The 144,179-nt window shown below is 37.4% G+C and overlaps 4 protein-coding genes and 1 pseudogene across 5 annotated transcripts in view; 3 read left to right on the forward strand and 2 right to left on the reverse strand.

Moving 5' to 3' along the window:
• Positions 1 to 25,320: 25,320 nt before the first annotated feature.
• LOC149016118 (uncharacterized) lies at positions 25,321 to 25,833 on the reverse strand. Its single transcript, XM_089156678.1, has one exon. The coding sequence runs from the start codon at positions 25,831 to 25,833 to the stop codon at positions 25,321 to 25,323; it is 513 nt and encodes a 170-aa protein (XP_089012804.1).
• A 15,402-nt stretch (positions 25,834 to 41,235) lies between these two features.
• Positions 41,236 to 42,264, forward strand: LOC149016119 (cytosolic sulfotransferase 5 pseudogene; annotated as a pseudogene).
• LOC149016120 (mitogen-activated protein kinase kinase kinase 1-like) lies at positions 42,099 to 102,557 on the reverse strand. Its single transcript, XM_089157245.1, has 9 exons — positions 101,438 to 102,557; positions 95,251 to 95,326; positions 95,073 to 95,135; positions 77,090 to 77,244; positions 73,089 to 73,161; positions 72,941 to 73,000; positions 69,130 to 69,240; positions 44,518 to 44,764; positions 42,099 to 43,597 (listed from the first exon to the last, which is right to left on the reverse strand). Exons 1-8 carry the CDS (start codon positions 102,505 to 102,507, stop codon positions 44,549 to 44,551), a joined length of 1,824 nt encoding a protein of 607 aa, XP_089013371.1. The 5' UTR covers positions 102,508 to 102,557; the 3' UTR covers positions 42,099 to 43,597; positions 44,518 to 44,548.
• A 22,157-nt stretch (positions 102,558 to 124,714) lies between these two features.
• On the forward strand, positions 124,715 to 136,961 carry LOC149016121 (uncharacterized). 2 transcript variants are annotated; one of them, XM_089157248.1, is made up of 5 exons: positions 124,715 to 126,087; positions 126,330 to 126,974; positions 127,053 to 127,142; positions 135,008 to 135,835; positions 135,982 to 136,961. In XM_089157248.1, the coding sequence occupies exons 1-5, from the start codon at positions 126,049 to 126,051 to the stop codon at positions 136,090 to 136,092; spliced, it is 1,713 nt and encodes a 570-aa protein (XP_089013374.1). In that variant the 5' UTR covers positions 124,715 to 126,048; the 3' UTR covers positions 136,093 to 136,961. The 2 variants fall into 2 exon arrangements, with proteins under 2 accessions (XP_089013374.1, XP_089013373.1); XM_089157247.1 differs by having other exon boundaries at positions 126,190 to 126,974; positions 135,982 to 136,956.
• A 5,163-nt stretch (positions 136,962 to 142,124) lies between these two features.
• LOC149016122 (WRKY transcription factor 72A-like) overlaps positions 142,125 to 144,179 on the forward strand; it is a 2,575-nt gene continuing 520 nt past the window's right edge. The window contains exons 1-5 of the mRNA XM_089155969.1: positions 142,125 to 142,460; positions 142,562 to 142,699; positions 142,808 to 143,143; positions 143,245 to 143,358; positions 143,601 to 144,179. The exon at positions 143,601 to 144,179 is cut by the window's right edge and continues 520 nt beyond it. Of these exons, the coding sequence (XP_089012095.1) occupies positions 142,242 to 142,460; positions 142,562 to 142,699; positions 142,808 to 143,143; positions 143,245 to 143,358; positions 143,601 to 144,179 (1,386 nt within the window). The 5' untranslated portion in view covers positions 142,125 to 142,241. The remainder of the gene's footprint in view (positions 142,461 to 142,561; positions 142,700 to 142,807; positions 143,144 to 143,244; positions 143,359 to 143,600) is intronic.

Here is a 144,179-nt window from a genome sequence, read left to right on the forward strand (position 1 = left end):
TTAAATTTCCACTTCTACTTTTCGATTTTTTAAATTTTCATCTCTAGCCTTCGTTTCATTTGTGAACTGCCAATACTTAACTTTCCAATTAGAGAAATTTTTAATAGTAAAGATAATGTGAAGAAAAGTCATTGTGGTCTATATAAAACATCAACATTTGAACCCCTGATATTTTCTCATTTTTAATATCTAGTTCAAAAATACTAATTTGGAATAGAAATATAACCATAAAAGATCTGATTAACTCAGTCTACACCAATTTGTTTAAATGAAGGCTGCCCACTGAAAGAATGAATGAGTGAATGAAACGTGGCCTCTCAACTAAGTCAATTACTGAAAGAAAAAGACATCTGGTTTGATGGTCTCTATCTCACTTCTCTTATTTATCAATTTTGTACAGATCACTTATCATTAAATAAAATTTATTTATTTTTCTTATTTTTCCCCTTATCATTATTTTATTTTTCAATTCCTAATGTCTTTTATTTTGTTCTTTTATTATTTTTTTCACACTTTAAGTATCATCTTCTATCAAACCCACACTTGGAGAACCAGATTTTAATATGTGTCATCGACTCAATTATAAATGTAATTTTGATCTATACTATTTTGGAGAATGATAAAACTCGCCAGTTGGAATCTCGTCAATGTGTGATTCTTTTTCGTTTATAGGAGTAGAATGCAATCATTATTGTCTCCCTGCCTTTGATAACAATCAGCAATTAGTGTCATTGTATACCTTTAACTTGTTCCAATGTGTAGAGTATGAAGAGCAAAAAAAATTTATATGCCAACAAATTCCTGATCAGTAAGAATTTTGTCATTATTGTTACTGTTCGAGGATGAGATCCAAGCATAATCGTCAACTCAATAGTTCCCTCAACAGGAGTTGATTCTCCAGAGAAACCAAATAATCTAGTTCCACATGGCTTTATTTTCACGGAATCCAGTTTCATAATATTCATTAAGGAGCCTATGTCAACCAAAACTCTGTGAACATCACAATTTTCTACTTCAGTGATCACCAAGATTGCATCGTCATGTGGTTTATGAATCCCAACATCTCTTCCTCTGTAAAGATTCTCTCCTTCATTCTAATTCACTTTGGGATTGTATGAGACTCTATAGAGTGAACAAACCTCGCATGAACCTTCAATTTTGCAATTTAGTTTAGGTCCATGCTTCCCAATATCGTCGACTAGTGATTGCTTTTGTTGAGGTTTTTTACCTTTTTGATCCTCAGGTGGAGAATCGGATTGCTAGTCTTTTGTTTGCTTGTTCTTCTCTCTCTGATCCTCTATTATTCAATTTCTTTGATTATTCATCATTTCTTTTTTGTCCTTCATTCCTTCTCTGAACATACCGATCTAGGTGTGGCCAAGATTATTATTATTAATCACGTCAATATTCAATTCTATCACAAAAGAAAAACCACCAAACACAAAATTTGGCCTAATAAGAGTAAAAGGGACAGATGAACCAAGTGCAGCCTATCTCCACAAATCACCAAATGTATACGTTAATTTATGGGTAATTTTCATCTGGACCCCCTGAGGTTTGGTTTAGGTCACTTTTAGTCCAGTTTAAGTTTTCTTTTGCATATGGCTCCCCTTGTGGTTTTAAGAAATGATTAAATAAGGACACAATTACCAAAAATAGTTGGTTTAATAAATTTTGTGACAAAAATACCCTTGTGTCTTTTGGACTTCTTATCTATTAAAATAAATAAATAAAAAGCTTTACCAAACTAATTCCTCACAATTAAAAAATAAATAACAATTGCTATGCAACTTCATAACCAAAGGAGGAAGACAATTTAAAACTTTTGTTCCCTTTCATTTTTGTAGCAATGGGGAATCATGGCATATTGATTTCACACCGCCATTTCTAGAGGTCGATCTTAAAAGCAACTTGAGTTTCTCTTCTGATGATTTTGGGATTTAGGTCCTTAAGTTCCTCAAGCCTCACCTGCTCTAAACTACAACAACTTCGTTGTGCAGAACGCTTACAACAAGATATTGAATCAAGCCAACAGTCTCAGTGTCAAACCTAACAAGAGAATGAATGATGATGGTTTAACAGTTCCTCAAATCAGCCTCCGTCCTCCAAGAGGTTGAAGTCTTACCATCCCTTTTGTTAATCCTTAAATCCGACTAAAACTCTCTTGTGTGTTTCTATCCTATCCCATCCATTTGGTTTCACCGTTCTTGTTTTGTTCACCCAAACAGAGATCCCAGTAGTTGCAGGATTCTTACTTGTTAGGATGGCAAAGCGTTCATGGAAAGAAAATCAAAGTGGGAACTGGGAAGGCAAATGACAAGATTCCATTAATGACCTATTGGCCATGAATCCATGAAGAAACCCAAAGTCACTTAGTGATAAAAGAGTCAATTCCAGATGTCTTTAGTTTTTACAACAAATCTACTCCAGAATGGAATGTATGATGTATCATGGTTAGAATTTCGGAGAGTTCGTCTCTGGACTTAGAACCAGAGTTTTCTGATTTCTGAGCTCAAGAAATGGAAATTATGGAATCTTTGTTCGGATTCTCGCTTTAACACTAAATTGTAAATGTGCACTTGATCTCAGTCATTCTAAAACAATTTTTACAGATTTTCCGATGCCAAAGATCAAAGAATTTGAATATCGATCAATCCAAATATCTGATAAACTCCTCTTGTTATTATTAGATCTTAAAAGGAAAATCAGTGATTACATCATCGACACTAAATGAGAACCATGAGGTTTTCGCTTCAATTTTATAAGGGCCTGTTTGGTTACGCGAATCCAGAGATTTGAAATCTCTGGATTCACAAATGGGAGATTTCGTTTGGTTGTGGAACTCTAGATTCATGAAATCTAGAGATTACATTTTACACTAAAACGTGAATCGAGATTTATGGGAGAGGTGAAACCGGAGATTTCACCCATACTATCAAGCGTTAAAGATTTGAACCATAATTCAATAAATCTTTTTAGGATAATCTAGAATTTCATTCCAAAATTCAAACTACCAACGTTATTTTCGACCTGACTCGGTTTGGTCGGTTTGAAATCTCTTTTTGTCTGGCTCGTCCCGGCCCTAACAAAATCTGTATTCTAAGCATGCAAGATGAAAACTTGTATTGAAGAGACACATGATGGATTTAAAGCAGACCATTTGTCTTCTTCCAGTTGTGAAGTTGCATAGCAATGTTCTTCTGCAACTGTTCTTTGTTTTCAAACTCCATTGTTTTTGTGAGGAATTAGTTTGGTAAAGTTATTTATTTATTTATTTTGATGGATTCTATTTTAATAAATTAAAATAATAAAAATAAGTCCAAAGGGCACAAGGGTATTTTTGTCACAATATTTATTAAACTAACTATTTTTGTTAAGTGTGTCCTTATTTAATTTTTTTTTAAAACCACAGGGAGCCATATGCAAAAGAAAACTTAAATTGGATTAAAAGTGATTTGGACCAAACCTCAAGGGGTCCAGATGAAAATTACCCTTAATTTATTAGGTAAGTTTTAAGAAAATGATAGAGGAAACACAAAACAAAGAGAATTGCTAAGTTTACTCCAACATCTCATATCTGAGGGGGGGGGAAATTCTACCTTTCATCAGATATACAATAATTGATCAAAATAAAAAATTATTCTTATTAAAAGACATCTGCATGCACGGTATTTCTTGGCAAGAACTTGAAGTTTCTACAAATACATGAAAAACCAATGTTCATGCAAATCTTCTTGTTCGTGCTTTTTATTTTAGTTTTTTTTCTTTCTCAGAGAATGTGTCTTCACGCCAATTGCATTATGGGTAAGACATGCTAAATAACGCTACTGAATATAGTAGTCCTTTTAACGTTCATTAATTTATATTGATGACATCCAAGAGATTAATTGGAGATTGAATAAGTAATTAATGCTCTAAAAACCATGTTCAGATCTCGGAGTATGAGGTTCCTCCAATACATTATACAATCGCTAATACTAACTTAATTTGTAGTAGATCAAATACAGCCTATAGTCCTAGTTTACTTTTAAATCTATGGGTTAACAGGTTGGCCAAAGTAGAACTCTAATGAAAAACCAAACATTTCAAAATTGATTGAAAATACAGAAAATTTTTTTTGGCAAAATTGTTTTGTATAATCATACATAGTGTATGCTATTGTTTTCTACCGTTGGATTGATATAAGAAACTATGTTCTCTATAACATCATGTCCATTCAATAGGTGAAAGTATTGTACTAAAACATTTCCTTTAAAATACAAGGAAAAAAACCATCATATGGACCTAACCAGTGGCGGAGCCACGTTGGGACCGGAGGGGGCCATGGCCCCCCCGGATTTTTTGAAATTGTGAACATCCTTGTGTTTTTCCTTATCTCTCTATCTTTAAATGTGAAATACCATTATTTGGCCCCCCTCCAAAAATTAAAAATAAAAATTTAAGATAAAGATGATGGGTACAAATGTCAATCATAATCTTTATCTAATGGTTATCATTAAATCCCTAGTTTTAAGGAATAAAAAGTTAAATTCTAATTAAAAACTAACTCACGATCCATGAATTTCTCCTTATATATTCTCTCCTATTTTCATTTCTATTTATTCTCTCATGAATCTCCTCTTTTATTCCTATTTTTTCTCTTTTTTTTTCTCACATGTTTCACAAAATATTGAAGTAGTTAGCAAATTTTGAAATTTTCCTAAATCTTCTCCCCATCAGGTATTCACTCTTTTTCTCAAATTATTCCTTTATCTCTCTCTCACTCACGAATTTTCTATTAATTTACCTAATTTTTAATGTAAACACCACATTAAAATATAATAATATATTCTGATATGGGACCTACGGTGGGTCCCACATTGGCCCACATACATTCGGCCCCCCCCAGGTTCAATCCTGACTCCGCCCCTGGACCTAACTTGCATGGTAGGTTTTGTTGTGGCCAGAGTCTTCTTCTTTTAGTGATAAATTTGACAAATATATCCAATAAAAATCAAATTTTAGGGTCTATGTGCTTTTTTAACATAAAGTGGGGTGTCCATGCTTTAAGGCCTCCATTTTGAGGTGCCAGTACAATTTTCTCTAATATTTTTATTATATTCATTTGATATCTTGTGAGGGTATCTATCACTGGGCTCATTCATACCCTTACCTTAATTAGGTGAAATTTGAGTTCAATGATGCATACAGAATACTTCTTACAAAAAGTTGAGCATTTATTTAATAAATATCATGTTCATCTAAATCTTATTGCTCATGGTTTTCCCCCACATAGAAGGTATGTCTTCATAGAGTTCACTCAGGTTGCATTATACGTTAAAAAAATACTAAACTATGCCACAAAAAATGCTAATTACATGATTCTTGCCCAAAACAACTTGATATACAAGATTGTGGAAGTAATACAAGCTGTCAAAAACAATTTTTAGAACTCAATCATGAAGTATAAAATTTCAGTCTAAATGTAACATAATCATTGACACAAATTTCAGTGAGGTGGATAAAAAGCGTTGACAGCATGGGATCCATAGTCCTTGTTTAACATATAATGGGTTGAACAAAGCAAATCTCTAAAAGTCCAAGATACATTTCAAAAGTGATTGGAACACGAAGGAATACTTTTGAGAAAAACAAATAAATATTTTTGAGAAAAAGGTTTTGCATGTGGTAATCTGAAATGTATGATTGCATTTTCAAGTTTCAACCATTTAATGAAAATGAGAATAGTCATGCATTTGCGTAATATCATGTGCATCCAAAGGTTGAAAATATGAGGAAAACACCACCATTTACTCATGTTGGCTTCTAATGTTGATTACATGAATGTGATGCGGATTAATCTACAAGTGGTTGGTTTGGTGGTTGTTTTTTTATTTGGCCATGATTCCTAATCAAACTCTGTAACAAAAGCAAATCAAGGCGGTAATATTATTTTCTAGAAACCCAAAAAGGAAAAATAAAAAGTGGGGGACAGCCTAATGTCAACTAGGAAACATGGTACTTGATTTTTATAAGGGTAAAATGAGTTTTCATTATGCATTTTAAAATGAGGGTAGTATTGTTTTTTGACTTCTGAGTTCTAATGAAGGACTAAATAGAAATTATATATTCAATCTTAATAGCCACTTAATACTGTTAGATGTGAAGGGGACAACAATATTTTCATAAAACATGAGATTTAATAAATAATGAAGCTATAATATAGGAGACAATATTAATTATTTCTATTTTTTTAAATAGGGCACAAATAATTATATTAATTGAAAGAAGAGTATTTTCAATCAACCCAAGGAGGACTAATTAACGCATTAGTCATATGAAGAATATAGAGAAAATCCACGCAAACTTCAAAATCCTAAAATTTCATCTCCTCATTGCTTCATTAAAACTGCAGCGAATACCTTTAAAATTTGCATGAAATTACACTATATCTTCCATGGCAACAGCAATAACAAAGATAACTTGACCCTCCAATCTCTGCCAATCATACCAATCCATCAATTTTCACATACAACACTTATATCTAGTGGAATCCAAAAGTGAGTTGTCTTCTAACATGATGAATGTTTTTAACAGCAGTCACTTTCAATTCTTCCCTAGTAAACAGATCATTAAATTCTATATTTGGCCTAATGAAGGTAAAGGGATGGATAACCCAAATATAAGACTTTTAGGCAAGTAATTAAATGTATATGATGTATATAGGATTAACTAAGAATGAGGAAACGGCGTTTCGAATTCTTAAACCTTGAAAAATCTATGTCTTTAGTTTACTCCAACATCCCAAATAACCTTTGGAAGAACAAAATTCTAGTTCTCATCTTATATATGATAATATGAATCAAGTGAACTATACTTATTTAAAAATAAATGTGTGCAAAGTACTTCATATGATATCTCGAGAATCAATACTAAATATATGAAAACGCAATGTTCATGTAAATCGTGTTACTCATGTTTTTTTTTTTTTTTTTTTGAGAACAATCTCTTCACATAAAATACATTATCGGTAAAGAAACGCTAACACTACTCTGCCGCGGATATAATAACCATACTATACAGTATTGCAAAAGTAAATGCATATTCTTAAAATGATTTTTAGAACTCTATATGTTTGGTCATAGAGTTTGAAATTTTCATCAAAACATAATACAATCATTGACACAGACTTAGGCTCTTTTTTGTACAATTATTCTCAATTATGAAAATTTTTTTATTATTTTAAATTGTTTGACATCTATTTTCAGTTTTATTTTTATTTAAAATAATAAAAAAAACCTTTAAAATCCATAATAGATTTTTTGTCTAATATAGATTATGGTGAGAATTTCAATCTCTTCTTTTATGCCCAAGTTTACTTAAAATTTGATAATTAAGATTAAAATAAAATAATCAATATACATTATTTTATAAAAACCACATTTTTTCCTTCTTTTCTCACTTGCTCACTCTCATTTTATAACAATTTTTTATTTAGATGTACTAAACTTTTTTTTCATCTCATAATTTATTTTTGACAAAATTCAACAAACTATTTTTTATTCTTGACCAATAATGAATTATTGTACTTATTTCTTTTAAATGGGCACAATAGAAAATGAGAATTGATACAAAAAAGGGCCTTAATCTAATGTAGAAAAAATGTTTTGAAGAGATAGAACAGGGCTCATAGCCCTTGTTTACATTTTAGTTTAAACGTTAATGGGCTAGTCAAAGTTTTCTAACCGTACATTAAATTAAGCAGAAATGTGCCTTCAAAAGTGACTGAAAACAAAGAAACATTTTAGGAAAAATGCTTTTATTTTTTATTTATTATTTATTTATCTGAGGTTCACCTAGGCCAACTTAGCGCACTTTGCTATGTCCTCAACTTTGACCCATGTCTCCTACTTATCTTCATTTGTGCTTAATTTTTATTAATGTTATTTCTCTTAGCTCTTTTATTTTAGCCTTATGGATCAATATAGCCAACCCATTGAATTGGGATAAGGTTATGATTATTGTTGTATTTAAAAGAGATGGTTATATATATAATTATTTGAAATTAAATAGGGCTTATCTATAAATATATTTTGAAGTTACGGTACTGGATAACTCACAGGATTCCTTATATTAGGAGAACACGAGGGGGCACAAAATACAATGGCAACCCTCTCTCTTGATGTTTCTCTCCCTCTTTGTTTCTCGGAGTTTTGCGGATACACTTGTTAGGTTTTCTATTAAAATCTATATTATCTATATATTAAGTTTCAAAATTAGTTTTTGCATTTCTTTTATTTAATTATTTTGTTAGTATGTGGGACCCATGAGGTAAGGGTGGTAATGAGGCATCATGAGTAAAGGAGGCCCTTCATGACCTTGGTTATGAGGCTCTTCATGAGATTGGTCATGGGTCTTAATGGTCTTGATCATGGTGGTGTGGTGGGGTTATTTGAAGGGTGGAATTTACTTCAATTCTAACTCTTGACCATCATTTCTCATTTCAACTTCATGACCATTCATGGCCATTACCATGAGTGGGGTTGAGGTTATTGAATGGATTAAATCTAATTCATTGCCTTAAGAATCCTAAGGGGTGTAAGGTGAGGTTTGGGCCTATATAAACCCAACCCTTCCTTTCATGTGGTGTGCAATTGAAACACTTCTCACTCTCACATTATTTGTGTTACAAAGTTAATTTCTTTATTTGAATTTGTCTAAAGTGTTGTGCTCTAGCTTTTGGCTCCTTGAAGGGACTAGAAGAACTACCTTATCTTCTAGTTGGAGGTTGCTTTATCATTGGAGGTGGTGGTGCGAAGAACCCTTGGTAGTAGGGTGCATCAATTACCTTAAAGACAACACTCAAGGTGTGCTCAACCTCATTGATCGGTGGTTCGTTCGGTTGCAACTTCAAGCTCTCCGGATTGTCTAAAGATCTTCATCTCTCAATTGTATTGCAATTTCATTTTTGTATGTTTGAAGAATTTGTAATACAATTACCCCCAACAAGCTCATATGTGATGGATCAAGAAATTAGTTTTATACATTACTAGACTTCGAGAGGACCTTGTGTAACTTTGTAAAGGAAGAGACATTCTCTAGACGAGGAGCAACACTTGAAGCTCTTCCTATATGCCTATTTTCTTATCAAAATATAAGTATCACTATCTCTAATTGATCAATGGAAATGTTTCCAAATTGATCTTTTTGGCTTTGCATTTGGATCAGGGGATGTGGTTTAGGGTAATATATTATTATTCCTTAGAGGACATCCTTGATACCTAGGTCACCCCCTAGATCCTTAAGTGAATAATCAAATTCATTTGTTCTAAACAAAATCGGGTTGCCTTTGGGGTCAAACCCAACACCTAGATTAGTAATCTGTTGATCTTTCTTTTGAATCCATTACTAAACAGTGGATCTTGGTGCACCATGAGGGGAAATGGGGAAGTAACTAATGTTGACACATCGACTAGGTGCTATACTTTCAAATGATTCATTCACCTTGTGCCTTTGCACCCTTAACTTATCTATGCAATTTGTGGATTTTGGGGCAGATGTGGTGAACACTAAGTAAAGCAATGCAATTTAGGCCTAATTACAGGTGCACCCAGAAAGCATAGCATAGAGTTCATAAAAACCTGCCGATTGTGGTTTCTCATTTGACTATATATGATTCAGCTTCCGCAGCCATGTTCTTTTCTTCTTTTCCAAATCTTCTCCTTCGTCTTTCAATTTCTGGCTATTTTTGCCAGAATCTGACCATTTTTCAAACTCAAGTTCCTTTTTTACAGCTTAAGTTTCTATTTTCTCCAAGGTTTGCCTTTCCTTGAATGATCCACCAAGCGTTGAGTTCCTAAGGTTTTCTGTAGAGCTAGAATGGTTATCTTTTTCTATCTAGTTAGTTTTCTGTTTCTATGACTGTGGTAGATCTTGGTATATGATGGGTGAATTTTAATACAGTTCCAAAGTTGTTTTCTGTTTGTGGTTATCTTGTGGAGTTAATGGCTATTGTTCTATAATGTAGCTTATATATGTTTTGGATTTGGAAATAAAATTGGAAAGGTAGAGAGATATCGAAGTGACTTGAACAGATTTTCATCGGTCATGTTGACTCGCAATGTGCTATGAGTCTTGACGATTTTGATCTTTTCTCGACGAGTCAAGGCCTTACCGTTTAGGAGGGTAGGGAGAGGTGGTGGTGGCACGACGATGATGGCTGGAGGATTAGGGAGAGTTCGAGCTAGAAGGGAGAAGAAACTAGGGTTTGAGAAATTGGGCGATTTAAGATTTACAAGAAATGAGGGTTTGGTTTTTCTAATTTTTTAAACTTTAAATCCATAAAATGTAAAAATAATAAATAATATTTACAAATAAACCTCTGTCATTTAATTTTCAACCGTTTCCATCTTATTTTGATTACATGGCACGATCATGAGCATTGGAAGCAGCAAGCAGCGACTGTTAATCCCTAAAAGTAAGTCCAATAGATTAAGTTGGAATTAGTTAAGATCGGTTATTGACCTTATTAACCTTATTGTAACATGAATTGTGAAAATATAGATTTGAAGCACCATTGCCTTCTTAAAAAAAAATTTGGCTCCACAAAGTTCCATTGCTACTGTTCTTCCTCCAACCTAAAATCCTGTTTATCGAAGAAGAAAAAAAATTAATATCCCAATTTGTACTGTGTTGGGTAAAAAATTGACCCTAATGGCATAAAAACATAAACCCTCATTTCTTGTAAATGAGAAAAAAGAATAAACCAAAAGTATCAAAAGTATCAGGTAGAGATTAGTTAGTAACCATTATGTGCGTTCTATATTATTTGTTCAAGAAAAAATAAAGCCGTGAATGAGTTGTGTGTCGGGTTATGAAAAACCCACCGAATAGAACAATCAGCAAATAAGAGAAAAGAAGAACACAAGAATATATGGGCAAGAGAGAAAACTCAACTATAAATAAATAAATATCCAAAAGAGAAGATATTTTGGATGCTTAAAGAAAGAGGAGGCTTTCTTTTATGGCCTCCTCCTCTCCACATATTCCCACATCAGTCGATGTAGGACTAATATTACAACAATCTCCCACTTGGAGATTAGATTGAGAACCAATCAATCTCCACACCAGTCTCTATCTTACCACCATCATGCTGTCTACGTCTCTGTCAAGCCATACAAGGATCTGCACCAAATGAACTTGCCAGTGTTGATTGCTTTTGTCAATGCATCTGCTAGGTTCTCTTTCGTGTGGATTTTCTGTGTATCCACCCTTCCGTCTTCCACCACTTCACAAACAAAATGATATTGGACTTCTATGTGTTTTGTTCTAGAATGAAAAGCTGGATTTCTTGCAATGTGCAAGGCACTCTGACTGTCACAATATTTGTGCCCAAGTTCTTCCATGAATCTTCTTATCCAGATTGCTTCTTTACAAGCTTGTGTAGCTGCCATATACTCAGCCTCTGTTGTAGACAGTGCTACAACTGTTTGTAGTTTAGATATCCAGCTCACATCTCCTCCTGTAATTGTAAACACGTAGCCAATAGTGGATTTCCTTTTATCAAGATCCCCTGCAAAATCAGAATCAACATATCCTCTGACAGTAAATTCAGATCCTCCATAACATAAAGCAGCATCCAAGGTTCCTTTAGTGTATCTTAGGATCCTCTTCACTATAATCCAATGCTCTTGTCCTGGATTCGCCATATCTTCACTATAATCACTCCCACTGCATGTGCAATATCCGGTCTTGTACATATCATAGCGAACATCAGACTTCCCATTGCTGATGCATACGGTACTCGAGACATCTCCATCCTCTCTGCTTCATTGCTAGGACACATACTTGAGGATAACTTGAAATTAATAGGAAGAGGAGTAGAAATTGGCTTACAGTCTTGCATATTGAAGCGGCGCAAGACTTTCCTTAAGTAACTCTTCTGAGATAGCCAAATCTTCCTGTTATTTCTGTCTCGGTGAATTTGCATCCCTAGAATCTTGTTTGCGGGTCCCAGATCCTTCATTTCAAATTCCCTAGCCAACTGAGCCTTTAATTCTACGATCCGATCTTTGTTGGGGCCTAACACCAACATATCATCGACATACAACAGTAAAATGATGAAATCATTATCACCAAACCTCTTGTAATATGCACAAGGGTCTGAAGCAAATCTGTTGTATCCAAGGTTCAATATGAAGGAATCAAATCTCTTATACCAACATCTTGGCGCCTATTTTAAGCCATATAGAGATTTGTTCAACCTGCAAACAAAGTTCCCCTTTTCTGGTTCTTGAAAACCTTCTGGTTGGAGCATATAGATTTCTTCTTCAAGATCTCCATGAAGAAATGCAGTTTTTACATCTAACTGCTCAAGATGTAGATCAAACGTAGCACAAAGTGCTAGAACTATCCGGACAGTAGTAAGTTGAACCACTAGAGAAAAGATTTATGTGAAATCGACACCTTCTTTCTGAGCATATCCTTTGATCACCATTCTTGCACAATACCGCTCTACTTGATCATCACTGCTTCGTTTGATCTTGTAAACCCATTTGTTACCAATGGACTTCCTTCCGTGCAGTAAAGGTACAAGCTCCCACGTCTTATTCTTATGAAGAGCTTCTAGTTCTTCCTACATAGCTGCCATCCAAAGTGACACTTCTGAGCTATCAATCACTTCTTTGAATGTTGATGGCTCCCCATCTTCTGTTAGAAGACAGTATGCAACGTTGCTTTCCATAATATAATCAGACTGCCAGGTTGGTGTATGTCTTTCACGAGGTGACCGTCGAACTTCTACGATTGTAGACTCAATCGGTACTTGTTCCTCATTTTCTGATTCTGCTCCAGAAGAAATTTCTGGATTGGACTTCTCTTCCTCCTGAACTGTTGTACTCTCCGGAATTTCTATTGAAATGCTACTCACATCTTCCTTTTGTAGCTTATCTTCTGCAAAAATGATATCTCTGCTAATAACGACCTTGTGGGCAGTGGGATCCCATAGTCGATACCCCTTGACTCCATCAGCATTTCCCAAGAATCTGCATTTTCTGGATTTTGGATCCAATTTCGAAATTTCTTGGGGATGATACATCACGTACACAGAACTCCCAAATGTGTCCAGGCATGAATAATCAACTGGCTTGCTAGTCCACATCTCCACAAGGTGTCTTCAGATCAATCAATCTTGTTGGTGATCGATTAATCACGTAGCAGGCAGTGTTTACGGCTTCTGCCCAAAAGGACTTAGCCATACTTGCAGTTCTTAACATGGCTCTCATTCTTTCGAGTAGAGTTCTATTCAACCGCTCCGCTACTCCATTCTGTTGAGGAGTGTAAGCCACCATGAGTTGTCTCTTGATGCCTTCTTGATTACAAAACTCAAAGAAGTCATCCACTATATATTCACCGCCATTGTCCGTCCTGATGCACTTGATTTTCTTCTCAGTTTCTCATTCAACTTGCACTTTGAATGTTTTGAAAACTGAAAACACATCTGACTTCTTCTTGATAGGAAACACCCAACATCTTCTGGAATAATCATCAATGAAAGATACATAGTACCTTGCTCCTCCCAGAGATGTAACCGGTGTTTGCCATACATCAGAGTGAACTAATTCCATAATACTTTTACTCCTGGAATCAGATGCATTGAACTTCATTCTATGCTGCTTGCTTGTACCACAGTGCTCACAAAAGGGTAATGAAACCTTTGTGAGACCCGAGAGTAATTTTTGTTCTGCGAGAACCTTCAACCCTTTCTCTGACATGTGATCCAAATAAATCTCCCGGGCAAACCAAAGAAACTAATAAATATAATATCAAGAATATCTTCAATCAACCCGAGGACTAATTAACGCATTAGTCATATGAAGAATATAGAGAATCCACACAAACTTCAAAATCCTAAAATTTCATCTCCTCCTTGCTTCAATAACACTGCAACGAATACCTCTAAATTTGCATGAAATTACATTATATCTTCCATGGCAATAGCAACAACAAAGATAACTTGACCCTCCAATCTCTGCCAATCGTAACATATCCCCTTCTATCGTCAAGACCAATCCATCAATTTTCACATACCACACTTATATCTAGTGGAATCCAAAAGTGAGTTGTCTTCTAAAATGATGAATGTTTTTAACAGCAATCACTTTCAATTCTTCCCCAGTGAAAAGATCATTAAACTCTATACTTGGCCTAATCAAGGTAAAGAGGCAAGTAATTAAATATATATGATTTATATATGATTAACTAAGAATGAGGAATTACCAAAAAAAAAAAAACTAAGAATGAGGAAATGCCGTTTGGAATTCTTAAACCCTGAAAAATCTATGTCTTTAGTTTTCCAACATCCAAATAACCTCTGGAAGAACAAAATTCCAGCTTCTCATCTTATATATGATAATATGAATCAAGTAAACAACTACTATACTTATTTAAAAATAAATGTGTGCAAAATACATATCATACGATATCTCGAGAATCAATACTAAGTATATAAAAAACACAATGTTCATGTAAATCGTGTTGCTCATGTTTTTTTTTTTTTTTTCTCTTCTTTTTGGGAACAATCTCTTCACATAAAATACATTATCGGTTAAGAAATGCTAACACTACGTTATCGCCGAATATGATAACCCTCTAGTGGTGGAGACATGTTGGGGCCGGGGCCAGGGCCGCTGGATTTTTTGAAATTTTAAACTATCCTTATATTTTTTGTTATTTCTCTCACTTTACATGTGAAATATCACTATTTGGCCCCCTTCAAAAAATTAAAAATAAAAATTTAAGATAAAGATAATGGGTAAGAATGTCATTCTTAATCATTATTTAATGGTTATCATTAAATCCATAGTTTTAAGGAATAAAATGTTAAATTCTAATTAAAAGCTAATTCACGATCCATGAATTTCTTCCTATATATTCTTTCATCTTTTGGTTCCTATTTATTCTCCTATGAATCTCCTCTTTTATTCCTATATTTTCTCTCTTTTTTTTTCTCACACGTCTCACAAAATAGTGTAATATTTAGTAGACATTAGAATTTTCCTAAATCTTCTCCTCAGTTATCCGATATTCACTCTCTCTTTCTCAACTTATTCCTCTCTTTCTCACACACTCATGATTTTTCTAGTATTCTTTTCATAAAGCATAATTTTATTTTTTTATTTTGTTGTTCTTTCTTTCTCCTAAATTTTTTAATTCTCAATTTAAATTTTGTTAGAATTCAACCATTGATTTTATCAGATCTAATCATAATCATTGATTTTATTTTTTTAATCTTCAAATTTTCTCCTAAAATTTCATTTCCTATTAATGGAAATTGAAATCTCGTTTAGGATTTCAACCATCAATTTTATCATATCGAATCATAATCATTTAATTTTATTTTTGAATCCCTAAACTTTCTCATAAAGTTTCGATTCTAACAGCAATTTAAATTTTAAGTTTTATTAGTTGGATGTTTAAATTTCTACCAATAATATTATTATATCTAATCATAATCATTGATTTTTTAAATTAATTTATGATAAATTTAGTGTTTATCCCATATTTAGTTAATAAACTTTAAATCTATCTTTTTTTTTTTCTATAATTTCTCCCCAAAATTTCTTTTTCACATTTGTTTTTCATGATTTTTTAAAGTTTTTCTCCCACAATTTTAGCCTTTACTTTATTTTAATATATTTTTTATAATTTATTATCAGCCGAGTCAACAGTAACCTAAGTAACCTAAGCCAAAAAGGTGGACGGAGATGGTGACAAAGCCGAATCCCTGACACAGGTGGGTAGGTAGAGAATACCTAGGGGCGCGAGACAATTCTCTCTAAGGAACTCGGCAAAATAGCCCCGTAACCTCGGGAAAAGGGGTGCCTCCTCACAAAGGGGGTCGCAGTGACCAGGACCGGGCCACTTTTACCAAAAACACAGGTCTCCGCAAAGTCGTAAGCGACTGTTTACCAAAAACACAGGTCTCTCGCAAAGTCGTAAGACCATGTATGGGGGCTAACGCCTGCCCAGTGCCGAAAGGTCAAGGATGTTGGTGACCTGATGACAGGGGAGCCGGCGACTAGAACCAAGTAGTGTGATTTGGGGATCTTTTGTTTGCTCCGCAAGGTAGCCAAAGCCAACCAGTTTTTAATTAAAAAGGCATGATCGTCTTCAACTGCCGAAAAGTAGTGCGGAGAAATAGTAAGAATTGTACCTGCCATCCAATTCGTTACGCATGGTAGAGTAATCTATATTTTAGTCCTCTTATTAATTTACCTAAATTTTTAATGTGGATGCCCACGTTAGAATATAATAAAATATTCTAAGATGAGATCCACAGTGAGTCCCGCATTGGCCCACTTATATTCGCCCCCAAATAGTCAATCCTGGCTCCGCCCCTGCTAGCATTCACTTGATATATATATATATATATATATATATATATATATATATATATATATATATATATATATATATATATATATATATATATAGTATTGCAAAATTAAATGCAGATTTTTAAAATGATTTTTATAACTTTATATGTTTGGTCATAGAGTTTGAAGTTTTCATCAAAACATAATACAATCATTGACACAAACTTAAACTCTTTTTGGTATCAATTTTTCTCAATTATGATAATTTTTTATTATTTTAAATTGTTTGACATCTAGTTTCAATTTTATTTTTAATTAAAATAATAAAAAAAACCTCTAAAATCCATAATAAATTTTTTGTCTAATCTGGATTATGATGAGGATTTCATTCTCTTCATTTATGCCCAAGTTTACTTAAAACTTTATAGTTAAGATGAGAATAAAATAATCAATATACATTCTTTTATAAACCATATTTTTCCCCCCTCATTTCTCACTTGCTCACTATCATTTTCTAACAATTTTTTATTTTGATGTACCAAACTTTTTTTTCATTTCATATTTTATTTTTGACAAAATTAAGCAAACCATTTTTCATTCTTGACCAATAATGAATTCTTGTACTTATTTCTTTTAAATGGGCACAATAGAAAATGAGAATTGATTACCAAAACAAGCCTTAATCTAATGTATCAAAAAATATTTTGAAGAGAACAGGACCCATAGCCCTTGTTTACATTTTAGTTTATAGGTTAATGGGCTTGTCAAAGTTTTCTAAAAGTCCATTAAACTAAGCGGAAATATACCTTTAAAAATGACTGGAAAAAAAAGAAATATTTTAGGAAAAATGCTTTTATTTTATTATTTTTATTTATTTATCTGAGGTTCACCTAGGCCAACTTATGCGGACTTTACTATGTCCTCAACTTTGACCATGTCTCCTACTTATCTTCATTTGTGCTTAATTTTTATTAATGTTATTTCTCTTAGCTCTTTTATTTTAGTCTTATGGATCAATGTAGCCAACCTATTAAATTGGGATAAGGTTATGATTATTGTTGTATTTAAAAGAGATGGGTTATATATATAATTATTTGAAATTAAATAGGGCTTTATCTATAAATATATTTTGAAGTTACACTGCTGGATAACTCACGGGATTCCTTATATTAGGAGAACACGAGGGGGCACAAAATACAATGGCAACCCTCTCTCTTGATGTTTCTCTCCCTCTTTGTTTCTTGGAGTTTTGCGGATACACCTCATATGTGATGGATCAATAAATTAGTTTTATACACTAATAGACTTCGAGAGGACCTTGTGTAACTCTGTAAAGGAAGAGACATTCTCTAGACGAGGAGCAACACTTGAAGCTCTTCCTATATGCCTATTTTCTTATCAAAATGTAAGTATCACTATCTCTAATTGATCAATGGAAATGTTTCCAAATTGATCTTTTTGGCTTTGCATTTGGATCAGGGGATGTGGTTTAGGGTAATATATTATTATTCCTTAGAGGACATCCTTGATACCTGGGTCACCCCCTAGATCCTTAAGTGGGTAATCAAATTCATTTGTTCTAAACAAAATAGGGTTGCCTTTGGGGTCAAACCCAACACCTAGATTAGTAATCTGTTGATCTTTCTTTTGAATCCATTACTAAACAGTCGATTTTGGTGCACCATGAGGGGAAATGGGGAAGTAACTAATGTTGACACATCGACTAGGTGCTATACTTTCAAATGATTCATTCACCTTGTGCCTTTGCACCCTTAACTTATCTATGCAATTTGTGGATTTTGGGCCTGATGTGGTGAACACTAAGTAAAGCAATGCAATTTAGGCCTAATTACAGGTGCACCCAGAAAGCATAGCATAGAGTTCATAAAAACCTGCCGATTGTGGTTTCTCATTTGACTATATATGATTCAGCTTCCGCAGCCATGTTCTTTTCTTCTTTTCCAAATCTTCTCCTTCGTCTTTCAATTTCCGGCTATTTTTGCCAGAATCTGACCATTTTTCAACCTCAAGTTCCTTTTTTACAGCTTAAGTTTCTATTTTCTCCAAGGTTTGCTTTTCCTTGAATGATCTACTAAGGGTTGAGTTCCTAAGGTTTTCGGTAGAGTTAGAATGGATATTTTTTCTATCTAGTTAGTTTTCTGTTTCTGTGACTCTGGTAAATCTTTGATATATGATGGGTGAATTTTAATACAGTTCCAAAATTGTTTTCTGTTTGAGGTTATCTTGTGGAGTTAATGGCTATTGTTCTTTAATGTAGCTTATATATGTTTTGGATTTGGAAATAAAATTGGAAAGGTGGGGAGACATTGAAGTGACTTGAACAGGGTTTCATCAGGCATGTTCACTCGCAATGTTCTGTGAGTCTTGACGATTATGATCTCTCGGCCTCTCGACAAGGGTGGTGGTGGCACGAAGATGATAGAGGTAGAAGGGAGAAGCAATTAGGGTTTGGAAATTGGGCGATTTAAGATTTGAAGTCGGGTAAATGAGGATTTGATTTTTCTAAATTAGTAAACTTTAAATCTATAAAATGTAAAAATAAAAAAATAATATATATTTACAAATAAACCTCTGTCATTTAATTCTCAACCGTTTATATTTTGATTACATGACACGATCATGAGCGTTGGTAACAGTCGCTGCTAATCCCTAAAAGTAAATCCAATAGTTTTAGTTGGAATTAGTTAAAGTCGGTAAAATCCACTTTTTATGCTTCTACGCTGAAGTGGACAAATTTGGCACAGAATCTATACTGAAATCTTGTATGATTGGACACAGATTGGCACATTTCTCTGGCTCATCTTGGCACAGAATCTTGTATAGTATGTATGACTTCTATGCCAAAATTGGTACATTTTTATAATAAAATTGTTAAAAAGATAAATATAAAATATGATTGTATGATTGGACACAGATGGTCACATTTCTCTGGCCCATCTTGGCACAAAATCTTGTATGGTATATGTACGACTTCTGTGCCAAAATGGGCACATTTTTTTAATAAAATATTAAAAAAGATAAATATAAAATAATATATAATTAAAAATACGTAAATATGATGGTTCAATTCATATATAGGTGCTCACATAAAATCAAATGAGATTATAATGTTTTCAAGTGATTAGTGGGAGTCTCGCTCTTACTGCCAATTCATTTGCAATTGTCTTCTTTTGCTCTTCCATTTGTCTTACTTCTGCTTAGTTGTTTTCAAGGGAAATATAAGGGTCCGATATTACTTCTTCAGGAATCCAATGCGGTTCTCCGAAAAGTTCAAACTTTTTCTCGGCAACTTGCTCATCGCGGATGAAGTTATGAATAGTACAAGAAGCAATGACTATTTTGGCTTGAGTACATAATGTAAACCCGTGACACATTTCACTCAAAATTGAGAACTTACTCTTCAAGCATCCAAAACACCTTTCTATAAAATTCCTTACGGAAGAGTACCTATGATTGAAAAGTTCAACAGCAGTCCTTGGCCCTCGACCTCTCCCCCTGAAATCTCGCAAATGATACTTATTACCCTTGAATGGTGTCATGAATCCAGTCATAGTCAGGTATTCAGAGTCAACCACATAATACTTATCTATGACAATTTAAGATAATAAAAGTTAGTCCCATCAGTTTAGATCCGATGAAGGGTTAAAAAAATTGATGTAAGTAGTTGTATTAAATTTACCTGGAAGAGGATGAGGAAAATTTTAAAGCAAGGTCTGTAATCGCTTGTATAAAAACTTTGCAATCATTTGCAAGAACCTTGCCACCATAATAGGCAAACGTGAATTTCATGTCAGAGAAACACGCACACGTGACATTTTGTGTGGTAATTCATTTCCTTCCACGATATGATACTTGTTTTTCAGCCGGTACCATTACATGCACATGATTAGACACAGATGGGCACGTTTCTTTGGCAAAATTGGCACAAAATCTTGTATGATATCTAAAAAATTGGCACATTTTTTTTTTAATAAAACCAAGTACAAAACTTATAAATAAATTTATTTCAATTTAAACAAATTACATTCAGTGTGGTTAGATCCTAATTTATCACCTTTTTTTTTAACCCTAGTTCATCATTGAATCAAAAGAACCTTGGTGGATTTGAACCACCATCTCTTGAAACATGCTCATGTTCCAAGTGCTCTACCAATTGAGCTAAAGACCCACAAAATAAAGTTGTCAATTAAAGATGTAATAAGATTACAAGAATGTCTTTCCGCCAAGGACAAGGGCATGGAATAACAAACATCATTTCTCTCACATCAAGAAAGTTTAGTATTTCTAACATCATAACGAATATAACATTGATAGGACACCACCAAACTCTTGTATTTAGGGAGTTCAAGTTACAAATTATAAGTTGGCAACACCTTAGAATCAACATATTTGAATAACAGCCACTCTTCTTCATGATTAGAATCACCAGATGATTAAAGAACAATTAATACAGCACCACTGAGAAGGTACAATCTGAAACTAGGATATAAGTGGAAAGCCGAATAAGTTCCAGGTGAGTGGCACCAAGCAGGCAAGAGTAGTCAAACACATATTACCTGCTGGTTTAGACCAGGCCCCTTACCAAGATCAAAACATGCAAATATAAAATTAGATCCTGTTGGTAACCAGAAATAACTCCCTTTTTATTCCTTACAGGTTTAGGTGGGGTAAACCTAAAAGCATTATTGGATGATGCAATCATCTGCTTTGAACTATTCTAGTCCAAGAAACAGGTTTGCTCCATTTTTCAAATCAAGTTAAAATCACAACCAAATCCTCAGTTAGATGCCTTTATGTATCTTTCACTTGTGTGGAATGAAAGTTTCTTATGATTTTTATGAAGGAGTTAAATCTTAAAGAATATTTCTATGAAGCATTGAAGAAAAACACCCAAACAGTAACTTTTTCATGGAGGCTCCATGTTTGCTCATTGTTATTATACAAATTATTAGACTAATCTACTTTTTGTTTAGTACTGATGCTTATGCTATCTATATTATTGTTCCTTTCAGTTAGTGCCTTCTTGTTACATGCAACTTCAACTCCTTTCTATCTCTGTTCTTCCAATATTAGAGAAGGTACATAAGAGAAACATGTGTTTGCTGTATGATCATAGCCTAAATACTTCCATCTATCTCTCTATACTCTACTTGGGTCTTGGCTTTTGTTGATCATCCTCCCTTATTCTATCAACCCAATCCCAAACTTCAGGTTAAATTTGCAAGTTTCCTTTGGAAGATAATTATCATCTACTCTGCTTTTGTAGGGTCTTCTGTTTCACTGGAAATGTCTCATACAGTAGTCAATCTTAGATTATCCACTTGATACAACATTATGTGCTACAAACTAATTTGAGTGAGTCCAAGCTTCCCCTTTTCAGTATTTCAGAACATTACACTTATTGATTCAACTACGAACCATAGCTACAAAACAATCTGTACAATGTGATAAGTTGATTTCATGCATATTATTTTATACGATAATTAATTTCCATGTATTTACAATTGTTTTATATCAATTTATCCTAATATGATATGAAAATGAATATGTTGCACCCTTTCCTTTAATTTCTATAATTTTGATGATTTTACATATTTCCTAAGGGTCTGTTTGGTTACATGAATCCAAAGATTTCAAATCTTTGGATTCATGAATCTGAGAATTATACCTGTTTGGTTGTAAGAATCTCTAGATTCATGAAATCTAGAGATTCACATTTTTACACTAAAAACGTGAATATGTAGATTTATGGGTAAGGGGTGAAATCCAGAGATTTCAAAAAAGCTATACATTTGCACATTCACAAAAATCACGTCGATCATATAGTTTCTTAGGATGAATCCACAGATTTCATTCCACAACCAAACATTTAATTTTATAAATTATAACTCCATAGATTTGAAATCTCTAGACATTTGAAATCTCTAGACTCATGTAACCAAATAGGCCCTAACAAATTCTAATTAAGATTTATTACTTTTACGTGTAGGAAATTATCAATCAAATTTGGGTATTATTGCAAGAGTCCTATCTCAAGTCAAAAACATAGAGAGAATGAGTCCTTGCATGCTTCTAGGTTTTATTTCTTATTTAGGATTTGATTAAAGAAGGGAAAAGAGGAAAAAGACTCAAATTCAAATAAAGAAGACTCAAAAATCCAGTTTTTGAGTGTCTCTGACCAGTTTTGATCAAGCCCTTCATCGGATGGTCATCCGGTGTCTGATCAAGCCGAATTTTGGAGGAGAGCTTCATGACTTCTTTATTTGGTGGGATTATGCATTGGAGATCTCTAAGTTAGTCCGATTCGTATGTCAAAAGACTCCCTGGTTAAGTTAGATATGAACTCTGAGTTTAATTAATCTATAAAAGGATAGCAAACTTCAGGTGGAAGAGCGGAGAGAACCTTCTTGGAGCTTTGGAGGAGCGGAGAGATCGAACCAGGAGACGTTGGTTGGCTTTGGAGATTTGAAGTTTGGGAATAAGTTTTTCTTCATCTTCTTTCAATGTTCACGAACTATTCTGTAATGTTTTTGATTTCTAGTATGAACTAATTTAATTTTTCTAAGCGTCAAATATAGCCTATCTTTGAATTCCCACTCTTGAATTCATCAATAGAATTTTGAATATTGTTTTTTTTATTGGGTTTTTACTTCTATCCTTTTATAGATTAATTAAACTTAGAGTTTGAATCAAACTCAGAGTTCCTATCTAACTTAACCAAGGAGTCTTTTGACGTACGAATCGGACTAACTTAGAGATTCCAATGCATAATCCCACCAAATAAATAAGTCATGAAGCTCTCCTCCAAAATTCGGCTCAATCAAACACCAAATGACCATCCGATGAAGGGCTTGATCAAGACTGGACAGAGACACTCAAAAACGAGATTTTTGAGTCTTCTTTATTTGAATTGGATTCTTTTTCCTCTTTTCCCTTCTTTGATCAAATCCTAAATAGGAAATAAAACATAGAAGCATGCAAGGACTCATTCTCTCTATGTTTTTGACTTGAGGTAGGACTCTTGCAATAATACCCATATTTGATTGATAATTTCCTACACGTAAAACCAATAAATCTTAATTAGAATTTGTTAGGAAATATATAAAATCACCAAAATTATAGAAATTAAAGGAAAGAGTGCAACATATTCATTTTCATATCATATTAGGATAAATTGATATAAAACTATTGTAAATACATGGAAATATAGTAAATTAATCGTATAAAATAATATGCATGAAATAAACTTATCAAATTACCCCCAACTTTAACATTTGCTAGTCCTCGAGCAAACATCAGGATCATACAAACTCTCATTTTGATTACATATTCAATCTTAGTCAAGTTCAACAATAATTCAAAGGAATGTATAAAATAAGCTAAATAAGAGATGAGTAGATAGATCACAAAATCAAAACTTTGACCCGTGTGTGTGTGTATACCTTAACCAATCAAGTGCATGCATGTTTAAGATCCCAAATTCAACTGACAACTCCCTAGTTTCAAGGTCAATTCTTATATGTCTAGCCTATCATCCCTCTCTCCACTAATGAAGAGCAATCACTTATCCAAGGTCAAGATGACTTGTGAAGGTGGAAGAAATGTAGACTAGAGCTGAAATACATATATGGAGATGATAACATTGAAGCACCAATTTTCTTTTCTTTTCTTTTCTTCCTTTTGCAAAAAAAAAATAGCAATTTCATACTTCTTTTTTTCTTCCCTTAAGGTGATAATACATCTCCCAAGAAGCAGTCCAAGACATATCCTACACCTGTAACATGGCTCTCAAATAACTATCTATCCAAGCGTTGCGGTGGCCTTTGTCCCTAAGCCCCAATTGTGCAATGTTAACCCAGTGAGAATCCAAAAGGCTCACTCAGTGGCATTCACTACGGAGACCCGCAACTACAAAGAAGATCTACTCACAATGCTTTTAACCCTCACCATGCTTTTAACAATCCATATCACCTTCGGTCTATTCAAGGGATCACACGACTTGGAAGAGTCACCAATGAGATACTAACATATAAACCATATGCATCTCCACAAAGTGAAACATGGTATAGTAGAAGTGGAACAGATTAGAAGAGAATATATATATTTTCAAAAATTTAAATGAAAGAAGAATGGCCTCTATCATATCCCTAAACAAGTGGCACTCATGAATTTCGCATCAATAGGAAATCTTGGTGGATTCTAATATGTTGACTGAACAAGAAAATTGCAGTCTCATTTGAGAATCCCTAAATACAATAACTCAATAGAAAAGTTTAGTGCTCAATGGGTGTGTCACATAATCAAGGTTAAAGTGATTCACATACTCATCTGATATTTAGCAAACTCATCATTTTCAAAGAATTATAGATGAACACAACTAAAACATGAAATACTAAATAAGATCTAGAGATTTAATGTCATAACTTCCTTCTATTTTACTCTACTAACTAGACAAATAAGCTTCAATCACTGATAAAAAGTTTTGAAATGATTTGAAAAATTCTGGTTTTGAAAAAAATTCAGCATAGTGAGTCTTATCCCATAGAAAGGAATCTTAGACATTCACCCCCAACTTTATAATGAGCATTGTCCTCAATGCAGCGAAAAAATGAAAATATTAAATGCATGCAATGGGAAATAAATGTAACAAGATGTGAAGTAAGGTGAAGGAGACTCCCTTGATTCATAGCTTTAAGAGTGATGTAATCCAAATCCACCCTCTTCTTTTCATTCTCATAAAAAAAAATTATGGAAAAAGAAACAAAAAACATCGAATCTAAAAAAATTAACAATTGAAAAATAAGAGAAGTAGTAAAGAAAAATTTTGGGTTGCCTCCCAAACAGCGCTTGCATCATAGTTCGCAACCGAACTACCCCCAACTTTAGGTCAAAGATAAGAATGACTTCTGGGGGTCGAAGCCACTTCCAAAGGAGTGATTAGTTACTAGCCATGGTCCTCAATAGGAGATTTGTCAACAGATATAGGTGATAAAGCTTCTAACTGCATCTCACATTCAAAAATTCCTTTATTTTCTGCATTTGTCACACCTACCAAACAAATCTCAACTGGATCAACTGGATAGCTTATTTGAAATACCTCCTTTGTACATCTCTCAATAGAATCAATTCTGAAACAGTTATCTGATTCATTTGGAAACTTGATGGCCTTGAATACATTGAATGTGATCTTTTCATCTTGTACTCTCATAGTAAGTTCACCTGTTTGAAGATCAATCGGCCGCGCCAAGAATGGCCTACCAAGAATAATGGGTTTGTCCTGGTCTTCTTCTATATCTAATACTAAGAAATCTGCTGGAAATATAAACTTATCCACTTTAACCAAGATGTCTTCAATGATTCCCCTCGGATATTTAATAGACCTATCAGCCATTTGAAGTGACACTGTGGTAGGTTTAGCTTCTCCAAGGCCAAGTTTCCTGAAAATAGATAGAGGCATTAAATTAATACTAGCACCAATATCACATAAAGCCTTATAAAAATGAAAATTTCCTATAGTGCATGGTATTGTGAAACTCCCTGGATCCTTTAGCTTAGGAGAGGAATGATCTGTAAACAACAAATTAACTTAGTAAACAAAAAATGAGTTTAGGAGACGAATGATCTGTAAACAACAAATTTTCAATGATAAAAAATCTTTAAAAAATCCCAATAGCCTCTGAACACAGGACTAATACAACCAGCAACTACCTAGAATATGCATAAAGAAGCGGAAAATAACTTGAATCAGAAGCAACTGAACAAAGATGAAGAAGTGGGTTGCAGACACACGGCTTCAATTGAAGAGAGATCGGTTGCAGAGATAGGGCTTCGCTTGCACAGAGAGGGCTTCTGCTTCTGGTAGAGAGATTGGTTGCAGATGCTTCCAAACAAACTAGAGACACAAGACTACAGAGATTTTTGAGTAGATTTTGCTTTCGAGAGACTCGTTTTGGAGTCGAAATTACCTTGAGAGAAACCAGAGAGTGTTGAGAGAGTTGAGAGAGACGAGAGAGAGTCGAGAGAGTTTAGAGAGTTGAGACTTGAGAGAGACCAGAGAGAGATGAGAGACGAGAGTGCAGAGAGAACGACGAGTGCAAATCGAGACACATTAGGTTTTAATGGAAAATGACATCGATATCCTGATCACCGTCAACGAGAGGTTGTACCCGCACGTTTTCCACAGAAGCAATTCTAACACAAGGAATTTCAAGGCCAAACGTCTGGTTCAACACAGTTTTGTTGAACTAGCACACAAAAGTTGAACCGATTTATCATACATGTTTGAAAGGGTGTCAATACGATACGATATCGGTAATTCAATACGGTACCGTACCGTACCGCATTTCAAACCGTTATACCAAAACCGTATCATATCGAATTTATACGGTACGGTACGAAAACGTTATTTTAAAAACTGTTCGGTACGATTTCGGTATGAAATTAGTATTGACAAAAACGGAACGGTTCAGTATATGGTACGATATGATTTCAGTATAAAATCGGTACGACAAAAACTTACTTAAACAAAGAAATGCTTGGAAATTTGCAAATCTTTTTATTATAATTCAGCTAGAATATCAACAATTTAAACACCCCCTTGAAATGGTGCAATCTTCTTATTATAATTCAGCTAGAATATCAAGAATTTAGGCCTAAGTTAATATGCTAATGTCCATGGGGTAAGCATCAGATGGAGATGCAACAATGTATTATCTCCTTCCAATGATCGCATTCGCAGCATCAGTTGGATGAAATGCATCCAAGAAGGTATACTCATTCCTATTTGGACATGGAGTTTGAAGATGAAGACACGTAATCTAACCATTATTTCTCCCAATGCCACAACACCCTCTATTTGTAACAGTAAGACTTGAAAATCAAACAGACCAGCAAACAAGAAATTCGAATTCTTTAATTACAAAGTTCAAAGAGAATATATTAATGGATCGACAAAGATGATCTATATTAAGTTACAATAAGATGAAGCTCTATACAAGATATCATTGAATCCCATAAGCATTTTATGCAGATAAATTTTGCGCATGGTAAGTTGTTGTTGAAGTCATCAACAAGAGATATTAGCTTGTCATTGAACATTCGATTATAAAACCAGTGACTCTGTTCAACTCATTTTGAACTGAACCTGAGGTTGAAGATTGTAAGCACTTTACAGGAGCATTAAATTCAGGTGCAAGGAACCATGGTACCAAAGTAGAAGAATAAGTCAGAATCATCTATGCATACGCACACAAACATTAAGCTTTGGAACCAATGTAAAACTGAAATCATGTGGAACTGGGTACAAGAGCAACTTCCTCAAGATCCATTGTTAAGTTGATTAATAGAAATGAGTTATTGGAATGAAGTTGCAAGAACCCAGCAATAGGCTAACAAGTTCATAACATTGAGATTTTACACTCAAAGCTCTGACCTACTACCTAATAAGAAACAGTACTGCTTATATAAAAAACAAGATAGCTTTTAAAAAAAGATAGAATGAAAAGAGACGGGGGAGGGACTGAATTCAGTATCGAAAACCTACTGTCAAGCATCCATTCTTTTAGTTATTGGGTGAAGATTTCTGGCTTTCCATGTAGCAGTATGAGACAAGCAATTCACATTCGAACAAGTGCTCAAGAAAGGCACCTAAGAGTAGCAAAGGTATAAAAGTTGAAAATGAGTTGAACAGAGTCACTGGTTTCATAGTTAATTCTGCATTTACCAACTGTTGCCCGATTTCATCTCTTATTCTAGCTGCTGCAGAGAGGAACAAAAGTGTAAGACAAAGGGATTTTGGGACTTAGGGTTATTAACATATTAGGGTTTAAAGTAAAATTACAAAATTAACCTTCAATACTGTATGAAAACGGTACAAAAATTCGGTACGGTATGGGTATTCGGTAATTCGGTACGGTAGACAGTATGTACTGACAGTATACTGTCCGAGACCAAAACCATACCATACCAAATTCCAGAAAACGGTTTTGGTACATACCGTACCGAATTTGAATCGGTACAGTACGATGCAGTTTTAAATGGCATGGTTCGGTACGGTTAAACGGTTTCGGTATCGTATTGAAACTCTTAAATGTTTGTGCTGACTTCTGTACCAAAATGAGCAAATGGCACGAATTAGGGCTGATGGCGGTTTGCGATTAGTGTTTGTCCACACTCCCTTTCTTCTACGTTGTTTCTTTTATTTTCTCTGGCTTTACTGTTCCTCCTCTCATTTGAAAATGGTTATTGATTTCTTCCTCCTCAAGTGGCACTAAAATTCACCTACAAGTTGGTTTTAGATAAGTTTTCTGGATTTTATTTAGCATCAGAAAACATTCTAGCTAATTCATTACATCCTATTCTCATTTCTATGAAATTTGCATCTCACTATGAAAGCAATATTATAATTCATAATAGCACAACCACCTCAAGTGTGGAAATGAAATATTATTAGACCAAAATTGAGAGTCTTCAACTTTGGCAATTGTGACAAGGTTAAAGGATTAGAGGTTTATTGTTCTTCACAATACTGCATGAGTTCTGCCTTAAAAGAGTTTCCAGAAATCCTCAGGGTTAAAAGGCATCAATATATCTGAATAAGAAAAGAAAAGAAAAAAATCTATTCAGACATTAAATTATCGAGGTGTTTTAATTTGGATACACAGAATGGTATGTCACCATGGAACGAACTGATTTCAGATAAATCCTTGTTCGAAACCCACGTTACCACGGAAATGAAGGTCATAACTATACTCGGGTAGAGAACTTAAAGAGATATTTCAAAGAGAGAAGAAATGATGTGGAGGAAGAAGGGTATCTCAAACGTGATAGAAGTCAGTCTCCAATTTTTTATGCTGAATAAAACGATGATGTCTCAACTTTAGCACTCTGTTCATATCGACCGTCCGTTTCAAAAGTGTGAAAACACACTTTTCGAAAATGGACAATTCGAGATCGAAATCTTGGTTGAGATCTCGATCTCCAGCATTCGCCGCAAGTATTGTGCATTAATTATGCAACACCCAAGCAATTTCCGATTTGGTAAGGGAAGTCGTTGGACTGGAGAAAGTGGTTGAGCTGGGTTTTTAAAAATGGATAGGAATAGACCAAATGGGTCTCAAAACTCGGTGGTTTTCACTTAAAATCAATCTTTTAATCTTGGTCTTCTATTTAGCATATTCTACGTGTAACACTCTTGTAGTGCAACATGGTTTAAGATATTCTCACTATGCCTTATAATGAAAACAATTTTATTCAAAAATTGGACAAAAATTGAATAATAGAAAACAAAGCCATAAATCATAAGATTGCATTGGATACAATTTATTTATTTTTTAAACCATTTTTAAGATTTTTTTTTCTAATATTTTGATTACATAAAGATTCCTCTCTAAAGTCAAATGTTGGAGTTTCAAAAAACTGTTTTGTGCATTGTTTAGTCTTGGCATATGCACATTATTCGTCTACAGGTTCCTTGTGTCATTCCTGGTCTTGTTTAGGCCACTCTTAATTTTAATGTTGTACCTGATACAAGACTACTTTGGGATGACATAAGGTCACAATGATACTCTTTTCAGAACAAGGCCAATGCTCTCTTCTCCTCGGGTAGAGGGCTTCAAATTCATTTTGTTCATTCCATGAGAAGTGGGGATCAAACACAAAAATCTCTATACAATGTTTTTTCCACTGTCAATGAAAAACTAAAAAAAAAAAAAAAAAAAGACATTATCCACTGAATTAACTCTTTCATTATAGGTTAAAATTTTAACTTTGAAAATGATAGTATGCTTCAAGTTAAGAGTCTGAAGTTAAATTGTCAAAATAAATGTATAAAATCACAAAACAAAGAGAAAGCTTTAGTGATAACTTTTAGTTGTAATAAAAGAAAGAATTTTTATAATTTGTTCACCTAGTAAAAATCTTTGAATAAAAAAGAAACTTTTGACATCACAATTAACAAAATACCCAAATTCCAAAAGACTTTCTTTTTCCTTCAGTTACTCAATCCTCAAAATGTGAAAACAAATATGCAAACTCATTATATTGTATAAACTATGAACTCAGATCATATATGGTGTGGGGGCGGCACCATCATAGAGAAAGATGAATCAAAATCATGAATTATCACCCCAAATTTCAAACAAAAAATGTAAAAAGCCAAATACAAAAGTACATAATCAAGGCAAAATATAGGAATCATAAATAAAATCGACATCTTGGAACAAATCAGACTTACATCACATAAATGAAGATAAAAATGAGGAACATTTCATTATTAGTTTACTCCAACATCTCAGATCTGAGTAGAAAAACTCCAGCTTCTCCATCACACAAATAATAATGAAATCATTTGTTATTATTTGGAAGATAAGTTCATTCACATCATTTCCTGCAAAACATTAATCATTTGTTATAAGAATATGTGAAAAGCCGATGTTCATACAAATGTTATTGCTATTGGTATTTCATGGAGAATGTATGTTAACACATAAACAGAAGTGGAGGTTTCAGAGAGCTGGGGTCACCCAGCCTAGTTTTTTCTTTTCTTCTTTCTTCTTCTTTTTATTTTTATTTTAAAAAAATTTTAATGATAAACACATGAGAGTTAGTCACATTCAAAGGTTGAGGTAAGATTTAGAAGATTTAAATTTTTTTATTTTTAATTTAATCTGAATCTTTGAATTTGACTAATGGACATGTGTCTTTCATCCAAAGGGAAATGAATGATCTGCACCTGATAAAATTCTATGAAATATTAGCATTTGATCCCTCTCCCTATTTTTTTAAAAATTTTCGCTTCCTCTTTCCGATTTTTAAAAATTTCATCTCTAGCCCTCTTTTCATTTGTGAAATGTCAATACTTAACTTCTCGATTAGAGAAAATTTTTAATCGTAAAGATAATGAGAAGAAAAGTCATTGTGCTATGTGTAAAACATCAACACTTGAACCGCTGATGTTAAATCCTAACCCCTGAAATTTTCTCATTTTTAATTTTGATCAATACTATTTTGGAGAATGATAAAACTCACATCTTGGATATAAATAATGATTCTATAATAATTTAACTTGTACTATATATCCGTTATCAAGATTATCATGACGATTTTTATTATTTATTTATTTCTTTAATTGACGTTGGTTCGGCCAGTTTACATATACCTCAACTACATACTCAAGCGGTAGCTTTATCTATCTATAACTAATTGAATATATGACGTTGGCCTTGGCCAAAAGCAGATTTGAATCTACCTCATACTATGAGTCATTGGACTTTGCCAACTTAAACAACCCCCTTTAAGGTTTGATTTTTGATTTTTTTTTTTTTTTGGAACTTAGGTTCACCCAAGTCAGCTTATGTGCACACCTTAATTACTTAATTAAATCTTTAGAGGGGTAGTTATTACATAAAATTTAAATATAAGGTGGGTTTTCGCCCATAACCGGAAAATGATTCTAATAATTTACCTCATATTATGAGGGGTTGGTCTTTTACCAAGATTTTTGAAATTTAATTTGACTCGAGCAAATTGTCTTTAAAACTTAGTTTGCCTCAGCTTATGTGCACACCTTAATTACATCTTTAGAGGGGGTAGTTATTACATAAAATTTAAATATAAGGCTGGGTTTCGCCCATTACCCGAAATGATTCTAATAATTTACCTCATATTATGAGGGGTTGGTCTTTTACCAAGATTTTTGAAATTTAATTTGACTAGAGCGAATTGTCCGTTCAAAACTTAGTTTGCCGAATATGATTGAACCTAATAAAAGTCACGTTTTTCAACAATAATTATTATCTCCAAATGAAGAAAATATCATAAAACAAAACAAATAAAAAAAAAACCCCATGTGCTCTCTCTCTCTCTCACTCTCACACACACCAAGGAAAATCAAGGATCTTTTGTGGTGTTACAAGCATTAATGGAGAAGCATTGTTAGGAAATGAAACAAGAATGATGGGGAGGGGTTTCCTACTTTTAAAGAGAAGTGGAAGAAATGAGGTAAGAAAAAAAGTCCCCTTCACAATAGAGAGAGCCCCTATTTATTAGCAATGATGGCTTTGAAATTCCAAATTTGAAATTTGGAACAATGCTCCTTCAAGACTCCAAAGATCTGTCATTGTAGATGAATAGAAGATCTTGTTGGGCAATGTAACTGATCGTAAAAAGCTATTGACTTGATATTGATGTGACAACGGTTACTGTTGACAAATAGTAACATGCTCGGTACTGTGGCCGAAAATAGCACTACTCTCTACAGTCCGATTAGGAGATCAAATCTTGACCCTAGATCAATGATTTGATTTTACCTTGTTTGAATCTTGGTCTTTGGTTTGCATTGTTGAGAAAATCTTTGGTTTGCACCGTTGGATTGTTGATGATTGATGATGAATCTTAGCCTTAATGAATCTTGGCCTTTGATTAGCAATGTTGAGAAAATCTTTAGTTTGCACCGTAAGATTGTTAATGATTAATGATGAACCATTCCAAAGCATTCCATGTGTAAAGGACATTGTTTTTCCTTTTGATTAGGTTCGTAATTAACAGAATTTGGCTGAGTTAGATATTGGTTGAATTGGTTTAATCCCCTATTTGACCAACCTGGATTTTGGTTGAACCGTTCTTAAACCAGAATGATGAACATGTTGTCTTTTTGCTGATAGAACTCATTAGACTATTCATTGCCGAATAATAATGGTAACCCATATCTTACACTGGGTAATAAGGTGCCAATATTGCCGTCATAGCTTACGGGTCATTCTTTCATATCGTCATGGCCGACGATTTCCTATCTTCAAGTCCTGGGAACTGGAGATATTTTTGTTTGTGCTCTTTCAAAAGAATGATGAAAGTGTTGTATCTATAAGGTCAATGCTTGGAAAAGAAGATGATCCTCTATGGTCCAGCTATTTTTGGCAAGTAATCTTCGTAGTTGCTGGGATATCTTTTTGATGATGTTCTCATAAACACGAGTCATTTCACGAAGAAAAAGGGGTGTTGACATTGTGGGAATTGGTAGGAAATGAAGCAATGGTTGTTTAAGCAATGGCTTGCTCGATTTGTTAGTGACCTTGGATATATAGACGTGTATTAACATCAAGATCAATGGTTGCATTGATGAGCCATGCTCTGTCAGCTTGAAAAAGGGTAATTCTATCTTTTAGGATGATGTCCTGAATGATTTCTCTATTGCGTAGCCTTTGGGTCCAAATAGCTTTCATATTCCTCCTATGCATTGTGAAGAACTTCATGATCAAAGGGGTGGAATGCTAAGATAATGGTCAACCAGTTATTAGGCTAAATGGCAGCCAATAGAGGTGAGAGAATGATATTGACAAGTTAAAATCCTTGTAAGAATTCACGGGGTTAAAAAGTCAATGATAGAATTGGATTCGCCTTTGATATGCTCAATGTCAAATGAAAATTGGATAATAATGCTTGCCAGCGGGCAAAATCTGTTTTGAAGCAATATTTTGAACATCCTTTTTCAATACTTGTTTTGCAGCGCTGCAATTAAGTACAAAAAACTTTTGATTGAATAAATCTTATTGAAATTTTTGAATGCACGAAACAATGGATAAAATCTATTGATTCTGTTGTAATTCTTTTGAGTCGCATCCAAACTTCAAAGGTGTATTGGACAAATATTTATTTTCTTTGATCTATTTGTTTGAGGATGCCTCCATAACTGTGTTCAAAAGCATCGGTTTCAACAATTTTGGGAAGATCATGATTGGCAAGGTTAAGACACGGGATGGTCTTGACAAGGTGTTTGATAGTTTGGACAGCCTTGGTGTGGTGTTGTTACCATGTTGTGGTATTTTTCTAAAATAACTAATCCATTATTTTCATGATTTGATGGAATTTGTGTAAATGTTTGATATGTTCTTCAATAGATTTGGAATATACGAAGACGTCATTGATGTAAACCAAAGTGAAGTGTTGGTAGGGATTGAGGATATTGTTCATAGTATTTTGGAATTCAGTTGGAGTAGTTTTTAGGCTAAAGGACATTACATTTTATTTGTAATGTCCAAAGGGAACAGTAAAAGCGGCTATGTACCGATTCTATTCATGAACCTGGATTTGCCAAAAATCCAGACTTCATATCAAATTTGAAGTGGATTGTTGCTTGATGTATTTTTTGAAGGAGTTTCTTTTTGTTTGGAATAGAGTACCAGATCCATTTGAGCGTCTCATTTAAAGGTTGATAATTGATAACAAGACGAGGGATACCTCTTTCTTGTTCAGCTTGTCCGTTGACATAAATGCTGCATAGCTCCAGTTCTACAAGTTTCCTACAATTCTTGAGTCACTTGAATAACCAAGCCTTTGTTGGCATTTGAGTTTCAAAAAATCCGTTGATTTAAGATAGCCTTACAATGTGTTGTTTTCGATGCCAAAAGGCATTGAGAAATTCAAAACATAGTTCATTCTTAAAGAAAACTTTGAAGTGTTGGATATGTGTTTGGATATTTGACAGACGTTCTTCTATGCATTTGTAAGTGATTTCATTTTGTAAAACTTGGAGTTTGTGTTCTTTGGATTGTATATGGTATATTTGGTTTATTTTGTGAGTTTGAGATTCTCCTAAGAATGCAAAGAAAATCTGTTTTCCTCATATATTGGTTGAAATCCCTTCATTAGTCATAGTGAAGGATTTGATCAACTCAAGGAATGGTTACCTAAGAGGACATTGGTGATGATATCTTTGACAAGGATAAAGCCCTGCGCATATTTGATTGTTGCAAATGTTGACATTTGATAACTTGTAATTGACTCCTAGACTTTGGCCATTGGCACTAGAGAGTCTATGGTTGGGTTTTTCATAATATTGGGCAAGGACAAGTCCTTCCTTAATACAATTTGAGGTTGTACCTATGTCAAATAAGGTCATGGTTGAAAGTTTAAATGATTTATAGATGATGAGATTAACATGAACATACCATTGTTAGGAATGGATGCTATTGATAGGATGGTCCAGGTTAGGGACAAAAGGATCAATGGATTGTTTAGTAACACTAGTAATGCTAGGAAGTTATTTCTTAAGGAGGACTAGCTCCCTCTTTAGCTGTTTAACTTCTCTCCTGAGATTATTAGTTGTTGTTTGCAATATTTGATCTTTCAAATCCTGGGTAGGTTGGGTTTGGAGAGGTTTAGGTGTTGGGGTTGTAAAGCTATGAAGTTGTTTGGTGGGAAAAGGTTTAATATCTTCGCTTTGAATCATATTGACGGTATTTTCTAAGACTTTGATAGTTGATGCCACAGTGTTAGGGTATTGTTCCTCATGGTATTGTTGTATTTATTGTAGGGTGTAAAGAACTTGTGTCGTTCCTTATACTTGTCTTTATGTCTACAATATTTATTTTTAATTAGACATGGACACATATCATTAATTAACCATGGTTTTCATCAAGAATGGTTAACATATAATTAAAAATTTTGTCATATTAAGATGGGTAATAAACATCAATTACTACAGATTCCAGCAGCAGTGTGGCTACTGTTAATTGTCTTTTGCTATCCATCAACACGGTTTTAAGTCAAGTGTGGGTAAAGATTTTCAATTACTATGTTTTTCCCTAAATGTACCTAATCTTAATTGTTTTTTGTGGGAAAAACTTTCTATGTTGTACATAGCAGTGCACTTATATGCCAAACAAAAATGACTAAGAAAACTTAAAAGTTCAAAAAGTATAAAATATTTTAAATTTAAAATTAAACATTTAATCACAGTTTTTTTTTTTTTTGAATAAGGTTCATCCGGGCCAACTTATGCGTACCACGATTACATCCTCAAGGGAGATTTTGTTATATTATTTTTAATATAATAAAATATGTTTCATTTTATTGGATCTGTAAGTGCGGAAAACTTTCCTTTTGGTTTTTTTAGGAAAGTGTATTATTATATGTCCCACATTGGAAACCGGGTGGGCCGGGTTAATTATGGTCCACCTATCTCTACTTATATATGGACCGGGGGGGGGGTCCGCCCCGGGGCGTGGCGCCGCCCCCCCGCTGCGAGGCCCCTCCCCCCGCGTCTGCGCGGGGCCCTCTGCCTTACGTCCAGATCGGTCTTCGCGTGCCGGTCGTTGGGGTTCGCGCCGGGGGGGGTCGCTGGCGGTTATACTCAGGTTCCGCTCATTGGGATCCCGGTCTTCTCGTTCTTGTTTGCGGTGCTCGCCTCGGTCAACTCGTTGGGCTCTTTGTTCCGGGAGGGGCTCCTCTGCCCGGGGGCCTCGCGCGTTACCCGTCCCCGTCATTTTTCCATTTCTTTAGTTTTATATATAATTAATCACAGTATTTTATTTGACATATAAGTACACAGCAGAGGATTTCTTTCCCTTTTGTGAGGACCGGGGTAATGAATTACCACAGTTTATTGAAATTGTGACAAAAGTTATTTCTTCTTTATAATATTTTATTAAAACCATGGGAGTAATGGTCTATCATTTACTAGGGTTTTGGTCAAGTGGAAAGCAAGATACTTACTATTTACCATTGTTTACAAAACCGTAGGTAAAGATCATCTATTACTATTGTTTTTTAAAGTGTGGCGAAAAAATAAACACGTTTACTTATTATTGGCAACAGTTTACAAAAATTGCAGGTAAAAAGCATAAATTACCATGGATTTTTTTCTGCCAGTGCGAGAAAACCTCCAGAAAAGTGGGTTGTAGTGGATTTTGTCAATTCTGATTCTTAATCAATTAATTCCAAGAAATCTAATGCTGGAAAAAGTCCCTTATAGATCCTACTTAAATTCAATAATATAATGGCGGTCATGTTATTGAAGTAATCATTAGTCATAAATGAACCTTTAAGTTACAAAGTAATATTTGTCAATTTAGGCCATTTGCTTGACATGCCAAGGAGTTAAGAGGATTATGTTCCCCATATCCTTTCATCACATGTTTAAAAGAGAATTTACCTCTGACTATTCATGGTCTATTTTATCAATGCTCAGAAGTAAACTCCATTTTACATATATAATTGAAAAATATGAGGAAACACAAATGAGGATCCCAAGTCCACATTGCCAAGTGCCTTCGGATAAATGTGATTTTTTCATGTATTTATTTTGTTCTAAACCATTCATATTCTTCTCATTATTACTGATTTTCACATATTTATTCTAATATTTAAAAACCCAATCCGAAGTCTTATCAGTTTAACAACATCAAATCAACCAAATTTGTTTTTTTTTTACTGAATCAATACAGAAAATTGGATTTTCCACCTGTACTTCAGTAGACACTCATTCATAGATCATATCTAATTGGATCTAACCATTATGAATACTTAATATGATACCGTTGTTTTTTTTTCCTCGGTTGTTTAAATTAAAATTTTTTTTTTAGAAGCCAAGGTCAAATTTGGTCCTTCAATCATGACCACATCTTTTGAGTGGCAAATCTATCTTGATGGTCCAAATTGATCGATGAACAAATACATTACCTAGGCTATGTAATCAAAAATAAAATGGTGTGTGCCAACATCTTTTATCAAGGTAAGGCTGAATTCAAATGTTTTCACTATATTGTATCAACCCAATCCAAAGTCAAATTGTTTGTACACGGGAGTAATCACAAAAAGCCTATTATTCTTAAATACAAGATAATCGTATAAAAATCGCACTCCTACATCGACTAGGTCATCTTCAACAGTGCAACAAACGGTAGTTTCTTACTGTAATTCCATGCCCTAATCATGCTGATCACCATGTCATCACTCAATCCCCAACAATATTTCAGATTACAAAGAAAAACCTACATAAGAAAACCCAATTAATATTACATATCAAACACAAAACAACACAGTATATATAGTGTGTAGGTGCACCTTACACTTGCTGACAGTGGTAATAACCATGACATTAGCTTACTCAGTGAGCTCAACAAAATCAGCAAAAAGGCAAAATATACACAAGCATAGGCAGTGATGTCATAGTAGCGAAAACAACTTCCATAGGCAATATATCTCTCATCATCTTTGCATCTATGCATCTCGTGGAAGCTAGAATGGTCAAGAGGAATTCTGGGAACGATCAGATTTTGTATTTCAGATATAGGTAGATCCTAAATCATTAATTTCTCTATTTACAAGCAAGAGTATCACAATGACAACCAGGAAAACTCACGGAAAGAAAGGAGACTGTCCCATTGTTAACAAATCAAGAATAACATAACAGTAATCAGAATCCATTAACAGACTCAATCTTTCTCCAGAAAAACTGGCAAGGGCCATGTATGTGTTTGTTACAGAGAGATAAGACTCTGCTAAAAATATCTGAAAATAATCTTGCTATAGTAAATTGGTAGTTTAGTTTATTAGTGATTTATATAATAATGGTTTAGTTTTTTTGCTCAATCTAAAAGACAACACTGATAATGTTAGTACCCTGACGTTAGGGTTTCTTTTAACTCTAAAATACTTGAAACCAAAAAGACATGATTTTTATATTTTGGTGGGTGACTCAAATGCCCTATTTTTGGATATTTGTGGTTGAAGTAGAAGCCCATAACCCACCATTGATCTCGATTTGTGGAGGGGGTGCGGGGGCGGAACTCCCGTGGAGTCTACTTGTTTATCTGATTGGAGTGGAATCTATGTATATATATCTTATGTTTGTCTATCACATTATAGAGAAGATTTGGAATTTTTCAATTAAGGCTTTGAGTGAGAGTTCTTGTAACATCATTCTTAGCAATTGGTTGTGAAATCTCACCTTGTCTTCTTCTTCACGGTGAAAAAAACTCTTCTTCTTCGCCTGTGAATATAGCATACCGCTTTGATTTTGTGTGTTTTTGTTTTGTTTCTATTTTAATTTGTTATTTTAATTTGTTATTTCGTAGTGTTTGTTTTAACAAGTGATTAAAAAGTTCAAAAATGAACAGATTCTTTTCATGGCAATTGTAACACTTCTCAACAATCAGTTCAGAGAAAAGTCTATATTAACAAAACTTGTATCCACTTCCACATTCCATCTGTTCAATGAAATCACCAATAATCCGGAAGGATAAATGGACAGATGAGCCAAAACCAACTATTATTCAAGGTTTTCATCAAATTTAATAATTTAAAAACTCTACCTTATATAATATGTTGTCACATTAAATTATATCCACTAAAATCACTGATAATCTTAAAGGAACTGAAAAGCCAAAACCAATTATCATTCATATCACTCACCATTCTCGCCACATTTAACCATTGAGATGAAACATACTTCATTTAGTTTACTCCAATATCTCATATGCAATTGAAAAAATCCACATTTTCATTATGATAATAAGAAAAAAATAATAAACTAATTCATATTACTGCCTATGTGAGCCATTGTCTTAAAAATATGTGATAAACTGATATTCATGCAATTATACCTGCTCATGGTTTTTCACTGAGAATGTGTGATATCACACCAATTGCATTATATATATTACAAAATGCTAAAACTACTACATAGATGATAGTCCTCATAGAGTCATAGTACGAAAATTGAGAATCACACTACATGTTCTCAAACCATTTGTGGACCTTTATGTTCGGTTATAGAAATACATCATTAATATTATGATTAAATTAAATAAAGAGGCCATTGATTAGTTCATATTTTAGGCTTTAATGTAATAGGTCAGAGAAAAGTAAGACTTTGAAGTAGTAAAAGAAGAAAAACCTTATCTTTCACAAGTGATTAGGAACAAAAGAGTGGTTGACATATATGGTAAAATCTGATTCTAAAATTTGATAACTTGTAAATCTTAAAATTTTCATTTATTTAACATCCAAAGCTATTACATTGGTTTTTTATATAGACTCCTTCTATACCCTCCCTTTTTAGACTAACTTTTACGTCATCAAAATTTTCTTTGAAGGTATATATTTTCATATTTGACTACTCTTTTTGGAGAGAATCTCTCAGTGAGAGTGAGTGCTTAAGGAGTTGTAGAATTATGTCATGTATAATATTATAAACTAAGGACACTCATTAGATTTATCCTAGTCCTTGAATTAGAATATTACACATGACTAAATCCTACAATGCTTATTAGGTACTCACTGGAGAGTCTCTCTAGAAGAGGATCAAAATCCGAGATCCGCCACTACACTGGATTAATTCTACAATAAGGTTTTACATTTTTTTCTCTCTTTTGGGTCTATAAAATAGATTTAAGTAATATGCTTAAAATAGAGAATAAAGAAAAGAAGACTGAGTCCAAATTATTCACCTATATGCATAAAAGAAAATTTCCAACTCCCACCCCTAATTCCATGACAATTGTATTCATCTTGGTTGTTCTTTGAGTTCTTTTTTCTTTTCTAGGTCTGAGATTTGTCCAAAGCAACTTACATACACCTCAACTACATCTCCGAAGATAGTGTCCGAAGATAGTGTTATATATAATTTAAATATAAGAAGACTTCAATTCATCCACTGATTCCAAGAAAATCAATTTATTAATTTCATATTAAGACAATTGTTCAAATGTTGATAGAACAAACAATGGGATTAAATTAGTGTACTTAAAGCAAAACGTTTTTGAAAGCAGAAAAAACTACTTGAAAGTAATTTAGTCCCCATCCCATAGTAACAAGATTCAAAGACACCGAGAAAGTAACAAATTACAGCAATGCAAAGTTATAAATCAAAGCTAAATCACTGACAACACTAACTTGAATCGAAATAAATTCACGACGTATGATTTTTTTTATAATTGGGCTGTCAGAAACTTGGATGAAGCAGGTGCTAAATTAATTCCAGTATTTACAGTAATCACTTACCCATCGTTTCTCACCAGCACAGAAGCAAGAGTTTGGAGCTAGCAACGACCAATTTGCTTTGTTCTTTCGTTTGGTGTTCATGGCTGACGATATTTCTTACAAAAGATGTTTCGTTCCTAAGGAGAAGAAGATGATAGAATCTACAGGAGACTCAGAGAAGCTGCTGCAACCCTTCCCCACAGTAAAACGTTCTTCAGGTAGTAAACCCATGTTCCAATATCAAGGCTTCTGATATGGTCCAGAAATTGTTGGTAGTGTTGGACCATTGGCAGTGCAAGATCAGTTCAAAGCATGTCCTAGTGACATTCTTATTGCCTCTTACCCCAAATCTGGAACAACTTGGTTAAAATCACTAGCATTTGCCATAGTGAATCGTATATCCTATCCTCCTTCAGATCACCAGCACCCTTTGAGCAAATTCAACTCTCATGATCTTATCCCAACATTGGAAACAAGGTTATACAATGACAATGCAATGTTAATGGCAGCCGGTTTCCTAACCTCGACATCCTTTTGTCACCTAGATTAACTTGCTACCCACATGCCTTACACATCACTTCCGCAGTCGGTAATGGATTCCGGTTGCTGGGTAGTTTATATTTGCAGGAACACTAATGATACATTAGTGTCACTTTGGCATTTTACTAACAAATTGTGGCAAAAAAACAGTGGGTTTGTAACATTGGAAGAAACCTTTGAGCGTTTCTGCAAAGGGACATCAGGATTTGAACCATTTTGGGATCATGTGTTGGGTTACTGGAGAGCAGGTTTAGAAAGGCCTCAAAATGTGCTTTTCCTCAAGTATGAAGAGATGCAGGTGGAACCAGCTCTTCACTTGAAAAGAATGGCAGAGTTTATGGGCTGCCCTTTCTCATCAATGGAGGAGAAGGAAGGGGTGATTGACCAAATAATAAAACTATGTAGTTTCCAGAATTTGAGCAATTTAGCAGTGAATAAGACTGCAACAAATCATATTGGGGTTACATATGAGGCTTACTTCAGGCAAGGTAAGGTTGGTGATTCATCGAGTTACCTGACATCTGAGATGCAGCAGCAGCTCGATTGCATCACAAAACAGAAATTTCAAGGTTCAGGCTTAACACTCTAAAAATTACTCTGCACCTTGGTCCACCCATTGCAGATTGATCATTTCACCATCCATGTTTCCACTTTCTGTATTTCTTGTGTGAATTTAGTTTTAGGTTATGGAATGCCTCATTCAGTCACTCAAATATTAGTATACTGAAGTCTGAAGTAAATAAATGTGTTGGTTTTGAAGGTTGGGGCATCTTGTATTCTGCTCTGGTTTATAAGCTCTAGTCATTCAAGCATTTCACTTATAAGTGGTACCAATTCGTAGCAACTACTACATTTGAATGATCTGGAAATTGCAGAAACTTCTTTCTCAATTGAAAAAACTGGGTTTCTGTTGCCTTGCATCTATTGATGCTTATAGCATGTTGATTGTACAGCTTTAACATGCAAAATAAGACATGAATACATTCACAATTAAAGGAGTGCCAAGGACTTCTGCACAAGAAGACTTCAGGGGCAATTTTCCCACGCAGTCTTGTCCCAGCAATTTTTGCTGAGAAACTGCTTCAATATACAATACATTCACAATTGATGCATAAATTTCCACATTTATCACTGTACTCACCAGGCAGGCGATCGAATCCCTCCATCCAAGCAGACAGTAATAAACTACTCATTCAGAGGCTGCTACTTCTGCTTGCTCCATAAACTGAACTCACATGACAAACATTCTTGAAGTAAGGTGTTCAGTTCCAACTATCTGAAATAGCCATGCAACCATGACTTCATTCTTCTAACTAGAGACCCATCCTCTTGGATCTGAGCTGCTGGTCTTCCATTCTCTGGAATATATATTAGATTCAAGATAACCCCAAGGAGAGATTGTATTTGAGCATCACCATATAACCCCAAACCTATTTTTTAATTTATCTGTTACCTTACTCCTACAAGAATAATCCAATGAATATAGTTTTGCTTTATGTCATATATAGCGAACATAACACATGAAACATTCAAAAGCAAAACCAACAAAACTTTCAATATATGAGACTATTTGAAGATACATGGAGAAAGATAATTACATTTGATACACTTGGGAAATATACAGCCTAATATTCAATTTTACAGGTGGAAAATAAAAACAAAAATTTCCCTTTTCCCCACTCATCTGCTGGGAGAAAAGGATTGCATGCTAAACAATCTAAGAAATCAATGTCCCACCAAGAAAAAATGAAAGGGACTATGAAAATACAGATCATTCTACAATGAAGAAATTCTATCATCTAGGGAAAATGGAATATACAGACAAATGCATGACTTTCTGGGGCTCGAGTTCACAGTTGAAATGAACCTTGGTGTGCTGCATGGAGGGATTAAGGCTTTCAGCAGCGTGATCACCCAGTTGACTATATATAAGACATGTAAGAAAAGTTAAAACTATGCAAATCCAGCAATAGACCATTAAATTAAAAGATATTTACAGAAGTGGCAGAAAGAAATGTGAAAGGTAGAATCTGTTCTACAGCTGCAATGACAGATGAAAATGAAGCAGCAAATTACCATTCTACCTCGAGTAGCACGAACAATATAAGCACTCATTAACACTGGCATCTTAACACAATTGGCTATGTACCATGGTCCAAGTAAGAAAGCCCAGCATAATCATCTTAATGGTCAAATTTAACTAGAAACTAACTAAAATAATGGTTAATAAGTGGAGGCAAATAATTTTATTGCAAAGCGAGGGGCCCAGAGGTTGAGAGAAAGGAGCATATGCACTGAGTGAAAGCACAGAGGGGCATTGAAATGACTGTTCCACCAACACAAAAGGCCAAAATACCACCTGTATCAATGCTTCCACACGCGCCTTCAGTACCCCCCCCCCCTTTTTCAACATGCAGGCACGATGTGCCACCCCAGGGTAAACACTTCCCCTCAAAAGTATATCTAACATTCTGTAAGTTACAAAACAAGGATCCCATTTCAGTGTGACAAATAGTGGCATACATTTTTAAAAAGTTAAAACTGACTTTACATCATACATCATTAGCATCACTTGTTTGTAGCTGAAGCTGCCTAATAAGATGTGCGGGATCCTCTGTCAGATGGACAAATCACACTAAGAAGTCAAACCTCAGTCCCATCTGGATAACACACTGTATACCTACAGAGTATCCATGAGGGATTTCACAGCCTAAGGTATCCAAGGGGTATCAAAAGCCATGCATCCCATAACTCAACATGGGAACTTCAAGTGTATAAATAGGTTCTGCAGATGGCAGCAACTCTAATTTTTCAATTCTTGGAATATTAGAAAAAATATTACCTCATATTTTGAAATTGATGCAAGACAAACTTTAAGACCGTCCACTGTTATGATGTGAAGGAGATCCTGAGACTAATGAACCCGGCAGTGGGGGCTGCACAAATGGATTGTTCAAGAGCTGAACAGCACTTGGCCGGTTTTCTGGGTTAACCTGCAAGCATTGGGAGATGAAATCCCGAGCATCTCTTGATAGGTCATCAGGAATCGTAGGTAGTATTCCCTGGCCAATCCTAAATACTGCTTGCATCTGCCAAGCCAAGGAGATAAAGAGGGTAAATCTCCTAACAAAACTGATACTTGTAAGTTGTAACAACCACGTCTGTATAATATATGGACGAACAGTGAGGCAAGATATTCAGTAAATTATTGGAAAGAAAACACAGAAATGGGTTTATTTCTTGTAATAGTCGTATATAGCTATGCATACAGCAATTTAAGTGATGGTGTACACAGAAGAATAAAATAAAAAAGATGGCAATAATGAAAATTGAGAGTCAGAAAACTAGTTTGAGCAGTAACCATCTTGAGTCACAGATATTTATGAAAAAACAGAAACATAACCTCAATAGATTTGAACGCTGAAAGGTCCAATCTTTCAATTGGTATATTATTGATTACACATTTAACATAATGGGGCTCATACTTAGCATCAAAAGCAGAAAGAATAGTTAAATATTTCTTTTATTTTCTTTTCTTTTTTGTGGGTAATAGAATAGCTAAATAATTAAGAACACAGTTTATACAAATTTCTGTCCAAAGCACACACAATGGAACAGTCAAGAATCATGTGAAATCCAGTAAGGAATAATTTGATCTACGGATAGCATTATTGTGGAAAACTTTGATCAAGAAATTACAGATAATGCTCCCAGAGTTCCATATATTATGTTTCGGATCCCAAAACCAAGCTAACACTAATCTAATCAATCAATTTTTTTCCTTTTTCTCATTTTTACCATTATATATCAAATCAAATCCAGACCCCACTTGCCCAGAATTAAGAAAAAATAGATGAATATCTAGCACTTGCAACCTTTAAATCTCCAATTAAAATGTACAAAGATAAAAGAGATCAATAAGGCTCAAACAAATGTAATCATGTAATCATGTAACAGATGTGTTTGAAGCTTGAAAAGGAAATTGAAAGAAAAAGAAAAATACTGAAAATACAGCCACATACAGGTGGAAAGGGTTAACTGAGTCAACTGGGATCCCCTCTTGGGTTTTCATGAATTGGGCTGAGTCAACTCATGTAAAAAATGCATCGAGGTTCCACTGGCGGGTAAGAAACCAATTATTCATAATGAAGCAATTTTAGACCAATCACATTGGAGCAAGAATATACAGTGTATGCAATTTAATAAATTAATAGAGAACTTCAATTTGCTTGATAAGCATACATCAAGAACTCGAACTTGAGGCCCAACTCGCTACCTCAGAAAACTGAATTGGGGTGAGATCCTGGCAAAATCACAAGGAGTTGTCGCTTTTTCTTTTGGGCATCTAGGGGAGGTTTTTTATGGGGGATGGGGGCTGAAACCTGGCACGTAGCATATTTCAATCCATTTGAACATGACTGCACTAGCACATTCTTCAAAAAATAAGTCCAACATTGGAGTAGGACTTGGCGGCAAAGCTAAACTGTTAGATTTTGTTTTCAAAATATTGGTTTGTAAGTTTCTAAAAGTAGAAGAACCCTATCTCCCACGTAATAAATTTTCCAGAAATTTTTTTTGGCAAACCTATGTATAAAAGGTATTTTAACTTACCTTATTTAATTTAGTCCCATACTTGTATATAAGTATTAATTGCCCCTGTTCGGACACCATGTGAAGGTGTAGGGGCGGGGGTACTTTAGGTTATCAAAATAACTCACAGGGGAGGATCACGTGGAAAGGGAGTTCGTTTGGCCTTTGGGGGCTGAATATTGGGAGTTTGTAAAGGGAAAAGAAAACCCCCCCGGGGGGGGGGGGGGAATGAGTTCAGTTTTGGGGGGCAAGCTTGGCTTGCAGTGACTGGACTGGGGTGAGTTCACTGTAGAGTGACAGTAGCAGCAGTAGAGTTTTCGAAAGGGAGTTTTACAGTTTGATAGAGAAATTCAATTGCCATTGCTTGTTCAATTCTATTCTGAAATTCGAGTGTGGAATTACATCGGTGAGAGGGGAATTAATGGTGGCAATTACGAAGGGGCAGCAGGTGGTTGCTGGAGATCACAAGGATGATTCAGGGTCTTATCAACATGGTATCAGAGCAGTTCTGATCCCAGGGAATGGAAAAAGGGAAGAATGGAGAGCAGAATTGACGAGTTGGTGTTAAAGAAAATTGAAAAAGGATCACAGTGTTTGAGCTGGAACTTCTAGGCGCGTTACAACGTCGCTTTCCTTAAAACGTAATTCGCCCTCACATCAAGGTGCTATGAGGTATTGCGAACCGTCTCCCAGGATACAAAGAAGCCCAACTTCGAGTTGAATCTCTTGAGTTTTGCTAAGCACTCGCAAAACTCAAGAACAGAGAAGACTTCGGGATTTTCTCTCTTGTACTGCTGTTGTGAAGCTAGACGTATATATAGGCATTGAGGTGCCTCTACTGAACAGTTCATGACTCTGTTCGTATGGGTACACCTCTCTGTAGGGATACGAATGCTGACGTTCAGATATGAGCCGTCGGATCGTTCGGCCGCACGATCTAACGGTCCATATTGAACCATCAAAACAATATTTATGGATCTACTTCCATCGCCCTAGATCTACCGTTGATCATAACACACGGTTTAGATCTGATCTCGCTCGAAGCAATGCAAGCGTGCAAAGTGCTAAGTGCGTGCGCCACAAACGCCCACGCCGCGCGTGCGCGTGCGCGCTTGGACGGTATACCGTCCTCACTCATACACTGCACACACACTGGCGTGTCTCATTATTATAAGTTAAAGTTAATAGGTGGTACCTATTAATTAACCTGGATTCCGACACCTCGGTTTCCAATGTGGGACTATATAATAATACACTTTCCTAAAATAAATAAAGGAAAGTTTTCCGCACTTACAGATCCAATAAAATGAAACATATTTTATTATATTAAAAATAATACAACATTCCCCCACTATTTTCAATATAATGAAAATAAATACACAACAACAACTGGGAACCAAATGCTTAAATGGTAGGTGTACTTAGACTTGAACCTCCACTTAGTGAAATCCATCAAAGCTAATCAGAAGTATACAGTAGACAAGTCTTTGAACTGATAATTCTATGATGACAAGCTGGACGTATCTCACACACTTGAATTCTTCTCTGAATACTCTCCAAAAACAGACACTGATAAGGCCATGTGTCTCTATCCCGGTATCATGAGTGCCTTAGAGTCTAAGCCCAAACTCAACAGAAGCGGCCCTCACTTCATGCACTCACTTAGGTAGATCTATCAGAAGTGTCCTGTAATAAACACCTCAACAAGAACTGTTATAGATCTATTAAGAGCATATAGCTCATCCTCCATCTACATTACAGGAATCAAGCACTCCTTTATGGGATGGTATATTATTAGTGCTTGTAGACCACTCCATACAGAGTACTTTACTCATTGAACTCAAATTTGATATCTCAAGTATTGAGACGAGTTTCCTCTGTTGGTGATCTTAGGAAATGGGCTTAAGACCCATCCCTCTTGCAGTATTTTTGACCAAATCCCTTGTAAGACCTTTTGTCAATGGATCTGCCAAATTTTGACTTGATCTTACAAAATCGATGGTAATTACTCCATCAACTATCAACTGCCTTACTAAACAGAGTGTCAAGACAGTGAATTGCAAATATGACCTTTGCAACAGTAGTCATCAGTCTCCCACTTCAGCCTGTTTCGCGTTTCTGCGACCATTTCATTCTCCTTCTCTTCTGGTTTGGGTGTCGTCAGTACATACACCACACTTAATTGACTCAACAGAAATGCATCTTCTTCTTGCCAGCGCTTGAAGTTAGTTCCATCAAAACGATCCAACTTGATGATATCCATCGCAAGTTGCTTCAGTGACTGTGCCATCTCAAACAAGGAATTATATTTTAAGATTGTTAAAGAAAATTGAAAAAGGATCACAGTGTTTAAGCTGGAACTTCTAGGCGCGTTACAACGTCGCTTTCCTTAAAACGTAATTCGCCCTCACATCAAGGTGCTATGAGGTATTGCGAACCATCTCCCAGGATACAAAGAAGCCCAACTTCGAGTTGAATCTCTTGAGTTTTGCTAAGCACTCGCAAAACTCAAGAACTGAGAAGACTTCGGGATTTTCTCTCTTGTACCTCTGTTGTGAAGCTAGACATATATATAGGCATTGAGGTGCCTCTACTAAACAGTTCATGACTCTGTTCGTATGGGTGCACCTCTCTGTAGGGATACGAACGCTGACGTTCAGATATGAGCCGTCGGATCGTTCGGCCGCACGATCTAACGGTCCATATTGAACCATCAAAACAATATTTATGGATCTACTTCCATCGCCCTAGATCTATCGTTGATCATAACACACGGTTTAGATCTGATCTCGCTCGAAGCGATGCAAGCGTGCAAAGTGCTAAGTGTGTGCGCCACAAACGCCCACAGCCCACGCCGCGCGTGCGCGTGCGCGCTCGGACGGTATACCGTCCTCACTCATACACTGCACACACACTGGCGTGTCTCATTATTATAAGTTAAAGTTAATAGGTGGTACCTATTAATTAACCTGGATTCCGACACCTCGGTTTCCAATGTGGGACTATATAATAATACACTTTCCTAAAATAAATAAAGGAAAGTTTTCCGCACTTACAGATCCAATAAAATGAAACATATTTTATTATATTAAAAATAATACAACAGTTGGAGACCGCCATAAAAGGGATGCAAGGACTGATGTCCGCCCCTGATTCCAGGCTGGAATCGATGGTTCATCTGAGGGAGAAAAAAGAACAGATCAATGGAGCATTCATGGAAGAAATTAAGACTTACCTGCAATGCAGTAAAGCTATTGATCTTAACTCACCGGTGGACATAACAGAAGAAAGGACGGCAATGGCTCCCCAAGCTTCGTCGGGCAACAATCTGCAGATGGAAGGCAGAGGCAAATCACTTTGACAGGAGACCGAATATCAAAGGGAAAATTTCCCTCGGTATCTTGAAATGCCCATAGTCTTTGGTGAATATCCAATTGGATGGACAGCAAGGGCCGAGAGGTATTTTGCGCTGCCCAAACTTACAGAGAAGAAAGGATGAAGGCAATGGAGCTGTGATTTGAGGAAGCAGCGTTATCGTGGCTTTGGTTTAGAGAACTACAACAGCCTCTGAGTTCTATGACTGATTTGAAGGATGCAATGATGCACAAGTTTCTGTTTGCCACAATCCAAATCACCACAAGACCTCATGATCAGCCTCCAGCAGGGGAGGTTACATCGTGGAATACGGGGGCAGTTTGAGAGTCTCACTATGACTGCCAGAGCCAAGGATGAGTAGCGGTTATGCGGGGATTTTATGTCTGGGTTGATGAAGGAGTTACGGTTCGAGATCCACCCGTTCGCACCAACGAGATGGATCTGGCATGGGCCAAGGGAATCCAGCAACCACCAGCCCAAGTATGCCTAGTCCTACTGTAGCCCAATGCTTTTTCAATTTAAGTTCTGTAATTTCAAGTGGGCCGAACCCAATACAGCAGCAATGAACTTAATTGGAGCTGGGTCACTGGGCCAGTCAAATGCAGCCTATTCGTGCATCAATTAGTCCCTTCGTCTTCCCCAACTGCTTCTCAGGCAATGGCAGCTTCTAATAGGCAAAATCAACGCTCACGGTTGTTGTCGTCGGAGGAAATTAAGTCGAAGATGGACAAGGGCCTGTGTTTCCATTGTGATGTGCCTTATTCCAAGACCCATCAGTGTCCCTACAAGCAACTTAAGATTCTGACTGTACATGAGGGGAAGACGTTATTGCAACAGTGGCAGGCAACAGGTGTGGTGCAGTGACATTGTCCTTTGATGGAGGCTCGTGTTCACCTTGAGGGAAAAGGTGAAACTTTAGGAGGGGAGTATTGTTAAGGCACCATGTGAAGGTGTAGGGGCAGGGATAGTTTTGGTTATCCAAATAACCCACGTGGGAGGTTCACATGGGAAGGGAGTCCGTTGGGTCTTTCTTTCTTTCTTTTTCTTTTTCTATTTTCTATTTTCTTTTTTTTTTTTTTTTTTTTTTTTTTTGGCGGGGGGGGGGGGCACTATACAACACGAGTTTGTAAAGGGAAAAGGGGGGAATGAGTCCAGTTTTGGGCAAGCTTGGCTTGCAGTGAATGGACTGGGGTGAGTTCACTTGTAGAGTGACAGTAGTAGCTGTAGAGTTTTTGTAAGGGATTTCTACAATTTGACAGAGAAATTCAATTGCAATTGCATGTTCTTTCTTTGCTTGTTCAATTCCATTATGCAATTCCAGTGTGATATTACATCGGTGAGAGGGGAATTAACGGCGGGAATTACCAAAGAGGCAGCATGTGGTTGCCAGAGATCACAGAGACAATTTAGGGTCTTATCAACTCCTAAGTGGGATGTTGCTGGAAAGGAGGTGAGTATGGACTAAACAAGGTCCATGTGAATGGTCCAGTCCAGTCCAGTCCAAGTGCAGGTGCGAGTCAAAGGCCAGCTCAAATTTTTATTAGTAGTTGGTTTATGATTTGACACCTCTTTTCCAAATCCATACATCTCTTCATGGACAGACAAAACCTAGTGTCTATACAGATTCACCCAAGAGGTGGGATTGGTTCCTTGCAAGCACAAATGTCTTGTTCATTGTTTTATTCGTTCATGTTCTTTAAACTAAAATTTTCATTTTTGTTTTCGTTCCTTCCCGGTTGTTGTATAGGATTTCTTGTGTGAGTAGTGTTATGTTGGAGTACTAGTCTTTAGAACATAGTGAGTTGTATGTTGAAGGTGAGGACACAAGGTTAACCCCCCCCCCCAATAGGGGGTGTTCAAACACCTTAAGGATAGTGCACTTGTGTACACCTCAACTCTCATGTTCCGGTTTTCTTGTTGCCATGGTCGTCAAAGCATCTGCCTAGGCGCAGTAGGCGGCCGCCTAGGAGTCTTTGCTTATTTTTGGGTCAAGGTGACACCTTGTCGCCTTGCTTGGTGTCGCATTGGTTTACATTGCCCTCTATCGCCTCGCCTTGTCGCCTTGCCAACCATACTTCTTGTTGTTTCTAGATCACATGTCATGCCACCCACGAAAAAATGACTCTAACTTTGATTACTTTTCTGTTGTACATCTCTTTCCCTATTATACTTTTTTATGTGCTTGTTGTTATCCCTATCTTATATGGTGTTGTAATATTTTAAATATAATGGATATACATATTTCTTGGGTTTTGGAATTCATTAAATGAAGTGCCTTTTATTTATATATAAAGAAAATATTTACATTTAGTCCCACATCAGATACCGAGGAGTCGGAATCCAAGTTAATTAATAGGTACTTCCTATTAATCTCACTTTATGAATCTATGATAAGAGGGCACGCTATTGTGTGGGTGCGGTGTATGAGTGAGGACGGTTAACCGTCTTGCGCACGCACAATGTGGTCAGTGAGCTTTTTAGGTGCACGCACTTAGCACTTTGCACGCTTGCATCGCTTAGAGCAAGATTTGATCTAGATCGTTTGTTTTGATCAACGGTCAGTCAAAGTTCGTGGAGGTTGACCCATCATAATCCACAAAGATCCAACAGTTAGATTAACATCAATAATCTACCCGTTATAAAGGTATATCTTCATCAATACATCTAATCAATCTGAACCATCAAATCGCGAGGTTGAACGATTCGACAGCTCAAAATTGACCATGTATGTATGTACCTATACAAGGAGGTACCTACCTGTATAAAGTCATTAACTTATAGAATAGGTACAAAGGTACCCCTTGATTCAAAAAATGAGCTGATATTTCTCTATAAATACTCTGTGTTCAGGTTCGTGAATGCATAGCAAATTTTGATATCAACATTTTTGTTGGGCATTCTTGCATCTTGGGAGACTATTTGTTGTAACCTAATTGCACACAGTGGTGAGGGCGAATATAGTCTTAAGGAAAGCAATGTTGTGACACGCTTGAAAGTGCCAATGTCAATTTTCCTTTGTGTTGTTTCGAGCATTCTTTTGTAACAATCTTAAGACTATATTCTTCACGAAATGGCATAATCACTCAAGCAACTTGCTACGGACATAATCAAATTACAACATTTTGATGGTAGCAACCTCAAGCATTGACAGAAGAAGTAGCACTTCCTTTTGAGTCAATTGAATGTGGTGTACATATTGACGACAACCCAACCAGAAGAAGAGGATGAAACCCTCGCAGAAGCAAGGATCCAACAAAAATGGGAGCAGGATGATTATTGTTGCAAAGGTCACATCTGTAACTCTCTGTTTGACGCCCTCTTTGACATGCACCATGAAAAGCCGTCTACGAAGGACATTTGAGATGCTCTGCATAACACTTATCTCATAGAAGATGCAACTAGTAAGAAGTTCTTAGCAAGTAAGTTCTTCTGCTATACTATGGCTGGCACTAGAAAAGTATTGGAGCAATTTTATGAGATCAAACAGATAGTTAACCAATTTTTCCAGTATAATATGACTATGGAAGAGAGCATTATCTTCTCAGCTATAATAGATAAATTGCTTCTCTCGTGGAAAGACTATAGGAAGAGTCTGAAACACAAAAAGGAGGATGTCACTCTTGCAAAATTAGAAACTAACATGCAGATTGAAGAAGAGTATAGGACCCGTGAGGGTATAAATGTTTCAAAGGTTATGATCATCGATGAAGGCAAAGACCCAAAAGAGAAGAAGAATTCTGACAAGGCTAAAAAGAAGAAAAAGGGGAACTCAAACATTGACTCAAACAGGAGACAGAAATTTATGCCTAAAAAGAAGGGACCTTGCTATCATTGTGGAAAGATGGGTCACCTTAAGAAAGAATGTTGCTTTCCAAAGAAGAAATCTGATAACAAGGATAATCAAAAGGAGAATCTTGTAGCAATGATTTCAAAATCCAATCTCCTTAGATCTAATTCATACTAGTGAGTTGATTCAGGTGCTACTAGACATGTCTGTAATTATAGAAGCCTGTTTTTTTACTATAAGCCAAAAGAGGATGGAAGCTTTTTATACATGAGAAATGCTTCTACTGCTGCAGTGAAGGGCAAAGGAAAAGTGCATCTGAAATTTACTTCTAGAAAAACACTTACTCTAACTAATGTTTATCATGTTCCAAAAGTTAGGAAGAATCTTATCTCTTTGAGTCTTTTAAATAAGTTTGTGTTCAAACTTGTATTTGAGTCAGATAAGTTTATTCTGACTAAGGGTGGTTTCTTTGTGGGAGAAGGGTATCTATATCAGGGAATGTTCAAACTAAATGTAGCTCCTGTTTCTCTGAATAAAGTAAGTAGTTTTGCTTATATGATTGGCTCCTTTTCTCTGTGGCATAATAGATTAGGACATGTGAAGTTTCATAAAATGAATGATATGGTTAAGTATGTATTGATTCCTAATATTAACCATGATATTGATAAATGTAAGACATGCACGCTGACTAAAATAACTAGGAAGCTCGTTCCTAAAGTGGATAGGGCTTCAAATATTTTGGATTTGGTGTATAATGATGTTTATGACTGATGCGTCCAAAATCTGCTCAGCCCTTAGATCTCCTCGTGATGACCTGCAAAACGAAAGCGTCAGACGTGGCCCGACCGTGGGGGTCGGGAGTCCACCTCCGAAGGCTAAGTCAGTTGATGAACTTAATCACAAATGGCTCTGCTAGAAGCACAGAGCTAAGGAATGAAGAACTGGGAAAGTGATCTAGATCGTAAGCCTCTGATAGTTTACGTCTACCAGTCTGTATATGAATCTAAGTCCCTCACCTCGTATGGCAATGAGGTTTATATAGAGTGTACCTTCGAATCTCCTTCATTGGATGCACTTGAGCCTTCATCGGGTAGTCGTTGGATCTTAACAGTTAGATCCGTTGAGCGATAGACTTCTACTAGTTTGGACTAGTAGAGGACTCCTGAGATAACCTCCACGTTATGCGATGATTATCCCTTCGATAATGATTAGCAACAGCCATCAATTTGAGTCTGCCATCATTAGGGTAATTAACCTAATCCATAAGTCGGATTAGGGCGTGCTTGTAGCTGAATAAGTTTTCTTCCTCAGCAAGCCATCTTACGGATCCGGTTCGCTCGGGAGCGAGTCGATTCCTTCTGTCTCGACCGGGGTCGAGGATCAAACCAAGTATGAACCCGGTTCGATCATATTTTCTCCATATTAATGACCTTCATAGTACACCAACCATAGGAGGAAAAAATATTCCATAACCTTTATTGATGACTATTCTAAGTTCTATTATGTCTATCTGTCAAATGCCAAAGATGAAGTTTTGAAGTTTTTTAAAATTTTCAAAAGTGAACCTGAAAATTTGTGTGAGACAACTATTAAATAATGAGAAGTTATAAAGGGGGCATGAATACTATGACCCTAAATACTGCACCTTATTCACCACAACAAAATGGGGAGGCAGAAAGAAAAATAGGACTTTGATGCAAATAGTGAACATCGTGCTGTCTAACTCTGGTTTAAGTAGTAGTTTTCCGGGTGAAGCATTACTGAAAGCTTGCCATATTTTAAATAGAGTTCCTTTCAAATAGAGCTCTAAGGTCCCATACGAAACTTGGAAGAAACAAAAACCAAACATGGCATACCTTAGGGTCTAGGGCTGAAGAGCCATTGTGAGTTCTAGAACTGAAAAGAAAGAAACCAGGAGAGAGAGGTGTTGAGTGCATCTTCCTAGGATATGCTTTCCATAGCAAGGCATAGAGGTTCATGGTTGTTGTAACTAATGACTAAGTAGAGTTAAATACAATTATTGAGTCAAGAGATGCCATTTTTTATAAAACAAAGTTTCCTTCCATTCCTAGAACCACAGATTCCATAGTTGCAAAGAGACATTAATGAAGAAGCTCAAACATCTAGTGCAAAACCTGGAAAGAGCATAAGGAAAAGGACTGAAAAGACCTTTGGCTTAGATTTCTTTATGTACTTAGTTGAAGGTATTAGAGAAAACCAAAGTAGACAAACTTTACTTGCTTTGAATGTAGAGACAAACCCTAAAACATATGAGGAAGCTATGAAGTCTGAGGACGCTACTTTTGGAAAGAGGCCATCAATGATCAAATGCATTCCATCATAGGAAAAAATACAAGAAAATTGGTTGATTTACCCCCTAGTTTTAAAACCATAGGGCGTAAATGGATCTTCACGAAAATTGAAGGTTGATATGACCATTGATAAGTTCAAAGCAAGGTTAGTGGCAAAAGGTTTCACACAAAATGAAAGGATAGACTATTTTGATACTTATGCTTTAGTAGCTAGGATTACTACTATTAGGGTGTTAATTGCATTGATTTCCATATACAAATTTGTCGTTCACCGAATGGATGTTAAAACAACATCTCTAAATGGTGAATTGGATGAAGAAATTTATATGCAATAACTTGAAGGATTTATCATGAAAGGACAAGAGCATAAAGTTTGCAAGTTGGTGAAGTCCTTATATGAACTTAAACAAGCACCAAAATAGTGGCATGAGAAGTTTGATAGAGTTGGTTAGTCAAATGGTTTTAAAATTCACAAGTCAGATAAGTAAGTGTGTAGCAAGTTTTCTGAAGGAAAATGTGCGATAATATGTTTATATGTTGATGCATGCTTATATTTGGTGCTAATTTATAACAAATAGAAATTACTAAAAAGTATTTATATACTAGTTTTGATACGAAATATATAGGTGAAGCTGATGTCATTTTGAGCATTAAAATAGCTAGAAATGGGGATACTTTAATGTTAACACAATTTAACTATATTGAAAAAATATTAAGGAAATCTAACCATTGGGATTCTTCACCTATGAGTACACCCCTATTGACTCTAGCATCAACTTAGTACCACATAATGGAAGAGCAATGTCACAAACATAGTATGTTAGTGACATAGGTTGTCTCATGTATGCCATAAAATGTACAAGACCAGGCATAACATTTTTTGTGAGGAAATTAGTAGGTATACAGGTAACTAGTAATTTACATTGGAAAGCAATTTTCAAGGTTTTGAGATACCTTAAGTGGACAGTGAACTATGGCATAGGTTGTACTAATTATGCTACTTATCTGGAAGGCTTCATAGATGCTAGTTGGATGGCAAAGAGCAAGGACCACTCACCCACAAGTGGTTGGATATTCACTCTTAGTGGGGGGTGTAATACCTTGGGGCTCTAAACAACAGACTTGTATTGTTGATTCCATTATGGCAGCAGAGTTAGTAACGTTGGCTTCTAGTGGTAAAGAAGCGGAGTGGCTCAGGAATTTGTTAATAGAAATTTCAATATGGCCAAGACCTATGTAACCAATGTTGATACTTTGTGACAATAAAGCCAAATTGGCTAGACCATATAATCAGATCTATAATGGAAAGTCTAGACAGATTGGACTAATACATAGTTATATGAGACAGTTAATTACTGATGGAGTGATTACCATCGATTTCGTGAGATCAAGCCAAAATTTGGCAGATCCACTAACAAAAGGTCTTGCTAGTTATTTGGTACACAATACTGCTGGAGGGATGGGTCTCAAACACATGTTCTAAGATCATCAATGGGTAAAACTCGTCCCAATACTTGAAATATCAAATTATGTTCAAAGAGTAAAGTACCTTATATGAAGTGGTCTGCAAGGACTAGATATTGTAACCATCCCAAGGGTAAGTGCTTGGTTCTTGTAATTTGTTGAGGTAGAGAGTGAGTTGTTACTCTTAATAGACTTATAACAATTTATGTTAAGGTGTTGTGTTACAAGGCATCTTTGATAAGTCTACCTAAGTGAGTGCGTGAAGCAAGGCCGCTTTTGTGGAGTGTTGGAGTTTGGAGAAATAATTGCTCAGAAGGTTATTTTCATTCATAGGCCTCAATGGGGTATTTATAGTTACAATCTGAGTAAATCCTACTATGAGTAGGATAAGGAAATACAAAGCAAATAGAATAGAAGCATAACTAAAAGAGGAGTCTACTCCAATTAGGAAACCTTAATCATACTTCCAACACTCCCCCTCAAGTTGAGGCATGGATATCACACATGCCCAACTTGACCAGAAGAGTATAAAACATCTGTCCAGGTAAACATCTACAATTTGATCTTCAAACTTCATTAATAGCGTATAGATTATGTCTGCTTTATAGACTTCCATTTGCTTTGTCCTCATCTTTATTACAACTTTATGTCTGCGCAAATCTGAGGGAAAATATATTTTTGGGGTAACAATTGCTAGGGTAAAACAGCCAAAGTGAAAGTTTTGATTTGTATCAATGTTAGATCTTTAAAGGGAAAGTTTGCCAAGGGACAATCTCCAAAGGTAGGGGAAAATTTGTCAAGATAAGTGACAATCTCCAAAGTTAATAGAGATCAAGTTCTGCAAAGGTCAAACGACAAATCTTTTGCAAGGTTAGATCTCCGAAGGGAAGATGTCAAGTTAAGGGGCAAATCCCCAAGGTTAACAGAGATCAAGTTCCTCACAGTAAAAAAGATAGCATAGCTCTATAGCAATGTTAGATCTCCAAAGTGGAAGATTGCAAAGGTACGGGACAAACTCTCAAAGGTAACAAAGATCAAATTCTACATAAGGAAGTCTACATGAAAGGCATTGAATTGTAGACATCTTCAATCTCCCCCTCACGTGCAGCTTTACACGTGGAAGAACAATAACAAAGGAAATTCCAATGGGGAAACTTGGAAATGAAGAAATTGTAATGGTAAGATGAAAGTATCATGAAAAGGTATGGATAAAAAAAAAGGTAAAGAAAAAAATCATTACCATGGAAATATGATAATTCACAATTAACTCCCTATAAATATTCAAATTCTCAATAAAGCCCCCAAGAGATATTCAAATTTACAAAATGACTCTCTAAAAGGAAAAAAAATAGAATTTGAGGAGATAATGTGTTATTTCAAGTTACAAAAGGATAAGGAAAAAAATAGAAATCATAGGACTTAAAGGTTCAGATTGGGTTGGAGCGATGGGTTCATCGGTTCAATGGTTCAATGGTTTTATTTCACTTGGTTCAGGATGGTTCAAGGGTTTATAACAGGTTTTTTTTTCTTTTTTTTTTTTTTTTTTTTTTTTTTTTTTGAGTTCTCATTTCAAAAGAAGAAAAGGAGGCGGAACCAGAAAAAAAGATGGAAGAGAAGAGCAAAGATGAGTCTTGGATAAGGAATGAGTTTTTGATGAGTCTTGGGATGGATTTGCGATGGGCTTACGATGGTTCTACGATAGTTACAGAAGTTGCAGAAAATTCTGCAATGGTTGCAGAAAAAAAAACTGTCGATGGTTTCAGAAGAGAGAAAAAAAGAAAAAAGAATCAGAAGAATAAGAAATAAAAAGAAATTCTGCGATGGTGCGAATTTCACAAAAAGAAGAAGAAAGGAGGTTCGATGGTTCTAGATGGAGGAAGAAGGCGATGGGTTAGGTTGCAAGTTGAAGAGGCGATGTGGTTTTTAGATATCTGGTTTTCAGGTTATGCTATCACGGGGTTTTCAGAGGTCTTTAATGGTAAGGAAGAAGAAGAACTTATCTGAGTATATAAATCTGCCAAGCATGTCAATAGATTCTCTTCTGCATCTCCCTGGTTTTTGCTGCTTGCATAGTACTCTAGCAATTGTTCACGGAAAGGAACACAGAAATAAAGCGCCTGCAAAATGATATTACAATAGCAAGTGTTGCCGATTGAGGTGGTCTAGCATGTGGATTCTGCTTCTGGAAGGCAGCTTGATCCTACGATTCCTAAAAAAAAGCAAAGGTCCGGCTGCTCTTGCAATTCCAAAAGAAGCGATTGCAAGAATAGGAAAGAAAAAAACTTGCTGCTCTTGCGATTCCAAAAAGACCTGCTGCTGGAAGGCGATGGGAATGGGAAAAAAAGGCCAACAGCTGGAAGCGATGGATGCTGAGTTGAAGATCAGCGGTAGCGGCAGCGAGTGAAATCAAGAGATCAGTAGCGGCAGCGGCGGAGAGGATATTGGCAGCGGCAGCGAGGGAAATCAAGAGAAAGAAAGTTTCTCTAGTTCCCTCTTCTTCCCTCATCAAATATTAGGCTTTGATGCCATGTTGGAGTTTGGAGAAATAATTGCTCAGAAGGTTATTTTCATTCATAGGCCCCAATGGGGTATTTATAGTTACAATCTGAGTAAATCCTACTCTGAGCAGGATAAGGAAATACAAAGCAAATAGAATAGAAGCATAACTAAAAGAGGAGTCTACTCCAATTAGGAAACCTTAATCATACTTCAAACATGGAGACTTTGGGCTTAAGCTCTAAGGCACTCATGATACCGGGATGTAGACACATGACCTTTATACGAGTCGGCTTATTAGAGTACTTATTGAGAAGAAGTCAAGTGTGTGAGATGCACCCGGCTTGTCACCAATGGATACACAGTCCAAGGATTTATCTATTGGGTACTTCTAATTGGTTTGATGAGTTTCACTAAGTGAAGGTTCAAGTCTAAAGACACCTTTCATTTATGCATTTGATTTCTAAGGCTGCTTTGTGAGAGCTCCATTATATTCAAAATGGTGGGAGATTGTTCAAATATTTTTAAATATAATGGATATACATATTTCATGGGTTTTGAAATTAATTAAATGAAGTGCCTTTTATTCTTATATTAACTATTTATGTTTAGTCCCACATCAGATACCAAGGAGTTCGATTCTGAGTTAATTAATAGGTATTTCCTATTATCCTAGTTTATGATAATAGGACATGTTTATGCGTGTGTGCGGTGTACAAGCAACAATGGTTAACCGTCCAAGCGCACACGCGCAACGTGGGCAATAGGTTGTTTAGGCGCTTTTGGCACACGCACTTGCACATTGCACACTTACATTGCTTCAAGCGAGATCTAATCTAGACCATTTATTTTAGTCAACAGTCAATCAAGGTTGGTAGAGGTTGACCCACTGGAATCTAAAATCCAACTGTTGAGCAACAAAAATCTACCCATTCTCAAGGTGTATCCTTATCAAAACATCTTATCAATCTGGACCATCGGATCGTGTGGCTGAACGATCTGACAGCTCAAAATTGGCCGTGACGGATATGTTTATACAAGGAGGTACCTATCTGTATAGAGTCATGAACTTATAGAATAGGTACCATTCTGACGAATGGGTACCCCCTAATTCACAAAACAAACAGATATTTCTCTATAAATACTCTATGTTCAAATTTGGCAATGCATAACAAATTCTGATATCAACATTCTTGTTGGGCTTTCTTGTATCCTGAGAGACTATTCGTTGTAATCTAAATGCACACAATGGTGAGGGCGAATATAGTCTCAAGGAAAGCGACGTTGTAACGCGTTTGAAAGTGCCAACAACTGATTTCCTTTATGTTGTTTCGAGCATTCTTTTGTACCGCACGGTGCCAACTGTTTGGTTGTCATAACAAAGACAAACATTTATTTAGGGCTAACACATTTTAGTAAATGTTTTTGTATTTGTATTTTATTAACTTACACATTATCCATATATAAGCAAATAACTACCTATTTGGATCGTATATACCTAATTACCTATGCTTCGATAAGCATTATAAGTTCCTACGAAAAATAATATGATAGACCTGCTTGAGTCAAATGCAGGTTGGCTATCTTCATCAAACTAACAAGGCTTATAATCGATGGTGAGTGGTGACCAGGGCTCAAATTTTAGTAAACAATTGCATCCTACTGTACTTGATGTGAACATAGAGACCCTCCTATTTTGGGCCCAAAATCCAGATCCAAAAGGGCCAAACCAAGCTGGCTGAATACCCCCCCCCCCCCAAGCGTATTTTGGTCATTTTCCAGCCCCTTTTAAGGGGTCAATATGGGTATGGATAGATTCCCCTCGATCCAAGGGTTATGGATCTATGCTTGTTTTTCTATTTGAGTTAGTAGTTTGACAGTTAAATTCCATTTTAAGATGAGTTTAGTTAGTTGTGGATAGATAAGATTCTTTATCCAAAGGGGATCTTATCTTTTAGGAGTTTATTTTGCTTAAGAGTTCTATTTTGTTTGTTTGAGTCCCAAGTTAAGTGTCTGTAAGAGATTCCAAACTAAGGGTTGCAATCTCATAGTAATTGCATTCCCTTTAAAGAGTTTTGGTCTAGAGTTGGAATCCTTATTCTTAAGAAACCCCAAGCCAAGTCATTTTTTTTTTGTTTTATGCTATACATAGCCTTTTATGCAATGTTATTTTTCAGATTTGATGAATTAAGAAACTGTTTGTGAATTGCCTAAGTGAAAGGGTTCCTTTGAGGGGGACCCTGCAGTTATTTTTTAGAGAGCTCTTAAGTTAATCCCAGCATTCAAGCAAGTATACATTCAAGTTGTGAAGCTTCCATCATCAAGTCCAGCAAGCCAAGTAAGTCACAGACCATTCCCCACCTCCCCCTCTTGTCCACAGCCTTCTTCTTCCCCTCCCCTGCCTTGTGCACCCTTCCCCTATTACTGCTGCCTCATTCCAGCAGCCGCCTCGAGGTCCTTCGACTTCCCTAGGGCCTTCCCCTATCCCTCACAACTACCCAGCCCCTCCCCTACCTCCCCCTCACACCTACAAGCTCCCCTACCCCAAGGCATCCAAATCCCCACCCCATTAGGAAACTGTTATTCCCTGCTTTATTTTATTTGATTCTCCCATCATTAGAGTTGTAGGGCCCTCTAGACCCCATCCCTACTCTTAGTTTTTCAAATAGCCCTATTTTCTGGATTTTAAAATTTTCTGCACTTAATCCTTTTCAAGTGAATCTGAAGAATTTTGAGAAATTGCAGAAAACCCTAAAACACCCAACCTCAGCCCCTACATCTCCGAAACAGTTTCTGAACTGCAGAATAGTAACATCAGTAGTTCTGATCTGCAGGATAGCAACCCATTCCCCAATCCTAACCCTAGCCAAATCAGTGCTAACCCTAATTCTGAGTTTGAGTTCAAAATTCAAATCTGAACTTCAGACTTCAAAGAATTCGGATCTAAAATTCATCTTCAGCAGGTTCAGAGTGCTTTGGAAACCCTAAATGCCCACTACTTTTAGCTGGAATTTCCTGGGCAGCCACAAATCTAGGGAAATTACAGTTTTACCCTTAACCCTTGATCCATGGTTACATCAGTGCTACTTGAACATAGTTGTATATTGGGAGTAGCAAACCACTACATTGGTTGGACGAGCTAAACTGGTAGTGAAACCATTCTCTCAACCAGATTTCTTTCTCCGATGAGTTTAGAGGGGAAAGTTTGTAAGGAAGATGAGAGGTGGGAGATAAGGGCATGATGTAACCAGTCAGAGACAGCCCAAAGGGACCAAAAGAGGGCCCAAGCCCACCAGTGTTTGCTGCAAACCCACGGGGGCCAAACAAACAGAAGGTAATTTTTGTCATCACCCACCACATGCATTGAGTCCTGTTTAGCTGGAATTAGTCCAACTATTTTGTTTGGACTTTGGAGCCCTTTTCTACTTTTATTCTGTTAATTAGAGTTCCAGTTTAAATGTTATTTGAGAGTTTTAGTTTGAGTGGTAAGTTAGTTAATTACTTAATGGTCAAGTAATTGAAGTTAGTTGGGTTTCTATTAGTTAATTAGTTAGTAGTCAAGTAATTAGAAGTAGTTGGTTTTCTTTAGAAGAGTTCATGTAGGAGTCTTAGCCCCTTTCTATACATTACAATTGAGTCATGTAATGCAGTCAGTTTTTCTATGAATAAAATTTATGATTGAAAGAATAGACTTGAGAAGAGTCGTGGGTCCCAAAGTGGAGGCCTGCGGCTGGAATTGAGCCCCTGCTCCAGCAATTTCAGAAGTCTCATCTTCCCCAAAGCCGTGCGATCCTAGATAAGTCACATTCCTGCCCTCCACCAACCCTATCGTAGCCCATCCTTCCCTTCCTCTCTGACCTGTGATCCCTCTCCCTGCATTGCAGCAACCCAAAAATCCCCAAATTCCCATCGTCCCCTGTTCTGTGAGTTGCAGAATTCTGCAGCTCTCTTCTACTGCGAGTTCACTAAACAGAGACCGGAAGGACAGAAAATAAAAATCAGAAGAGTAGACAGCTAGAGCAAGATGAAAATTGAGGAAAAGATCCTGGAGGAACTAATCCAGACATTGGGTTACATTAGGGCAGGAGAAATGAAAATAAGATGTGGGAGATGGAGCAGGAACAAGGGAAGCAAGCTGAGAAGTGGTGAGAACAGTGAATGTGGGGTTGACAGGCGGGAGACATGGAATCGGGGGAGATGGGGACAGAAGATGGGGAGTAGAGGAAGATAAGAGGTGGGAGACTGGAAGGGACCGTGCCCCATTTTTTTCCCAGAAAATTTTGGGTGAGCAAGGATTCTGCATGTGAGAGATCAACTGGGAAGTCAAGTACATTTCAATAAGGTGAATCCGGTGCCAATGGCTTCTGCACAAGCAGAATCGCGGTTGGGGGGGCAATTTTCCCAACAATTTTTGCTGGGAGGCTGTTTTGATGCCTTGACCTCGCCATCAATTGTAGTCCACCAACCATTGCGCCAAGGCCCGCCAAGTTAAGTACACTTTGATACATAAGGGTAAAACTGGGAATAAAAGAAACATCTTGATTTAGGTATCCCAAACATATTTCAAGAAATGTTGGGAATATTGGCTGTACGCCTGTAATTTCTTGAAATATCAGGTACCTTAGATGTCGCCTGTTAATCGATTTACTGAAAAAAAAAGGAGAAATAGCTACACAAACCAGGCATCTTTGGAAGACTAAGGACATGATCCAAAAACCAATATAAAACCCAACAACTAGAAGTACAGGGATAACAAATCCCCAAGCACATCAAGAATAAAAAACAAGAAGAGAATTAACTCTGGCAAAAGAATCAGTTTGATGTAATAGTACTTTCTCAATCCATTGGATTGACTTCCTAAAAAGGGATCCTGTCAGAGAGCAACCCCCTTGAAATATCATCTCTGCAGCAGTCAACATTTGCTTAGATATCCCTAAGAATGCAAGCACTATCTTCAACTAAATCTGATAGAAAGTTTCTCTCCTACTGAATACGTGCAATCATTGCAAAAAATGCACCCGAATATGTGCAATCGTTGCACAAGATGCCACCTGAATATGTACAATTGATTCACAAAATGCCATCTTCGTAATTTTCCTGATTGAAATCCCCCCTTGAACATCTTGCTGACCCACCTAGCTTCTAAAAGGATACCAGTTCCAGGCCTTCAAGAAGGAGAGCACAAACTCTAAATTCTAAATCTCTCCATATTTTTTTTGTGAATAAGCACTCAAAAATTAATCCCTCAACCTTGGCACGAGAGAAGATATATATAGTGCAAAGACCTTGCATTTTCTTAACTGGTCCTTCATGGGGAGATTATCTACTAACAATGTCAAGCAGTCACCATATGTCTAGGAATACTAACAAGAAAGCATACTGACTCAGCCTAATCACTTCTACAGAGGGTGTTCTTACAATGTTTCAGACAGATTGTGTACAGGAGGACCTAGTTGACAAGGCCATCCACTTGATATATATTCTCCCATCATTATGTCATTGAGTTCCACCAGAGCAGTCCCAAAGCCAGACCAAGAAGGTCCAGGGGAGTGGGGGGGCTAGGTTTCCAATTACCAACAACCAAAATGCCAATCTTGTAGATCCAACGTCATATCTGATGGGGTGTCCATATCTATTAAGAAGGATACCTACAGGACGCCACAGGTAAAGCCACAGAGAAGAGAGCCCATTTCCAATTAAATGTTGAACAAAAAGAGCTATATTGTCACTGCATTTGAACATCTTTTGCAAACCCAGAAGCCATTCTCTAATTTCTGTGTTGAATCAATTTCGCCCAGAGAGTTTGGAATCCACCCACCAAATCTGCCTGAAAATCCCAATGACATTTCCTCAATATACTGTGCCCCTAAGCAACCCTCCTTTTTGGTTTGCAGATTTTATCCCAGAAATGTAATAAGTTTTCCTATCCCAGGGCAGCTCCGACCACAAAAAATTAAAGGACATCAATTCCAATATTTTTTATCAGATGGCCTGGCAGACCAAATAATCAGGAACAGTAGATGTAATTCCTTGGAGGAGGGAAAGGGTAAGCTGAAGACACCCAGCAAAAGAAAGAAATCTTGATTTCAAGCCTCCTAACCTATTTCCCTGAAATCACTGGGGATCCAAGATTCTTCAGTTCCTCAGTCATGGAATTTACCCCTCCAATAGTACTTGAATACTTGGCATACTTAACCTTAAGTCCAGAGGCTGAGGAAAATGTAGTCAAGACTCAAAGAGTCTCCATCACTGCTGTCATAGAAGCAATGTCTGCCTACTAAACACCATAAAAATCATCAACAAATACTAGATGAAAAAGCAAGAGAAGCAAAGCCTATGCTAGTAAACACCATCATATCACCTACGAACACTAGATGAGAAATAAAGATGGGCTTGCATCTAGAAACAAGATGCACCCTCCGTCTCCCACTTCCTGTTTCAACAGCATGGATAGGGTTTTCATTGTTAGGGTGAAAAGTTAGCTGGGAAAGAGGGTCATCTTGGGTAATTACCCTCCTTCATTGTTAGGGTGAAAAGTTAGCTAGGAAAGAGGGTCTCCTTTCCTAATTACCCTCTTACTAGAAAAGTATCTTGAAGGGTTTCCACTAAGAAGAATAAAACATAGGGGTCATCAAACATTGTTTCACCCACCCAAAAATCTGTTGGGAAATTGCATAGCCTCCACCTTGTGGAAAAGATAACTTCATCTAAGCGATTTGTGTAAATAAATCTTAGGTACGGTCAAAGGGAGAGAATTCTTACAAGATAGTCCTCCAACAACCATGGCAAACCAGAATGTTATCAGCAACGTATCTTCCTTAAATAAAGGCAGATTGATTCAGAGGCAAAACAAGACCACCAATGTAGTAGTTCATATCCACTAAAACCCCCAATATTATCAGATTTGAGGATAAGAGAAATAAAGGCAGAGTTCACTAAACTGGTAAGTAAACTGCACAATGCAGTAGTCCATATCCACTAAAACCCCCAATATTATCAGATTTGAGGATAAGAGATATAAAGGCAGAGTTCACTAAACTGGTAAGTAAACTGCACAATGCAGTAGTCCATATCCACTAAAACCCCCAATATTATCAGATTTGAGGATAAGAGATAAAGGCAGAGTTCACTAGCAGGGGCATGTATGAGTTAAAGAACCACTGCATGGCTGTAACATGATCTTGACTCTGTATATACAATGTTCCATGTGCTCTTGAAGAAGAAAGCACTGTAACCATCAGGGCCAGAAAGGATAATAGGGGATCATGTCACCTTTTATAATAGTAGGTCTTGAGAAGTCAAATCATCTCTTCTCACAAACTCTTAAATATGACAGAAATTCACCTTACAAACTGAAAGCTTTATGGAAGAACCCCTTATCGTGGTCTCCCAATCTTAACCACTAATCAATCCTACATATTAAAATATGCCTCCTTCCATGTAGTTAACCTTAATCACAAGCCAATTGCTCACTAAGAGGATGTACAATTGACTCTGAATTAAGAGAAATCCAAATGAATTGCAACTTTTCTTTTAAGTTTTAACCCTAGAATGAACATTCCTCACCACCTCCTTATTCCAAGATATATGCATCCCCTTAACATTCTTCAGCTGCCCTGTGAAACTAGATAAGGGATTTGGCATTCTTATATACACTTCTCTCGAACCTAGACGCAAGAAAATCACTCCTTGCCACCCAAGACTCAAGAGCTAATTCGAAAGGTTCAACATGGAGTAAGGTTTGGTGCAGCACAGCCTTGGACCAGTCCAAACCCATTTGGGTATGCAGATGGAGATGAACCAGCTGCAATTAAATTTAAAATTAATAGGATATTTAATTTTTTTTTTAGGTATATTCATCAAGTTCATTTTGTAATTCTTATTTTAGAATACTGTTTTGGTTTTTATAAAGGATCTGAGTTATTTTGAAGCAAGAGTTACCTGGAAGCGGAGAAACCAGTGGAAGATCAATTGGGACCAAGATCAATACAATAATGAATACAAAATTAAATAATTGGAATCTTTATTTTTTTCCTTTTCCATTCTCTTTATATATATGAAAGAGAAACACAGAAAATGATAAGAAGAAGGGAGCTAGGGGAATGGGCTATCTTAGCCCTGGGTCTCTCACCCACAGCTACCTCAACTGTTGAATATGGATTTTACTCCATAATTGGCTACTCGGCCACAGACCAATCAATTTCTCCAAATATTTTCCCTATCATTCCAATGAAAGGGCCTCTCTATAGCACTGGCTAAAGCTTACACTAGGTAACTAGTGACAATAGAATCTTATGAAAAATAGAAACTAACTAGAAATAGAAAGTACTAGGTTGTATATTAAGGCACATATATAACTAAGAAACCAAACTAAGCTCCTAAATTACCCAAGAATAAAATCTTCTGTAATATAATCCTGGGCCCCGCAAATCCTCTATGAATATTACCACTGTGCTAAATAAGGGCTACGACACTGTCCACGTGAAGTCGAGAACAGTGTCATCAACAGTGTTTTGGGACTTTTTTCCTCCATAATTCATGCTCCATTGAACCAACAAAAACTTGCCACATCATCAGACAAGGCTGCTTCTCACAGCAGTTGCATCACACAATCTTGCCAAGCTGAATTTGGGGCTTCTTCCTAAGGGTACTATGGGCTTTTGATCTATATCATACTAGGATTAGGAGTCTCCTAATTAATCTTTAAATACTCGTGTAATTATCATTTAGTTGCATGGAATAGAGAAGAATGAAATAAGTTTTTGAGCTCCCCCCCAACCCAACCCAACCCTCTTCCTTTTCTTCCAATTCATTTCTCTTCCCTCCTTCCTGCAATTCTGTTTCTTCCCATCTGCCCTTCGTCCTCGGTTATCCTCCTCCAACTTTTCTGTCCCCTATTAAGTTTTATCAGCCAACTCAAGGTTATCTGGAATTAGAAACTTTGGAAACGCCACAAAATCTAGCCTAATGGTCTTCTCAGTCCGGGTTTGGGTACTGCTTGACAACCGATAATTGTGCTATTCCATATTCCATATTCACTGACAGGCTTTTTGGGCTTTATTGGCGCTATACCAAAGAGGAGTTTGAGCACGGAGTTGGTTTCAATTTATGTCAAAATGATACAGCCACTTCCTTACCACATCAAAAAGATCTAGACCCAAGAAAGGTAATTGAGCAGTGTATGAGATTTATCAATTTATTGGAGTTGATCAGCACTTTCAGGGGTTTCAATATCCATCCGATTGCACTTTTCCTATTTTGTCATTTTTTCCTGTATCATTTCCTCCGCTCTTCAGAATAAGTGATTATTGCATGCGTAATTTATGGACCAATAAGTCAAAATAAGGGCAGACAGAAATAAAAAGCAAAAAAAAAAGGATAAAACTTAAATAGGGAGATAACATGGAACATAAAAGAGATCCTCCCGCACCGGCTCTAAAGGAGAATAAGGTGGCACACGTGTAAGCATCTCTAGGACAGTGCAACCAAGGCTCCATATATCGGCCGCAATTCCATAGCCATGCATCTTCCGATTAATAACCTGCATTTGCACACTTGACATAAGGAACATAGCACACAAAATGTGTGAACTTCAAGCATTTCACTCAACTGCTCCAGCAAGATCAGCTGGCAAGTGATAATGCTTATTACAGAGGGACCCAGGGCCCGATTCCCACCAGCATTCAACAAATGTATACTCCCAGTGGCCCACATTCTATCCAGAGTATAAACAAAGTTTATAGAAGATTTTAAAAAAATATTAAATGCAAACTGATGTTGATGGAGCTTCCTTCAGGGAAACATGACCACTAAAAAAGAGGGGGGGGGAATCAAGAAGGTTCATGGTTCTGAACTTTTTGCAGTGTCAAATTTTGGCTTCCTACTCTGCTGGAAGGTAAAATGAAAGTTACACATTATATAAAATGAAAGGATGATAATTAAGATACCACAGTGAGTCGCTGCGCAATGAGAATTGAGGTTCATTTCAACGGTTTAAGTTTTTCTTTTTCGTTCATGTGCACATGACAGGGGGAGGTTGGGGGAATGTGGCTTTTGTTGGGGAAATGGTTGTTGAGAATTAGCAAAGACAGAGGGATAACAGAAAAAGGAGACAGCTGCTACATATGAGGTTCTGAAAAGAATATGAGATCAGATAGCTCAACTGAAGCATCCAGCAGGGAAGCGTGAAAAAGGATGTGCATAAAATTCATCACATTCCAGGGGAAAAGGTGAGATTTTTGGCTTAAGATGAAAGCAATTGGAGTTTTGCATGACGAATAAAGTGGAGATTGACCTTACAAGGAGCTCTCCTAGTTTATTTTTGATACCTCGAAATCAGGATCATCTGATAGAATATTTATCGAAAATAGGTAGTGAAGGAGAATTCAGAAGAAAAAAATTGAATGATTGAGAGGCAAGCGAGTACTGCAGTTAATGCCAGTGTTGGACACTGCAAACATAAAAAATGGGTTTTGACTTGCGAGCATGGTTAACAAATTTGGATTTAGAATTAACAAAAACAAAAATTGGAGTTCAATTTGTTTCACCAACTTATAATTTCAGAGAAATTTTGGCCCCAAATAGAGAATTGATTACAAGAGAAGGTAGGAATTAGATTAATCCAAGAAATTGTTTTTCTACATTAAATATTCAGAACACAAGAGTAGACTCTTTTCTTGAAATTTCCATAGATAGTTGAACAGACTGCAGAGTTATTAAACTTTTGCTTTGTTTTTGTAGAATCTTTTGTATAAAAAATTACCTTACCCGAAAAAAATTATTCAGTTCCAAAATTATTTACAGACTATTCTCAATGACCAAATTTTTTATGTCCACTTTTTAAACCCAACTTATCCATGAACTCCTAATCAAAAATGATTTTTTTCTGCATTTTTTAAAACAACTTTAGTTTTGTCCAGGTTTTTCTGTACCAAAATTTTATCTGATTAAAGTAATTTTGTTAACTACAAATGTGACGAGTGGGGCAAGAGGGGCAAGTTAAGTAGTTGAGATAATTTTTTGGTGTTTAGAACATATAATCCTATAACGAATCTATTTTTTCAAGGGGACAACTTCCCTAAATAAGATTTAAAAATGTTTAATCTGATTAGAAGAAGTTAAAGTACAAGAGCAAAGAATGAGATTGTATGGTGGAGTGATGTAAAACCCAATTTTAGGGTTAGGGTTTTCTGATGATTTCCCTAAAATTAAGGGCTGCCCAGAATCTTCCAGCAAATAAGTCTAACATTAGGGATGTTTAGGATGGTTTTAGGGATCACAAGGGTTAGATGAAGACCTAGAAGAATTCAGCCAGGCTTGGAGTTAAAGGGCTTGAGGGTTTTGAACTTGAAACCTTGCAGCAATGATAATTTCAGATCCAGATTTAACAGGTAGGGTCTAGAGACTATGTCTCAGGGTTTCGTCTAGGTTAGGAGTGGGGCTGTTTTTGTTATTTTGTAATTTCAGGTTTAATCCTAAAGGTTTTAGGTTTAGTTGGAGGCTTCCTACTTGGAGTGGGACTCTTAGGGAAGTCAACTAGGGTTAGGATTTTGAAGGAGAAGTGATGTAGGTGTAGGAGATGCTAATCTTAAGTGGGTTTGGAGTGTGGTTGTTGGTTTATATTGAACTAGGGTTTAGGTCTAGAGGTTGAAGATGAATTGCAGAATTTTTAGAAGTGTTAGGGTTTTAGACTTTAGATGGAATTAAGGGTAAGGATGGGATGTGGAGTGATATGCGATCCAACTAGGAGGGAAAGGGGTCGTAAGGGGGTGAGAATTAGGGACCTAATAGGGGAGAGGTGCTGCTGCTGCCGTAAGGAAGAAGAGACAGAGAGAGAGGGCCGAGAGGGTCTTAGAGGGGGGTATAGTAGGTTAGGGAAGGGGTAGGGGAGGGCCTAGGGGAGATCGTAGGGGGTGAGGGAAGGGGCTGGGGTGTTGTAGGGCCTGGAGAATGATGCAGCAAGAGTATGGCAGCAAGGGAAAGGGGGAGAATTAGGGTTACGCGGGGACAGTAATGGGGCTGGGAATGTTGCACAGAACAGAGGAGGGTGGCTGAAGGTCTTGCAGGGCTTGGGGTTGCTGTGGTTGAAGGGGAAAGGGCGGAGATGACCTGCAATGAAGAGGGAGAGAAGGGAGAGCGGCTAGGGCTAGCTGTACTTACTTGGAGCTTGCTGGAATTTCTGGAAGACAAGTGTTCAACAGAGTTTGTTGATCTTTGAAGAAGAAACTTGACTGAAAATCTGTGGTGGCCCCCTCAAACAGTAACCACGGTCCTCAAACTCAATATTCTTATTCAAATAATCAGACTTGAAGAATTATAAAGGAAGAATGGCTATTTATATAGCCTACTAGAAGACTCTAGCCCTAAGTGGGGCTCCTTTATAGATTAGGATCCCATATTGCCATTACATTTAATCACAACTGACCAAATGATAAAAGATCTAATTGACACATGTTGAAACTAAAATCCTAATTAACTAAAGATTCTAATTGACACATGCTGGAATTAAAAAAAAAACTAAAGACTCATACTGGAATTGAAACCTAATTAACTATGCTGAAATTCGAGGATTAATTAGTCTAGGGGGGATAAGGACAAAATTGTCCCCGCACGGTTGAGCCAGCCTAGGGAGGCTTCCCCCTATGCATGGGTTTTGGGCCTAACTTAGGGTTTCGGCCAAGGGGAGAATTTTGGTTCACGTCATGAAGCCAAAGAGAACATTACTGTGTGGATACGAGTTTGCTGCGATGGAGCTGTATTTTTAGGGTTGGGACACTTTTCTATATTTTTTATCACTTTATTGGTGTCAATAGAATGGGTAACAGCTCTACTGAAGGGCATGGCTGCAATTCATTAGAAGGCAATTCTTTTATGATTAGTTAAAAATACCAGAAAAGTAAGTAATGAGAATATTGTGTAGTGGAGCTAAAGAGGACAATAATTATTCATCTGAACTGTAGTTATGAGTTTGGTGGGAGTTGTATTTTTGGGGGCAATATTCATGTATCAAAACTTCAAAAGACTGATTCTCTGTCATTTTTTTTTTTTTTTTTTTTTTTCTTCTTTTTTGGGTGGTGTTGGGGGTGGAATGGTGCATAAAAATCAAAGGAGCTGAATCAAAAGGCCACAATGCAGCAAACATCTGCAATCCAATATATAAGAGTACTTTTCAAGGATTGGCATTGTATAATATTATAACAAGAACTAAATAATGAAACAGTCTTACAAGAGAACATACAAACCTCAGGAGCCATCCAGAATGCAGTCCCCTTGCAGGATTTCAAGTCATTTAATTTGATTGCCTAAGAAAGTTCATAACCATGAAATAAGATTAAGGCATTTACATTGCAACCAGATCTATAGATAATGAGAATGCTACTAAAAAAATACCTTGGCTAACCCAAAATCTGCAAGTTTCACAGATCCACTTGTATGCACCAAAATATTAGCACATTTGATATCCCTGCGAGTTGAGACAAAAAGCTCACGATATCATTTAATCTAACCCATATATTATAATAATAATAATAATATAATAAAGAGAGCTACCCTGACCATAACTAACTGGAAGAGGTAACAAGAAACATTTTCCTTACATGTATTGCTAGAAAAACAAGTAACTTCTAAACCACCAGTTCAACCCATTGAAATAATGGGTGAAAAAAGGAAACAGTGAAAAGAAATTCATTGCCTGGCCTCCGAACCTGAAGTACCATTAATGCAAGAGTTGACCATGAACGGAGACACCAGCAGGAGATCTATTGCAAAGGGGATCAATAATGAAGATAAAATTAAATAACTAGAACCTTTTCTTTTCCTCCTATGTTTTACTTTTATATGAAAAGTATAACATAGATAAAGATAAGAGGTGGATATAGAAGAAGAAGAGGGGTAGGGGGATGGGCTATCTCAGCCCAGGGCCTCTCACCCACAGTCATCTCAGCTGATGAACATGGATTTTACTCCATTACTGAGGCTACAAGGCCCCAAAATAATTTCTCCAAAAGTCTTCCCTATTATTTCGATGAAAGGACCTATTTAAAGCTTGGCTAAATCTTTACAAGAAATAGACACTCAAAAAACTGAAAATAGAAACTATTAACCCAGTAAACTATTAAAGTCTTCCCTATTATTTCAACAAAAGGGCCTATTTAAAGCTTGGCTAAATCTTTACAAGAAATAGAAACTCTCTAAACTGAAAATAGAAACTATTAACCCACTAAACTATTAAATTCTTCCCTATTATTTCAACAAAAGGGCCTATTTAAAGCTTGGCTGAATCTTTACAAGAAATAGTAACTCTCTAAACTGAAAATAGAAACTATTAACCCAGAAAACTATTAAAGTCTTCCCTATTATTTCAACAAAAGGGCCTATTTAAAGCTTGGCTGAATCTTTACAAGAAATAGAAACTCTCTAAACTGAAACTAGAAACTATTAACCCAGTAACTACTGACAATAGAATCTGGTGGAAAATAGAGACTAACTAGAATTAGAACTAGGCTTTATAACGCAGCCACGTGCATAAATAACTAAAATAAAAACTACAAAAAATAGAAACCAACCTAAGCTCCTAATCCCTAAGAATAATATCTTCATGTAATCCGATTTTGAGCCCACATCATCCAACCAGGCTGCCTCTTACAGCTGTTGCATCCCACAACCTTGCTGGGGTGAATTTGAGGCTTGTTCCTATGAGTATATATGAGATTTTGATCAACATCAACCATCTTCATATCTGGGGTTCTGGCTTCTAGCAAAATGGTTTCAAGAGATTTTTCTGCAGCAAGGTGGAGGTAGTCAAGAAGAAATCTAGACTTTCAAGCTTGTTGAAAGCCTTCTGAAATCAATCTGTATCACTTCAGTCACCATGACTTGAAGCTTCCTTAGATATCACATGAAGAAACACAAAGATCTTGACCACAGCAAACAAATATGACTTAAAGAAACTCATCTCCACATATAGAGTTGCATTCAACCTCTACTCGTAGCAAGCAATTCTTGAAGGGTGATAGGTAGCCAACATTAAAGGAAAGTTACACTCCCTATGGGAAAAAAAAAGCACTTTATTACCCTAGATAAGAGGTAACTTTTCTGTCTACAAAAACATCAGAGTCAGCATATATGAGCTTCAACCTACCTATCTGCTTACATAAGAGATAATTTAGATTTTTGCCTGTGAAGGATTGTGGCCCAATCCTTGCATGATTTGATCATGGTGGTGATCAACGTACGGTGTTTCTGCAACCATGCAAGAAGAGTGTGTCTGACCTCGAGGAGATCATTGAGTGAGGTTGTTTCCCCAACCCTGCACAGAGATTGTGTTACTGAAATTCCAAGCCGCTGGGGGCTTTGGAAGTGGACATAGCACATAGGACAGTGTTAAGGCCATGCTAAACCACAACAAATTGGTGTTGCACCCATGGTGGGAGATCTCGCGAGATATCTCGTTTTTTTGGCTTGGCGAGACGAGATGGAGGGCGAGAGCAGCGAGTTGGAATATCTCGCTCGAGATCTCGCCATGTCTCACCATATCTCGCTATATCTAGCCATATTTCGCCATATCTCGCCCTGGATCTCGCTGGAACTCTCAATTTTTTCTTTTTTTTTGTGGATTTTGGCTGAATTTTCACTTGCAACTACTCTTAACACATCTACAACAAGGAAGATCAATCATTCTCTACTTGACTTATGAATTTATAATTTAATGACTTATATAGAACTTCTAATGGTTGTATAATTATTTTATTCTTGAAAATTGAGATTGAGATTGTAATACTCATATGGATGGAATTTTATAACATTTAAGTTAGTTGATGCATTTGAATATTTGATATACTTGTTTTTCATTTATATGCCTTAAAGGTTCTATATTACATGTTGTATAACATTGCATTCCCTAATCCTACTACATTTCGGTTTCACACTATGGGTAGACTTAGAAATCATACATAGGGTTGTTTGTAACAAATCCAAGGCCACCAACGTGTTCAAAATGCCTTAAATAAGTTAAATACCAAGTTTCAACCCAATTGGAACTCTAAAACCCACCGAGTTGACGCCAAAAAGTTGTATATCTCGACCGAGATCTCACCGAGATGGTCGAGATCTCTCTTTTTCAAGGTGGCGAGATCTCGAGAGAGAGCGAGATCTTCTACCATGGTACTTGCACTTGCACCCTCTATTCTTCTTTTATTTCTGTATCTCCTCTATTTATCATGCAATTACTTAAGTAGCCATTAGCGTTTTAAGATTGTATTATAAGAAATCAAGTTGGGTTAACTTTCTGCACGACCCAATTCACCCCTCCCCTAAGATTACAGTTCAGATTCTGAATAACGTGAAAATATTTTGTAGCCACAAAATCTTTATTAGTAATGAACTAATGATGAAATTCAATATACAGTATGTTAACAAACAACAAGTAACATCTGCAGAAATTAATTCAGGACCCACCACTGCCTATTCAACATGTACCTTCCAATTCAAACAGATGGCACACAAACAAAAAAAATGTAATGAACACTCCTCAAGCAACTAAAACTAATACATGATGCATTTCCATGCTGCAGATGCACGTAGAAATATTTCTACTACTAAGAGTTCTCTACAGTTGTTATTTTTTTCTAGAAAAGTTAGACACAGTTCTTATTTCTTTCTTAAATGCAGATGGACCTGAATAACTCCAGTAGTTTAAAAAAAAAACTTTTATTTCTTCCTATATCCTGAACCATACTACAACATGATGGGGGGGGGGGGGAGGTAACAAAAGTCTATATTCTGCCACTGCCAGGCCTATCAAAAATTAATGGTAGAGATCCATTATCATGGACATGGAGGCCTGTAAAGTATTTTAATGTATCAAACCAATCATTACAATACCAACTGCAATAAGTAGGCCAATCTAGGACAGAATATTCAGCTTTCCAAACTTTACAGCACGCCGTAAAGAACAGATATTGAAGCAAGGAATAAAAACCAGCCACCAAAGCATGGTTCCCTGGGATAAATCTAACCTATTCCTCTCAGAAAAGGAAATTTTGAGAAACATTTGAGAAACAAAGGCAGATAATCTGACCGTAACATCCTACAGACATACTTATTGTTATCAATGGCATAATCAAGCACCGTATACATATTTCCATGTGTTACAACAACTCACACAAAATAAGAAAAATTTAAGTATGTAACACAGTATCTAAACAAAAGAACATAAAGTGCTGCAGGCTTCTGCACAAGCAGTGTCTTGAGGGGCAATTTTCCTACACAAAAGCCTAAATAAAAAAGAAAAACATCTTGAGGATTATTACTGAAAGAACAAGCAACAATGATTTAATACTTCTAACCAAAATAAATCATTTAAAATAAGTCAAAAAGTCCAGTTGCAACACCTGTGAACAACATTTTGATCGTGAAGATACTTCAAACCATTCAGGATCTGCCTCGTGTAGGCTGAAACTTGGGAGTCTCCAAGATGATACTTTCGATATACATCTACTAGAGAACCTTTTACAAGCTCCAGAAATATGTATAGTTTTCCTTCTTGCTGCAAAAGTCATCATGGAAAAACATATATAATAAATATGCAGCACAAGCCTCATAATCCACTAGTTGTATACAACAGAGCAACAAAATATATAAGACCTACAAAGATACTAGTGTTAAGACCCTGGTTGCCTTAGCTGAATCACACCACGCTCACAAGCACACACACACCACGTTCACAGCATAAGCAAGCAATAGAGAGTAGAATAGAAGACTAAAAAGGATTCTTTCAATAACAGCAAGGATGCATTACAAGGGACTAAGTGTTAACACCTGAACAACCTGATGTAACCAGCCAGGGGCATTCCAGGAAGGCTTAAAAAAGAGCCCAGGACAGCAGCCATCTTGTAGCATTATCCAGGGGAGCCAAACTATACCAGGGTTATTTTCATCATTTCCCCTAGTTCGAGTCCCGGTCAGTTTGCTCAGTCTAGAATATTGTGGAGAGTCCTTATTTGTTCTTGTCTTGTTAATTGAAGTCCTATTAGTCAAGTTCTAAAAGAGTTTCAGTCTAAGTAGAAGTCCCTTGGTTGTTAGTTTGGGACTCTTCAGTTTGTTGTTGTCCAAGAAGAATTCGCTTGTAGTAGGTTATAAATACAGATCTAGGCTTTTAACTCAAATCAACTGATTGATTAATAAAATTATGAACAAGAGTTGCAGCCATGACTTGCATGGAGGAGCTCCAGGGTTTCCTCAAGCTGCAGCACCTAGAAGTAGTGATTTTCTTCATCAAGTTTTCAATCCCGGCAGTGAATAACATGTAAACATCATCCCTAGCCCCTCCCTTCCTCTATTCCCGTCTCCTATCTTCCCTTTTCTCCCCTAAAAGCTTGCGGCACTCGGAGATTTTCTCCAAACCCTAGAAAGCCATTACTCCTTATTCCCTCCCCTAGCCTTCGACCTTAACTGGAGCCCAAACCCTAAGATCTAAACCCTAGTTTTAACCTTCACCTGAAATTACACTAGAATTCAATTCTGCTATTAGAAACAGTAAAAACAGAATTGAAATCACTTCAAATTCAGCCTCAGCAGAACCTATTAGACCCCTACAGCAACCCTAAAACATTCCCTAAGCCCTGGTTATCCAACCGCAGGGTCTAGAAGTTCCTCCGATTGCTGCAGGCCTCTAAAACCCTAACTCAGTTGCTGCCTTGTTGAATTTCACCAAAAACCCTAATTGCAGAATTCTAACAACCATAAAATGCTGCTGAAACCTAATCTAAGATCCTAAAGACTGGCCCAGAACTCCTGCGTTACTTCACACCCTTTCCTTACTACCTATCGGAGAGCCAAGCTCTCCCACAGCAAGCACAGCTTGCCCTATTACTCACTTCTCACCTATCATTATTTTCCCCACTGCCCCTTACCATCAATATAACAGTGACCTTTCTAACTACCTGCCTCTCATTCTCCACTCCTTTTCACATGGACCACATTTCCTGCAAAATACCAGACCTGCTCTTGTTTGCATGGGTGTGACATGGAATAAATTTCGATCAAAGCCCTCAAAATTTCCATCGAAATGCCTACATTTTTTAAAATCAAAATGAAACTAGGCAAATTTCATCCCGGTACAATGTTTCAAAATTTCGACCGAAACTGGTCGAAAACTGTTTCGATCCATTTCTTTTATATAACTCACTGCTTTCAGTCGAAACCTATGATATTTTCCAAGTTTCAACCATATCCGCCTCTATTTCCCAGCTAGGTTTCGACACTCCAACTTGTTTTTCCTTAGTTTTTGTTCATTTCTATCCCATTTTCACTTAATTTCCACAACTCCTTTGCCTTTCCACAACAGCTATTCATGGGCCCCGTGCCCGTTGGCGACAGAATGTGAAGTATGAGCCTTACCCAATAGTTCCAAACTTTTCATCTTTTTATTTTTGTTTTGTTCACGCCTTAAATGATCATGTATTGCTTTCAAATTAATATATGTATAATCTAGGACTATGATCTATGATTTGTGTTGTTAGAACTTTTTTTATTTTTTTTTATTTTTTTTTTTTTTAAAATTATGTATTTTGAAAAAACACATATGTATACATAATGTATGGGCTTGAACTTAATATATGTGAGACACCATCACTCGATTTAGTTAGTCAATTTTTTTTGTTGACTTGTTGTTTATGTAACCATTCTATCAACAATTCATGTATAATGATGATTCTATGCATATATGCAATTCATAGTATACTTGAATGACAACTTCTCAGTGGATTTTTTTAGCAAACTACTACTTTCATTGTGTTTATTATGCTTTAAATCGATAGGAGGCAAGAAATCAGATGAAATGGACGCCATATATGCCCCGAAACCTCAGTCAAAACCTTGCTCAAAATGTACCAGGTTTCGACCGAAATCTCAAGATTTCAGCTTTTGACCAAGTCAAAAACCAGCTTTGGAACTGAAACCTCACTCCTTGGGTGTGGCCAAGGTTGTGAAGGCAGCAAGGCGACCAAAGCGATTGGGGCTCCACCTAAGCGATAAGGCGACAAAGCGGCGCCTAGGTGGCAATAAGGCGACCAAAGCTGTTGGGTCAAAATTATTCAATATAACTATTTTTAGACTACTTTTTAATATTACTTTCTATAATAAGCTAAACAAACATTCAATAGTCACATTCATCAAAAAAAGAAAGCATTTAAGAATCATAATTTTGAAAATTTATCCAAAAAAAGAACACAAACATAAGTTCATCTCATCAAGCATCATAACAATGACTATGTACTAATAGGGCCAACATGATGAAGTAATAGATCTCATTATTCCGATTTCCAAGTCATTGTCTATTTAATAATTCATTGATTCTCGACGTTGAATATGGCTCGTGCTTCACATTCTGTTGCCTTTGAGTTCCTTTGCAATTTGGGCCTCGATTCTGAAATGACTTAGCTATTAAAATTATATAAGGCTTGTAAAGATAAATTTTGATTTTAAAAAAAAAGTTAAGAAAAAAATATTATGTACAAAATGTAAAAAAAAAATGTTGCTTTAGTGTCTAAGCGACAATAAGGCACACAAGGCGACAAAGCAGCAAAAAAAAGCACGTCAATTAAGCGGTTCTTCAACCGCCTAGGCAGATGCTTTGACAACACTGGGTGTAACTGCTCACCAATCTTCTCTATACACCTGTCCCTACTTCCTTCAGCTGATCTTGTCCCCTATGTGTCCAGCAGCGATGATCCCCTTGTGGCCTCTTCTTTTATTGTGGGCATACACCGAGTCACTAGGGGCTTATCAACATTCCCCTCCTTCAGTTTCCCCTTGTCCTCAAGGTGAATATCATGGAACTGATCGTGCATGTCAGTAAAATTCTACCAAGTGTTTTCACAAGGTGGCTAGTCCCTTCAAAACTCTTTATAGGGAGTAATGAATGGCTAGCAGCTCCTCCAAGGTGAGTTGCAGCTCCTCAATCTTCAGCTAAACATGAAGTGGCTGAGGAGTGACATGTGATCCCACCACCTTCTTCAAATGGGAGACATGAGAAATTGGGTGCACCTTGGAGTCAGCTGGTAGGATAAGCTTGTAGGCCATGGGTCCTATTTGTGCTTCAATTGGCTAGGGTCCATCTGTGGATGAGATTCTTGCGAGGACGTTCAGCCAACTGTTTGAATCTGCAGGGCCGGAGTTTTAGGAAGACTTCTTCTCCTACTTGGCTGCTCACCTCCCGTCGCAGCTGGTTAGTTGAACACGCATCCGATCTTGGGCCAACCTTAAGTAGACTTGTACTCATCCAGTATGTGATCCCAATCACGTAGAAACATGCCAACCTCCTCAACATTGGAGTGACCCCTTCCCATCGTAGCAATGCCAATGGTTCTCAGCTATACAGAACCTGACATGGTTTCATCCTTGTAGCTTGTTAGAAAACAAGCTTTAAACAATCAAAATAGCAGTTGAACTTGAACAAAGAAAAGAGAGAAGAAGAAGAAGAGAAGAGAGATGAACAACTAGTAGAAAAGACCTGTGATTCTTAGCTTAAGAGTCTAGAATCACAGAGCACTTTTATTTATAGCTTCTAATGAATCTAATACAACTTGAGAGACAAGTAATTGTCCTCTAGAAAAAGGAAACAAAATATTACAGCTTTAGTAACTTCCTAACTCCTAAAATAGAAAGTTTTGAAAATAGAAACTACCACCAGAATAGAAACTATACTTTCTAAAAACTCCCAAAACTTATGTAGCAAAACTCCCACATTAGAAATAGAAAATATAATAAAAACAATAGCATAATACTGTTCACGTGAACAAACGTAACGTGAACAGTAACGCGAACAGTAAAACTCCCAAATTTACATATACTTCAACACTCCCCCTCAAGCTGGAGTGTACACAAAGAAAACTTCAGCTTGCACAATAAGAATAAACTTGAAAAGTAGCACCAATCTTGAATCGTGTAGCAATGGCAGATGTCAATAAACACTGAAAAACTTCACCCAGAAGATAATCAACACCACCTTAAAAAAAACTTTAATTCTTCATGTCCAAAGAACCATCCAATAATGAGAACAATCGACGATGTTGAAGACAAACAAAGTCCACAAGTATAGCAGGATCAAAGACACTATCCACATAACGCCGGTAGTAGGGAGCAATTTCCACACTAAATCTTCAAAATTGTAACTTCAAAGTCCATATAAATGCTTCATAAGAAGGCAAGTAGTAGGTAGGTAAAAGGCATTATCCACGTAATGCCGGTAGTAGGGAGAAATATCCACGCTAAATCTTTAAAATTGCAACTCCAATGTCCATATAAATGCTTCACAAGAAGGCAAGTAACATGTAAAGCATGGGTAGGTAAAAGGCAATATTGATTACTATGGACCAAGTAGGTAGGTAAAAGACAGTATAGGTTACTGTGGACCAAGTAGGTAAGGTAGTATGGGTTACTATGGACCAAGTAGGTAGGTAAAATACAGTATGGGTTACTGCGGATCAAGTAGGTAAGGTAAAAGACAATATGGGTTATTGCGGACCAAGTAGGCAAGGAAAAAGACAGTATAGGTTACTGCAGACCAAGTAGGTAAGGTAAAAGATAGTATGGCTTACTGCGGACCAAGTAAGTAAGGTAAAAGACAGTATAGGTTACTGTGGACCAAGTAGGTAAGCTAGTATGGGTTACTACGGACCAAATAGTTAGGTAAAGGACAATATAGGTAAAGACATGTAATGATATCGTTGTAGAATGCCATAAGTTGAGGACAAAGATCTTCATAAATAATATCCATCAACACATCTTGAGTAGATATATAATAAGGTACCATTCTCCCCTTCATATGTAGCATTACACGTGGACAATTAATGATGACCAGTGAAGCAGCCAAAAAGTATGAGCACAAAAGAAACCCAAGAAGGAAAAGTAGCAGCCACAGAGCAGTGTATTATTCACCAATAAAGCTGATCAAGCAGCAGAAAATCGTCTCACATGACAAAGTCTTGTTCACCAAGGGGGGGGGGAATTCTGGACCACCACTAACCCTTTAATAGGGTAGAGGAGCAAATTAGATCAAGAGAAAATTACTGAACCAGCTTGAAATCTCAAAATTGCAGTAGTCGCTGCAGCAATCCACTCAGAAGAAGTGCAATAACACTAGTTGCAGTAGCAGATAATATCAGATCTTGGACCATAGCAACAAACTTCTGCTAGATGTGAAACTCTAACAGATCTTGATATGAAGGAAAAGTAGTTCTTTAGGTCTTTGTAGAAGTATTAGATAAAAAGAAGGCTAAACTTGATTCTGAAATAAACAACGGAAGAAGTAGTAAAGCAAGAAGGTAGCAGCAGAATTTTTCAGAAAAGAGAAATTCAATGAAATAGGGGTACTAGTATACGACTTGCAACTAAACTTATAGTACAAACAATGGAAGACAATACTTAGGTCTTGCAATCCGAATTATGGGCATATCTTTGGTAGTAGCAGCCTCAGTTGAATCAAATAGGTAGACATATCCCCAAAAAGCTTAGGGCCTTTTTTATAGTATTAATACATAGATACTTGGTGCTTCAAAAGTTAAAGAAGGACAGCCATGCACAATTACTGCAGCGAAGGTTGGGCCTGCCCTAGATAAGAAAAAGGAAAAGAAAAGAAGAAGAAAAAAAACAAGGGCGCATGCAAGCCGAGTAGTCTAGTCCTTAGGTTGTCAAGCATAGAAACACCTACTGTAAATCTCCAAGCTCTAATTCATCACCTTAGTCTAGCCATAGTCTACGAGCGACAGGCACTCTTGAACTTGAGGTTAGTACCTAGTACCTACCAATTTGGAAAGTTCCCTCCAAAAGTTACTAGAAGAACCCCTATCTTTGTTGAATAGAATAGACCTAGGGAACCCGTGATTCAACATTCAAGAAGTGCACATACTTGAAGAGTCTATCCATCACAACTAACACGGTTTCTCTTGTGCGGTCTTGGGTAATCCACCCAAGAAATCCATTCTAACAACCTCCGGCACCCTATTTAGAATCGGTAAGGGTTGGAGTAGGCCCACCAGTTTCATAAATTGATGCTTGCTAGTTGCTACACTGGCACGTGTTGAACTCAGCTACTAACTCTCAAACTGTTGTCTTCATATTGACCAAATACACAAACTTGGAGCCGCTTGTATGTCAGAATGAACCCAAACGGCCTCAAATGAAGTAGAGTGGAATTCAGCCAGAAGATTTGGCATCAGCTAGGACCCTCGGGAAGGACCAATCTGCCCTAGTAGAATAATCATGTTCTTCAACTGCTCATTTGGAAATTATTAGGACCCATGAAGTAGAGCTTGAACCACAGCCTAATAACGGTCTGAAGCCCATACTTCTGAATCCAACTCCTGATTATCTTGCAATACTGCTGCCAATAGTGTATAGAGACGAGCATCACCCTCCATTTGTCAAGATGGAGCATCCGCAGCCATGTTCCACTGCCAGACCAATGATCTAGAAATTATAGCCCAACAGCTTCAAAATCCATTTCTTCTGATGCTCTGCTACTATTATTTGTCCAAGAAGTACTTCGAACTCCTTTCATCCGTCCTCACCTTGAGTGCCTCCCAATCAGGTAGTGACGCGACTTCTGGACTATTAGAACAATTGCCATCGATTCCTTCTCATACACTGACTTAATTTGAGCACAAGGGGGCGGACTAGACTCCAAAAAGCAATGGATGGCTCTCCTACATCAGAATGTCTCCCAACCCAACTCTAGATGCATCGGTTTCCACTACAAACCACTTTGAAAAATCTGGCATGGCTAACACCGGTACTGTGGTCATGGCAGCCTTCAGGGCTGAGAAAGCATTACTAACAGAATCATCCAAGTGGAAGGCCTCTTTCTTCAACAGATTTGTAAACGGGGCTGCCTCCTTTCCGAAATCCCTAACAAATCTCTGATAGTAACCCATGAAACCCAAAAAACCCCTTAGTGCTCTGATGTCCTTTGGTCGGGCCCGCTTATCATGCAACATATCTTCTGCAGATCAGCTGTCATCCCCTCTCCCAGGATCACATGTCTCAAGTATCCAATATGGTGACTGCAATCAGACATTTCTTTTGATTGACTACCAAGAAATGTTGAGTCAATAATGCAAAAGTAGTCTGTAGGTGATTCCAGTGATCCTCCATTGACCTGCTAAACACCAAGCGAATGGAATGGTCATGGGATCTGTTGTGGTAGGCCCATGGGCTTGGCGAATAGATTCTTGAACTCGAAAAGAAGCTTCTGCACCTCACCATCTTCAGTTCCCCCCCCCCCACTATAATGTCTATGTCCATGGGCTTCAGCCAGTAGGCCCACTACCCCTCACCTCCAAAATGCTTTCTCTTCCACACGCTTTCATGGATGTCTCTAACCAGAGTAATCCCAAGTCCCTGCATAATTTCACCAATCAAAACTCATCATGTACCAGCGCAGTTGCTATAGATGTCTCCGAGAGTAGACAACCACTTAATCCCCAAAACCACATCCACATTGCCAAGATTGAATGGAAGGAGGTTATGCATAAAGGTGATGCCATCAATCGTGATCAGGATGTTGCGGCAACCAAGGAACGACATTTCGCCGAAAGTCGCCTGTTCGCTACCTGGCGAACCCAACAAACCGGCGAAATCTCGGCGAGATTTCGCCGACGCCGCTGCAACCAGATTTCACCGCTGCAACCAGAAATCTCTTTCTTCTTCTTCTTCTTCTTCTTCTTCTTCTCTGCTCATTCTGTTTCTTTCTCTTTCTGTCTTTTTTTCTTTCTTCTTCTTCTTCTCCTTTCCGGCGAATCTAGCAGCGGCTGCTACAGTGCTACTTCTGTTTCTTTCTCTTTCTCTCTTTCTTTCTTCTGCTTCTTCTTCTCCTTTCCGGCGAAAGTAGCAGCAGCCGCTGCTGCTTGTTTTCTACTTCAACGATCCGGCAGCAACGAAGTTAAAAGGGTTTGACGCAGTAAAGTAAAAAAAAAAATCAAAATCAAAATTTCGCCGGAAAATCGACAAATCTCGCCGAAAAATCATAGTTTCACCGGCGAAATCCTGAAATTTCGATTTCGATTCCTTTTTTATTTCGCCCACCGGCAACCGGGCAAATTTTGCCGAAATATAGTTCTATGGCAGCAACTCTGGCTGACCTCCGACACTCTGGCCAAAACTAACTGCAAAGCGTTCCCTTGTACCTCCAATCCTACAGGTTCGACAAGCCCTTAGGAGATGAAGTTACAGGTCGCACCACATTCAACCAAGATCACCAATAATATAGCTTGCATTCAAGAGCCTAGATGGAAGGGTAAAAAAGTTAAAGAGTAGGATGACTTTAAACTTCAGTATACTAGGGATGAAACTAATAAAAATGGAGTAAGTATAATAGTGGATAAAGACTTTAAGAATGATGTGGTGGACGTTAAAAGAGTAAGTGATAGGATTATTGCTATCAAGCTTGTAATGGAGAAAGAGATTGTAAATATAATTTGTACATATGCACCTCTAGTAGGATTGAATGAAAGTATGAAGTTAGAATTTTGGAAAAATATCGATGGATTAATGCAAGGTATTCGTCAATGAGAAAATATTATTATAGGGGATGATCTAAATTGACATATTGGAAAAGATCAAAGAAGCTATGAGAGTGTTTATGGACGTTATGGTTTTGGAGAGAAGAATAAGTAAGGGATTTCAATTTAGATTTTTTTGTTTCTTTTGATCTATTTATTGTAAATACTTACTTTAAAAAGAGAGAGGAGTATTTAATTACCTTCAAAAGTGGACATCATAGAAGCCAAATAGATTTCTTCCTAACTAGAAAGACTGGTAGATTGTTGTGTAAGGATTGCAAGGTGATACTAGGGGAAAGCTTAACTACACAACATAGAGTTGTGGTGTATGTGTCTAACCCCAAAAACTCATAAAAGATGCAAAGTTAACTATCCTAAGATAAGATGGTGGAACTTTAAAGGAGAATGCTTGAAATCATTCGCTAATGATATAGTCAAATAAGGAAAGTGGGATTTTGAGGGGGACACTAATGAGATGTGGAATGAGATGGCTACGTGTATCAAGAAGGTGGCTAAAGATGTCCAGGTGAATCAATGGAAAGGCTCCATTCTTAGAGAGTTATAGAGAGACTCAGTGGTGGGATAGTGAGGTTCAAGCTACCATTAGGAATAGGAAAGTTAGTTTTAAGACTTGGCAAAGGACTAAGGATGTTGAGGATCTTCAAAGGTATAGGTTGACTAGAAATGAAGGTAAGAAAATTGTGGAAAAAGCAAGGGAGAAGAAGTATGAAGAGTTATATAATAAGTTGTGGACAAAGGAAAGGGAAAAATATATTCAAAAGATAGCTAAAATAAGGGAAAGGAAGAGTAGAGATCTTGACCATGTAGATGTATTAAAAGTGGAGATGGTAGAGTACCAGTATGTGATGAGGACATTAAGAAGAGATGGAAAATCTAATTCTCTAGTCTACTAAACGAGTACACTTCAAGTATCTGTAATTCAAGCAATTACACCATCCACCAAGGCACCAATTTTCGAACATATATGGAGAATTTCGATGTCTAGTAAAAGAAGCACTAAGGAGGATAAAACTAGGCAAGACACAAGGCCCTGATGAAATCACAATAGAAGTATGGAAGAGCTTAGGAACCCACAAGCTAGCTTGGTTGACTAAGTTGTTTATGAGCACCGGGAAAATGCCAAATGAATGGAGGAGAAGCATCGTGGTTCCAATTTACAAAAATAAAGGAGATATTCAAAGATGTAATGACTATAGAAGCATTAAACTAATGAGTTATACCATGAAATTATGGGAGAGAGTAATTAAAACTCATTTGAGACACTTAACCTCAATTACGGAGAACCAGTTTGGGTTTATGCTAGGAAGATCTATAAAATAGACTATTTACCTAATTAAGAGACTTATGGAAATGTATAGAGTGTAGGAAAGACCTTCATATGGTATATTGACCAAGAAAAAACTTATGATAGAGTTCCTAGAGCGTTAATTTAGCAAATACTAGAGAAAAGAAGGGTCACAAGTAAATATATGGACATAATTAAGGATATGTATGATGGTTTAGTGACAAGTGTAAGAACAGTGGGGGGACAAAGTAATGAATTCCCAATTACAATTGCACTACATCAAGGATCAACTTTAAGCCATGTTATTTAAACTTATAATGGATGACTTAACCAAAGACATTCAAGACGAGGTTCCTTAGTGTATGCTTTTTGCTGATGATATTGTGTTGATAGATAAGACTCAAGTAGGGATTAATACCAAGTTAGAATCATGGAGAGTAGCTTCGGAATCAAGAGGCTTTAAACTAAGTAGAACGAAGACAGAATATCTAGTTTGTAACTTTAGTCATGATCGGGCAAACAATGAGGTAGTGAAACTTGACGATAAAGAGATTCCTCAAAGTGATTGTTTTAGGTACCCTGATTCAATCATTATAAAAGAGGTGATATAAAGGATGATGTTTCCCAAATAATGAAAATAGGGTAGATGAAGTGGAGAGGTGCGTCTGCATTCTTGTGTGATTGACATATACCATTAAAGCTTAAAGAAAAATTTTATACGTACAACCAGCTATGATGTACGGTACAGAGTGTTAGGCTGTTAAAAAAAATCATATAGATAAACTCAGTATAGCAGAAACAAGGGTGCTAAGATGCATGAGTGGCAAAACTATGAAGGATAAGATAAGGAATGATCATATTAGTGTTGGTCTAGGAGTTGTTCCCATAAGTGATAAACTATGAGAAAGTCGTTTGAGGTGGCATGGCCACATTCAATGGAGGCCTATAAATTCCCCTATACAGAGAAGTGATATAATCCTAATTGAAAGAACTAGAAGAGCTAAGGGCAGACCTAAGATAATCTTAAGAGAGGTGGTGAGAAAGGATATGCATAGCTTAGGCTTTGTATCTAGCATGGCCACAAACAGAACTGATTAAAGGGCAAGAATCCATATAGCCGATCCTATTTAGTTGGGACAAGGCTTATTGTGTTGTTATTGTTGTTGTTGTTATAGAGAGCAATGAGGAGAAGATTGCAGCCGTGAAGAAATTTTTGGGAACTGAATTTGAGATCAAGGACATAGGGAAGCTTAGATACTTCCTAAGGCTGAAGTTGGCATATTTGGCCGGTGGTGTTTTCCTCTCTCAAAGGAAGCATACTCTGGACCTACAAAAGAAACTAGAATGGGTTGTAAGCCAACAAAAACTCTTATTGAGCCTAACCTACACTTGAATGCAAAAGAAGGAGAACCGGTTGACAAGACAAGTTATCAAAAGTTGGTGGGAAAGTTTATCTATTTATCACATACCAAACTAGAGATCACATCTGTAGTCAGTCTTGTTGGCCAAGATATGCATAATCCCTACTCCTCACTTGGGTGCAATATTTTATTTTTATATCTTGAGGTACTTGAAGGCTACTCCAAGAAAAGGAATTCTAATTTCAGATCATGGACACTTAAAGAATGAGGCATACGCAAATGCAAACTAGGCAAGGTGTCCAGGGGATAGGAGATTCACCTCTGGATATTGTATGTACATAAGAGATAATCTGGTGGCTTGGAGGGAGCAAGAAACAAGTTGCGGTTGCAAGGTCCAGTTCTGAAGCTGAATTTAGAGCAATTGCTCATGGCATTTGTGAGGTACTATGGCTAAAAGGGCTGCTTCAAGAGCTTGGGTCAGATTAAGAGGTTCCTATACAGCTGTATTTAGATAGTAAATCAACAATTAGCATAGCTCACAATCTAGTATAGCATGACAAGACCAAGCATGTGGAGATTGACAGAATTTTATCAGACAAAAAGATTAGGCTGGGCCAATTCGTATCACCTTTGTTACCTCAGATGATCAATGGGCTGATGTGCTTACAAAGAGCTTAAATACCAAAATATTCAGTGATATAATTGGCAAGTTGGGCATGATAAATATCCATGCTCCAACTTGAGGGGGAGTGTTGTAAGGCAATAATAGTAGAAGTTGTTTTATTATTGAGGGTAAAATTGTCTTGTTAGGATTTTCTATTATTCTCTATGTAATATTCCCACTTTAGGAATCTGTTCTATTTTTGGCAAGTTAATAGTATAAATAAAGGCCCTACTGTGTCTCTCAGACACAAGTCAGGATTTCGATAAATCTTTCAACAGTTAGGAGTTCCAGGGATAGGAAAGGTCTAAGGTTAGGTTCGGCTAGGGTTAGGGGTATAGGGTTCGAAGAATAAATCTGAAACCTTGCTGTAACTGAGACTTCAGAACTGAAATTGACAAGTTTAACGGATTCCAGCGTTCACCTAGCTGGAATTAATGCTAATGTTATTCTTGTATAATTTCAGACCTGGCTCAGTAGGTTTTTAGGGATTTGAAATATGGTTTCCCACTTGGAGTATGACTAATTGAGGTAATGGCTGGGCTAGGGTTTAAAGGGGGAAGTAGAGGGTGTGTATGAAAAGCTAATCCTACAAATGTTTGGGTGAGGAGTTGAGTTATCCGATTTTTAGTAAAACTAAGGTTTAGAGTTTCTAGAGGTTGAAGATGAAGTGCAAGAAATTTTCAAACCTAATGGATGAAGGTCTTTTCACGGAACTAAAAGTAGGAATGACTGAGGGGTAGGGGAAGGTGCGATCCTATCAGGGAAGCGAGAGGTTGAATGGGGTAGGGAATCTACGGTTTTTTTAGAAGGAGAGGGGCTGCTGCTGCCGTAGAGAAGAAGAAAGGGAATGGGGGAGGGTTGCATGGGCTTAGGGAGGATGGAAGGGGGGAGGGGGAGGGGCTGGGGTTAACTTACTTGAGAGGGAACTTGATGCTGCTCGATTACTTTACGTTTGATGCTGCCGCTAGCTTGAAGGAAGGAGGAATTAATGAAGAAAGTAGAAATTACACAAGACTTCCATACTCAGCCGTGGGATCCTCCTTGGGAACCCATTAGTCCACTCTTCCCTTCAATCTTCAAATTTCATTCAAATAATCAAGTCTGATTGTTACATTCGATCATGGCTTATTTATAGCCTACATCAAGAAAAACATATAAAGGATTCAACTTCCTAAAAGAAAGCATACTCTGACTGTAAATTGTATTTTGAATCAAACTTAAACTGCTACTTGACTATTTAGACTTTAACAAAGATTTCTATCATATCTCACTCTAGAAAGATCAAATTTGGATTCTGACAGTAGATATGGAATTCTAACAAGAAACAAACTGAAACTACGGATTCCTTCACAACTTAGGAATCATACCCTGACAAGGACTCTTCAATAACTTGCAAAATATTGACTCGAATCAAAAAACAAGAGTAGATCTAGGGTCCTAATAACATGCTGGACCCTATGACATGCTAACCTTAAGACTCCACGAAAATTGTCAGAATGACCAAAATACCCCTGGTATGACTGGGGCCATAGGGTTTAGGGAAGGTGACCCTAGGCCCTATGCACCTCTGGAAATAGTTCACATCAGAACAGCAACAAGCTCCTCATTCTTAAGCAAGACTCCCTTCTGCCCAAAGGGAGGGCAGCCCTCTTTTACTAATTCGGAGAAAGCAATGAAACTAATCCAGTGAGATTCAACAAACTATCTGAATCAGGGGGAAACCATCAGTCCCTTATATCTCATTTTTCCTTGTCTTCAGCATGTCTTTTTCCACCATATTCACTATTCGAGTGCCATGAAAGCATGAAGGCACTTGTTTCTGAAATGACCTTTCTCCTCAGTGTGTTGGAAAAAAATCATTTCATTCAATCATTGGCGTTCAACACCTCAGGTTTCTTATCTCCAACCCTCTTATACTTCCTTTCTTTGGTCATGCTGGCTTGGAAGCTGAAGAAGTTTTAATATTCCTTTCACATAGCTACACTTTCTTCAGTTGCCTTCGTATATGAGCTGCCTCATCTACTGAACTTGACTCTAGCAACCAGCTATAATCTGACTTCAATGCCCAATCGTGAGTAGACCAATGTGCCTCAACCAAGGTTCAAGATCTCAGTTTCGAGGCTGCTTTCGAACAGCCAGAGACCGAGGTATGGCCGAGATGGATCAAACCAGGTTAAAGGACTGTTTTTTGGGGTAGAACTCATGTCATGGGCTATTCAAACTGGCAGAAACCCCCGAAATTTGTCGAAACTACCATAATTCGATTAAAATTGCATCATAACTCAGCATTTATTGGTCAAAAATATCAAAACTTTTTGCATGCTGTTAAAATTGTTGATACCCATAGAAACCAAAATTAAAACAAAGCTAAAATGGAGATATTTCTGAAATTTCAACCCATTTCAGTTAAATTTTGTACCGAGACCATAACACCTTTTTTTTATGTTTCTACAGAGCCTGCACCGCAAAGTCAGATAAGGTATTTTAACACTATCTATCCGTGTCTTCGTTGCCTTGGTGGAGATTCTCGAATTTATGGTAAGAGCACCTTCTCATAATTAGAAGGGACAAATTTCTCATTGAGTGCTTCAGTACCTCCTGATTGGTGACAGGGCCAAATCTTTCGGTCTTTTGTTAAATCACATTTGAAGAATAGCACACACCCCCCAACAAACATATCCTGTGAGTTTGGTGATGAGTGATGACAAGCCACCTTCTTCAGAAAGGATTTATAGACAAAATCCTTCCCCTTTGCTAACCAATCAAGAAAAGCCTCTGGTCCTTTCATCACCATCGGGTTTTGGGGGCTCACTTCATACCATAGTCTCTGTCTGAGAACTGCCATATGCTATCATAAGGAGTTACTAGTTCTGTAGTCCTCCCCTCATCAGAATCCATGATCCAGGGAGTACTAGACTGTGAAACTGGTATAGAAGGCAGTGATCATCTTGCTTGTTTGGTTCCCTCAGTGGCAAGAATTTTATTGAGAAGTTTATGCATCAATCCCTAGATTTCTTCAATAGCTATCTACTTTGGCTTCTTCTTCTTCTTTTTCCTTTTGCTGGTTTTCAAGGCATTTGTTGTCCAGCTTGTGAAGCTCAAGATCAGTGATACAGCAACTTCCCAACAAGGTTAAAAGGAAAAGGAAAAGAAATTGGCACTAATGGTCTAATACTGATGTAGTTCAGGGTTCTAAACGTTGTTCTCTGAAGAAAACTATATTCTGGAACCAGAAGAGCCAGGGTCATAAAAAAGTTAAAGAAACACAATATGGACCGACTTGATAAAGATATTAGGAGACATAATCTTACAAACAAACAATGGTTTAGGCAAAAACCCAGGTCAGGTCTGAAGGATTATGAGGACCATTAACTAATATAATAAACATGAAAATCAGATAAGGAACCATAAATGAATGACAATAACTGTCAGATTGCTTGGCTCTCAAACGAGGACTGAGAACTGAAATAAAGTATAATATGATCTAAGGAACTGATACCTTGAACTGAACACAGTGCATCAGTTTGAGTGTCATCGCAATAACCAGCAAGAGATGATCAGCATTATGAAATCAACATGAAAACAGAAGAGAAGAGATGGGATTCAATGTGAACAAAGGAGAAGAAGAAATAAGAAAGATCGCCATTCGCCACTATAAAGAAGTCCCTGAACTGATGCCGACCAGAAAGAAAGAGAAAAGAAACCAACTGACCAGACTCTCTGGTTGATTCACGTCAGATAACATGCATGGACTCTTTAAAAGGCAGAATATGACTCCTAAAAGGACTCCAAGTCTCAGTCCCTTAGGCCAAATAAAATATTCAAATTCAAAATAGGTCTCAAACATAACCAGCCACCAGCCTTAGAAAACTCCTAAATCAACTCAAACTCATCTAAGTTTTATCTGAAACATGTAAGTACGTAACTACTACTACTATTACTTATCTCATGTACAGAGTTAGACCCTTTAGGTGTTTATTAATTAGTCTTGTTACGATGTTATCCATGAAAATAAAAGGTGATGTCAACCAAGGAGGGAAGGAGTGATTTTTTTTGTTACTTGATGAATGGTAGAATTATCTAGGGTTTGGAAGCTCACAGCAAAGGTGAAATTGGGCTTTATGGTCTGTGGCTAGGGTTCTTAGATCTTAGGTAAGCTAGGGTTAACAAGCAATTGAAGAATAGGTGCTGCCAATTGTTTCCTACAGGTTTAAGGCTTCAATTCAATTCTGATTTTGATTTTCTTAGGTCTTAGGTCAATCTAGGGTTAACAAGCACTGAAGAATAGGAGCTGACAATTGTTTCCCACAGGTTTAAGGCTTCAATTCAATTCTATTTTGATATTTGTTTTCGGCAATTTTATTTTCCACTTAGGGTTACGGTTGCGCATGGAACTACAGAAGGGAAGGGATTTCTAAGGTTTTGAAGGATGGGTGAAGAATACTGGTTGGAAGCAAACGCTATCGGGGTAATCTAGATGCTAGTCCTACTGTGTCTTAGGCTTTAGATTAGACGAACAGCAAGGTTTTAGGGTTTTTATAGGTTTAGAAACTTCAGAAAATTGCCGCAAGGAAGAGAGAAGAGAGGGATGGCTGGGGAGGCATTAGGGCTTGGGTTTGCAGCTGGAGAATCATGCTTACTTGCTGTATCTTTGAAGAGGAAGAGAACTAATGTTGCTGCTGCTTTGCAGCTGAATTTTGATGAAAATAATCACACAAGAGCTGCCGCAGGGTTTCCAAACCCTATCTCAACCCATCAATCCTCCTTGGCTCTAAATTCTCAACAACTTAATTAATTCAAAACTGATTTGGTACATCCCTTGGCTCTGAATTTATAGCCAAACAAAGGAACTCCCCACTAGGACTCGGTACTAGGGAGTTCAACTCTAAAAAGACTTAAGACTTCTATTCGAACTGGGACTCCTACTCAACCAATTATAACTGAAATTAGATTAAGTAAAGCATAAAGACTGCTAACAACTACTAGGACTCTTTGAAAGTGCGAGTCCAATTCAGACAAAAATTCTTAAACAAAGTTGGTTAGGGGACCAGAAAATGACCAAAATACCCCTGGGTGATGCGCACTTTTACCGGGGTCATGGGAAGAGGGCTGCTGCCCAAATTCTTCTTGCGGCGCTATTAGGGGGCTGTTTGGAATTTACATTGATAAGCCAACCTATACCATAACCCCAGTGTTCATTATTATCCCAATCTAGCCCAGCCATGGGCAGCCCAGTGTAGGTTTACAAGCTTGAAGTAAACCTCCTCAGTGGATCATATCAAACCAAACAGTTCAAGACTTCAGCTGGTGCATTAAAATTCCTCAAACAAACTACGTTGTTACTGATCACGAAAATGTGAAAGAACCTAAAAAAAATTTGGAAGTTGGAGATACTCCTGTATAGGTAAAATTTGTTATTATCTCAAATCAAATATTTGCTAGAATTTGAAGAATACATGTCACTACAAAGATAGGAAGTCGTACCCTGTCAGTTCCAAGGTATTGGACAATATTCTCATGTTCAAACTCCTTTAGAAGAGCAATTTCCTGCAATACTATACAGGGAAGTTAGGGGGGGAGATAACGACAAGACTAAATGGAGATGGAACAAAATAAAAAGAAAAAAACTGTTAAGAAAATCATCATAATTGAAACTTCCCACCTGCTCAAGCTGTTGAACACTTTGCTGACTTTGGTCAAGCAAAGAAATCTCTTTTACAGCAAAAAAGAATCCATCTCTGCAAAAGAACAATGTTAACGAGATTATGGGAGAACATTAGCACAAATCAGTTTGTGTAAATGCAATCACAAGATCAAGAAATTGCTCTAATTTGCTAAACTTCAGAATCAGTCCTTCTAAAAGCCATCATATCTGAGAAACAAAACAAATAACAAAGGGCAACACTTTCAGCATAAAATCCATCCCTACCCCCCCCAACCGACACCGTTGCTCGCTAAGATATACTACCTGCACATGAAAATGTTCTTCCATTCTATGTATAGCATAAAAAAAGACACTATTTAATGCGAGACCAGGACATGGCGCTGAAATGGAAATTCCCCCTTATGTGGCCCACATAGTACTACCACATGATATTATGTGGCAATCCACCAACAGGATGGGTTAAGGTCAGTTCAGCCAGATGTCACAGTTGCAACCACAAAGATATTATGTGGCAATCCACCCAGAGGATGGGTTAAGGTCAGTTCAGCCAGATGTCACAGTTGCAACCACAAATTCAATAGCATTGCAATTCGGTTTTTTGTAATTCTGAAGAACATTGTTCTTTAAAAATCATAAAAATATAAACAACCTGATAGATGGGTAAAGGTCAGTTCAGCCAGATGTCACAGTTGCAACCACAAATTCAGTAGCATTGCAATTTGGTTTTTTGTAATTCTGAAGAACACTGTTCTTTAAAAATCATAAAAACATAAACAACCTATATGGTTTTTAGTAATGGGTGAAGACATACCCCCCTTCACCCATCTTTGATGTAACCCAGGGTCTGGGTTAGACCTTACCAGACCCTCTTTAACTAGAACCAGCAACAACAAATTACACCATATGGAATCTATTTCAAGTTTGGGTAGCCCACAGGGAAGGATCGGATGAGTTTGGGATGGGTTGGGGTTTTAACAATCAAAAAGATGAGCAGAATTGGAAAATTTGGGGTTAGGGATATCCAAAATTACAAAGGATAAAGTGGAAAGACTTGATGTTTGTTAGGTAACCGGAAATGGGTAGATCATAAATGGGATCCTAGGTAAAAGGAAAAGGGGCAAGAACGCTTGCGGCATGGGTGGAAAGGGGCTAGGTTCTTGCGACTAGGCCAAGGAGGGCTTTGGGGTGATTTCTTGAATCTGATTGGATCTTCTTTCTCATTCTTTCCTTCTTGCTGCTTTTTTTTTTCTTATCTGCTCTTTTCTTTTCTTTTCTTTTACTTTCTTTGTTCTTTCTTCTATTCTTTTCTTTTACTTTCTTTCTTTCTTCTTTCATCTATTTTCTTTTCTGCTTTTCTTTTTCTTTCTTAGAAATTCAGCACAGAATCAAGAAGGGAATGCAGTTGCAGAACTTCTACAAAGTGCAAACACAAAACAGGGCTGCAATGAGATTTCTGGGGATTTCTAGGCTATAGTAAGGATGGGGAAGGGGATCATAGGTTAGAGGGAGCAGGGGGAATGGTGAAAGGGCTGCAATGGCGTTTCAGGAGTTATGGGGTCACGGCAGGGTTCGGGGAAAGAGATCCGAAGGCTGGTAACGAAAGAATAGGGGTGGGGGAAGCGCCAGAATGAAACTTACTGGTGCTAGAAGGTTGCTAATCAGAATCATGGAGAGAAGGATGACTTTGCTAGCTGCTGCAGGGCTTCTCAGCCTGAAGCAAATTGGTGCACTTCCTGGCTGCAATTCTCATAATTTCATTCATCAAACTGAATTGAATTGCGACATCAGACTGGCATTTGTAGATAATACTAAGACTCATATGTGAACTCTTAAAGAAGACCCCACTAACTTCTGATTAGGATTCCTCTTTGACAAGTTAAGAACCCTCCCCTAATTAACTAAAGAACTTGTTCTCAAACTAAAGCTCTTAAATAACTCATAGACTAGGACTCCAACTAACAAAAGAAAGCAGGGAAAGACTCCACAAAACAGCTGGAATTATTCTAACTAAATAGGGCTCAAACCACAAGTGGTTAATACCAATACCCCAGTATTGGTTCAGCCCCCTCTGGGCTGACTGCAAAATGCTAGTGGGCTTGGGCCCTCCTTCGGCCCCTCCTGGGCTGTCTCTGGCTAGTTACATCAATCTTTCTCAATTTCCAAAACAATAAAACACCCAAACGGTCCCAGTTTTATTGCAAAGCCATTCCAGGGTTTTGATCATGAAACCTTAAAATCGGTTCTCCAACATTTCAACATGGAGAGTGTTCCTCTGGTTTTACAATCTCAGTCTGGTGTTCCTGTACAAAACCTAAAGCTGCTATATGAAGTTAATTTATGAACACTCTAACACAACTGAAGTCAAGTGAGAGTAGACACCCATCCAAGCAGAGAGGATGGGTTATTATCAGTTTTATAACTGCCCAAAAGAAGAAAGAAAAAGTGGAATGGCTATGAATTTTGAATTCAACTTCACCACCATCACCAGATCCTGCAGGGAATCAACAAATCAAGACTTGTTGGATCTTATGTTGAGTTATTCTTACACATCGATTTCTACCACAGACTTCTTTTCATAAAAATAGATAGCAGACCCTCCCACCACCTCCCCCCTTCTTTCAAATTACATGAAACAGCAACAAAAGTGAAGAACAGTAGAACAAACTTAAACCTTCTGGCTGGGTGATTGTTCAAATTCATTAACACTATATCCATCCTTTAGGCCAGGATGCATATATATACTCATATCTCCCCTTCGTTTCACGAAGTGAGTGATAGTGATCAAATTCCCAAGGATGATTATGGGTTTTGAATGATTTCACAAGAAAAAGCCTCCCAATCATCATTGACAGCGTTGGACAAGGTTGACTGTATGGTTCAGACCAAGCTTCTTCGTCATCAATCGCATTGATATACTGCTCCTTGCAAATAGGCCAACTGCCTCTAATTCCAATTGAATCCAAGTAATAGCCGCTGCAAATCTTTTAAATTATTGAGGGCAATGGCGACTTGGAGTTTAAATTGGGAGGTGGGGTTTGGGGTGTCTATTTTGTTTTGGAAGATGAAGACAGGTGAATGTGGTATGTCTTCACCCACTTCTTAAAACAATATGAGTGGGTAAATTAGTAATTTAGGTCAAGAACAAAAATAGTAAAAATGTACTACTCAGGGCTACTTTGGGCATTTTGAAAGATGCACAGATGCCATGTCAGCATCTAACAAACACCTTTGAGGGGACAATAGTAATCCTATGCAAACTATAAGGTTCTATTGGTAATTCAAGAAAGTGCATGGGATGAGGTAGTAATTTCACAACAATTCAGGGGGTAAGAATAATTATCCCTAAAGAATACGATCAAAAAGGGACCTGATGTAGGTCCGGCACCAAATTGGCCAATTTCCCTTTGAAATCAACTTAGGGTTGATATACTTATGGGTGTTGGGCCTTTGTTCAGCAGGTTTTATGTGGTCATAGTCCTCATGAAGCTATTCTATGGGCCCATAAGTTTAGTGTTCAGTCCAAGTATGAAATAGCTTTGCATTTTAATTTAATAGGTCTAATTATGTAAACTCAGTATCAACTTAAGCTATAAGAGTAGAATAGTCTTTTCTCATGTTTTATTAAGAGACTCAGTCTAGGATAAGGAGTCCTTTTAGTTTAGTTACAAGAGTCCTACTTTAATCTGGATTAGTATGTTGAGAACAACTAGGAGAGACAGGTTTAAGGCTATGAATAGAAGGCATGTGCTTCAATAGTAGAAATGTAGAATAGTCTTTTTCTCATGTTTTATTAAGAGCTCAGTCTAGGATAAGAAGTCCTTTTAGTTTAGTTACAAGATTCCTATTTTAATCTGGATTAGTATGTTGAGTACAACTAGGAGAGAAACGTTTAAGGCTATGAATAGAAGGCATGTGCTTGTAAAAAACTCAGGTTCAGGTTACAGATTTAAATATTAATAAAGAGTGTGTTGCTGCCTAAAAACAAGGTCATCAGTGGTAAGGGACCTCCATGTGATCGAGTAAGAAACCTAAGGTTTTCTATTTGAAGGACTCTCCTTTGGCAGTGCTTGTAGCCTACCTTCCCCTTCCATACTTAATTTATTTTTTCTTATTATTCTTTTGTTGCAAACATTACCCCGTTCAACTCTTCTTCTTCTCCATAAACCCTAGAACCCATAAGCCTTACTTCCCTCCACAGATTTCAATCCCATTATAGTCCTACTATCCTTCCACCTTCCTTACCATACGAACTCAATTGCAGTCCTCTCCTCTTATCCTAATTCCCTAGCTGCTCTATTTCCAAACTCTAATGCAAAAACCCTAATTCTGAAACTATAAGCCCTAACCCTAGATTTTCAAAACCCCGACTCCAAAACTACCAAACCTCCATCTTAACTCTAGTCTGTAGCCCTAAAACCAGACTCCTTTATAGCCTGCCCGAGAGTTCTAAAAATCATAACAAACCTTAATCCGAGGGCTTTATGACCTAATCCTAATTACAGTAATCAAAGGGAAAGAGCAACATTCAGGTATTTGAAATATCCAGAAACTGGGTACCTTATCCATTCAGACCTGAACTTAAACCCTATCCCTAATTTCCAGATTTTAGGGTTCTCTTTTAGCCCTAATTTAGTAACTGCTGATCATCTAAAGATCTTGGAAGAACTGGCTCTCATTCACTTGAGGCTACATCACTACCCTTTAACCAGATTACAGCAGAAGAAGCACATTGGATAATTCCGAATATCTTAAACACTGGAGGTTTTGGAAGGCCTAAGGCCTAAAGCTGCAGCCTATTGGCACTCTGGTTAGGACCTTTCAGACCTCAAGATATGTCTGATAACAGAAAAGAATTGAAGGTTGTGAATAGGCACCATTGGTTTCAGCCAGAACTGGGGTTGGGTACTGATTTAATGGTGAGAATCAAAAAAGTTTGATGACAGGAGAATTGAGGATTAAAATTGAGGACAAACAAGAAATTTGAAGGAGATGCGAATCATCTACAAAGACTGAAAGTTGGGACTAAAATAGGGTAATTACAATGCAGAGAGAGAGCTGCAACTGACTTGTTTCAATAGTGTGTCTGGGTGATAGGTCTCTGGAACAGAAACTGGGAGGAAGGCACAAGGGAATGATAAATTGAAAGAGAAAACCAGCAGGAATTTCCCACGACTTGGTTAAAAATTCTCCTAACATGCGACGGAGTTACCCTTTCAGAAAGCCACAATGAGAAGAAAGAAAGGAAACCAAAACATCATAAAGAGAAAGAAGAAAGTGAAGCTGCTTGCAGATGGATCAGCACTCATCCTAGTGATGCGAAAGAAGAAAGTCAAGCTGGTTGTGATCAGACCAGCGATCATCCTAAGTGCTATGATCTTTCCTATCTACAAGAGATATGACAAGACTGGTAATTCCCCAAAAGATGTATTTATTTATGGACTGCAGTACTAGGAGATCTAGACTGGAATCATTTTTGCCAAGGTAACAGAATTGCTGCACCGATTCCATTGGTTGAGTTCTACTATTCCTCTGAGCATCCAGCTCTGTTCTCAATTTGACAGCTGTTTCAAATCTATTGCTTCAAGAGTCAGTCTGACCATTACTGAACTCTATCGCATCATCACCAGATCTAGGTTTCTAATGAGTAAGAGTCTATAGTAACTTGACCCAACTACCATGAGGACACCGGACACTGGGGACAAGCCTTTGAATTTGCCTTTCTATACTATACGTCTAAATTTTGCCATTTCAGACCTGTGTATTACAACATTCTCAAAATCAAGGGGAAGTGATTCTTTTATAAGATCCAATAAGAAAGTGTCCTTGTGTAGAAGACTTCTAAGCAAGGTTTAAAGTATCGGTATCGGATATCGAGTATCGTATCGGTCAGATGATTTCAAGAGACGTATCGACCTGTATCGAGTATTATATCGCTCTATCTAATGTATTTTAGTGTAATTCAATAGAGTATTTTAGTATAATTCAATAGAGAGACGTATGGAGATGTATGGTATCAGCTAGTATCGTATAGTATCGTGGGATACTTTAAACCTTGCTTCTAAGCACGCAGTAAGATATCAGAATAGGAAGAACAAGAACAAAAAATGCACTTCAACCACAATCAGGAAAAATAAAAGTAAAATAAATGTAAGAAGAGAGAAAACATTGAAAGAAGTATACTTACTCGGTGAAAGCTTCAAACACAGTCCCAAACGACCCTCTTCCAACGATATCGCCTCGTTGCCAGGAAGTGATGTTCCTTCTGAAAGTACCCTCGGGCGAAATACTGTATGTCGTTTCTGTGGTTGCACTCGAAGAATCCTCATCGTTGGATGTTAGAAATGTGGTCGAATCTGACGTAATAGCAGTCTCCCCAAGTCTCGCTTCATTTTCATGCTCATCTTTTTCCCCACCGGTTTCCCCCTCATTTAACACTTCACCTTCTCCACTGACCCCAACCTCATCATCCTTGTCAGATGAACCCGATTCTGAAATTCTCACCGGACACGAAGATGAACCCCTCTCAGGCGCAAGAGACATCATTATATCCCACGTTGAGGCCGTAGACATATTATCAACATACCTACCCTTCAAAGGCGGGGGGGTGAGCAGTGGTGGGCGAACCCCCTTAATTCCCCTTCCACTTCCGGTGGCGCCACCACCACAAACACCGTAGTTAGACGGCGGTGAAGCACCTACATCAGGTGAATTCCGGAAATCTTGTGAGTCGTCCAACGTCGACGTACTAAGACCAAGCAACGCTTCCGCTTCCGCTTCCGCTTCATCAGTAACCCTAACCGTAGCTTCTTCAAGTCCCTCATCTTCGTTCTTTTGATTAGTGACGCACTCGTCCTTACTGAACCGAGACCTAGGAAAGATATCAGAGGCAGAACGAGCTTTCCTAGCTTCCCAAGCAGCTGCTGGAATTGTAAAATCTTCAGGTCCTGAAAGCCCTAAAGTCTCGCATAGCCGGTCGATTTCTCCATCAACACCTTCGATACGGAAGCTCGTGTTCTTCTCAAATGGATTGATATCAAGTGATCGAGTACGAAGAGAGGAAGGAACACCAACACCATCAGATGAAGGAACAGAAGAGGAAGGCGAAGCAAAAGGATCATAATCTATGTTTTTGTTCGCGTTACGGCGTTCAAGTTTCGGTCTCTGCTTCGAATCCTCTGTATCAACAGAAGATGATGTTTCATCTTCACTGTTTCTTCTGTGACGGAAGATTCGCAGTAGATAGTGGTGATCCATCGGAGATTCTCTTCTCCGGCAACAGCAGTTTTTCTCCCGCCATTAACCCAAATGAGATACTGGAAAAAGCATTATATATATACCGTTGCTCTGTTTCAGCTTCTTTTTGTCGACGTGTGTCGGGTTGTTTCAGCTTCTTTTGCTGACGTGTATCGGGTTGTCGGGTTTTTTATGTGCAAAATGAGTTCTGCAATGAGTGTTGATTGGAAGGATTTATTGAAAAATCGCGAGTGCATGTAGAGTTTGGTGTTCAGTGCTCGTTGCCCACGGTAGAATCTAGATAGCGGGAAAATTGCTGACTGAGATTTTCTTTTCTTTTATTTTTGTCCATAGGAAAATGCGTTTTTTATGGGGTCAAAAGCTACGCGGAAAACTGTTGACTAAGTAAAATGCTGACTGAGTAAAGAATGAGAAACTTTCTAAGTCTACAAAAGGGTCTACCAAGGTTTAGGGTATCCGATATGTATCCGTATTTGATCCAAGAGATACGATGTATCTCAATCCGTTTCTCTATTGAACTATGCTAAAATTATAACCTCGAGGGGTGGCTCAGTTAGCAAAAGCCAATGCTTCCACATAGGAGGTCAGAGTCCAAATTCCCTCAGGGCCAGAGGCGAAGCCCCGCCTATATTAATTATATAAAAGGCGCCTTGAGGATGTAGTCGTGGTGCGCGCAAACTGGCCCGGATGAACCTCATTCCCAAAAAAAAAAAGAAAATTATGTTAAAAATACATTAGGCAAAGCGATACAATACTCAATACGGAATGATACATCTCTTAAAATCATCTCAGAACCGCGAACCTACTAAGGTATGGGCGTCTTGGATACAATAAAGAAATCTTTATACTTCTACCCCTAAGAAAAACAAAAATATTTACGTTAATAACAATTTTTTTTTCAGTGACATAACAATTGGGATTTGAGATAGTCTCTTTCCATCCTATGTATAAAATTTTGTGAAATCTTGGGTTGTCTTGAATTGGCCAAGATGACATAGAGATGAAAATTTTGAGTTAAGTTAACTAAATTTAGATGAAATTTCATTGAAATTTTGTCTCCATGGAATTTCAAGAATTCTAAGATATTGTAATTGTATTTGAGATTTTTTTGTATCTTTTAAAATTTGTAATAATTGAGATTTTTTTTAATCTTTTAGAAATTTGTAAGTGAGATTTGACTGTTTAATATTTTTTTCCTATATTTTAATGAAAGTCTAAATGTATCTTGTATGTCAATTGTTTACATTTGTGAAAATATATGATTTAGTTTCATCTGTATATAACCAAGCATTATACGAATAAAAAATACCATGTTGTATGGGGTTTTAGTCAAAAATAACATTTTTGTTGTGTTTATCAAACTCACGACATAAAAAATCACCTAAAATTTTGACGAAATCTTAATATTTCAATTGTCTTGATAAGGTTGAGATATGGAGATGACCTGAAATTTTTGTAATCTTTTAGAATTATTCACGTTACTTTCGTGTTAAATGATGATAAAAAAAATGATTTAATAAATTAACATGGTCCAAGTGAGTCCTAATTTAATAATTTGACTACCATCACTTTCAATTTTACAAAATATCTTTCTAACTTCTCAATCCGCAGTTGGTGCTTCCATTTAAACTTGATACAACTGGAAGTTCAAAAACCTAAGGGACTTTTTTTTGTCAACCAAAATTCATTTATGGCCTGTTTGGTTACTTGAATCTAGAGATTTCAAATCCATGGAGTCATGCTTCATAAAATTAACTGTTTGGTTAGCCTGAATCTTTGGAATGAAATCTATAGATTTATCCTAAGGAAACATTTATAGAGTCATGATTCAAATATTTAATGCTTCCATAGTAGGGGATTTCACATCATACCCATAAATCTACAGATTCACGTTTTTTGTGTAAAAATGTGAATCTCTAGATTTCACGAATTCAGGGATTCACACAACCAAACAAGTATAATTCTCCCATTTATGAATTCAAAGATTTCAAATCTCTAGATTCATGTAACCAAACAGACCCTAAATGAATGCAGAGATTTGAAATCTCTAAATCTGTGAATGCGAGATTTATACCAATTTGGTTGTGAAAATTTTTGGATTCATGAAATCTGAAATTTCTTATTTTTACGCTAAAAATGTGAATTTGTAGATTTATGGGTATGGGGTAAAATTCATCACTCCTACTATAAAAGCGCAAAATATTTGCGCCATAAAAATCACATTGACCAAATATCTTTTCAGGATGAATTCACATATTTCATTCCACGTATTCAAGTTAACTAAATAATTAATTTTATGAATATGACCCTATAGATTTGAAATCTCTAGATATTTTAAATCTCCAAACTCATGTAACCAAATAGGCCTTTAATTATATAACTTTGAGAGTTACGAGAGGATTGTGGCCCGGGGGAGCTGACAACCCCTATGGGCCCTAGGGCAGCTCCGCTTCTGTATCAAATTCTATATTAAAAACGAGAACTTAAACAACATGGCTACAACGACATATCTTATATGCTTACAACAGTGTTCAAGAAAATATGAAGGGAAATGATGGCATAAAAAATGGATATTGCAAGATAAAAATGAAACTACATAGCACTGGTGTCATGGCTAAGGGGTGGAATAGCATTACACAACAAAATCTACAGCAAGCAAGGTGTTTGGGAGTGGTGCTGCAAGTGAAGGCGTCAAAGAGGCTGAAAGAAGTCTTTTGGCATCAACCTCTTAGGGGATGGGTGAAACTAAATATTGATGGGTGTTCAATGGAGATTCTTAGAAATGCTGGCTATGGTGATTTTTTTAGAAATGATAATATAAAAAAAAAATTCAATTATTTGCAAGATAAAAAGAGGTGGGAAAATAAATATGTGAAACCCATTTATAGCATGAGGATGAGAAGACAATAAATGAAAGGAAAAACTCTTGTAAAAAATTTTAAAATGTGGGTTATGTTATAAACAATATTTTTTAATGGATGTCCATTACCCCTAAAGAGATTATATCAAAATATGTTTCTAAATGAAAATATCAGCCACCCGAGCATGCAATCTTGGAGATTTACGTCCCCAAATTAAGTGTAGATCATACAAATGCATCATTCAATATCAAGATTATCTTATTGTGTGCAAAAATCATATATTTTATTTCTTTATAAACTCTGATATTTTATGATATTTTATATAAAAAAATATGATATTTTTACCATAAACATGTAATACACATTATTCAATACAGATTCGAATTCATCTTGTTTTAATTTTCTTTCTTATTTTTAATATGTCTTCTTCATTTTATAATAGGTATCACTTTTATCATTTTTTCTATCTTTACCCACCCCATGAAAGCAAAGAAACCATGATTTAGGATGTAATGAAAAAGTTTGTTTTTTTCCACCCTATTCAACTTTTTTTTCCCATTCTTTTTTCAAATTTTCAAACCCACAATCCCTAAAACGAATTAAAGTTGGGAAATGGATATAATCCTATGACGTAAAACAAAGAAATGAAAAAAAGTAAGTGGGAACCAATGGATCCTCTTGACTACTTTTCTTTTCTTTTTGAAAAAACCTACATTTTTAGCAAAAATTGGAAAGCCACTGCCCCAAAACTTCCCTAATTGGTAGAAACTAGAAAGTAGATAGACTCTATCACAATGACTAGACTATTGGTCGTGGTATGCATCTTCCTCTATTATGAGTGTTTGTAAGGGTCTTCCTTACTTTTTCCAATGGCCTCTCCATCAGGGGACAAAGAGGTCAGGAAGAGTGGAAGACCCCTATTTTACCAAATACATAGTTTATATGTATTCTTGTATTTCTTGCATTTCTTGTATTACATGTATTAATCAGTGAAGTCCATATTTCTACATGGTATCATTGAGCAGTTTTTTCCTTTTGAGTCGTTCCTGAGAGATTTTTTTCGTTTTGAGTCGATATGGCGTCTCTTGACTCTGCCGTTAGAGCGTCTTCTTCTTCTCCGGCTCCGCTGCCCTCTCTAGTCTCTCTCAATGTTGCTCCGTCACTTCCTCTTAAGCTGTCGCCGAGGAATTATCTGCTCTACCATGCTCAATTCATGCCTAGAAAAGATAACATATACCTTATCACTGAACTTCTTGTTCTTTCATAATTCATTTTCAATTACTCATACATGCTATTATGGGTGTAGTCATTGATGATCTGTTGAAAGCATGTCTTCCTCAACGAAAAAGAGAAAATTGCAGGGTTTGAATTAGAGATGCCAATAATTATGGAGAAGCATATTCAAGAGAAGAAATTTGGTTTCCACCATGATTTTTTTTTTTTTTTTTTTTTTTTGCATCTCTCCCAAAATAGATTTTAGGCCTATAAAGTAATTTTAAATCTGGATTTATTTTTTCTTTTGGCTTCAAAATGCACTAAATGCATCGAAACCTATCCTAGGAATGAATACTAAATATAATTTTTTTTTTTTGTAAACCAAATACTAAATATAATCTTCTTTTTTTTTTGGTAAACATTACTAAATATAATCACACACAAGAAAAATCGATTTCTAAGAACTGAGAGGCAATGGGATTTGCCTTCTGGCATACTCAAAAATCTATTTGCACACGGTTAAGTGGACCCCTTTGTAGATATTATCATTAATAAAAGTTTAATAAGATAGAGGAACAACTACAGGACTATGTTTCCCTAGTTTTGGGTTTGACCTGCTTGTTATATCGTAATTGGTTTGTTGTTAGTCAACTTGTTGACTAGTGGTTGGATCATCAACTCATGAGATCGACCAAGTGGATTGCGACAAATGGAGGATTGCTCAGGTGTGATTGACGAGCTTGATTGAGGCTAACCATGGGATTGCATGTTTCAAGGACAAGCTCTGGAGTCATGTCTGATAAATAAAAATAATAATCGCAAACCAATCGGGTCAAACCATGGTCAGTTCGATTTATTCCAGTCTGGACCAGAACAAGAAGTTAACCCAAAGATGCCTTAGGCACGAAAAAACTCAATGGTTATAGAAAGAAATGTGATCCCACCAGACTCGGGATGGGCAATTGTGCCTAAGAAAGAAACGACAACCAACTTCAATTAGGGGAATTAAACCCTACAATCGTACGGTTATAGATGAGATTCATGAGCTAATCCAATCGTCGGAAACAAGAGGTAATCATATATAAATCAAGGAATAGTATAAAGAGAATGTATCTGAATCGTTTCCCTCCATTATGTCTTTCAATTAAGCTCTGCAACTTGCTAGAGCTCTTTGGTGGTGCTCTTATTGATTTAACCATCGGAGGTGGCTTCTCGACCGACGAGTCAGCCCACATCTAACTCTTGTTTTGCAAGCCTTCGATGGTTGGACAATTTTCAGATGCATCATTTTTGGCGCTGTGTGTGGGAAAACGATTCTGAAAAGCAATGGTGGACACCAAATTGACACTTTTGAGAAATTAAAATCAAGTTCGTCCACCACCTCAAGGTGGAAATCCAATTCCTCCTGATGGAGATCAGTTGTTGACTTTGATTCATCTACTCTTGGATGGTTGGGATAATTCGTATCCCTCCATTCTGGTCGTCCAAGCGCCCACCTCTGTTTACTTCTTCTTCTTTTATCTCCTCGATCTCTCACTCAATTCCTCGAGATGAAGGCGCTACTTAAAACAATGGCGAGAGATTGGGAGCCTCGAGGAACCCCGAACAAGTATGATCAAGAAGACGTGTGAAGGCAGGCTCGAGGAGCATGAAGGAGGATTTCACCAGCGATAAGACGCTCCCCAAGAGGAGAAAGGAATTTGGCAGAAGGACAAGTTTTTTAGCAACCTCCCGAAAAGAACCCAAGGCGTCAAGAGAGAGAAGAGGCCGAAGGCTAACGTTTGGGAGTACGAAGAACAGGAGAGCTCCCCCGAAGGGACGATGTAGATGTGCAAGACCGGTCGCAAAATAGTCAAACGAGAACTCTTACGAGATTTGAAAGGGGTTCCGAACGCACTCAAATACGTCAAGAAACTCGGACGGGGGAAGTGTTTTCAAACACCTAGCGTTAGAGCAGTTCAAATCGATTGGAAAATGACGGATATAAACCAAAAGCTAGAACACAAAGGGGAAGAAGACAGGTGACATTTACTCGATTGCCAGGAAAACCCCGTTCGTTGATGCAATAGCCAGTACGAATTTCCCCACAAATTCATTTGATGGATGTGGAGACCCAGTGTCGCATCTAAGCTACTATTAGCAAACGATGGTGATGGCTGGGAATTCAGATGAAATCCTAACAGAGTGTTCAGATCATCACTTATGGGAGTGGCAAAAAATAGTTCTCGAACCTACCATCGGGAGAAATTGCGGGGTTTAATGAGTTTGCTCAGAAGTTCATCAGTCGGTTCCAAAGTGGCATACAAACAAAAAAGACTGAGAAGACTCTATTCACCATAAAATAAGCAAAGAATGAATCTATTTGAGATCACCTATAGAGGTTTAATAAGGCGATGATGGAGATCAAAAATCTCGATGAGCAAGTAGCATAAACAACTATTTTTATAGGAATTTCCAATAGACACCTCCTGGAATTGCTGCTAAAGGATATGCAAACCACATATGCCGAACTAGTCTAGAGGTGCCAGAAGCAAGCAGAGGTGACAAAAATCCTTAATGCCCAACAAGGTGAAGCAAAGATAACCAATAAAGAACAAAGGTTCTTGAGAAAGGGCAAGGTTCAAAGGGACAAAATAGTGATCGAGGAAACAAGGGAAGATCTAATTGGAGGCAGCAATTGCCCAATCAAGCTGAATACACGCCCCTGAATACCCGACGGTGATGATCAAGATGAAGAAACAATGCAAAGACTGGAGCCCACAGAGAAGTTAGAAAGGATTCAGTTAGATCCCTTCGAGGAGACAAAGGGAACCTTCATTGGTTCAGAACAACCAAAAGATTTCAAAAGAGACTTGAAGGAGTTCCTTCGGGAAAATATGGATGTGCTCGCATGGTCAACAATAGATATGCCAAGGATAAATCGGAGCATAGCCGAGCACCAGTTGTGGATCGACCCAAAGGCAAAACTAGTAGTTCAAATAGAAGGAATTTCTCGATCAAGAAGCATGAGGCGATATAGATTGAGGTTGACAAGCTGAAAGGGTCGGGATTTATCAAACCAATTGAATGTCTGACCTAGTTGGCCGATGTAGTAATGGTCAAGAAGGCAATTACAAGTGGCGAATGTGCACCAATTATATTGAATAAACAAAGCATGCCCAAAGGATTGTTATTCTTTGCCTCGAACTGACCTACTTATTGATGCTACGACAGGATATGAGACTTTAAGCTTTACGAATGCATACTTTGGATATAACCAAATCCTAATGCACAAGGATGATGAGAGATTCACGGCATTCGTGACTGATCGTGAGAACTATTACTACAAAGTGATTCTTTTCAGTTTAAATAATGCAGCGACAACCTATCAGAGGGTCGTGAACAAGATTTTTAAAGATTTATGCGGGAGAAACATGGAAACTTATGTCGACGACGTGCTTGTAAAAATCCTGGAATGATGGAGACCTATTTCCGACTTAGCAAAGGTGTTTGGTGTACTGCGCAAGGTCCAGATGCTCCTTAATCCAGAGAAGTGTGCTTTATGAGTATCCTCAGGTAAATTATTGGGATTTATGGTTTCACAATGTGGGATAGAAGCAAACCATGCTAAAATACAAGCTTTGATTGATATGGAACCACCAAAGACCGTTTGGTATGTACAATGCCTGAACAGACGAGTAACAACACTAAATAGATTCATAGCATAGTCAAGAGAAATGTGCCTACCATTCTTCAAGGCCCTGAAGACTCTTAAAGGCAATAAGGAAGCAAGGTGGACGGAAGAATGTCAAAAAGCTTTTGAAGATTTGAAGGCAATATTGGGAAGATTGCCCTTGTTATCCTGACTAGAGAAGGGTGAAAAGCTACAAATGTACTTGGCATCTTGGCCTTCGGCAGTAAGCACAATTCTAGTTCGGGAGCAAGAGAAGAAGCAATTGCCGATATATTATGTTAGTCATGTTTTTCTTGACGCTGAAACTACATACTCGGAGATTGAGAAGCAACCTCTAGCATTGATGATGGCCACGAGGAAGCTAAGGCTTTATTTCCAAGCTCATCCAATTGAGGTGCACCTAACTTCCCTCTAAAGAAGATACTCCATAAACTTGACCTTTTAAGACGAATGGTAGCATGGTCGGTAGAGCTAAGCAAATATCAGGTGGATTTTAAACCCCAAATAGCCATAAAGGTGCAAGCTTTGGTGAACTTTATGGTTGAAGCAAAACCCCCATGTCATAAACTACTGAACCCCTACATGGACGGCGGGTCGAGTTACAAACAAGGTGGAGGGGCTCTAAAGTTCGGGTTCGAGGCAAGTAACAATGAAGCCGAGTACGAGGCCTTTCTCGCAGGCCTTTGGTTGGTGAAAGCATTTGTTGTACTAGAGATAGCAATTTACACTAACTCTCAATTGATGGTGAATCAAATTCAAGGAGAGTTCAAGATAAAAGAGCCCTGACTAGCTAAATATCAAGAGATAATACAAATACTGATGAAAGAATTCAAGGAAGTCCAAATCTCCCAAATCTCCCAAATCTCAAGAAAGGAGAATGGAATGGCCGATAAATTGTCAACATTGGAAAATGTGAAATCAAAGACCCTGAAGCAGACAATATATATCGAGGAGATAAATTTCCCGAGTATGATAGCAAAAGAGGTAATGTATTTAGAAGAAGGAAGAAGTTGGATGGATCCATTCACAGAGTATCTTTGGGATGACCGACTACCTGCTGACCAAAAGGAGGCATGATCGGTAAGGATGAGAATGGCAAGATTCACTCTTCATAATGGGAGGCTTTATCGAAGGTCCTATATGAAGCCGTTAAAAAGGTGCTTGGGTCCTAAGCAGTCATAGAACGCACTAGCAGAATTGCATGAGGGTATTTGCGGAGCACACATGGGAGGATGAGCATTAGCATACAAAATCCTCAGACTTGAGCTATATTGGCCGAAGATGCAAGAGGATGCATTAGAATGTGTTTGTTAGTGTAAGAATTGCCAAATGCATTCGGTCATGTTAAGAAGGCTAGCAGTTCCTCTAACATCCATCCTTGACCTGATCCTATTCGCAATGTGGGGGATGGACTTAATGGGAAAATTCACCAAAGCTTTGGGAGGAAGGGACTATCTAGTGGTAGCTATTGATTATTTCACCAAATGGATCGAGGCCATCTCACTTGCTACAATCACTAAAAAAAGGATCGAGAAGTTTGTATTAGAATCCATAATACATCTGTTCGGACTCCCGAAGATCATCGTCATTGACCATAGGACGTAGTTGGTAACCCACAACTCAATCAGTTTTGTGGAAATTACATGATTGAGCATAGAATGTCCTTCGTGGCCTACCCGCAGAGCAACAAACAAGCTGAAGTGACCAACAAGACTTTGCTTGACGGAATCAAAAAGCATTTGGAGGCAAATAAACCATTATGGGTTGAGGAACTCTCGAATGTCTTGTGGGCTTATAGAACAAAGGTTCAGACCCCCACTGGGGAGATGCCATTTAGAATGACTTATGGGTCGGAGGCACTGGCCCTAATAGAAGTAATGGTTGGGATCCATAGAAAGAGAATTCAATGAGAAAATAAACGAAGGATTATTGGATAATGTGGAATTTTTTGACGAGGTTTGAGTGACGCTGTCACACCCCACCGGCTAGTATCAGTCCCACCCGATAACCCATGGGCCCGATAACCCGTGGGTGCGATCCACAGTACAAGATCCATGATTTACCCATCAATGATAATAAATACACATAATAATAAATCAAGAGCAAGAATAATTCAATAATTAAATGAAAATGGAAATACGTATCTCCAACTTCCAAAAAGGAATAAATCAAAGAAAAGAATAAGGTAATCGTGTCCAAAAAGGAATTTTAGTGGAAGCAGATAAAATCATAGTTTAAGTGTTCTTTTATTCTTTTGCAAGAGCGGTACACTTTTCCTCAAATTTCTCAATGAATGAAGTCATCCATCCTCTTTCATCCATTTATCAAAATGGCGGGTCACTTGGATTCTTTTACCATCAATGCGAGCTATAAGCGCACTCCAGGCACCTGCAGGTGGCCTTGTGTTGTGCAACACAATCTCCCACTGATGCCTCTAGAGTTTCTTCGCGATTCCCTTCTAGTCATATAGAATTTTTCTCAATCCAATATCGTCATATGAATAATTTAATAATAATCCACAAAAATGAATGAGTTCTGACGAACCCAGTAAGGCAACATATCTCATTTACACGTCAACAATATATATCATGGTAGTAACATATGAGAAATATGATATGCATAAGTATGGATGCATCTAATAGCTAACCATGCAAGTCTCTAGTATGAGGAATGCTTTAAGATATAACACCAGCCCTCCTCTAGGTAGGTCTAGTCACTCTAATCCCTCATGGACTGGTCACCTCTGTTGGGATCCTGGGCAAGGGGTATAGTCCTCATTAAACAATCATGGTTGGGGTTTAGGTCCACACTCTCACCACAACTATTGGCATGAGTACTAGCACATGTCAGGGATTCTAATCCAATGCAAGGTCATAGAATGACATACTACATGTGGTCCAGATACTTCCCTTATGGCACCAACCAACTCAATTCAGTATCCTTCTTCATCTAGGTATGAGAATCCTCATGGACTGATTACCTTTGTTGGACTCCATTCCCTAACCCAATGGTCATCCACATATTGTTAAGGCATATGCTCTCATGTCCCCTCACTACTCCCAAGCCGCTTATTGGATGTCCATGAGCCCAACCTTAACATATGCTTCCCTACCAATGCATGATCAATAGTGGACCATTGAGTCTCTGCATGGACTGTCTACTTCTGTAGGATGAAACAGAGTCACATCACCGTTATCACAAGTCATTCGGCTTCAATACTCCTGCCAAAAGGGTAGTAACATATAAGGGTTTCTAACAATGCAATCTAGACCTCCTATGTATGTAATCCAATAACCATGATAGTGCTGGGGGCATCAGAGAACAATGTCCCATACAATAATCCCTAATATCCCAAGCAAATGATACCTAGAAAGGTACCCTCAACTATAGCTACATCAACTCATCATTCGATATCACATAACAAATCATTTAATCATCACATAGTAACTTGTATACAACTAATCATCATTCACAACATATTACAATCAATAAATCATCTAAGCTAATGTAACAACAGTTATACAGTCACTTATGCATTTGAAGTTATACACAATTCATCACAATACATATTAATGCATACATTTATAAATGTAACCTTACCAGTCGAAGTGTAAAGATACTGGAGTGCAATCAAACCTCACAAACAACAAGTCTAGTAAACCTCAAAGATCACCTATAATAGGGTTACAAAGATACATTTAGAACAGAAGTCAAAAAAAGAGCAACAACCAAGCTGACAGGGCTTCTATGATAGTGTGACCCAGCCGGTTGCTTATGGTGGTTGGTTGGGTCAATCAACCGCCCTAAGCGGCCACCCCTCTTTCAGGCAAGCTCTCAAGTCCGAAATTCCAACTTTTGATCACCCATTGTCAATCTGTTTTTTGGATGATCCAAATTCAAATTTCATTCTTAACATGCTAGAGAGTCTATCTCAATCCAAAAACCACAAAGAAAAGATGTTTTGGATCCACTTCATCTGCTTCAATTAAATCAACCCTTAATCTGGATATGAGAACCCATCTTCAGGTATGATCTAATCGCGATCATCGATGGAAAGACCTAACCATCACAATTCACCACCTACAGAACTATGGAAGAAAGAAGACGCACTACCAATAAGGAGAAGTTAATAGGAAGAGTGTGTGATCAACTAACATCCAATCGATTCGCAAGACGAATCAAAGATCGAAGCTTCTTTGTGAATTGAGCGTTCTTCACCACCGGACATGTGTACTCTGCCTCCTAACCATCCACAATAATCTCCACGAATAAAATAATATGAAATTAAGTTGTAGATAGTTATTTATAAACAGCCGGAGCAAAATTAGGGTTTAACCCCGCATTTAGACTTGGTCGGTCGCTTGGGGTGGTTGGTTGGGTCAATCAACCGCCTTAAGCAACCACACCCTAATACTTTTCAGTACTTGGGCCCTTTGCTCAACTAGTTGATCCCTAACACTAACCTAACCTTAACCAACATGTGGGGGTATTCTTACCTTGATCACGGACATCTTCAAACTCAACTTGACTTTGACTAGAGATCCACTTTACCAGTTCATCAGGGTTTCTACTAGATCTCCTTTGGGTTCCTAGTATGGCTGGTTCTTCATTGGCAAAATCCAGATCCATGGGCTCAGGGTATGGATATGGGCTTAAATCCAGATAGTCCACAATTTATTTTGTTGGAACTTCAGGTACTCAAACCTGCAATACGGATCTTGGGTTAGAATTACAGGGGTTGTTACAGAGGTAGTAATTTGAATCCAGCAATATCACAGGAGCATATCAGCCTACTATAATGCACAAGTAAAGCATCAACAATATCGTCTAGGGGATCTAGTATTAAGAAATACGACCACCTCAAACCCTTAGCATCAGAAAAAATTAAATCCCTCTTGTGAATTTTTCTAAGGAAAGGCTTCAGTTCTTCTGAATAAGACCTTAGAACACTTCGAAAATTCTTGTGAATTTTTCTAAGGAAAGGCTTCGATTCTTCCGAATAAGACCTTAGAACACTTCGAAAATTCTTGTGACTTTCTCTAAGGGAAAGCTTTGGATTTGCCGAGCAACATTTAAAGTATCTTGTGGGTTTATCTAGAGGCCTTAAACTTTTTGATTGATTCTCGATTGAAGTTTTAGAAATAACTTGAGGCAAGTAGAAAAATACAAAGGTTAACACTAAGGAAGATTTTTACACTTAGAAGAGTTTGAAGAATTATCAAGATTAGGGAACATAGAAAATTATATGATCGATGGCCAGAGGGGCCAACCCTTTCCAAAAAAAAAAAAAAAAGAAGAAGAAGAAGAAGAAGAAGAAGAGAGATGGCAAATTTTTTAAATACCGAACGCAATCAGCACAAAGAGCAACAAGGAAGATTCAGGGGTCAGCAACAGTATTAGTAGGATCCAATGTTTGATTGGGGGCATAGTCGAGAAGATGGACATTCTCTCCAATGGTTTTAGGCTTGGGAGAAGCAAGGGGCTCATCACTTAAGTAATCTTCAATGTTCGAATGTGTTGGCAAGCGATCGGGCTTCTTGAGGGTCCACTGTGGGGATTCCAAATTCAACTACCCAAAAACTTCAGCGTTTCATGTGTCTTGATGAGGTTCAGTGTTGAACGAGGGGTTTTGCCTCAAAATGGACGTCCAGACCTCGTTTTGTCCATCAGGATAGGCTATGAGTTGTAATGGACCATTAGAGTGGCAAATGGCTTGCTCTTCAAATATTTATGAACACAAGCCTTCCAAACTTCAACTGAGTGTCCTTGGGGACCGGTGGGAGTAGTGGCTATAAGGCGATCTTGTAGATCATCCCGTTCCTTCACTAAGCTCTCAACTTTGGTGTCCGATGCTGTTAGAGAAGTTTGAAGCCTATTTACCTCTTGTTGGAGCTCCCCAATCCTTCCCGTAGCTACCTTCAAGTCATCCCCCACCTTTCAAAGTTTGGAGTTATCCTCTTGAAGCCGAGAGACTTCTTTCTCCTTTATCTTTATCTCCTCCTCGTGACGCTTTGACCAAAAGCTTAGTCGACCCACCTGTAACCAATGTGTGATTTTTCGTTCTAGTTCGCCGGTTCGCTAGCTGGTGAATTGGCAAAATCTCACCGAAATTTTGGCGACATTTCGCCCAAATATAGGCAAATTTCGACCACCATTTCGAGGGATATATATATTTTTTTCATTTTGGGCCAAATTTGGTGTCTACCCCAATTTGATGTCAATATTTATTTAGTAAATTTGAATTATTTTCTATAAATTCTTCCATTTAAATTCTCCTTCTTAGCCACATTTAACATGTTTCCTTCTGAGGCCTAAATCATTCAGACATAATTGGAAATATTACCCGTTGACCTTGAAGATTTCATTACAGGATCCCTTCATAATTTAAATTGTTTCCATAAATTCTTTCATGTATATACTCTTCCCTAACCACATTTGGCACGTTGACTTTTAAGGCCTAAATCACTTGAATATAATTGGTAAGATTGCTCATTAATCTTGAAGATTTTGCTATAAAATATCTTCCTAATTTGAATTATTTTCAATAATTATTCTACGTAGATTCTCCTCCCTAACCACATTTGGCACATTGCCTTTTGAGGCTTGAATCATTGGGAAATAATTGGTAAGATTGTCCATTGACCTCGAAGATTCCGCTATAGAATCGCGAGAGAAATTGTGAGAAATCTCCAAAATATCGAAAATTTGAAGATATATCATGAAATTCGGATATATTGGTTATTTCGCTGAAATTTTGGCGAATTTTGGACCATCTCAATTTCAGCCCCAATATTGTTTCGCCCACCACCGAGATGGCCGAAATTCGCCGAAATGTTGCACCATGCCTATAACATAGCCTCCATATGCCTATGAAAGTCGTTGGCAAGAACCCTATAACCAATAAAAGTCAAGAGTATAGAATCCAAAACATGATAGAAGTAAGGAAGATGAGTCAATGACCTTCCCTAATTGAAGAATTAACGAATTCTTCGTTGGGCATAGCGTTGAGAATCTCCCGATCAACAGGCATTTAAGCGTTTGTACCCCACTCTAGAGCCAAGTTAGGATCCTTGGAGATTTTATCCCTTCCTATTAGCTTCTATTGGAAAATGTCATGTCAGCATTTGCCACATCAGCCTCCATTGGTTTTGATGATAACAAATATGAATTACTAATGGCTATATTGAGTTATGTTGTTTTAGTTCAAGATGAGAACAAGTGGACCAAATCCAAGTGAAAGCCATATGCTCCTGCTCAACCCAAGATCATACCATGATTGACATGAAGACCATGCCAAGATTGACATGAAGTTGATCATAAAGAATGGAGTACAAGAAGACTCAAGAACCTCAATGATCAATACTTAGTTGGAATTAGGACTTAGGACACTCTCGCATACACGCATATGTAAATATATTGAAAATATGTAATTCATGTCACTAGACTGACATAGGACATAGTAGAAAGGTGTATGTGGCTTAGGTTTGACAAAAAAGTCTAAAAACCCAAGCCAAGTCCAAGTCCCAAACTAAGACAACAAAATTGTGCCAGACGGATGACCATCTAGTTTGCTGACAATAAAACTAAGTCACAAAATGCCAGATGGAATTCCATCTTCCGTCTGACTTCAAACCGACAATTGTCTGTAGTAGACGGTCGACTGTCTGGTATTACTTAGCCAATAACGGCTAGTTTATAACGGCTCTTTTCCAGACGGACAACTGTCTAACCAAACAAACGTCTGTTTGGGCTGAAAACAGGACAAAAATTATGTCCATTTTCTATCCGTTGGGGATTGGGTTTAGGCACTCAAATGTGCTCTATACAAGCCCAATTCACCTCATTTGAGAGGGTTGAACTCCACCCTTGATCAACTACTCCCCAAAGTGATCTCAAGCTCTCAAATCACAAAGAAGCAATTGTGCTTTGCCTCTCAACCTTGAAGAACAATACCAAGGTACTAAGTAAGCTTGTGAAAGTCAAGCTTGAGGTGATTGAAGGCATCGGTGGTGCATACATTTCCATTTGAGCATACAACTCACAAGAGGTGAAGTGTCACACCTCTTGTAAGGTAATACCATTCTCTTGTAAACTGTTTCAATTCTAGTCTAGGTAGATTAGAATTGGTCTTTGGGTGCTCTTGCTCGTTAACAAAGATTGATTAGGTGCTCTTGCCTGTAAACAAAGATTGTGAAGGGTGCTCTTGCCCTACTTGGTAAACAAAGATTGTAAAGGGTACTCTTGCCCCATAACAAAGATTATTGTAAGGGTTTGATCTCTACCCATTGTATTAAAAGAGAATCATTAGTGGAATACTCTCTTGAGGCCAAGAGAGGAGTGGACGTAGACTTGTATAGTCAAATCACTATAAATCATGTGTTGTGGTTGCTGGTAATTGTTTAATTCATTTGAATTTTCAATTTACATTGTATTTCCGCACAAACTGCAAAATTGGGACAATCCACTAGTTGTAACTGATTCACCCCCCTCTAGGTTGCACCAACAGTTTCTATGGGGGGAATGTATAAATCACCTTGCTCACCCCGAGACCTCTTCGAAACAGCATCATCAAGCAAATCTTGTTTCCTCTTCGCCATTTTAACATTGTCGTGTGTTGATTCAACGATGTCAATAGGAGCTTTCCTTTTCTCTGTTGTCTCTCGACTGGTCTTCAAGATGCCTTTCGAGGCATGAGAAGTAACCTTTGGGGGCTATCCTTCGGCTTCGGGCTCTTTTCTCTTTGCCCTAACCGCCTTGTCCACGACAGCTTTGGGCTCTTTTCTCTTTTCTCTTCGCCCTAATCGCCCTGTCCTTGGAAGCCACTGTCAGAGAAACAAAGAAAGTAGTTAGAAACCAATAAACAGTTCTAACATTTAAGAAACAATAAATGCTCGGGAGCTCACCACGGGTAAGACCCCACCATTGAAGCACATCCTCATACTCTATGGCGTGTCCATGAATCTCCCTATTTGCAGGAATGGATTCAATAATGCGAACAACGTCTTGATCGATGGAGGATAAAGGAAGGGGCTGGTTAACTTGGGTATAAGAATCCCGATTGTTCCAGGTAATCAGAATATTTAAGTCTTCAAGAGGCATTCGACAAAATAGAAACCAATGATGCCATCCCTTGTGGTTGGAAGGACAAGTACTATCTGCCACGATACCCCCTAACCATCCCAAACACCTTTTGGGTGTTTAGAAGAAAACCCAACCTGGGGGACTGGACTTGCTCAAGTAATAGAAATGAGAAAAAAGCAATAAGGAGGGAGAAATCCCTAACTCAAAAGATAAGTCTATGAAGTTGACTATGTGACGCGAGCTATTTGGTAGTAACATTATGGGACATGACTCCCAATGATTAAGGATGGTGACAAACAAGGGAGAGAAAAAGGGAAATCTAACCCTGCTCTTGAGATTGTCATGATAAACAGAGAATTCCTAGGGAGGATCAGAATTAACCCTTTCATTACGATCGAGAACTCGAAGGAGATAAGAGAAAGGGAATGAATAACGGTCAGAGATATTATCAAGCTCCGAAGGACGGCTGTGGGAAACAAAATGGCTAGGATCGTTAGAAGGCCTTTTAGAGGGTTGGGTACTACTGGCATCAGCCTTTGAGGGAGCCTTGTGCCTACTAGAACCAAAGGGTGAGGCAACAGTCCTACCCTCTGCCGAGTTTCCCCGGCTACCCTTGACGGGTGGACTAGTTAGAAGGACTAAACCATCGATCGGTAATTCTAATGTTTCTGTCTCCAGACAACTTTATGGAGGCAAAGGGGCTCGATTGATTGGCGGACTCTTCGACCTCGACCATACGATCGAAAGAGTCGTCATTGGAAGTTTTACCATCGCCCGTTGGAAAATAATTGGGAGGAATGTCTTCCTAAGAACTAAGGGGTGAAAGCCACACGGGGGATAAGAAACCCTAAACTTTAAAGGGTGGAACACTTGGAGAAAAATACATAGAAGAAAAACTAGAAAGAGGAAAGGACAATGAGAAGGAAAGAGAAAGGGGCAAGAGGGTAGTTTGCTTGATAAAGAGAAGTGAAGTACTTACTTGATTATAAAAACTCTAGAGAAAACCTTGAAGCTTGAAGGTTGAAGACGAATGTAGAGATCATTGTCACTCTCAAAAGAAATTTTTAAGTCACAAAGCGAAAATGAAGGCAGAATGCGGATGTGTTTAAATAACTTCAGAGGATCGGATATCGACGAACATGATTAATCTAGATCAAAGCTCATGGACAAACAATGGTTCGTGAAGCTAGGTGCCATAATGGATCCTGTTCCCAACAAATACGTGGCAGGGGTAGCGTGTTTCATGCTGAACAAATGTGGCTCAGGAGGATGTAATGTTTCTAACAATAAAAATGTGACATTTGGATGGTACTCAGGAAATATGTATTCGTTCAATCTTCTAGCTGCAGTGTCCATGGTTCGTGATCGAGAAACGCATAAAGCATAGTAGCATACCAAACGATCGGCCTCTTAATCCCTATCGTTAGGTCTGAGGGGCTAGTAATAAGTGAAAATAATAATCGCAAACCAGCCGGGTTGAACCATGGTCAATTGGTTTTTTATAGTTGGAATCGGAACAAGAAGTTAACCTAGAAACACCTTGGGCATGAAGGAACCTGATGGTTATGGAAAGAAATGTGATCCCGCCACACTCAAGATGGGCAATCGTGCCCAAGAAGGAAATGACAACCAACTTGGATTAGGGGATTAAACCCTACGATTGTACGGTTATAGATGAGATTCGTGAGCTGATCCAACGGTTGGAAACAAGAGGTAAATCATATATAAGTCAAGGAATAGCACAGAGAGAAGCTAACTCGTTTCCCTCCATTCCGTCTTTCAATTAAGCTCTGAACTCACCCAGAGCACTTTTGTGGTGCTCTCATTGATTTAACCATCGAAGGTGACTTCTTGAACAACGAGTTGGCCCACATATGACTCTTGTTCTGTAGGCCTCCAACTGTTGGACAATTTTCAGACACATCAATGTCATATGTTCAAATGATGAGTATGAGCCCCTCCTTGATCATGATCAAGCCTGGTCAAACTGGTCGAGAAGAAGACTCATATGTCATTGCGTTGTTTGACAAAAGGCTTGTTAGACTCGGGCTGATGCAATTGACTCCCCATAATGATCCCATCACCTCAGGCTTGCTCCAATCAAGTCAAGTTCGACGTATCGGTTGCATGGGAATTGGGGGTTGACAATGAAGCATAAAAGCAACATAACCCCATAGGTTAGGCTATAGATACCAACTTAAACGTTCATCGACGATGTATACTCTGTACTACCCTTCCCTCTACACCCTAATCCACTAAGCTTTTGAATGAAAGCCTCGACCTCTGAGTAGCTTAATATCCTAATTCGACTTGAGCTTTGTAGGCGTCTTACTAATCCTAGTGGTCGGTCCACTTTGATTGTGTACTTTTTTAAATGTGTTCATTTTTAGTCCATACAGTGTCAGGCTTCTAGTTAGTACAAGATCAGATTCGATTGGAACACTTCCTAATCTATGTTCTTTTTTTAATAGTAAATGAAACAAATTCCTCCTAGTTTGTTTTTCCACTTGGATTATTGTGAAAACACTGGGATGATTATTATTTCTATGGACTTAAGTTGGAGATGTGTCATATCTTTGATGCGTTATATCAAGTGGACTAGTTAAAATATAAAGAATGAATAGAGCAAACGAAAGGGTTATCACTTTGTGTGTCTTCTCTTTACAATGATTAATTATAAAAAAATAATTAATTTTGATAATCCACATATATTTAAATATATCCCAAGATGCGGGTAGAGAGGATCTGCAGTCCTTATACATAAATGAAAAAATATCATATTTGGATACTTGGACGTTTAATTGAGCTCCCATAACATGCCATTTTTTTAGGTTAGTCAAATGTAGGAAAGGCCAATGATGGGTTAGTAAAGCGGTTAAATACTCTACCTTCCACGGGGAGGTCTTGGGTTCGCACCCATTCGGCTGCATTAATTTGAGGATGTAATCGTGGTGCGCGCAAGCTGGCCCGGATGAACCTCATAAAAAAATGTAAAAAAGAAGTTAAATTTGGCCCCAAAAAAATGTAAGGAAGGAATTCTACCCAAGAAAACAAAATGTAGGGTTTCACCAAAAAAATAAAATAAAATGTAGGGGGTAATATGGCAACATTTATGTTGTGTTTTTGTTCTCATGTGAGAAACAATCTCCTAGTTTCTTTGCATTTTTGTTATTTTTCATTATTTATGGGTGCTAAAATCATGTATGATATTATATATGAAAATAACATTTTTTTTTTTGGTTGCCAACCCCGGTTCCAAGGCTTTGCCCTGACTAATCCGGTGTTCGACCCGGGTCGTATGAAAATAATATTTATGTAACAACAAAATGAATGAAACATGATTTTTTTTTTTGGGTATTCTGAGGTTCATTTGGGCCAGCTTTCGCGCACCTTGATTACATCCTCAGGGGGATGCTTGTCGTCCGCAAGGGTCGAACCCATGAGAATATTATGTTTTGATGTTAGAAAGACAAGAATAGTAGAATACCCCTCTGCCTTTCCAAGAGAAGCGTTTTTATTTATGAAAAATTTCTCACGTAGGGTCAAAAGTTTGCCAAAGTGTCTTTTTATTTAAAAAATGAGAAAACAATAAAGCACAATATAAAGAATAAGTCTCTGAATTCAAATTCATCGTAATTAACTATATCCTTGATTGATCTTATCTCCAACCGACAAAAAATAGTTAGAAAAATTTTCTCAAACCAAATTCTAACTCACAAGAAATTGATGAAATTATACATATATGATTTAAGAAGCTGTGTTTCCCTTATTTCTTTTAAGTGATGTGGTGTAGCTGTGGTGTGGGATTTCCCCCTGCTCTATGCTCTTCTCAGCCCCTCTTACCGTGGTCCCCTCCAAATCTCGAATCTTCATATGACATGCTTAAAATATCACATCTCACTACTGATTTTTATATGCACAATCTTTAAGATAGGATGGGACCCAATCAAATTGTAGGCCGTTACAAAAGGTGACATGAAAGGTTGTTATAGCGCCCTAGCTAGCTTGTGTCTTTCTCATGCTTTCAAATATGGGATCCAGAAAGCTAAAGTAACTAACAAAAACATATCTATTAGGCAAGGAACTCAAATCATCTATTTGTAGGGGTGATGCATGACAATAGCCTCATGTCTCACTACCACAAAGATTAGGGAGACAATAAGTATTCGGACTAGTGAATTTGTAAATTTTACTAAATGGGGTTTTCAATTACTTTTATTTATTTATTTTTATTATCATTAATTTAGTCATAATTCATAAGAATTTGAGCCCACATGACCAAAAGAGGGGAAGGGAGAGTGAGAAAACTCAGAAAATTATGGCGGAATGGAGGTTTAAACTTGAGACTTCATTGATATTAATCTCTATATAGAAATTTGCCCCTACCATGCCAGAAACAAGCCCATTGAAAATTTTAATTTGGTCAATGCAGGGTTGATAGAGTGGTAAAATCCATACTTTTTAGTGGAGAGGTCATGGGTTCAACCCTTGTGAACGACAAGCATCCCCCTGAGGATGTAATCAAGATACGCGCAAGTTGGCCCAGATGAACCTCAGATACCAAAAAAAAAAAAAAAAAAAAAAAAAAAACCATAATTTCATGATCATATAAGTAGTACAGATCAATTAAGATTTTATAGATGAAAGCATTGTCTATAAACCCTTGTTTCATATGGACAAATTTGTTTATGGAAGAAGTTAGACTTGAAAGTCATGTATAAGTACATTTGATTCCACAAAAACCTTTTTTTTTCCCTTTCAGGAAGTGAGATGTTTGGGCAACCAGCTGTTTGTAACATTTTGCCAAGAAATCTGTTTGAGTATTTAATAAACCTGTGAACATAACTGAAAACTAGAGTCTCAAAAAAAAAGTGATATTGGGAGATGCTCTCAATTAAGTTGACACTAATCCAATCCAACACCTGAGATTGTCCTTGAAGAGTCATTACAGTTGATTTGCAGTCTGATAGTACTTGTAAGACAGGTTAAGAAAAGAGCCATGTCTAGAAAATCTCTGATGATTTTCTTTCACCATACATTCATGAGGGAATTTACTTTTGAATTCTGATTCACTGAGAGACAGGTCGAGTCGAGGGTATTACCTTTGGTTTAAATGTACATTTCAGAGTTATTCATATGTCATTTCAATTTTCTTGATTACCTTCCATTTTTTTATTTGTTGTATTGTTTTTGTTTTTTAGGGGTTTTGGTTTGGATATCTTCTGTATGTGGGTGGAGGCTACACGTACGTGGAGGGAAACTGAATCCGTGAGGTAACCGAACAGAAATCCAAATAAACCCAAAAAGGGTTTTTTATTATTTTATTAAATTTCTTTTTTAAGGAGTTAGAGATAGAGAAAGTCACAAGGGGCTGATCTTCATAGTTCATACTTCATACGTTTTGCCTCAGCAAACCTAACAGACAAAACTAAAGAGACCCTCTCTGGCGCTCTCGGATAAAACCCTCACTCTCGCTTCTTCTTTCCTTCGGCGGCCATCATAACGCGTTCGTTCTTTCCCTCTAATCGCTTTCTCGATCACACAACGAGGAACACAAGTACTGGTTTCCTCTTTGTCTCCAATTCCTTCGTAAGTCTCTTTGTTTTCGTCGCTTGAAGTTGCATATTTGCGTTTAAAGTCTTCGTCTCTTCCTTCTTTGTTGTGGGATTTTCTTCCAAACGTACTCGGCATTGAAAAACACTTGGCGGTTAATCGAACATTTAGGGTTTCTCTTCTGTGATCATACGGAAAGGATTGATGCCTGTGAAACACGTCTGTTTCTCTTGTTTATCAATCTTGAAGAAATAAGGGCTAGTTCTTCAACAAATCCTCTTTCTATTCTGTTTGACCTTTCCTTCAGGATTTCTTTTCATGTGCTTCCGTTAAAATTTCCATATTTCATTCAGATATCTTATTTTCTGGTCATATAGGTGGTTCGAGATCTTTTTGCTTTTCCTTTTTTCCTTTTTCTAGGGCATGGTGTTTCTCTTTTTTTTGTTCTGATGGGTTTGGATTTTTGGGCAAGTTGCGTTTTGGTTCCTTCATTGTTCACTGAGGGTTAGAATTCTGTTCATGGAATTTATCGATTTGAGGATTTGGAGAGATGAGGGTCTGAGAGGCTTTTTGTGGGACTGCGAATCCATCTCCTATTAAAAATGGAGGCGTACAGAAGATATTAATATTTTCCTCATTATTGCCATTGTCATTGCTTTCCCTGTGTCGTCATTTTAATCACACAAAAAATTGCTTCTTGAGTTTGGGCCTCCAAGATTGATACATATTGTACAGAGAGCCAAAAACCCTAGTATAACTTTTAGGGTATATCTTAATTGTTCAGCTAGTGGTCGTAGTGATCCGTCTTGTACAGGTGCCTCTGGATTCTGGTTCTTTTAATCTTTTCAATCCATACAAGTGGATCAAGAGTTAGGTTTGAGATATTTCTTTGTATCGATTAATGGTACTGGCAAGGTTATTTTGTTTGCTGAGGAGGAACTGAAACGAGCACCACTTTCTGGTTAATGGTTAGGCTGGATTAATTTCTGTACAGTGACATGGCTTTTGTTGGGAAACTATTGAGGGATGTGATATGAATATATTTTGAAGACGTATTGTACTGGGATTGCCTTTTCATATTATCATGTTCAACGTCCGTTATGGAAAGAAGTGAGCCTACATTAGTTCCGGAATGGTTGAAGAGTAGTGGAAGTGGCAATGCAGTCCACCATCTTTCATCTTCTTCCTCACATTCAGGTACTATTAGTTGTGTTCTAATTTTTTTTTCTGCTTTATTTTGAAAAATGGAGTTCATCCCTAGAGAGATTTCGTGCTGAATGAGCATTTCCATTGTTGTAGATGAGCATGCTTTGACACTTAACACAAGGAACAGATCTTCAGTGAGCAATAGTGAATACGACACTTCTCGTTCTACCTTTTCAGATCGATCTTCTTCAAACTTCTCTCGTAGAAATTCTTACTCTAATGGCTCTGTACAGGACAAGGAGTTATCTTCCTACTCAAGGTCCTACAGTAGTTTTTCCAGGAGCCACCGTGACAGGGACTGGGAGAAGGATCCCCTTGACCTCCGTGATAAAGATAGGCCAGTGTTGGTGGATTACAGAGACCGAGACTATATTGATCCTTTGTCTAGCATCATTACGAGTAGGACTGAGAAGGATACATTAAAGCGGTCACAATCAATGATTTCAGGGAAACGAGGTGAGGGCCTGCTCAAAAGAGTAGCAGCTGACTCTAACAGTGGGAATAACATCAGCAATGGTTTGCTAGGTGGGGGCTCTGTTGTTAGCAGCATTCGTAAGGCTGCATTTGAACGGGACTTCCCCTCCCTTGGTGCCGAAGAAAGGCAGGTAGGAACTGATATAGGGAGGGTCTCCTCCCCTGGTTTGAGCACAGCGGTTCAGAACTTGCCAATAGCTACTTCATCTGTGATTAGAGGAGATGGCTGGACGTCGGCATTGGCAGAAGCTCCGGTGATCGTTGCAAGCAGTAGTCTGGGATTGTCATCTGTTCAACAAAGTGCTCCTGTAGCTTCATCCTCTGTGGTATCAGGCACGACAACAGGTCTTAACATGGCTGAAACATTGGCTCAAGCTCCAGCACGAGCTCGGACTGTTCCTCAGGTAACTGCGCTGTTGCTTTTGTTCTTTTTTCAAATATTTTGGCTACTCTGTTGGTCATTCTTTTCCACCTGGTTGCAGTTATCTGTTGAGACGCAGAGGCTAGAGGAGCTTGTCATTAAACAGTCAAGGCAGTTGGTTCCCATGACACCTTCAATGCCTAAAAACTCGGTAAGAGCTGTTACTTGCATTTCTAATTTTTGTAGGTGCTTGCATTCAACTTTTACAATTTACCTTATTGTTACCCAATTTGATAAAAGGTTACTTTTCATCCGTAGTGGGAAGTCTAGAAAGCTATATGTTTGTGATCGTTTGTTGAGTCTGTTTATGGCTTCAAGTTGATATTGGGGGTTCTCCCCTTCTACCTTTCTCCTTTGGAACCTCATCTGATATGAAAAAAATTAAACATTCCATTACATTTTATAACACCAAAAATGCCTTTTACTTTTACTTTATTGGCAAGGTTGATGATACTTATGTACTCTTACCTACTGCTGAACTCATGGTTTGAGAACTCTCAGCCAATCACCAAGATGGGCCAATATCTTGCTGAATTGGTGCACTTGTTTTCTTGGTTGTAGCAAACCCAGGTTTTGGTGGGAAGCTTATAATAACAGCAATATACCAATTTCTCGTTGATATACCATAATGTTGCGGAGATAGTAACTTGTATTGCATCTCGTCTTGGAATCTCAAGAAAATGAGGTATTACTGAGATCCAGGTGAGACCTCATTGTGTTCTCAGTGTGATCTCTGCGAGTTCAGTCTGTGGCTGAATTTCATCATCTTCTGTGCACTAGGCCAGAGGCAGCGTGGCTGTCATGTAGTGAGTGAACAATTTAAACCTCAAATCCTGCCACTTTATTCACCTTATTCTTGTCCTTCCCTCTTTATTTTATCTGCTTTGAGTCATTCTGTTTCTTTTCTGAGTCTTTCCAGATTCTATGAGTGTTAACTTTTGAAAGTGTATGATGTTGACATCAATCCTTCATGGATTTTTTCATTTGACCTTAAATTATTTGTGTCAACGAACTTCCTATTTTTGCTGCCTCAGAGCTTTTGGTTTCCCGTGATGTGGTAATGACTAGTTGGGTGCAACATAAACACGTTGGAGAAAATATTACTTTCTTCTGTAACGAGGACATGATGCATTGGTTTTAATATTTGAAACAACAGCATCTCTAATTATAACTGATGATCTTTCTTGGAATGTCCTCGAAACTCAAGATTTATGTGGCCCCCCACCCCCAAAAAAAGAGAAAAAAAAAAAAACCAATCTCTCAGTGTTGAGTTACCCCATGACATGGGTTTGTACTATGAATTTTTGGACCTTGTCCCGTTGGCACTAGGTAGGTGCTATTTGTGACCTCGTTCAATAGCTTTCAATTAGATATTGTGATTCATAATTGTTTGGGGGAACTTATTGCTATTTACTTTGAGGATGTCAGGCCATGTTGAATTTACATTTGTGGAAACTTTATGGTCTGTATGGTAACCATCCAATTATTTTTTCCCTGGAGGTGAAGTGTAACATGCCCTGTTTATGTTGCATGGTCCCTTTTCCTCTTCTTGGGAACAAACTAGTTGATAGAAATGGTTCTGGCATGGTTTTGAGAAACACCAAACAGAAACTTTGGGAAAAAGAATGCAAAAATGTGCATGATACATACTTTGATGTTCAGAGTCGCCACAATCACTGCTGAGGTAGGCCAGCAGCTTAGGTTACTGCCCATCAGCATTAGAAACATAATTCGATACCAGGAGTATTTTGGTCATTTTGACAGCCATACTCGAACCCAGCTGGGCATAGTTATTATTAGGAGTTCGTTAGGAGTCCAAATATGTTTCTCAATCATTATTTGAGTCAGTCTAGGTTAAGATAAGTAAGAGGATTATTTGAAGTAAGAGTCCTAGATAGGAGTCCTATTTAGACTCTGTTCTTGTTAAGTCCTGTTAAGTGTCAGTAATAAAGTCTATAAATAGACAGCCTATGCTTGTAACAAACTCAGATTTGATGAATAAAATTATTGAGAGTTCTGTTGCAAGGAGAGGTGAAGTTATCAAGCATGAAGTGATGTGAACCAAGTCGTAGGGTTTGGATGCTCGAATTAACCCCTAGAATTAAGCTCACTCCAAGATCCTCTCTTGGAACAAGCAGTCTTCTAGGGCTGAGAATGCCTATGGTGGTTGATGTTTGAGTAGTTTTAAGGTTTAGAAGGGTTAGATATAGGCCTAGAGGGTTTTGGCCAGGCTTAGGGTTAAAGGGGTTACAGTTTTGAAGTTAAACCTTGCTGTGACTGAGGATTTTGAAGCTTAACCCTTGCTGTAACTGAGATTTTGATCTGGGATTTAGTCGGGTTAGGTTTAGGTAATTTAGGACTAAGTTAAAGGTCACTAGGGTTCGGCTGCTGCTGTTTTGTATTTTCAGAATATGATTTAGTTTATGGTCTTAGGGTTCCCGTTAGGCCAGGAATGGGAGTAGAAAAAGGAATCTTCTAGTGCTCTTGAACATTGATAACTTGCAAAATAGACAAACTTCTTGAAGGAATCCTACTTGAAAATTGGATTCCAACTGGGAGTCCTACTTATTCGAGGACTCTTCAATAGCTTGACCAAAACAAAACCAAACTTAAACATAAAAGTTGATGTAGACTCTTAACAGCATTCTGCACCTAAATAGCCCTACTGGGGCTCCAAAGGAGGGGGTAAAATGACCAAAATACCCCTTGTCAGATTCAGCCAGTCCTTGGTGCCAATCCTGGTTGCGTCATGTAGTCTACATGTCTCACCCCTCCAACATATCTTTCCCCTAGTTTTTTCTAGTAAGCATTTGATACAGACATAAACACAAAATGCTCTAGTACTGTTTCTGACTCAGAAATTGAAATTTTAGAACAGAAACATTGGCATGAGTTAGTGGGGTGTTCTACTTCACACTAGAATCACTAGATTTGCTTAAGGAAGCACCAGTTGGAGTTACTGAATTTGTGACTCAGTTGTAATTTAAAAAGTAGAAAATGACTTAAAGAATTGAAAGTAGCCTTAGAATTTTCTATTTAGAGTGTTAGGGAAAAAAAAGGCCTTGAAGATTTTTATTCTATTAATAAAGATATTAAATTATGTCAAGGAAGTACTTAGTCAGTTTGGAGGCTTACACTTACATTCAAAGATGTAAACATTTGGCTAGATTGTAAGGTGAGAGAGTCTCCAGCTACAGATACCGATGAAGGTTTGACACCAAATTTGCCTATTTTCCTCTGAAATCAACGCAGTGTTGATAGATATGAGGGTTGACCCCAGGGGTTGGCTGAGTTGGCAAAGACCAACACCTCATAAGTAAAGAGGTCAAGAGTTCAAATCTCTTTGAGGCCGGGGATTTACCTCTATATATAAGTTAACCCCTTCCCCTATACAGAGAAGTTAAAGTCCCCCCCCCCCCCCCCCCCCCAAAAAAAAAAAAAAAAAAAAAGAAAGACATTGAGGGTTTGGTCCTTGGTCCATATGTGTATGTGGTCATGGACTCATCATATGTACATAAGGTTAATATCTAGGCCAAGTACGTAAATATGTTATCGATTCAATTTAAATTAAGTTGCGTCTATTTAGGGTGATACACGTTAATTAAATAGAACTTAAGAGGGACCTAATAAAAATTAATTAAATACTATCAGGGACCTGATACACATCAATTACATGATCCTTGATAGGCTAGTACTTTCTATTAGAGAGGTTCAATTTGGTTTTCTATTCGGGTACAACTAGGAATTTAATTGTAAGGCTAAAAGTAAGCTGCTACATGTAATATTGCACAAAATTCAGAATAATAAGTATTGAGTATTTCAGCCTTTGTTTGTTGGTCTGAGAGTAGTGTTTTTGCTCCAGCAATGGTTAAGGGCTTTCCAGGTGCCTGAGTGATGAGATTTTTGAGATTGAAGTTTCACTTTTGTCTGTGGTTTCAGCCTGCCTATTCTGTCCACCTCCATCTCAGTCAGTACAGGGTTTAACATCCAAGTAATCTTCCCATTCCCCTTTCCAACCTTTTGTAATTTGTTGATTCCCAAACCTTTGAAGCCCTTCTCCACCCTCCTTACAGGATTTCATACATATCCTTATTTTCTCTCTTAGAAATCCTGAAAGTGGATGCCTTCCATCTTAGAATCTGCTCCATCTTTCAAATTCCATACAGTCCTCCTTTTCCATCCATAAAACAATCCCTTACTTTCCTAAACCTCACTAGCAGACCAGAGTACAAGGAGTCTAGTATTCATTCAATAGTAATTTTTCTACAATTAGAGGGCCTGGTCTGGGAATTGAGACATGTTTCCAGTCCTTGTTTTGCCCCTAGCAGAAATGTTATCCTGTTCTTGCTGAAATCTTTTATAGGCCCTAATTGTCCTTAACTGCTATTCAGCTAATGATCTTCGAAGAACTGGCCCTCATTCAATTGAGGATACCCCAGGTATCTTCTAGAAGGCAAGGAGGCTATTCAGATTCTGTAGTTGGGCTATTATTTGGTTACTTAATTGGAGGTTAGTTGCCTTCTGTATTGCTGCTTTTGTGCTAGTTCTAGCTTGAATTACACCTTGGTGAACTTTGTGGTGGAGGGCTGGTTAGAAGAGGGGAATCTGGAAGAAACCTGAGTTGCAGGGGAGAGAAGAAACCATAAGAAGAATTTTCTTTTTGGGGGTTGTCGGGTGTACAACATTTGCACGCAGCCTGTAGGCCACCCAAACTCCAATCAATTATTTCATTCTAGTTGTATGTATCCTACCCAAATTGAAGATCTCCTACGTTACTTACAGTTGTTCCTGTAAAGAAAGGAAAATATCTCAATTGTCTACGTTACCCAAATTATTTCATTCTAGTTGTATGTATCCTACCCAAATTGAAGATCTCCTATGTTACTTACAGTTGTTCCTGTAAAGAAAGGAAAATATCTCAATTGTCTACAATGCTAAAGCCATATTTCAACCTTGTTCTCATTGTACCCTCCCCCCCACCCCAAAAAAAGGGTTCTCAAAGCCTTAGTGATCCGATGGTGCCGAGTGGAAGGGCTGTCGCTCAACGGATAAAAGTTACTCTAGGGATAACAGGCTGATCTTCCCCAAGAGTTCACATCGACGGGAAGGTTTGGCACCTCGATGTCGGCCCTAGGGCTGTAGTATGTTCCAAGGGTTGGGCTTGTTCGCCCATTAAAGTGGTACGTGAGCTGGGTTCAGAACGTCGTGAGATAGGTTGGTCCATATCCAGTGTGGGCGTTAGAGCATTGAGAGGACCTTTCCCTAGTACGAGAGGACCGGGAAGGACGCACCTCTGGTGTACCAGTTATTGTGCCCACGGTAAACGCTGGGTAGCCAAGTGCGGAGCGGAACCTTCCCCATCAACACCCCCTCCCCCCAAAAGAAAAAAAAGAAAAAGAAAATCCAAAAAAAAAAAAGAGTACGAGTACCACATGATTGGCACACACAAATATTGACTTTGTGTGTTCCTTTTTGGAGGTGGGGGAGGTGATGATCCAACGTGCCTCATGATTGCCACAACTGGCTGATGGTTGATTACAAATGACCTTTTTTTTAATAGGAATCTGGTTATAGACTTTGATCAATGCATCAGGTGCAACCTTGATTGTCATGTTTGTTGTCCACATTTTCTTTTAACATGTGACTTGCCTTTTGAAGATTGGTTCGTTGATCAGGATTGGCATCTTATTATAGAAGACATGATCTCTTGCTACGAGCTCCTGAAAACCTGATTTCAAGTTAGGGAACCCCGTGTGTAGTTTTTGGAATCCATCACTAATTGAAATTAGTAATATGATTTACTAATTTCCCATGATGTACTGGATTTATGGTAAAAATTGTAGAAGTTTGATTTATTTGACTACAAATTAAAGGGGAGAAAAGAAGACTTATGTAACTTATCGGTAGGGAAGAGGTGAACTCAGAAGAAAATATAAAGAAAGACCATGTAAAACAGCATTAATTGGGTGGAGTAAATTTTGTAAAGGTGAAAAAAAATTAGAATAAGAAGGGATGGATAAGTGGGAGAAGAGGGTTATGATGTAGCTTCAATTGAATGAGGGCCAGCTTTTCCAAGATCTTTATGAGAACAACTCTTATGGAACCTACAAAGGTTTTTTTGAGATTTCAGTTTTTTTTTTTTTGGGGGGGGGGGGTGTCTTTGTGATATGGCCTGTGACGGGATGGTTTTGTAAGGATGGGATGTAGTTAATATGGAAGGACTTAGAAATCATGCACTGGATGGGTAGGTTTCAAGGTATCAAGGATACGTAGTCCATCCCATTGGAGACATGTGATGGATTCTTTGAGATGGGAATTTGGGGTGGATAGGTGTTAGAATGGGTTGAAACTTGTAGTGAATGTACGTGATAATATAGGGATATGAACCTCTAAGTTTGGTTGGGTTGGATGGTTAAATTAGAACATGTGCGTATTCTTGTTTTAGGGATGCTAGGGAGTTCAAAAATTCAAGTAGTTATTTATATATTGAAATGGGGAAGAAGTATGATCTCAGGTAAATAAGCTAGTGGAATGATGTATCTAACTCGTGGGTCAGAACTAATGGTAAAATGGTGTAAATCTGAATTGATTTTGGGTCTCCTTGAAAGTCCAAAAATTCAAGAAAAACAAAGAAGGATGATATAGGAAGGGGAGTGGAGTGTAGGCTACTAGATACCTAAATGAGAAGCCTTGTAGCGCTTTGGAATGAATGGAGTGACTTCTTGAAGGCTGTGTATTCAGCCATAGCAAAGATTTGGCTTGACTTCACCAAAATCCTTGACAAATTACTCAACTCTTAGACCTTTTTTGACCAAAGTTGACATAAGGTGATAGTTTCAGCAGCTGCGGCACACTGAAACACACTCAAGACTTGAAGGGAAAATAACCTATTAATCAACAGTAGTGATGGATTGGGGGCTAGTTATAGACTTATAGCCTTATTAGAAGTCCTGGTGAAATTATTAGGACTTAAAAATTGACTGAACTTAGCTGACTTGGGTTCTTTAAACTGAAATAAAACAGAGAAGAAATGACTATTCTGCCTTTCTTAAACTGAAATAATTAAACTGTTCTGTGTTGATGACTTTAGTTGGCAGAATTTACGGAATTAGACGAATTAAATTAGTTTACTGACCTATTTTCGTACTTGGCCAATATGCTAAACTTTTGGGTCCATCCCATGACCACATAAACCTGTTAAACAAAAGCCCACTCCTATGTCTATCAACCCTAGGTTGATTCCAAAAGGGAGTATGCGGCCAGTTCAGTGTTATATCTGCATCAGGTTAATTATGGAAATAAGAAAATAGGTTATATACTTGCACTAGACAGGAGAGAGAGGGTGGTGGGCTAAATTTGGAAGAAGTATGAAACAAGATAATGAAGACATAAGGGAGGGAGAAGGGACAAATTCGGAACAGTATGAAAATAAAGCAGAAAGGATTAAAGAGAGGAATTTGGGTTTTGTAAAATTAAAGAAAGTAAAACAAGAAACAAACTGAAGCCTTGAATGGGCTGGGGTGAGTATCCTAGTGGTTTGAAAACCAGCCAGGGATTTAAGCTAGTATCATTTTTGGGGGGTAAATGATTTAAGTTAGTAGTTATTCTCTTCCATTGCCCTCAGACAGCTTCTATGGAGAAATTATAGTGGAATTTGGAGCTAGGAATTTTAGTCAAGCTAGGCTACATCATAACCCTCTCCCCTTATAATGGCTGTTGAGTGGAAAAGTCAAGATAAAAGATGAACAACCAACTGAAAGTTAAACATTTATGTAATCATTGAATCCATTAATTGTCTTATATATCGTGATTCTGATTCTATTTCATTGTGTTCAACGCATATTGCTTGTTCTCTTGTCTCTGTTTGGCTTGCTTCTTTTTCTTTCTTTCTTTCATTTTTTTTTGGTGGGGGGGGGGACTGGGTTGTTGTGTGTGTGTTGAATAAGCTCTTTAATTCATCGCAGCAAAAAAAAGAAAAACGAAAGGAAAAACACACTAATATAGCTTCTTTTTCAGGCACTTGGTTCAGAGAAACCAAAACTTAAAACTTCAGCAGTAAGGGCTGGGGATTCAGGCATGGCTACAAAGGTTGGGCAGCAACAGTTTTCATCTTCACACCTTGCTAACCACTCACTAAGGGGTGCAGCAGTTAGATCTGACATTCTAAAGACTTCTCTTAGTGGGAAACTTCTTGTACTTAAAGTACCCAGAGAAAAGAATGGTGTCTCACTCTCACCTACTGCTAAGGAAGGATTAAGTCCAACACAGGCTGGTAGAGTAGTGAATAATCCGCTCGCTGTTGCTCCAGCCACATCGGCTCCTCCATTGAAGATTCCAAGCAATGCTAAACTTGGCACTGCCGAGCGCAAGGCACCTCCTTCCTCTGTTATTCATGGATCCAGTGTGGAGAAGAGACCTACAACTGCCCAAGCACAGAGCCGGCATGATTTCTTCAAATCCATGAGGAAAAAAAGTTCAATAAACCTTTCTGCTGTTGTCCCAGATTTGAGCCCTTCTGTTCCATCATTTATCTTGGATAAGTCAAGTGATCTGATCGGAGAAACTGCTACCATGGTTAGCGATCAGTGTAACAATGCTTCTTCATCAGATCCCTCTGCTGTGGGGTGGTCATATGAGAATGGGGGAGAGGGGACCAACAATGGTGTTGCCTCAGAATCTCAGAGATTTTCTAACAGTGGCGATAAGAACTCTGGCGTCAATGATGTAGTTTATCCTGATGAGGAAGAGGCTGCATTTCTACGTTCTCTTGGATGGGAGGATAATGGAGGGGAAGATGAAGGTCTAACTGAGGAGGAGATAAATGCTTTCTATGAAAATGTGAAGGTACATGCCCCCTTTCTTAATGGGTTTTGTTCCGTTAAAAATATTTCTTTCAATGTAGAATGATAGAGATGTTTTGAGATTTGAATGCATTTGTAATTTTGACGTTGTTTTCTACATATGCTGAGTATTTTAATTTGGGTTTGCAGTACATGAAATTGAGGCCATCCTCTAAAGTGTGTCGGGCAAAGTCGCGCATCAGCAGTTTGGAATGTGGTTCCTCTGGGTTGAATTCGTCTAACACAGAATCTGAAGCATGATCAATGGACTGATGATCCTTCAGGTACTGGAAGAGGAGATTTACTTCACATGTTTTGGTGGTGGCAAGAGAGTTTCTTTTGGGTATTTTGTTTAACAGTTTCTGATTGATAATGAGGTGGAAAGCCATCTGCAAAGGGGAAGTAGAAGTGCAATAATCTTACGTATGTGCTCCGGTCTTGTGGAAGTCTCTGATGTTTTCCTTTGGCTGCCAAGAATAGGGTGTTCTGAGGTTTTCATGGGATGGATGAGAAGAGGAAGATAGGAGATAGGAATAGGATAGGTGTTTTTGTTCTCAAGTGTAAGAAGCGAAGGAAGTTGCAGGGATTGGGAAATTTGTTTTTTGTCCCTCTTCAACTTTGGGTTTTTTGAGGGTGGGGGAAGTAGCAGCATCATCCAAATTCAGAGGGGGAAAAAAAGAGCCTATGGTATTAATTAGTTAATTGAAGGAAGAAGGGAAAATTTCTTTTGCTGTTGCTTCTTGTTGATATCTGTTACACACTGATCGCAAATAACAATCAAATACAAGAAAATTTTGATTTACTTAAGTCTCTAAATAGGCAATTATAATAGGATAAATATTTTGTAGTATTTGATTCAACTAGTAAGTAAATAAGGCCCCTATTAAAGAATTTCTTTCTTGAACGATGGATTTCTTTGAATGTTGGACATGAAGACGCGCGTTTGTGTCTTCTCTATGGAGCTCAACTGGCTCATGAAGGACTTATGGCTACTCAGTATTTTATATGCAGTAACTATGAAGTGTGATTATTTAATTTGCCCATCCGAACTAGGCCTGAAATAGTCGTTGATGGCTCCCCCAAACCCAACATAAAAGCATGAAGTTGCTTAGAGGCCGACAAAAGCAAGAGATGTATGCATTCATAATGAAGCAACAGACTTGAAAGAAGTCAACTTTTGCCTTTAGTGCGAGACATTGGATTATGCATACAAGAGCCTTGCAAGTTGCAAGTACAGTGTCAAAGGTACTTTGGCTAACATGTATTATGAAAGATCTGTGAATGAATGTGTTGAAGCCTTCAGTAGTTTACTGTCACAACCTCTCAGCCACTCAAATGACTTCAGTTGTTTACTGTCACAACCTCTCAGCCACTCAAAATGAGTGCCAACCAATTCTTCGTTCACGCGCGAACAAAATATATATAGGTGGATTCTCATTTTGTATGTGATTTGGTTTTGTATTGAGTCCGGATCACCGACCCCGCGGGGTGCCCCGCCTCCTGACCACATATATCGTGGGGCCCCGTAACCTTTTGGAAATAAAAAAACTTTTTCAACACCCGTGGGCCCCACTGATATATGTGGTCAGATCCGATCCGGATTCCAATTTACAATTCATCAGATCAGAGGCACAACTGGCAGACCTCTATATCTAGGTTATCTCTAATGGACGTACTAGACGAAAGAAAAAAAAAATCTTAGAAGGGATATAATGAAATTTCTTGATTGATTCTTGTTCTTTCCAAAGGAATGATTACAAAAGGCTTGCCAGCACTGGCGGCATCAAGACTCGCTCAAGAAGCCATCGGCATTAAGACTCATTTAAGAAAATTTTAAACGTTTAAAGGCCTGTTTGGTTACATGAGTCGGAGATTTCAAATATCTAGAGATTTCCAAATTTAGAGATTTCAAATCTATGGAGTTATAATTTATAAAATTAAATATTTGGTTGTGGAATGAAATCAGTAGATTCATCCTAAAAAATTATTTGATCGACGTGATTTTTGTGAATGTGCAAATGTATGGCTTTTTTGAATTCTCTGGATTTCACCTCTTACCCATAAATCTAAAGATTCACGTTTTTAGTGTAAAAAGGTGAATATCTAGATTTCATGAATCTATATATTTTTACAACAAAAAAGGTATAATTCTCAGATTCATGAATCCAGAGATTTGAAATCTTTGGATTCATGTATCCAAACAGGCCCTAAACTAATTTGAATCCAGCTTGTTTGAAAAATATGCATCCAAAGTAGAACTTCTTACAATGTACCTAAAGATAACAGCATGAGCGATTCTTTATTTTCATAGTTGAACTTCAATATTTTAAGTTGTCTTCATCTTGGAACATGTGCTCTATTAATTATGTTTATGAAAAGCTCTTTTACAAGTTCTAGCTAGTTCATATGTTGTTATAAATATATATACAATCAAATAAGTTATCTGTTACCTAGTTGGTTGCTGAATGAAATATTTAACTAGTCTAGTTGCAGCTGTTGCACAAAGTGAATATTAAATATCTGAAGACTTCTTCAATGAAGTCAAGTAGCTTTTAGAAAAGAGGGCAAAAGAAGCTTTCACATTAGGAATATATTATCAGCAAAACATCACATGAGAATTAATAAAGAAATTTCTAAAATACGTAGCTAGACTTGATGATCAACTATAAATAAATAGGAGTAGAGGATTAGAACAATGTCTTAGTAGGGCTAAATCCAGGAGCTTCAATTTTACTGAAATCAGGCTCGATGTAATTAGGGCTTATCATTGTTAGTCAAAATTGGCTTCTGAAATCAGTGAGGACTAGTGTGTCTGAATAGATTTCTAAGAAGGATTTTTGGAGGCCATGAGTGTGCTGATGCAATTTAGGTGGCAAAGGTCTAATTAGGGATAAGTATGAAAGAAGTTAACTAATGTGTGTCAATGAAGACCAAACATGTTTGCCAATCTTGCTTGCTTGCTATGCCTACCTCTCATCTTGGAGGACAAGGATTGCAATACTTAGATGCGTTCTTGCCCATCCTGATAGGGCAAGAGTTATGGTTTTGTTTCGCTTTGCAAGAGATCTAAGGAGTTGTATGGTAACGTTTTTGTTCCGTTTTTTATTTTTAGGTAAGAAACAGTTTTTCCTATTTCTATGTATTTTTACTGTTTCTGGATGCTGAAATCACATATACTTATATGAGAAATAAAGTTTCTGTAGCAAAAAAAGAGAATGAAAGAGGAAAGAAACTTCCAACCTTTAGGGTTTCAAAATAGAAGTTATGTTTGATGTCAAAAGGACAAGAATGCCCCCATTGGAATACGGTGTTTCTCTACCTTTTTAAGAGAAGTGTTTTATTCTTGTGTGTGAAAGTGGACTGAAATTGTGCCAAAGCGTCGGCTAATGTCCAAAATAAAAAAAAACAAAAAAAAAAAGAGAAGAAAGAAAATACAAGAAACATATTGAATTACAATCAAAGTGCAAGTTGTGCACTTAGAAGAACAACTATCAAACATGTTCACAAAAGGACTACAAGGACCACAACCTTCAAGCAATCCATATTTTATGTAGTAATATTGAGTCTGGATAAGCTATCAACTTATACATATAGACGTGGACGATTCTCCATCTCTCATAGGGAATCTAGGACCCACTAGATTGATGTGGGATCCATGCCCTATAAGTGGTTCTCGTATGTCTCCTCCTGTAACCATGTAGGTAGCAAATCTGAACTCTTAGCTTGCAGTCTCCCAGAAATTGCTGCTTGTTTCATACAAGAAAGAAAGAAAGAAAGAAAAAGAGATGAAGATAGAAGCAGATCTAAGGAAGTGTAATTAAGTATGGTACGCAAAACCATGTGATCTGGATTAAATAATAAATGAGAAACTTAGGTAGATATTCTATTCATTAGAGATGAGATGCATGAGAAGTTATGTATATAGATTAGCAATAAAAACTCTATTGTATATAACGAAGAACCGTTGACCTGTTGGGATCACCAAAACGTTCAAAACAAGAGAAGACTCAATCATCCATTGGTTGGTTTTTTCAACTTAAAACGGGAGAAGTGGCTGCAGCGACGCTTGCTCTCAAGTCCACACTTCCTACTTCCTATCTACCAATCTCTCTCTATCTTCACCAGAAAAAAAAAGAAAATAAAAACTCTTTCTCTCTCTCTCTCTCTCATTTAATCTGAGAAAACACATCACGTCATGCCCATCTGATCACACATTCACAATGTCTTACTAGCTTATTATTTTCTCCCAAGAGACATGGCTGTTTTGATTAGATCAAGTTTCATATATTCAAGTTTCAACGCGCTTGGGTTATTTTATTTTATTTTTATATTTTTGAGGTGATAACATCTTAATGCTGTGATCAAAGCATTGGTCGTTTAGAAGGAATCCTCAGGGCCATTGGATATCTGTTTCTTTTTGCTCTACTGATTTGTTTCCAAGTTATCCTTGCTGTGCATCAACAATCTATTCGGGCATGGAAGACTACACTGGCAGAGTCAGGATTTAACATTAACCAAATGAATATTAGTGAATTGTATACTTTAATTTCTACGATTTTTTTTAATATGTTGAAAATAAATTATTTATAATGAAACTGAGTGTTATCAAGTTTCATTTTTATTCATTATTTTTCCAGTTAATCTTTTTTTTTTTTTTAACAGAAAATTCTAAGGGTTGGCGTTTCACACATAGAAAGAGAGTTAGAAAGGTCTCTCTAGAGAAATTTCAAAAAATAAAGAACAGGAGAGGCTATGGTCTCCAGGCGGCCCTGGGGAAGCTCCATCACTAGAAGGCTGCATGTGTGTTGTTTTTATGATGAAACTGAGTGTTATCAGAACCATGAAGACCATTCATTTTAACATCTGCATTGAAGTTAAATCGTTCTTGGAACCTCAATGCACCTTAATGTAAATCAAGAGAATAACGATTATTAGGTGTTTGCGACTCATTTATTGATTTTAATCCTTAATGTACATCAAGTGTTTTTAATTTTCTATTTTTTTGGTCGTTTCTCCCAAAATGATGTAGCTCACTCCATTGCCAAGACGGTTTTATCATTATCACATGTGTGTTGTTTTTATGATGAAATTGAGTGTTATAAGAACCATGAAGACCATTCATTAATTAACATCTGCATTGAAGTTAAATGACTCAAGAGAATAACGATTATTAGGTGTTTGTGACTCATCAATTGATTTTAATCCTTAATGTACATCAAGTTTTTTTTCTGTCCTCAGTCCCAAAATTATGTAGCTCATTGCATTGCCATGACTGATTTTATCATTATTACATATAACAATCGAATCTAGTTCCAGTTTTTTATTTATCTCCCGTTCAAAAGAAAAAAAAGAAAGAAAGAAAAAGAAAGAAAGATAAAAAATAGTGAAATTTATAATTTATTTGTTCATTTTTGTAAGTTAAGTATCTAGCTAGGATCCAGATCATCTCCATCCTCAAGAGGATTGAATTTAATCAAGACTTAAATTCAAATTTGAGAATTTAAATCATCTAATAGTGTGAGATTATTTGTCGACACTTGACATGCCAGGCTGAAAAATAGTCGACATATCCATCTTCAACTATAGATGATTTGCATCTATGCATAGACATTGGGATGGTTGAGAGAAGCTATTTAAATAGATTTTAATCATAGAATAGACTTAGTACAACCTTTATACAAAGAAATCTTCTTGTGTTGATATTTTCAAAGATATGATCACCTAGTTCTTTTCTTAATTATTATGGATTTTCAAAATAGCTAGGCTCTCCTATTCTCTAAGCATAGAGTGAGATTACGATCAATTTCGTCACTAGATTAACTTATTATTTTTTTCCTTTACAAGGTCAATAACTTATCAAAACCTTACCAACTCATTCATTTTTAACTAAAATGAGGTATAAATTTTTTTCTTAATAAAAAAACCATTATTTTTTTTTGTTCCTAATGAAGGAACCCTAAATTCCTGAAAAAAGCATTTTACAAGCTAGCCGGTCACCGACTAATATTTCATGGTTTGATGGCTAATGTTGTAATCAGTAATCACTCACATGGTATCTGCCATGGTGCTTTTTTGAAATAATTTCAATTAAATCGTTTGTGAACCCTTTTGATACGGTTGAAAACGGCTATTATTTTATTTAGATTTGAAGTTTCTGTGCTTAACGGGTTTGAGGGCTTTGCTGTTTTTAATGAGCTCATGCTCTCATGCATTATTTGAAAAAAGAAAAAAAATGAAGTAATTTAAATAGAGATTTAAAGTCAAGAGCTAGATGCGTCCTTAGGTGTCTCTCTTAGACAGGATGGATTTGACTTCTGTGCCTCAAAAACCGCATTAATATTAGAGGCCCCCAAGGGAGACAGAAGAGAGTTAGAGAGAGAGAGAGAGAGAGAGTCTGCAACTAGTCTTCAATGGGGAGAGAACAAAGGGCAGTGCAAATTGATCTGTCTTTGAATCTACAAGTTCAAGAAGAAGAAGAACAAAAAATTGGTGGAGAAGAGGAAGGGTTAAGAGATTCTCATGAAAGTAAACTAAGTGATCGGGATGATCCATTGAAGGTTACAAGGGAAGAGGAAGAAGAAGATTCATCGGCAGACAAGTCATTGCAAGATAATTTGAACCCAGTAGAGGTGCAGGAGCAAAATACATATTTACAATTCTACAACAATCTCTCTTTCTTTCTGTTAATATATCTCAAAAACTAATTATTGACTGGGTTTTTGTTCAACAGTTATGTTCTCTTCAGATGGAGATGAACCGCATGAGAGAAGAAAATCAAGAGTTGAGGAAGGTCGTTGAGCAAACCATGAAGGATTACTATGAACTCCAGATGAAATTCTCAGTTTTCCAACAAAAAGACTCAAAGAAGGTAAATCTATATCTTACTCATTTCAAATTCTGAGTTTATTTTATTGGAATTCTTTCTGGCAATTCATTTTTTTTTTGTTTTTCGTTTGTTTTTTTCTGTTTGATGCAGGATCTTCAGATCTTTCTCTCGAACCACACCGAAAATAACAAGATCCAAGGAGTAAAAGAAGCAGGTGAAATTGTTGAAGTGAAAAAGCATGCACTTCCATTACCACCTGAGGTTGACGATGATAATAGAGAAGCTGGGGATTTGGGTTTGTCATTGACACTACAAACCCAGAGGCAGAAACATGAAAGAGAAGAATCCAAAGAAGAGATAAAAAATTTGGTTCCTTTACAGAATAAGTTCCAGAAGACAGAAATGGAGGGGATTGCAAATTATGCTGCAGCACCACCCAACAGAAAAGAAAGAGTTTCGGTCAGAGCAAGATGTCAAGCTCCCACTGTGAGTAGAAGCTAAACGCTCAAACTGACAAAATTTGCTGAATGATCTGTTGAGCTTCAATGATATTGAATTCTTATTTTTATTTATCTGAATTAATGCAGATGAATGATGGCTGCCAATGGAGGAAGTATGGCCAGAAAATAGCAAAAGGAAATCCTTGCCCTCGAGCCTATTATCGATGCACAGTAGCTCCTGGATGCCCAGTGAGAAAACAGGTAATAACATCTGATCAAAGATATTGAGTTTTAACCATGTTTAATATAAGAATTCAAAGGTTTCAATTGATCTCAGTCAAAATCTGACTTTCAGATCTCTTAGAGTCACTCCCAAAGTCTATCATTGCTAGCCTTCCATTTTGGAAGATCTGGCCTTATCTCCAGACAAAATTTTTGTATAGTCAAAATTCTTTCCAGATATCGGCTTCAATGAATTTGATCTTACTAGATGTGATAATCAGGTACAAAGATGCCTAGAAGACATGTCAATACTGATAACAACCTATGAAGGGACTCACAACCATCCATTACCCGTTGGTGCAACTGCAATGGCTTCTACAGCATCAGCAGAAGCCACTTATAACATGATCGGCAACACCCACAACACTTATTCAATAAACCCTAATTCCCATTCAGCTTTCAACAGCACAATCAGTAGCAATGACCCATCTAGAAGTATTGTTCTTGATCTCATCAATGGCACTACTAGTGGTCCACAACAGCAATTTAGCATCCCTAGCTCCTCACAAGTGATTTTTCCTTGGGGAACTAGTAGCTCAGACTACCACACTACTGCTAGTGGTTCATTTGTTTTCCCTAGAGGAGTAGATAATAAGGAACGGAAGATTGAAGAAGACAAGTCATTAGCTGAGAATGTGACAGCCATTGCTTCAGATCCCAAGTTTAGGGTTGCAGTTGCAGCTGCCATTTCATCGATCATCAGCAAAGAGAACCCCATGGTTCAACCTAAAGGACCTTCCTTGGTTCTCTCAGATGAAGAGGAGAGGGTCAGCTCCAGTAGCGTCAATAGATGGATTCTG

The sequence above is a fragment of the Hakea prostrata genome, chromosome 5 (assembly GCF_041222555.1).
Source record: "Hakea prostrata isolate BN-2017 chromosome 5, UWA_Hpros_2, whole genome shotgun sequence".
Taxonomy (NCBI): domain Eukaryota; kingdom Viridiplantae; phylum Streptophyta; class Magnoliopsida; order Proteales; family Proteaceae; genus Hakea; species Hakea prostrata.

Coding starts and splice junctions, on each gene's coding strand:
- LOC149016118 (XM_089156678.1), bottom strand. CDS start 25,833: ATGCCTCTATCTATTTTCAGGAAACTTGGCCTTGGAGAAGCTAAACCT.
- LOC149016121 (XM_089157247.1), top strand. CDS start 125,991: ATGGAAAGAAGTGAGCCTACATTAGTTCCGGAATGGTTGAAGAGTAGT. Junction 126,088..126,189: donor ATCTTCTTCCTCACATTCAG/GTACTATTAGTT, acceptor CCATTGTTGTAG/ATGAGCATGCTTTGACACTT. Junction 135,836..135,981: donor CTTTCTATGAAAATGTGAAG/GTACATGCCCCC, acceptor TTGGGTTTGCAG/TACATGAAATTGAGGCCATC.
- LOC149016120 (XM_089157245.1), bottom strand. CDS start 102,507: ATGGATCACCACTATCTACTGCGAATCTTCCGTCACAGAAGAAACAGT. Junction 95,327..101,437: donor GTGTTTGAAGCTTTCACCGA/GTAAGTATACTT, acceptor GTTCTTTTGCAG/AGATGGATTCTTTTTTGCTG. Junction 69,241..72,940: donor CATTCTGGATGGCTCCTGAG/GTTTGTATGTTC, acceptor GTGCAAATGCAG/GTTATTAATCGGAAGATGCA.